The following is a 144179-nucleotide window of genomic DNA, read 5'->3' as shown; positions in this document are numbered from 1 at the left end:
ACATTTTGGGTACTTTTACCAACAAATAATGTATTAGTTTCTCTCTAATCTAGAAAAGGGCTTTATATCTAAAAGAGTTTTTCAAGATTTTCAAGAACATCATTCAACTGATAGGTTAGGAAAACTTCCTGAAGTTGAGCAGCTAAAGAACTTTATACAAAAATACACAGACAGAATTTTTATCAGGTTTTCATTTCTATTTTTGGCATGCTCAGTTTTTATAGCTGCAAAACAGAATGACAATAAACTCTTAAAATGTGTAAATATACAGTGGTAAAGGGCTCCAGAGTACTACAACTTTTTTCTTGATTGATTTGAGCACTATACATCTCTGTTCTGAAGCAATCCCCGAGTTGGTAGGTGTTACTCCTAGATAAATGATTACAACCTCAGTTGATCAGTGATTTCAGTGCGTTGCTAGTTATTTGTTTAATTGCTAGTTTATTAAATTTGCTGAAATGCATCTTTAACAGTAAGTTTCCAGGTAGATCTGTGTTGCCACACAACTCTTGTTGGTTTAAGGGCTGCTACTTTCACTGCCTATAATGTTTGCATTTCTTTTCCTTCTTGCTTTTCTGAACACAATCTTCCACACAAAGCAGTTCAGGGGTTAAACTCTGTCTCTTATACTTTGATTGGAAGAAGAGTTTTCATCACTATACTAGAGTAAATCTGCTTTTCTACGCAAGCACATCCTAGTCCCAGTGACTATATACATGTTGCAAGCTTTTGAAGCCTGCTATCAAAGCTTGTCAAGGCTTCCATGAGTCTAAAATGAGCACTTTCTCTTTGCATATCCTTTGTTTTTACTTCCTGTTGATTCTGGGTTGGAGGATTACTGATGAACAGCTTGTGATTTTCCCCTTGAATAGTCTGTTCAAACTGGTCCAATGTTTTGTTATTTATTTATTTTATTTTTTATCCCACCTTTCTCCCAAGTTGGGACCCAAGACATACCCCCCTCTCTCGCCACACACACACACACACACACATTTAAAAACAATTGAAATAATACAATTAAAACAGTAAAAAGTTTTTAAAACTTCAAAAATCAAGTTGAGGTAGTCTCCAAAAGCAACTTTTCTAAGTTTTGCTTCTCTAAAGGATAGCTTGCCTACCACTATTGATGGTAGGATACAGAGACATAGCCATGTTAATCTGGAAAATTATTATGCAAACTCAAAGGGATCCTGTAGCACATTTGAGACTAACTGAAAGAAAGAAGCTAGTAGCATGAGCTTTTGTAGACTTGAGCGTACTTCGTCAGATGCATGTCACAAAGGTGCTACAAGATCCCTTTACATACCACTACTGATATTTGCTGCTACAGTTCTTTTAATACCCCCTGATCTTCTCACCATATCTATAATAAAGTTTTCACTGTGAAAGTAGACTAGCAAATTACCCTGGTCATAGTCTTTCCTGAAGCCCACATTTCCTGAGGTGATATAACGGATGGCATCATGGAGACCATCAGTAAGGAAAACCTCAGAGGATAAAAGTAGTTGACAGAAAGCTTAGCTTTTGTATTCTTCCCTGCAAATATTTCTTAATGCCATTTTGTCCACCAGCACCAGCTTATTTTTTGCATTTGGAGCCATGGGTGGAGAAACAATGTCTCTCTGAGGACATTTAGAAGATATAATATGGTCCTTGTTGTCTGTCCACTGGTTTTTGCCAGCTATCCACAGTCCCTGCACTGCTAGGAGAGTCAGTGAAATTTTAAACGGGGCACCAGTTGGCTACAAAACATCTTCCCCTCCCAGAAAACATTATTATTGTGACCCTCAATGACTATGTTTTGCAAGTTCAAGTAAGTTAGGGGGAAATTGGGATGCTAACTGGCTAGCACCAGTGACATTGGCAACATTAATCCTCTTCCTCCAGTTTCCAAAACAGATTGCAAATGCTTTTAAAGTGTCTGTGAAATTTTTTATTGTAAAGCAGTTCATAAATGTTTATTCTTAAAAATACACATATGCCACTATTATGTCAGTTTAGAATATGTTTTTGAAATGGCAAAAAGCATTAGGCAAGTTTCAAGACTGAGAGCAGCAGCATTTTTTTATTTACATAGATATAAGTGCATAAGGCATGTTGTGAAGCTTTTTTTTTTCACTTGGCAGAGAAAAAACACCTAAGACCGTGGTTAGAAATGTTACATCTTTCCTTTGACTTCTAGAATACTATCCATTTTGACAGGCAAAATAGTGATCTGCCCTGTAAAGTAGGCCAGTATTTTTAATTCCATTTTGCCATTCTAGCATAATGTATCACTCCTTTTAGTCTTTTGCAACTGTTCAATTTGGTGTGCATGGCCCACTTGGAACCTAGTTTGTGGGAACATTTATTTTAATTTAATTCTGGATGATTTTTGGACATTATAGGATCAATAACAGCCTAAATACCCGGACAATACCAGTTCCTTCTGGTCTTGGAAGCTAAGCAGGGTCAATGTGGTTAGTAATTGGATGGCGGTTAGTAACTGAATACCAAGTGCTGCAGGCTGTACTTCAGAGGTAGAAAATGGCAAGCTAGCTCTGAATATTCCTTCCCCAAGAAAACCCTATGAAATACACGAGGTTGCCATAAGTAGTTAGACAGTGTGAAGGTACATACACACCCACATAAACAGTAATATTTGAAGTGTCTCAGTTCAAAGATACTGTTCTCAAGCATCACCAAAACATCCCAACCCCTTTGACATCACTCTCTCAAAAATGGCTGGTACCAACCTGTTCTGCTCAGCTTTTTACCTGTTTCCTGAGCTATTAAAAGCCCCCTCCCCCCCTCCCCCCCCCCCCGGGGGGGGGGGGGGGGGAGGAATCACAAACATGTGAAGTGAAGTGGGAGGGGAAAGGAGAGAAGGGACAATGAGAGCCACAGCTGTGGAGTATAGATGGGAGACATTGTGAAGGCATGAAGCAACAGAGATAAAAGGTGGAAAGAGAGGGTGCCAGATGCAATGAGAGGGTGCAAAGGGCAAGAGAAATAGGTACAAGGTGAGGCAAAGTACAAGGGAAGGAGGTGTGCTTGTAAGTTTGTCCTTGCATTCCATCAGATGGCAGCCACTTTCAAAGGTTTCCTGTAAGAATTTTTATGAATCCTTTTACTGATGGCAAAACAGATACTATAGTGATCTGAAGACAATGCAATAAAAGAGCCTGATAGTGACAAAAGGTTGTTGATGTTTATCATGTATATTTACATGCACAGTATATTTACTGCCCTGCTGTTAATCCTCACAACAATCTGGTATATTAGACTTCCTGAGAGGTAGTGACTGACCAAGGTCAAAGGACCAAAGAGAAATCATGAGTCTCTCTGTTCTAGAGGCCTAAATACCCTAAGAAATCAGTTCCTGTCTGATCTTGAAAGCTAAGCAAGGGCCCGTTACAGACCGAACAAAAGGGGCGGTCTTGGGCCGCTGCCGATTGCAGCGCAGGGAAGCCGTTGCAGCCAAACCGCACGTCTCCCCCGGGCTGTAAAAAAGGAGTGCGAAAATCGTGCTCCTTCCGGCAACCCGGAAGAGACGTCGCAAGTGCCAAAGCGCACACTCGCAACGTCTCTTCCGGGTTTAGACGTCCAGAGAACTCTGCCTGAGAATTCTAAATACCCCTCCTTAAAACTGCAAATCCCAGAATGTAACAGGAGGCAGCTAGATCAGTTAAAGTGGAATAGTAGCACTATAAGAGTATAGTGTGATAAACACCATGGAGAGAGAAATACCAGAGGTGCAAGCAGGGTTCTGGAAGGGAAGAGGCACTAGGACTACAATGCAAATATAAGATGGCTAATGGAGCACACCAAGGAATTACAAAAGAAAACCAGTATGTGTTTTATAGACTATAGATAAGCCTTCAACTGCCTAGATCATGAAAAGCTATGGAATGCTCTTAAAGGCATGGGACTGCCACCACTTCTGATAGTCCTGATGAAATATCTGTATGTAGGACAAGAGGCTACTGTTAGAACAGAATATAGAGAAACAGAATTGTTCCCAGTTGGCAAAGAGGTTAGGCAAGCCTGCATTCTATCACCCCTTTTGTTCAACATGTATGCAGAAAATATCAAGCAAAGAGCAGGCTTATATTCAGAAATGGGCAAGACACATGCTCTCGGCCTCAGGGGAAGGCAATGGCAAACCTCCTATGACCAAATCTTGCCAAGAAAACACCATGATAGGTTTGCCTTAGGATCACCATAAGTCAGAAATGACTTGACAGCAATCAACACACACACAAAGGTAGAAGAAAGGAATATCAACAGTCTAAGATATGTGAATGACATCATACTACTAGCAAAAAAAAACATCAGAGTCTTGGAACAATTACTAAGGAAAGTCAAGAAGAAAGTGTAAAGGCAGACTTAATGCTGAATATAAGGAAGACCAAAACAATGAGCAAGGGGTGACACACATACGTTCAACCTAAACAATGAGGAAATCGAAATAATAAAAGAATTCCCATAGCTAATATCAAATATCATTCTGGAAGGAGAATGCAGTCAAGAAATCAGAGAAAGACTAAGGAAGGGCAGTGATGAAAGAATTAGAAAAGATCCTAAAGAGTAAAGATATACAACTGAGCACTAAATTCAGAACCATACGGGTCATTGTACTCCCCATTACCAAGTATGGATGCAAGACCTGCACTGTGAAGGAAGTGTATAAGAAGAAAATCAATTTATTTGAGATGTAGTTCTGGAGAAGAGTGCTGAAGATACCATAGACATCCAAAAAGAAAAAGGAATAGGTCCTTGAACAGATTAAGTCTGAAATCTCCCTGGAAGCCAAGATGATCAAGTTGAGAATGTTGTACTTTAGCCACATCATGAGAAGACATGACTCATTAGAACAGGCTAGGAAATATGGAGGGGTGTAGAATGAGAAGAAGGCCACACACTAGATTGATAGACTGGCGGGATACAGACTGCCCAAAAAGGGCGGTCTATCTGTGCCTTGTTTTGCTGCGCAAGGGAGCTGTAGTGGAAAAAACTGCGCGGCTCCCTCACGCAGTAAAAAGAGCCCGCAAAAAGCAGGTTCTTTCTGCAGCGCCATTGTGACACCACAGTCATTGCGACGCCATAGTCTGTCACGTCAAAATGGTGGCGCCTGTATGTACAAGACACATGCTCTTGGCCTCAAGGGAAGGCAATGTCGCGTATGGGTAGTGCGCCCTCAGCCAACCCCTAGCATGTGACGAGGGCGCACTTTAGGCCCATCTAGATCGGGCCTCTATTAGGGAGGTCACTGGCATGAATTTACAGGACCTAAGCAAGGCAGTGGAGGATAGGGAGTCTTAGAGATGTCTCTCATCCACAAGGTTGCCATAAACTGGCATTGACTTGAAGGTGGTTAACAAACAACATACTGTAACAGGCAATTTGAAGGCATATACATACATGCACACTGTTCTAAGTCCAGTACTATATACATTACTTTATTAGCTCTCTCAAAAGAGTATGTACTATACTTTGTGTATTATTGTGTGGCAGTAGGTTGGATTGGATGGGCTTTATAGTCTCTTTCAACTCTATGATTGTATGATTCTATGATTTGGTGCCTGCAAATCCCACATTTGATTTGGGCCTTAAGAATTCCACCCAAAAGCAAAAAGGCCATTCCCCTGGTTGTGAAGAAATAATACTCCTCATTTAAAACATATGTACCACACACAAAGGTAGGAGAAAGACACACCTTTGAGAAAAAAAGGGGATTCATTAGCCTGTAGCTTCAAAACCTGGAGAGTGAGCAATACAGTTGAGGCAGTCCATCTATTATCTCCAATCAGTGACTAGAGGTAACAGTGGGAACCTTTTGTGTTTCACTGATCCTCTGAATTAAGAAGGTAATAATAATAATAATAATAATAATAATAATAATAATAATATCTTTTATTTATAGCCCACCTCACCCTGCGGATCAAGGAAGGTTACAACAAGCAGAATACAGTGGGCCCTTTCCTTATGCGGGGGAATCCGTTCCGGACCTCCCTCCTGCGTAAGGGAAAATCCGCGTATGCTGATGCCCCATAGAAAACAATGGGGTGAATGATCACGGTGCTGGTGCGGTGCATGCGCCACGGGCACATGCGCCATTGTTTATATTGTCACGTGGCTTCCACGTAAGCAGGAAACCGTGTATAGTGCACCCACGTATGGCATGGGTGCACTGTAATAATAAAACACAATATACAATTAAAATTCACATTTCTAATTAATTCCATATCCCACCCCCCTCCCAATCATAAAAAGTAATAAACTAAAAACAGTAACAATATAAAAGAAATGACAATATAAAATACTAATTAAAAGAAAAAATAAAAATTACCTAAAATTGACGGTAATTGGAGGCGACACTTCTATCATTCTAGGGGTAGATGGGGGCCATCAATATCAGTGAAGGGGAGGCTAATCTGGAAATGCCTGCTGGAAGAGATCTGTTTTAACAGCCTTTTTAAAGGCTTCTAGAGTAGTAATGTGAAGGATCTCCTCTGGCAGGTTGTTCCATAGCCTAGGAGTGGTAGATGAAAAGACCAGCCAATCTGGTCTTCTTAGGCTGCAGCAAATTCTTCCCAGAGAACCTGAGTGTGTGGGGTGGATTGTGTGGAGGAAGGCACTCCTGCAAGTAGTCCGGACCCAGGCCATGTAGGGCTGGTTACATGAGGTATTCAGAGAGTGCATCTATGAGGAAGAGACAAGACTAATTAAAGGATTTCCCAAGACTTTCCACAGGCCAGACAAGAAGACTTCACAGGCTACATTAAGCTTGCAATAGAGGGGACTGGAATTTCCTTGCCTTTCTTAAAACAACTCTGAAGGAGAACAGTTTTCTTTATTCAGTTCTGAATTGGAAAGTCAAGAATGAAAGTCACTTGCCTAAGGCAATAAAAAGGAGAAAGGGAGGGGGAAGAAAAAGTGAGGGGAGAAAAAAGTAGCAGCACCTTTAAGACTAACTGGTTTTTATTTTGACATGAGCTTTTGTGGATATAAATAGTTGCGCCTCTGTTTCTGCGGACTTCAGCTCCACAACGCTTGCTTACTCATGAGGAGCAAACAGAGGGGGTTAAAATGGGGTGCACCCCTGAGTTGTGCACCCACAGCCACTTGCTTGCACATGCCCTCATTCAACCCGGGGGGGGGATGAATCCCCTGTGAAAACGGAGGGCTGACTGTACACTTCCTCAGATGCAGCATATTAAAGCCTCATGTAACAAAGCACATTTATACAGGTGTAAGAGTGAAATACAGTATAACAGAATCCAGAAAGATGCAAATCATGACCCTTGCAAATCAAGACATTTAATTTTTTTATTTCAGAATTTTACAGTGGTTAGTTAATACTGATGTGTGAAAAGCAATACCTCTTCTGTAACTTGCTTAACACAGCAAATTTTGGGAGGCAGATCTCGCAAGTTTTGGGAGGCAGATCCTAACTGAACAATTAGTCATTTACAAAAAGATACATAACATGGATGGTAATACAGGGACAAGACCAACTCTATTCCCAATCTATTCTGGGAGCAATATTACAGGGGAAATAAAATCACACACGAGATCAAAAGTGCATTTACTTCCTCTTCCCCCAATGTGATATATGCCATCCTACCAGCAGTGCCCTTCTACACTCAACACTGAGCAGTCTCTATACAAGAGGATTAATGGTCATAAATCTAACATTAGAAATGGAAATTCCCCAAAATCAGTTGCAGAACAGGAATGTAGAATTTCAGCCTTCCTAGACATGCAGTAAGGGCAGTAGCGTCACTGGGGGAGGGGTGTGGCCCACACCAGGTGACACCTCAGAGGAGGAGGTGACACCTGGTCAGTCCCCCACCCCCTATGGGGCCTTAACGGGGCCTTGGGCACCCTGTTTGGGCCACTGCAAGGCCTTGGGCACTTTGTGTGGGCTGCCGTGAGGCCTTGGGTGCCCCCTCTGGGACACCACAAAGCCTTGGGTGCCTTGTCTGGGCTGCGTCCAAGTGTACTTCACTTATGTGCATGCACACTCCTGTGTGGGGCTCCACCCCAGAAGACACCCCCCCTCACACTGGGTGAAAGGGATTTATAGGTCAAGGTCATTACAAAGGAAGATTAGAAAGATAAACAGCTAAACTGGATTATATTCACAAATTTCAATCCATTACCAAAGGTGTGTATGAACAAAGTCAATGGCCTCATGGCACACCACATAAATTAATACAAGTGTTCTCATTACTGTACTTCTCAGAGAGTGTTAAAAGCCAGGGAAACTGACTTTGGTAAGCCGATTTATTGCTTTCATGCATCACCACTGTCACTAACTGGCCACTGTAACATCTGAAAGACCTGTATCACTTCACCAAGCTCCCTAAAATTTAGGGCAATTGACATGATTTCCTTCTTTCTGGGTGACCATGGGTAAGTCGTATTCTCTCAGCCTTAGGAGAAGACAGCGGCAAATTTCCTTCGAACACATCTTGCCATGGAAGCTCTATATGGTCACCTTAGGTGAGGCACACAACAAGAACAGCAACAAATTGCATCTGAAGAAGTGGGTTTATATCCATGAAAGCTCAAACTATATTAAAAACCAGTTAAAGGTGCTGTCACATTTTTCTCCCCTTCCCTTCCTCCTTTTTATGCTGCAAGAGACCAACATGGTTACTTCTTTGACAATTGCCTAAGGCAAGTTATAGAAGATCTGCATTTCAAACTATAAACCCTGATTCATTGTTCAAGTTTTTAACCCTTTCAGATTCATCATGTAATCCCATCTGTTTCTGCATCTTCAATCACTCAAGCTATAAACTCGTTGTGTCCCAGTAATTTTGTTGATAATAACACCATTTAAATCCTTTTAGATGTGTTTACATGGCCATTAACTCCAGCTCAATGATTAACAATAGCAATAACTACTACATTAGCAGTGGGAGACTCACAGCAGCAAAAAAACCCAAAGCAAAACACATGCAACCTGCCTAAATACTGTAAAGGCAGCAGCTCCTATCTGATCGTGGAAGCTAAGCAAGATCACCCCTGGTTACTACTTGGAAGGGAAACTGTCAATACCTACCAGGTGTGCTGTAGGCTATATTTCACAGGAAAGAATTGGCAAAATCACCTCTGAGTATTCCTTAAGAAAACCCTGTGAAATCAATGGGGTTGCCATAAGTACATGAAGGAACACACACGCACAATATGCATTATTGTAATAAAGAATTAATGTCATTGGTGTCTAGAATTGAATACTGTGTTTAAATCAAGCCCAACCCCTGCCCCAGACTGATTTACTGAAACACTGAAGAAATCACACCTCCTTATTTCCAGTTCATTAACTTAATAAATGTATGCTGAGCTGACATTAGAGCACACTACATTCCTTGCAAAAATTCTATAAAACTGGGCATCTGCAACAGAGGAGTTTATCAGAGAAGGGAAATTGGAAGTATAATCCAATGGCAATCCGAACGCAATCATGGGGTTTAATGTTATTGCGTGATAGACTACCACACGCAATTCAGGCAATGGGAAGTCAGTCCGAACGCAATCATGGAGTTTCACACTATTGCCTGCTAGACTACCACGCACAATTTTGGGCAATGGCAAGCTATTTTCAGGCAATGGGAAGTCAGTTCGAACGCAATTCGAATTTACGTAAATTTGCTGAACTAGCGAATTCACATGCATGCGTTCTGGCCCCACTTTCTTTTCATTCGAAATTAAGAGAAATTCCTCCCGTGTGATAAATGTCAGAGGTTCTAAGCCCTAAAGCTTTCAGGCACTTTACTAATTCCAGATATTCTAGGCTCCATTTCCCAAAAGTCCCAGCCAGTGTGAACAATGATAAGAATTGTGGGAGTTGTAGTCTGAAGAGGTTCATGTCCAAAGATTCCCCAAAGCCCGCTATAGAAGCTATAATGTGTAGAATACAATAATAACTATAAAACAAGTTATTTCAATTGCCACATGAGTGTTTGATTTACAGGAGCAATTGTTCTTTCTGAGTGGAAGGCATAATTTATTATTTTCTGTAGATTTTCATTTTCTTAATTTTTCATGGAAATTACTAAGTGTGCCTCTAGATTATGATGATGTATAGTGAATTCTGTTTTTAAAAAGTATGTTGTATTTTGTTTCATGATCAGGTTGTGAGTTGGTAGATCTTCAAACTTATTATATAAACCTGGAACCATGGTGGATCATTTTGTAGTGACATCAAATTGAGGGGAAAGCAACAAAAATAGTTGTGTGTATTGGTGTTTAGTGCTTGCACAGAAAATACGCCCCTCAAGAGGAAATACAATTTTCTCTGAGAAAATTAAGAGAGACTTGGAAGTGGTTTTAAAACAAGTTACATGTTGGTCTTATTCCCAGTATGATCTAAAGCGAATTGCCGATCGGTTTATATGACTGCCGCTCCCACATTAAACCAGTTCTGATCCTGGTGTGATCCATTTCAATCACGATGAAGTGAGGCAAATGCAAACCGCCCCCCCCCCCCAAAAATGCTTTTTCGTGACACTATTTATTTAGTGGGTTTTTTAAAATGGATTCTGGAGCATTTTCAACAAGTGGGAACGACGGATCTGATTCACATCAATCTGGAGGGGAGGGACACATAGCAGAGGGGTGTTTACCATCCCTCCACCATCCCCCCCCTCCCCCCCGGTGCTGCTTTTGTCTTTGTGGTGTGACCAATGGGTGCATTTAAAAAAAAAATAATAGAAAATTTGATTCATTGATGTTGCGTCTGTGATTAATAGACCTGTCTGTCAGCCAATCAGGAAGCTGCATTTGACCAGCCAATGGGAAGCCAGCTGGGCAGAGTAAAAATTCTGAGAGGAAAGTTAAACAGAGAGTTGGGGGAACAGTAAAGCCTGAGAGGGGCTGTGCTCTGAGCCTTCCTGAGGGAACCGATTAAAGTTAAATATAGACCACGAAAGGGCCTGATAAGTCCAAAGTGGGATGGTGTTAGGTGTGAAGGGTCTAATAATAAGAGACTCAGAGTAAGCTGGACTCTGAGATAGGAGTTTATATTAATATTTTAAATAACGACTTGTGACTAAGTGACTAAGTCATTATTAACAAGTCAACAGTGACAACTTTGAATCCAAGATAGAGTTTAATTTCCTGCTTTACAATAAACTTTCGTTAGTGTTTGAACAAATACTTGGCCTGTGTTTTACAGTCAAACTACGCTACCAAACTTTGAACAGAAAGGTGTTGTCTATCATAGGAGAGACTTGTGGGTTTGCATCACAGCATCTACTTGGAAAAGCAAGTACTGTAGTTGGAAAGCCAATGAATCAAATTTTCTATGAAAAGAGATTCCACCTCAACATTAGGAGGAACTTCCCGACAGTAAGGGCTGTTGGACAGTGGAACGCACTCCCTTGGAGTGTAGTGGAGTCTCCTTCCTTGGAGGTCTTTAAGCAGAGGCTGGATGGCCATCTGACAGGGGTGCTTTGATTGGATTTCCTGCATGGCAAAATGGGGTTGGACTGGATGGCCCTTGGGGTCTCTTCCAACTCTATGGCCCTTATCACATGGAGGCTTACTGTTGGAAAATGTTCCTGAAGCATTCCTCAAGTGTAAAGGTGTGATAGCTGGTTGCGCTTCTAAATCGTCATTGAGTCATCCTGCGTGTCTCCCATCTTCAAAGTGTTTGCAGAGAAGCCATTTCTTCAATAATGGAAGTTCCTGTTACTGAAGAAATGGCTGGTCCATGAACGCTTTGAAGGCAGGAGAGAAGTGAGACGCTTCAACGACGATTTAGAAGCGCGACCGGCTATCACACCTTCACACTTCAGGAATGCTTCAGGAACGTTTTACCGAAATTTTAGCGATGGTATGCGCCTCCGTGTGATAACAGCCTATGAAGAACAAGACGACAAGATTTGTACTTTGCTGTAACATGACTAACAGAAAAGCAACTCTAAAAAGATTCCTCCATCAGGACTTCTTCATTCCCTTCAAATTGTGTTGGGATCTCTCTTCCAACTCCTTGTTGCCTTTTTAGGATTCCTCCAAATTTGCCCTGCCTTGTGGGAACAGGGATGCTGAGGGGGGAGGAAAGAAAAAGAAGGGTGCAAGACCCCCAGTCCCAGGTGTGTCTTGCTGCTTTTCCCTGAGAGGCAACAGCAGCAGCAGCAGCCAAAAGCAGCCAGCCAGTCTTCCAGCAAGAGCAGCAGCAGCAGCAGCAGCAGCAGCAGCAACCAGCAGCAGTTTCCCTTTTTCCCTCCCAGCCCTGGCTCTGCGGGCGCATGCTCACTTGTTCCCGCAGCCCTGGACCATATTTGACTCCTCGAGAGACGGAGAAAGAAAAGAAAATACATAGAAGAAAAAGAGAGAGAGAGACTGAGAAAAAGAAACTGAGAAAAGGGATTTAGGGGGGTAAGGAAGCTGCTGGTGGTCCCTTGCAATGTCCAGAGGCTGAGATGGTGGATGAAAGTTGGAGGGAGGAGGGAGGAGAGCGCACCCTGAGGAGGAGGAGGAGGAAGGGGAGGGAGGGATGGGGTCTGAAAGAGGGCTGGATTCCCACTCAAGACCCGGCAACTTCGGGGGAAGGGGTGGGTGGGTCATGGGGGGTGGGGTGGGGTGGCTGCTTCCCTAAAATCCTAAGTAAAAGAGGAACAAAAGAGGGAGGGAGGGGAGAAGGGAAAGGGTGGGAATCTTTTCTAAAACCATTATTATTTAATGTTATCTCTTCTTTCCCCCTCCATTTCTCCTTTCCTCCATGAAGGGTAATGAAAGGGGGAAAAGAAGTGGCTCTGGAAGGGGGAAACCAGGGGGGCATTTCGACCCCAGCATCGTCCTGTCAAGGGAAATATATATGCCTGAAAACCTATAAAGTCATTGCCCGTCACTGTATTATACCAAGATGAGCAAATACTAGATTGAGAGCTACTGTTTGATATTTAGATCAACTGCCACACACAAAACATTTGAATACTTGTGTGTGTGTGTGTGTGTGTGTATTCAAAGTGGCTCTGGAAGAGGAAAACCAGGGAGGCATTTGGTTCTCAGCAGCTGAGTCAAATGCCTCCCTGGTTTTCCGCTTCCACATACATACATACATACACACACACATACACCACACCACACGTATATATTCAAGTGTGTGTGTGTGTGTATCCTGCATCAGGACACTAGCGAGGGCCAAATGCTCCCTGGTTTCCCCCTTCCAGAGCCACTTTGGATATATACACACACACACACAAACACATATATACACACACACACAAATATGTTTGTGTGTGTTTATGGCAGTTGATCTAAATATCAAACAGTATCTCTCACTCTAATATTTGCTCATCTTGGTATAATACAGTGACTGGCAACGACTTTCCAGGTCTTCAGACACACATACACGCGTATATATATGCATGTGTGTGTGTGTGTGTGTGTATCTCCCTTGACACTTCTGAGGGAGGGTTTAGGGGGGAGGTGCTGCTGGTGCATAGAAGATTTGGGGGGAAACGCTGCCTCTCTCTCTCTCTCTCTCTCTCTCCTGGGTTTTGTTTACCGTTTTCCTCAGGAGAGAGGAAGGAATTTTTTTTAAAAGGCTGGAAAGAAGGGAGGAAAAGGAAGGAAGGCAGACTTTATTCCCTTCTTCTCCAGCCTGGCTTGGTTCGGATATACCGGTTGAATGTGTGTGTAGCTTTGGGTTCTTGTGGGGAGTGTGTCGTTTGTGAGGGAAGGCCTGTGTTGTTCAGCCCAAGCGCGCAGTGAAGGGAGAGGGCTATTTATTTTATTATTTCATTTTATCTAGTTCTCCTCCTCCTCCTTTCTTTTCTTCGGCTTCCCCTTTCTGGAGTTCGTGGCGCGGGGTGTGTGTGTGTGTCTGTGTGTATATATGTGTGTGTGTGTGTGTGTGTGTTTTTGAGTGCGGCGCTCTATAGAAATCTAATCCTGAGCTCCCCAATTCCGCCATTTTGGGCAAACTTTGCACACGCAACACGCACTCACTCACTCACAGCCACACGCGCAGAGAGGGAGGGAGGGAGGGAGGGAGGGAGCGCACTGGCTTCCCCCGGAGTGCCTCCTTCCTTCCCTCCTGCTCTTTTTTAGTAAGTACGACTGTAGGAGCAAGCCTGTCCGGGGGGGGGCATGGCGGGTATCTGCGGGGAGGAGGAGGAGAAAGAGCGCCTGAAACCCTGGCACTAACTCTGCCTTCCTCCCTGAGAGACACACAGAGAGAGATCTATCTATCATCTATCTATCTAATCTCTAGCTAACCTTTATCTACCTGTCTAATCTCCAGCTATCTATCTAATCTCTAACTATGCAATCTCTAATATCTATCTATCTATCTATCTATCTATCTATCTATCCAATCTTAATCTAATCTCTATCCAATCTCTTTCTAATCTCTCTCTCTCTCTCTATCTGTCTGTCCTCTATCTATCTAATCTATATCTATCTAATATCTATGTGTCTGTCTGACTGTGTGTCTAACCATCTTGTTTTATTTTCTTCACCCGTGTGTGTGTGTGTTGTTGTTTGTTGTTGTGTGCCTTCAAGTGCTTTGCAATTTGCAGCGACCTTATTAATGGCTCTTCTTGTTGGTAATTACCTTCAAAGGGGGGGGGAGGCTTCTCTGGGGCTGAGAGAGTGTGACCTGCCTATGGGCACTATCTCTCTAGTGTTGTTGTGTGCCTAGTCCCAAGTCCTTTCCAACTTGCCACGACCCTAAGGTTTTTCTTGTTGGTAAGTACCTTCCGAGGAGGAGGAGGAGGAGGGGTCTTGCCCTGGCCATCCTCTGGGGCTGAGAGAGCGTGACTCGCCCAAGGGGCTTGCATGGCCCAGTGAGATCGGAAGCCTGCTCTCCAGAGCCCTAGCCCAGTGCTAGGCGCCCCACTGCCTCATCTGCCTACATTGTCTGTGTCTATGGCTATATCAATCTATACTGTTTGTCTATCTCTATCTATCTATATTGTATCTCTCCATATATATTATATTCTCCCTATATCTATATTGTCTGTCTGTCTATCCATCCAATCCCATTGTGTCTGTGCGCTCGCCTCAAGGAGGCTGCTGCCTGGTGGCGATGTCCTCAGGAAGGGAGGCGCTGGGTGCGAATTGGGCTCCCTTCCCGCCCAGAGTGGCCCCTTATTATAACCCCCTGGGGCCCCCAGGCCTCCTGCAGAGCCCCCTGAAGCCCCGGCTGTGTAGACAGAGACACTTGCTCGCCCGCCCGCCCTCCCTCCCTTCCTGCCTTCGGGGGAGGTTGGGGCTTAAGGCGCTCTCCTCTGGGTCGCCAATGGGAGCCAGGCGCGCCTGGGAAGCCAGGCCTGCTGTTGTGTGTGTGCTTTGTGTCGTTGTGTGTCTGGAGAAACGGAACAGAAACGCAGGCTTGTCGGGAGGAAGCAGGGCAAGGTCCTGGGTTCTCTCTCTCTCACAAACACACACACACAACACACACACCCAGGAGAAGTTTGAAAGGACTGCGCCGTCTCCCAAACCTCCCTTGCGCCAAGGAAGAGAGCAAGGCGCCTCCCTCCCTCCCTTCCAAGAGGGTTTCTCTGGAAGAGGATCCTGCCTTGAAATTGGTATTCAGAAGAAAAGGGAGGGGGGGGGGCTGGGGTCTAGAAATGTTTCCTGCTGCCTTGAGAAAGAAAACCTCCTCTTCGCAGACTGAAGAGAGATGGAGATGGTGGTGTTTGTGGGGAAAGGCTTTGAGTTTTGTTTTGAGCCATTAAGAGAAATAAAGGGGGGATGGGGGCCGTTAGCAAAGCAGCCTCCTTCCATTATGCAACTTCCTCACTCACTCTCTCTCTCTCTCTTTCTCAAGACGGAGGGATGCACCTTTTCTTATGATGTATTTGTCTCCCTCTTGGCGAGTCTTCTCCCTTCAGAAAGGAAAAAGCGGAGCCTTGCTTTCTTTCAGGTGAAAGGCTGCCCTTGGCTGGGGAAAGGGGCCATTGCAGCTGGGAGCGCAGTTTGAATTTGGGCTTTTGGTTTCTTTTGCGGAGGGATTGGGGCCACTGGCTGGGAGGCCTTTTCGGCTCGGCTGCCATCTGTCTCCCCCTCCTTTCCTGCCAGCGTTGCCGTCTTCTTAGGTTTTCAGCAGGGAGCAGGGCCACGCACCCAGAGAGATGGATCACAGCATTGCTCCAGAAAAGTTTCAAGTGCAGCAAAAGCAAGGCGGCTGTGCTCCAAAGCTGGCCGAGGAGGGACCCCTGCTGGCGGAAGGGAGCGACCCATCCTGGGCAGGAAAGCCCCGGTTGTGGTGGTGGCCTCTTTGGAGTTTTGCAATGCTGCTGGCCCTCCCTCTGCTTTTGGGGCCCTGGCTTTTGCGGAATTGACTATTTGCGGCTTTGATTCATATGCTCTCCCTAGGAATCTCTGGGTCCTCCAGCACAATGCTCCTGGAGGCTGGCCATAGAGTTGTGTGGAGAACATGGGAGTTCCTAGAGAATAACCACTTGTCCACCCTTTTGTAGGTCCTCCAGCATGATTCTGGCATCAGCTTCTGGCAGATGTTGGCCATAGCGTTGCATTGGAGGACCTGGAGATTTCTAGAGAAGTGTTCTTCTAGGTAAAAAGAATAGTGTTGTTTTATTTGTGGTGTCCCCCCCCACATGCACAAGGGTCCGTCACCCTTAACCCCAGTGCAGGGACCACTGTAATTCGCAATGACTGCAGGATCTATGAACTGGGAAGATATAATTTTAGGCCTCTTTGCCATGTTTTGAAAAATAAATGAATGTTTCTTCTGAACCTTAGCAGAGTAAACTGTTTCCTGTTGGCACTCAGTACTGTATGTTGAACACTATCCTTTCAGCAATATTTTTTTGAAGGTGGTTGTGATTAGGTAGAAACCTTTTTTTCCTGAAGAGATATGTTACGGCTAGATGATTTCCCTCCAATCACTTGTACCTTACTCAAGTTTTTTTCTGAGGTAAAAGCGGTTGGTCGCTGGGTTGCAATAAGATGTACATTCGTAAAATGTTAAATTCAAAAGGCTCTAAAGTTTGTGTAGGATATTAGACTAGGCAGGTGGGTTTGGTCTTTTTTAACTGTGTGGATGTGGTAATGGGAATCTCCATCATGACTTGTGGGATAAAAATCACAGGTTTTTAAATTGTTCCTGGACTAATATGAGAATAATTTTGCATGTTTATAGAAGATTCCATTTTTATCTGTTGACACAATGTTGGAACAAATATGTTTATGGTGGAGATAGGTATCTGTTTAGATATCTGAAGATTCCTCATCTCATTCAATTAGCTTGGTTGGCAGAGGAGGTAAAATGATAAATACTTGTCCAGGTATAGCAACAAAGTCTTGGCAATGCATTTCCTTCTCCCTATCTAACTCACCATATATATATATATAAAATTGTAGACTTAGCTTCCCCTGATAACTGCACAACAGATGGAACTCATCTCCTTTGTACAAATCATGAGAGGAGACTTTGCGTATCTGAGGTGCTTTTATTTATGAGATACTCAAGACAAAACCAAAACCAAGGAGAAGCTTCCATTGGGTGTGAAGGACAGAAGGAAGTTGGGTGACTTTTCCCTTCAAAATTGGTAAGGGGTTTAAAAAAAGTCTGTGGCTCTGAATGTTTGGAAGGAGAAACATGCATATACATTATCAGCAGCATATGTTATACTGTATGTGAAGGAAATCGGATGTTACATCAGTCTTACCTGGCTAATCTGTCCTACAACATAGTACTGAGGAATTATGATTTAGCATACTTGCCATTTGGTTTCTTGAGATTTGTCAAACTCTATTCCTGTGATGATGAACCTTTTACAGACCAAGTGCCTAAACTGCAGCCCAAACCCCACTTATTTATTACAAAGTGCCATGTCCCTCTGGCTTTCTAGTAAGAAACTCTGGCAAACTCTGTGCTAGGGCTACAGCATGTGTGCCCACAGAGAGGGCTCTGGCACTGCTCTATTCCTATGCTTTTTATCACTTACATGAAGCTGCTGGGGGTGAGTGGAGTTAGGGCTTGCATCTCATTACTGTACTGTATCCACTACATTATATCTATTTCTGTCTCTTTTTTACTACTGATACCAAGGAAGTCTGTTGAAGCCTTGAATTTAGTGTGGACACTGGTTAACTGGATGTGAGCTGCGAAACTGAGTCTTAGTTCTAATACTGTTGCCCAGTTGACAACTAATCTGTGGTTGTGAGTATGACTTGTTTCGGATGGGGTTGCATTTCCTAGACGGTTCAGATTTGTTGCAAGTGTGGTAGTGATGGAGTTCTAGACCTGGTATTTCTTCTGGTGACTTAAGTAGCTGCTATTGCCAGGAGAGCCTAGCTTTGGCTAATGCAGCAAATGCACCCCCCCTCCTGCAGAAGGTTGATCTATTGCAGGGGTTCCCAATCTTTTTGACTCACAGAGCCCTAAGGGCTCCATGGAGAACAGATATCAACCACTTGGTTAAGCCTCTGCTTTGGGCTCTTATTGAAGAGTGTTAAGAAACTGCACTTAGCATAAAATGTAGTGATCAAATTACTTTCTGTTGCACACTTTGTTGACTGTATTACCCCAGCCCTGTGTGGACTACTGTGCCTCCCAGTCTTTTCATAAGTCAAGTTTGAGGTACTGACTCTTACCTGTAAAGATTTCCACAGTTAGGATATCTGATACACATCCCATACGAAGTGTATGCTCTGCTTCAGAGGCCTTATTGTGTATCCTACAACCAGGGCTGCATCTACCTTGCAGAATTAATGTAGTTTGACACCACTTTAGCTGCCTTGGCTCATTGCTGTGGAATTCTGGGATTTGTAGTTTTGTAAGTATATATAGGCGGGTTACAGACGGGCAAAAAGGGGTGTGTTCATGACGTCATGAAGATATAGCCTTCAGACGGCCCTTACCTGAATGCCGCCATGAACACGCCGCCCGCCCGCCCCAAGCGGGAAGAAGCAGCATTAAAAAGGTGCCACTTTTCCCCGCTTCTTTTCTATATACGGCGCAACCGCGCAGCTCCGTCTATAAGCTGCTGCACCGGTACGCCAGAATTGTTACGCCGCTAATTTAAGTTGCCCATTTAAAAGCTCCGTGTCTGCTGCGTCGCATAATGAGTCGGGGTCCTGGAACATGCGCAGTTTGCACCGAGGCTCTAATTAGAGCGTCAGATGCCATGCAGATGTGGAAGCTGCAGCACAGCTGCACTCTATTTTAATGCTCGTAACCCTAACCCTAGAGCAACATGTACGCATGCGCTGCTAGAATTGTGGAAAGTTTGGAATTTAAAGTGAACCCCTACACACATTCCTGTGCCATTTTCACCTAACAATAAAAAAAACGCTAAAACTTTAAATATTTACATATGTACAAGGGAGGTGATGGGGGATGGCAGGGGGACAGCGGTGGCAGCGGCGACAGCTGTGGCTCTGCATTGCAGATTCAGCAAGAGTGCAAGGACCAAAGAAGAGGAGGCATCCATGATGCTGGTGACACTGGCAACGTGCAAGCGGACAAGGATGCCAACACCAGCTGATCACCAGCTGGCAGGAGACCACTATTGTTCTTGGGCAGGGCGGGGGGAAAAGTTTAAAGGGGCCTGGGCGCTTTAAATGTGCACATACGCTTTCTGCTGCCAGTGCTGATCGCCGCAGTTGCGCATCTGCCAGCCGGCAAAAGAAAAAAAAGCCCCGTTTTTGGCCACCCATGCGGAAGCTGCCTCTCTCTTTGCAGCGTCCTGCGAGGCGGCGGTATGGAAACTGTGGGTCAGAAACGGCCCCAGGTGAGGCGTCTTCACTGCCCCCCATGTGGAAGCCCCATACACCTTAGCCACGCCCCTGGGGCGGGCGGTCTGGAGGCTCTGTATTCAGCAGAATACACCTTCAAGACGTCTTCCCCTGCCCGTCTGTACCCCGCCATAGTTTTCTGTGTCAGAGAGCTCTGGTGCCATGACAAACTACAAATCCCAGGATTCCATAGGATGGAGCCTTGACAGTGGTGTCAAACTTTCTCTTTTCCATGATTTCTTGTTTAAGACCAGAATGGGAATCAGGCGCTGTGGTAGATGTTGTGTAACTGCAAGTCCTGTAAGCCCTCTGGTGAGTAGGCAATGGTCAAGAATTCTGGGAGTTTCAGTCCAACAGTATCTGGAGGGCCATATGATCCCTCTGTCCCCACCCTGATTTTAAAATGTTACATTATTTGTTGCTTTAGGGCAGTGATGGTGAAACTTTTAGAGACTGAGTGCCCAAACTAAAAGGCATTCCAGCACTGGGTGTTACGCAGAGGTGGGACTTCCAGGGGGAGGGACTTCTGCCCTCTGGGAGTGGGACTTCCGCTTTCCAGGGGTGGGACTTCATCCCCAGCGGCAGCTGAAGGCCTGGGACGGCTGGGAAGAGGAGGAACAGTTGCTCTACACGTGCCCTGATGAATGGCTTTGCATGGCATCTCTGGCTGCGTGCCATAGATTTGCCACTACAGCTATAGGGGGCTCTGGAGCAGGAAGGAGACTTGCACAACATTTTATAAATAATAATGTTTCTCATTTCTTTTTTTTGGTTTGCAGTTCTAGATACTGAAAGAAAAAAGTGGAACCAACCTCCATCTTGTTTCTGTAAATGCCTCTTTTTGTTGTTGTTGCTGTTGTGTGCCTTCAGGTTGTTTTTGACTTATGGCACCTAAGGTGAAATGATTACGGGTTTTTTTCTTTGCAATTTCTTCAGAGAGGGTTTGCCATTGCATCCTCTGAGGTTGAGAGAGTGTGACTCACCCAAGGTTGCCTAGTGAGTTTCATGGTTCGGTGGGGAGTCATACCTGGTCTCCAGAGTCATAAACTCAAACTACTATGCCATGCTTGCTCTAGCTTTGAAAGTTCTAGTTTTTCCCATTTTCCGTTTCTTGTAATTTTTGTGCAGTTGATAGAGAGGACATTTTTAGAGTTATAGAAGAAAAATCTCATGTGGAAGATACAGGGGAATTTTTTCCGCTTTGTGTTTCAGTGGACACACCTTGTTCATCTTAGTTGTTGCTAGTACTTGGGAGTATGATGGTCCCCGATGGGCAGTGGTATCTTCAGTTGGTTTCTACAATATACTGTTAAATGAATCAAACAAATAGCGTTAAGATAGCTTTTTCATCTATTTGTGACATATATGCGGGGAACTTTAGAGATGTATTTAGTTGGCATTTGTAGCAGGTTGTCATTTTAAGTCAGCTTCATTTAATCACTTTGGTCGTTATCAGCAAGGGAAATTGGAAGTATAATCCAATGGCAATCCGAATGCAATCATGGGGTTTAATGTTATTGCGTGATAGACCCCCATGCAATTTTGGGCAATGGGAAGACAGTCCAAATGCAATCATGGGGTTTCACATTATTACAGAGAGGTGATCACAAACAATTCGGGCAATGGCAAGCTATTTTCGGGCAATGGGAAGTCAGTTTGAATGCAATTCAATTCACGTAAATTCGCCAAACTAGTTCGGCGATTTACGTGAATGTGTTCTGGCCCCACTTTCTTTTCATTCAAAATTAAGAGAAATTCCTCACATGTGATAATTCCTTTGATACTAAACTTACATATGAAGTTTTGATTCTTAGGAAAAAGAATTCATGCTTGTGCTTGTTATTCTGTATATAAGGGTTTGGTACTTGCTGTTGAGTTTAATTGAACAACTTCTCCTGTGCATGTTGACAAAATAGTTTCTGATTTATAGTAAGAGATATGTATTTCCATTAACCATCACTTTTTTGTTCATTATCAGACAGGTGGTTTGAACAGAGACTGTGAAATATAGCACTTAATGAAGACATAAAAAAAAGATAAACAAAACAATTCTTTAATATTTGGGGTAAGAATTTTGCTCTTAACATCTCAAACAAACAAACAAGACACAGGCTTGTACCTCCAAAAATGTCACTTACCTTCTGCTCCCTGATTTTTTACCATCTTCCTTGACAAATAGCCAGTGTTCCTAAAGCGAGCAAACTGATTTGTGTGTCTTTGGTGGCCTAATCCGGGTGTAACTACCTATGTATTTGGATTTTGTTATCATTTGAAGAGCAAATAGCAAAGCAATGTAATAGCAAGATCATTTCTATACCCCTTATCAGTGCACTTAAGCACTCCCTAAGCAGTTTACTGTGTACCACATTGTCCCCAACAATCTGGGTACTCATTTTAGCGACCTCAGAAGGATGCGCCTGAGTCACCCTGGACCCTCTGTATTGAACTCACAAACCTGTGGTTTGTGAATGAGTGGCTGCAGACAGGGCATTTAACCCACTGCGCCACCAGGCTCTTGTCACCACTGAAGTAATTCAGGAAGTATAATAATATTTATTTTACCCCGCTCTTCAGCCAGGCTATCAGAGCCGCTTACATTTGTTAATTAGACATTAATCAAGTGATGTTAATCTTAAATCCAGGAAATGATGTAATCTTAAAATGGTTATTTGTAACTCTATACCATTGGAACTTATTTATGTGTGAACAATTGTATTTAGGATCAGCATGTGAATATAATATATATATATTATCTATATATAATATCAGGCTGAATAATGCCAAACCGTATGGCAAGACTAACCCTGTGACCAGAGGAGATCCTGTACCATTGTTGATAATCTGGGAATAACTGCTACTCTAAATCAAATCAATGTTACCTTTACTGTTTATTTAAATAATAAATCTGTCAGAGACTCCACCCTCTTATGGGTTGATGAGGAAACCCCTGAGGGTTCTGCCCATTGCTTTGTGTTGTTGTCTGCCTTCAAGTTGTTTCTGATTTGATGACCTTAAGGAGACTCTACACATGTTTTCTTGGCAAGTTCTTCAGAGGGGGTTTGCCATTGCTATCCTCTGAGGCTGAGAGGTTGTGACTTGCCCAGGTCACCCAGTGAGTTTTGTGGCTCAGTGGGATTTGAACCTGGTCTCCAGAGTCATAGCCCAATGCTGAACCACTATGTCACCCCCATTGTTTAGGGGCTGCCTAATTTACTGGGAATTGGCGGTTAGCTGGCCTACCTGAAAATTAACTAAATCAGATCAGCATTGTTACGGACAAGACGTAATGTAACTTTTTCTCAGACTGGGGCAAATTTCTTGTTGCAGTTGATGTGCTACAATTAAAAAATCTGTTCTGATTCAACCGTTGTATAATAAATAATAAATAAAAGTTTTATTTATCTACCGCGCCTTCCTTAGATCAGGTGGTTTACAACCTGATACATTAACATTCAATAGATTAAAAGCAAATCACGCATCACTTATACAATAAACACAACAGCTAAACCCCCTTAGCCCATCCTCATGGCCCGCGGAGGAGGGAGGCCCTTAGGTTTTTATGGGGGAAATGCTTGCTGGAAAAGTAGTCTTCAGGTCCTTCTTAAATTGGGCCCAGGGAGGTAGTGAGCGGCGCTCAGCGGGCAGCGTTGTCCAAAGGGCCGGGGCAGCGATGGAGAAGTCCGCCTAGTGACGGAAGAGAGTCTGGCCCCCGCACCTTTAGTAGTGCTGCCCGGAGTTCTGAGGGTCGGGACGGAATATGTGGGGAGAGGGGTTCTCATGTGAGAGCCAGCGTTGTGTCCTGATTTGAGCGTAGGATTCTGGAGAGCAGGGCTAGCTTGGCCATGAAAATCCACTGGGTGACCTTGAGCAAGTCAAACTCTCATGCTCCAAGGATGACAATGGCAGATCCCCTCTGAAGAAACTTGCCAAGAAAACCCTGTGATAGGTTCGCCTAAGTCAGAAACCATTAAGGAAAACAACACACAGTTCTCTTGTGCACTGTGAAGTCATTGCCAAGATGTTAAAAAAAAAAAATTACAGTGAGAATGTATGGAATTGGCCAGAAATCCTGTTTGTACATCTAGGGCTGGATTACAATGATTCAAACAGAGTAATTGAACCTGGCCCTGCATTGTTTAGGAGCCCATTGTGTGTGTGTGTGTGTGTGTGTTGTTTGCTTTCAAGTCATTTCCAACTTGATACCGACCCTAAGGCGAGCCTATCATGGGGGTTTCTTGGCAAGATATGTCCAGAGGAGGTTTGCCATAGCCTTCCCCTGAGGCTGAGAGAGTGTGACTTGCCCAAGGTCACCCAGCGGGGTTCATGGCCATGTACAGATTGATTCCTCTTTTTCCCTGTTCGCTTCCTGAATCTCCTGAGTTCACCATTGCAGGATCACCCAGTGACTGGGTCTGCTCAGAAAATTCCTCCAGCTTCCCAACAGAATTCAAAAGACAAGAGGAAGAATTAGTTGCTCTGAGGGCAAAAGTACCTGCCTTGATTTCCATTAATGGATACATTGGAGTTTCCTGCAGTTGTGAAGGACCTATAACATTCTTTTGTGAAAAGGGTAGCCACTAAATCTGCTCACAATCAATCCAGACAATTTTTTTTAAACACACACACACACACACATTTAGAATGGGGCCATTGCTAAATTACCTGCAAAGGGAATGGGGTGTGAAAGCTGTTTATTGGCTTGATATAAGATCTGGAAAAATGTTTTGTGAATAATATATGGATCAGTTTAGACTAAAAATAAGGTAAAGGAATGATTAAAATGTATATATGAAGAAATATTGAGTTAGTAGATTAACAGACCAAAAAATTCAGAAAGTCATAAGCTTGTCTTTTTTATGTTGTCTTTTTCTTTTAAAGTTTTCTATGCTTTATTGTGGTTTGCTATTTTACTTATTCTTTTGAGAGATTTTATTAGGTATATCAGTATTCTTTATACTTATGTTTATTTTATATATGGTATTGTACTGTAGGGTGGATGATTTTAATGAAATATAAATAAAAATGATTTTAAAAACTCTCAGTAGAGAAGTAATAGGGAGTGTTTCCATTGAGACAGAGAGCAGGGTTGGAATAAAAACTAGGTTAAAAAAAACATAGCAAAATTCCAATTTTATTTGGTTTAAACCAGGTGGTTGGCTCTTTTTTTTTTTTTTTTGCATTAATCTTTCAATGAAAAAAAATAGGATCCTGCTTATTATATTAATACTGTGAAACATTTTATGCATTAGAAAGCTTGATGAACCATGTTTTAATGCTTTCTAGCAACCCAAAATTATTAGGGTTTGATATGATTTATATCTTTCAGTAAAACTTTGGAAATTATAGTGACAACTTGGTAGCCTATATATTGGGCAGGGCTTCATCAATATAGGCGAATCTGACAAAATCAGAAAATGAAGTAGGAAAATACAGTTCAGATGTTATGACCACTAGCTTAAATAATAATTGTTCTCAAAAAGTTTAGGTTGAACTTATATTAATTGAAGGATTTGTTTCTGAATGACATTTCTTGCTCTGGTGGCGCAGTGGTTAAATGCCTGTACTGCAGCCACTCACTCAAAACCATAAGATTGCGAATTCAATACCAGCGAAAGGGCTCAAGCTCGACTCAGACTTGCATCCTTCCGCTGAAATGAGTACCTAGATTGTTGGGGGCAACTAGCTTACAGTTGTAAACTGCTTAGACACTTAGTTTAGTATGAAGCGGTATATAAATGAAGCTGTTTGTACTGTAAAATAAAGTGATTGCAAACAAACAACTGATGCTGGATATTGCCAGTAAACTGTTAAAGTTAAAAAATGTTTAAATTCAAAAGTCATTGTTCTTCCAGTAAGAGGGTTGCAAAAATAATAATAGCCAGACTTTTTAAAAAAGAAGAAAAATAAATGGGGAAAAACCCAGGAGTGTTTTTTTAAAAAAGTAATTTGGTAATGTTTTCAACCAGCCATCAGATAGTCAGGAAAAATCAGTACAGGTGAAATTGGTGGACAGGATTTGTTTATGTGTGGGACATTGGGGTTGTGTTTGTGTCTAGGGAAGCTGAATATGTATTTGCATGTATGTGCGTGTGAATAGGGTTGCAGTATGGGGTGTGCGGATTCCTTTGCTAGAGAGAGAGGACTTCTGCCTGGGCAGTACATGCATTAATAGAGTTGAATAGGTGTCTGCCTAGAATGGATGCAACCCCTTCCCCAACTGTTTTGAGATCATGATTTTAATTTCTCAGTTTGGTTTCTTGCATTGTGCAATGTGAGAGATTGGTGGAACAGAAAAACATGGCCTCAGAGGAGTGTATTTGTGTGGCGTTGAAGACTGTTAGCATTTTATTCTTTTACTGTATTACTAGCAGAGGAATGGATTGTAGATGTTCTCTGATCTGACTGTGCTGCCCATGCTTTCTCCTAAAATACTTTCTCCTAGTCTTTCTTAACTTCCAAATAGATAGGCATACACATGATTTTTGTACTGGGTGCTGCTTCTCACTTTTATCTCTGATTAGAAATGTAAATGGATGACATAATGACACTTTGTGGTTAACATGCAAAGGGCTAGATTTCGCATTCTTTTCAGAACTTGCTACTGTTTCAAAGACTGCCTTTCTGTGTTGCTCTGAGGGAAGATATCCCCCTCCACCCACATGCAGTTTTGCAGGTATGCTGCTGTGTCCCTTACTGCAATAGGTTACCTTGGGTCATAGTTTTTGTTGTAATCCAACGCTGTATGTGTTATTGGACTAACTGAGTATTAATGCATGGGATCAGGCTGTTACTTTGATGGAGGTGACTGGGCTGATAACAGGAATGTTGTGCTGCTGTTTGTTATGCTTTGTGTTTTAGTTATAGTTCATTCATTTATTTAATTTCTGTCTATTACTCTGAGAATAGTTCATACATCAGGATTGATAGCCAAATATTGACTGTTTTGGGGAAATTGTTTTGGGTTTTTTTTGGGGGGGAGGGGTTCAATTTTGCATGGAATTTGGAGTGAAACAAATGTTAACGATTCTAGGTACTACCAGTCAGAATTCTGCTTGATTCAGATCATAAGGAAAACCATCTACATCAGCCTGGGCAGTGCTAAATAATTTTTTCATCTAACAAAAACTTACGGCATCTGGATACAGTGAAAACATAAGTTATGTTTGTGGAAGAGAGACCATATCAAAGAAAGATATGTTCATAAGCACAGAGAGCTATAATGGCACCAGAATAATGTCGATATATTCTGAGATGAAGCAGTTTACATCTGTAAGTTATAACTTCTCTGTTGGCTGTGCATGAACCAAAATATTGTATTGTGTGCACAACAAAGTTATTTCCAGAAATGTAACCCTGTGGAGTTCAGTGGAGCTTGATTCTAAATAAATGGATGTAAAATTGCAGCCTTTACATCCAAGCCTATACTCACTTACTGTCATGCATATTTACCATTGCTGGGGACAATGAACCATGGAAGAGTTCTCCCAGTTAAAAGAGTTGCATTGTAAAGACTTTAAACCACATGAAAATTACTGAGGATGCAGTAGTGTGATAGATAGCAGGTTCTTTCCTGCCATTACTGCTGTAAAACAAGTTAACATCAATACTCCCTGTAAGACTTTAAGTCAACCTCATGCATAGGTCAAGGGTAGGTTTTTATGTCCCATGGATAAGTTGAGGGTAAAACCTAGGGGCATGTAGCAAAGGATGTAAAGGATGAAGCAAAGGAAAACAATGCTAAAGAACTTACAAACATCCAGCAGGTATAACTGCTTACATTAAGGGCTGAATGGATGAGAGAACAGAGGGGTCAGTGCTTCCAGCACAAACTGCACTCTTGACTTTCACCAGGGGATGACTCCTTTTTAAATAAGAGTTAAAATATAGCGGTAGTATATATATTGACCTGTAGATAAGTTGATTCAGGGTTTCTGGATCAATTTTTTGACTAAAATTTCTAGACGTATATACAGTAATTTGTCTTAAATATTATTTAATTTACTAGGCTTCTTATTTTTTACCTTACTTTTATCTTTGTTTAGTATAATTAATGCCCAGACAGAAGTGGAATACATATTTTTACCTAGGACTAAAAACAAAAAATAAACCCAAAACAGGTAAATAAGTCAAAAGAATGTGCACATCCATGAATGTCAAGGAACTTTCCAATACCAAATTTAGTTGTATCAATATTTCTTCCCAAAATGTAGCTACTATGAGATAACTACAAAACATATAAATTAAGAAAGCAACATTAGCAATATTACATTGCCAACAATTTGGTGATTTAGAAAGCCCTAGTTAGATATATGTTCTGATGACCAATATACCCAAAAGTGCTACTGTATATATTTATGTTTAGGTCTAGAAATTTTAATCAAAAAATTTACCCAAAAAACTTGGGTCGACCTATCTATGACTCAAAATAAGTACTGAACTTTAACTCTTATAAAAAAAGGGAACCCTTCCCTGGTGAAAGGTAAGAGCTTAATCCCTTCTCAGAGCACCTAAAAGAAGCACCGACTCCCTTTACCGTCATACCTAGTGGAGTGTCCAGCCTTTAGGGTGAACACAAACAATTACGCCTGCCAGAATTTTGTAAGTTCTTTAGCATCGTTTTTCTTGTTTTCATCCTTTGTTATATGCCTAGGGTTGCTATAACCCGGCGGGGGGCGGGTATTTCCCGCTTTTGGACCGTCTGCACGGTCACGATACGCTTTGTTGTTTGCCCCCCCGGCTTTGTTATTGCGCCGCTATGGCGGCGCCTTCGGCCGCTCTTGTGGCCGCCACCGCCGCCACCACCATTGCAGCCGTCGCTGTGTGGCCTGCTGTGGATGCTACCGCCGCCGCCGCCGCGGTTCGCCTCCGCAAGCTGGGCCTGTTGCCTGTGCTGACCCCCGCACCTCCGCGCGCCCACACTCACATTTAATCTTCCCAGGCGCGCTGGAGGGCCACCTACTATTGGCTGGCAAGCTGGGCCTGGCTGGCCAATAGTGGAACAGCCCGCCCCCTGCTTCAGTAGTCTATGACTGCTGGCAGGGGCGGGCTGTTCCAGCTCTCTGCCCCCATTGGCCACCCAGGTTAAAGAGGATGAGCTCTCCTCTGTTTACTTCCTGGGCCGGCAAAGGACTGGAGCGGAGGGCAGCCCCAGCCGCAACAAAAGCGGCAGCAGCAGCAAAAGGGAAAGGAGAGGACCAAAGGTAGGCCTTTCTGGGCCGGGGTGTGTGTGTTTTTGGCTTCCACGTTTATCATCATCATCATTATCCAAAGTCCTAGCTGTGTGAGTGTGAGTCAGTTTGCAAAGGGACCACCATTCCCAGAATTCCATAGCATTCAGCCGAGGCAGTTAAAGTGGTCTCAAACCAGATGATTTCTCCAGTGTAGATGCAGCCCAAGCCTTTTGCCTCTCTTATGCCTGAGATTTCAAAGCCCAGCCCTGGCACCACAACAAACTACAAATCTCAGGATTCCATAGGATGGAGTGATGAAAGTGAAAGCAGTGTGGCAGCAGCCTAAGTGTGCTTAATGCAGTTCTTAACATGGTGCACCTCTTGCCTACCGAGTCTCCCAGGCCCCAGCAGGGCCCTAGAGTCCTCCAAGGCCTCGCTGGAGCTTGGGAGAGGCTGTCTCCCAGGCCCAGCGAGGCCTTGGAGAAGGTTTAAAAATGTAGGACCTTTTTTTTTTGTTAATTTCCTGGCCAGGAAATTAAAAAAAAAAAAGAAGTCCTACATTTTAAGCCTTGTCCTACATTTTCCCCGGTTTTGAGGTCCTCCTGGATGGCAACCCTATATATGCCCCTAAATTTTACCCTTAAAATCCATAATTTTGGCCCCAAAACCTGCCTTCAACTTATATATGAAGTTGACATATAGTTGCGTATACAGTGGGCCCTTGGTATCCACTTGGATTTTGTTCCAGGATACACACACACACTGTGGATACCAAAATCTGTGGATGCTCAAGTCCCATCAAATACAGTGGCATAGGTAGGAAAATGGTGTCCCTTATATAAAATGACAAAATCAAGATTTGCTTTTTAGAATGTATATACTGTATTTTTAAATATTTTCAAGCCGTGGATGCTTGAAGCCATGGATAAAAGATTCATGGCTATGGAGGGCTAACTGTATACACTCATCCCTCCACATTTGTGGCTTTGACTTTTTTGAATTTGATTATTTACAGATTTTATTAATATGTTCTTTCTAGGAATAGCTAGGTCCTCCAGTGCAACTCTATGGTCAACTTTATCCAAAAGTCACACTGAAGGACCTACAGATTGCTAGAGAGAACACTCCACTAGGCATTTGTAGTGCCACCGGTGAAATTCTATGTCTAGCAGATGTTGACCACAGAGTTGCACTGGAGGACCTAGAGATTCCTAGAGAGGTATTCTCTCAGGTAAAAACATGGTGTTTTTGTTATTTGAAGTTTTTTCACATTCCTGTGTCCCTAACTCCAGTGAATGTGGAGAGATGAATGTACTGTATTTCTACTGTATAAGCTGTAGTTGGAGTTTTGATGTCTGGAAGCTGTTAATCCAGCTCTGCATTTTGATAAAACATTGCTATAGTGGCGAGGAGAGTCTTTTTCCTATGATGGCTCATGATCTTGAGAAATCATGCAGTGCTAATCTGTGTTTTTGTAAACTTGGCTGATCCAATGCATTCTGCAGAGTTGCTCTGGCTAGTGCAGGACATTGCTAGTGAATATGAGATGTTCTAAAACAGGGGTTCCCAACCTTTTGGACTTGCAGAGCCCTAAAGGCTCCATAGAACACAGGTTGGGAACTGATATGATTTCCAACCTTTTTGATTCATGAGAACTGCTCAAAAACATCCAGCCATTTTTTCTGAGGGATGCTCAAGTTAGCAATAGCAAGTACATTTCTATACTGCTTATCAGTGCACTTAAACACTCCCTGAGTGGTTTACAAAGTGTAAGCTAATTGCCTCCAATAATCTGGGTACTCATTTTAGCAACCTTGGAAGGATGCAAGCCTGAGTCGAGCTTGAACCCTTTTGCTGGTATTGAACTCGCAACCTTGTGGTTTGTGAGTGAGTGGCTGCAGTACAGACATTTAACTACTGTGCCATCAGGGCTCCTGCAGGGAACCTTGCAGGTGCATCCTTACAAGGTTCTTCACCTCATGTATTTCAGATGTTTTTCTCATTTTCTCTTCGTATATTGTCTTCTATACTCGCTTATGGCATCTTCTCAAGTGCTGAATACTCTGGGAGCAACCCTGAAGCAGCCCAATGTTCTTCTGTTGTTTAGTCAATGTGGAGTGATGGCACACTGTCTATGCAGTGTCCCTGTGTGCTGCCCACTGCTGAGGGTTGCTCCCTTTGAGGCTGAAAAAGAGGCACCCACTGTTTATAACATGGCTGGGTGACTCATTCTGTCCTCAGAGGGAGCAATTTGCAGTCGCAGTGGGTGGCATAGCAGGATATGTTGTAAACGCCTGCCATCTGTCTAATTCTCCAGGTTTTCTTGGAAGATCTGTACAAAAGGTGAGTTGAATTCATCTTAGAGGTGGTATATCATGAAATTGGTGCTGAATTGGCTATACGTTGTCTGGACAGTTTGTACCAGAATTGGGGATTTGGTCCCTGTGTCATCTGGACTGATTACCTTAGGGAGGAGGTCATGTTATTTGGACTTTGCAGGCATGGACCAAGTCTTGTTTCAAGTACCTACACTAAGCAAAGTAAAAATGGTGTGCTGATTTGCAAGGTCTTTACCTCAATTTATCAAGGCTGTGAAATGAATTTACCCCAGAAACCCACAATTTTGAGTCTGTGTTAGCCTTCATCTCTTCTGTCTGGCCCTTCAACTATCCTGTTTGTTTTTAATGCTATGCTTTACTTTTGGAGGTTTATTTTGCCTCATTGAGCAATGGAAAAGCATGTAAGAAATTATTCTGGTTTAGCTGAAGCTGTTAGTTGGTATGTTAACAGAATCTTTACTCTAGCTTCATGTGGGGAACATGTGGTCCTTCAGATGTTGTGGGACTTCCTCACCACTGGCTCTGCTGGCTAGGACTGTTGGGAGTAGGAGTCTAAGCTATTTGGAGGGGGGTTCATGGTTACCACATATAGACCCCTTTCATACTACACAGTTTTAGCACTGGAATTTGCAGTTTAGAATTTGCAGCCAGAGGGCTAGATTGAATTCCCACCATACAATAATAATGTATACAGTATTCTACTTTGACTGCCATGACAACATCCCATGGAATCCTGGGATTGGCAGTTGAGGGAGGAGCATTTAGACTTCTCAGCCATAGAGCTCTAGTGCCTCATTTAAATACAAACCCCAGGATTCCACAGGATATTGCCATGGCAATTGAAGTGGAATATAGCACTTTGTGTATTGTGAAAGGGCCTCTGACTTCCGTAGGATGCAGGCACAACTGTTGAATTGAAATCGTAGTGTTACAATTTTGTAATGTGAAGGGGCATCAGGTATACACCATATTCTGAATATGATGCCTCCTACTAAAGGGAATATTATTGTGAACAGTGACACCCATTTTTCTTCCTTGCTCCTCCCCTGAATAGTCTGGCTAGCAGTTTAATCTAAGGAAATTCTCCTGATTCATCCATTTGGACGCCTTTAGAATTAAATTCTGGATGGTAGTTCTTTTCCTTAAAATTGACCTGACATTAATTCAGGTAGATGTGGTCTGGGCAGAAGACCAAAATTAGGTTGAGTACTTACTTTTTTGAACCCACTTTCCTGCTAACAGTTTGTCATTTCCTCATTACCATATCTCCTTCTCCCCTGCAATAAATCAGGGGTGAAGAATGTGTGGGAAATAAAATTCCAGCCAATTTCCCTGGCAAAATGGGCATAAAACACCCAAGTCATCACTAAAATGTACAGCTTATAACCCCAAATCCCCTCTCCCCCCATAAAAAGAATCTGCTAAATTTACTAAAAGCAAATGGATGGTTTTCAGTTGAAACCTAAACAGGAAATAGTCTGATGCTATGACCCATGGGAGATAATTCCCCCCTACAAAGTTATCCTTTCCTGCATTAAATAATTTCTCCCCATTCACATATTGTGCTGCTGAAAAAAATGATGGTGCTTAGGTATTTCACATCCATAGTTTTATTTTTTATTTATTGCTTCTGTTAATGGCCTTGTATAAGAACTTGTTTTCTTTCATATTTCTGCTTGTGGTCATTCATTGAGCTTTTATAGGTCTTTCTGCCCATCTTTCATAGCAAACTTACCTTGCTGGGATGTATGGTTAGCATTTGAAGGAGTAGTTATATTTCTTAGTAATACCATTGGGTCTAAGATAACATTTACAGTGGGTCTTTGTTATCTGCTGGGGTTTGGTTCCAGGATCCCCCGTGGATAACAGAATCTATTGGTGCTTGAGTCCCATTAAATGCAGCGGCATAGCAACATGGTGTCCCTTATATAAAATAGAAAATCAAGGTTTGCTGTTTGGAATTTATACTTTTTTAAAAATATTTTCAAACAGTGGATGCTTGAATCTGGATAAAAAATCCCTGGATAAAGAGGTCTGACTGTATATATAAACCTAGGAATTGCATCTTATTGTTAAAGATATATTTTGGGAATATATATTAACAATTCGTATATAAGTTATTGATGATCATTGTAGGAACACATAGGACTTTCCATCTAGCTGAACACATAAACTGCATCAATTGAAATACATTGTTTAAGGTGATTTTAAATAATAAGAAATGCTCAGATGGTTTGAAAATTGATGGCTGTTTTCACACTTGCAAGTCATTACTTAACATTATGTGATGAACATATATTTGTGGTTCTTAATAATATGTTGCAAAATGTCCTAATATTCTAAAGTTGAGAATACTGTGCTTTCCCAACGATGGACATCCCCATGTGGGTTGTTCCTTCCTCATCACTCCAGTAGTCAGGAGATAGACTTTGAGGGAGTTCTCAGCAGGGAGAACACCCCCCCCCCCATATCCTGCAGTCCAGTTCCTGCCTTTGCTCCATATAGGTGATTCCAGATTCATTCCTCATCTCAATCTACTTTTTCCTTTCCAAAATTTAATTCTCAAACCAATAAACCCAAACCACACCCCGCTCTTTCTCACCTTATCCCTCTATTCTTGGTGGGCTAAACCAGGAGACTAGGATGAGCCCCATGAAGGACAATTCTGGCATGCCGGAGGAAGAAATCCCCCCTCCCCCATGTCTTCCTCTAGGCTCAGGGAAATGGATGCCCATGCAGTCCCTAGCCAGAAACAGAAAGCAGTCAGGACAGAGGAGGGGGACCCCTCTCAGCAATTGCGGCGGGGGGGGGGGAGCACCAGTAAAGCAAGACTCAATGAGCATATGGAGGTGCTGTGACCACTGATTCAGAAAAGGGGCAAGTTTACTTTTCCAACCTCTGCATACCAGAGGGCCATGTGGCCTATAAGGATTTTTGTGTCTGCCTAAATGTGTATATAGCCTCTGAAATGGCTGGGGCAAGTGCCCCAACAGCTGCTTCCCAACCACAACAATCCCCTCTCCAAAGGCCTCTCAGAGGGTGATGCAACAGTGTGCCACTCTTGGGACAATGGGGGATGGTCCTTGACTCCTGTTATGCACATGGAAGGTGGAATCAATAGGATCTTTCCCACAGCAGAAACTGACTGGTATTGAAAGCACTAAGGCTGGCTCTTACGGCCTTCCACCAGTAAGTAAAGAATAAGGCAGTTCTTATCTGAACAGACAGTGTAACAGCAAAGGCCCACATAAACATAGTGGGAGGCACATGCTCAAACACACTGATGACAGAGTTGATGATTCTTCTATTCTGAGTGGAGACCAACCTAACAGCCATAAAGGCAGATCTCATAAAAGGGGAGCTGAACACCAAAACAGATTGGGTCATCAGGACAGATGTACACAGAGTGGCAACTACACCTGGAAATATTCCAGAAAGACTCAGCTGCCTTCAGATAGACATGTTCACCTCGCTGATCAACACACAGACACTGAAGGTTTTCTCAAGATTCGAGGCATATGACGAAGAAAAAATAGACATACTCAGCACAAAGTGTCTGAAGGAACACCTGTATGTGTTCTCTCCAACAACCATGATATCCAAATGCCTCAGGAAAGTAAGACTGGAAAAGGTGGAGATAATCGTGATTCTACTGCACTGGCCAAGGAGGGTATGGTTCTCAGAAATCACGAATCTATACCAGGAATAAGGAAATACCTGCTCACCCAAGGGCAGGTGTGTCACCAGAACCCAGCAGGGCTCAACCTTCACTCATAGAGATTGAGCAGGAAATATTACTGAAGGATAGTATCAACCCAAAGGTGGCAGGCACCATCCTGAATGTCAGTTGACAAGAAGGATATAAATTTTAGACCATTTGTGAGATGGAACAAAAGAAAGGGTCTGAACTGTGAACCAGTCACAGTGAACACCCTGTTACTGTATTTAAAAGAAGGGTGAGATAAAGGTCTCCAAATATACCCAAGAGACTGGTGGCAGACTGGTGCTCCCTCTGTCTGGAGCAAGAAAGTTATTCACACACCCACACATCAAGAGCTTCCTAAGGACAGCGACACTGATAAAACCACCCACAATACATTGATACCCAAATTGGGACCTACATCTCATTTTGTTGACCCTGACTAAAGCACCATTAGAGCCCTTGATAGAAGCTTCATTGAAACTTCTGACGTGAAAGGTATTGTTCCTAGTAGTGGTCACCTTGACTAGAAGAGTGTTGGGAGCTGAGGGCCTTATCAGTGAGGAAAGAGTTTTGCATTTTACATCAGGAGTCAGTGAATCTCAGGTTAGACTGCAAGTTTCTGCCTAAGGTCAACTCAGGCTTTCACAGAGCTCATGAGGTTGCACTCCCCTCATTTTGTCTGAGTCCCCTCCAAGGAACTGGAAACGTCATGGCATACCTGGAACATATGCAAGGCAATTAAGATACATATTCGTTGTATGAAGCAAATCAGGTAATCGGGTTGCATGTTTGTCTCATTCCAACTGTCCAGTCCAGTCTGTCCTATTCTTCTAGAACTCACAATGTAAGTCTTCCCAGCTACCCATCAAGGTGAATATAGGTTATTTTTTTAAATAAATATATATTTATTGAACATTTATGTATAAATTACATACAAACATAAAGATATGAACAAAACATAAAGATGTGAACACTGATAAAGATGAAGGTCTCAGCCTCAGCACTGCCAAGGTGGTTAAGTGCCTGTATCATGCTATGCCACACATTGTCAGGGCCCCCACTGCCAGGGGTGGTTGTTGCACCTTCCACACACAGTGCTGCCACCTTGGCTGTTCTGTTTATGAATTCTCCCATCGTATACATATGTGGAGCAGTGATACGGCATCACCATCTATGTTTGTGTGCTACTGTCGTCTGTAGGCCTTCAGATCAGTGGAGGCATGCTTCAGTAGATGAGTGCTGCAACTGATAGTTCCAAAGTAGGAAATTTGCCTCAGTTCACCCTCCCCCCCAGGAAGTGGCTGTGGTATGACCCACATGATGATGTCTATCCCTCCATTGCTGGAAAAAGGAACATACCTGTGAGATGTTTCTTTTCTGCGATGCAGGTGGACACATCCAAACCCACGCTGAACTGAGGAATGAAGACTTCATAGAATCATAGAGTTGGAAGAGATCACAAGGGCCATCCAGTCCAACCCCTGCCATGCAGGAACTCTCAAAGCATCCCCGACAGATGACCATCCAGCCTCTGCTTAAAGACCTTCAAGGAGGGAGACTCCACCACACTCGTAGGGAGTGTGTTCCACTGTCGAACAGCCCTAATGTTGAGGTGGAATCTCTTTTCCTGTAGCTTGCAGCCATTGTTCGGGGTCCTGTCCTCTGGAACAGCAGAAAACAAGCTTGTTCCCTCCTCAATATGACATCAAATATTTAAACGGCTATCATATCACCTCTTAACCTCTTCTCCAGGCTAAACATCCCCAGCTCCCTAAGTCATTCCTCATAGGACATGGTTTCCAGACCCTTCACCATTTTAGTCTTCCTCCTTTGGACACCCTCCAGTTTCTCAACATCCTTTTTGAATTGTGGTGCTCAGAACTGTACACAATATTCCAGGAGGGGTCTGACCAAAGCAGAATACAGTGGCACTATTGCTTTTCTTGATCTAGACACTATACTTTTATTGATGCAGCCTAAAATTGCATTATCCTAGATCCCTTTCACATGTAGTCTCGTTCAGCCAAGTGTCCGCCATCCTATATCTGTACATTTCATTTTTCTGACCTAAGTGCAGTACCTTACATTTCTCCGTGTTGAATTTCATTTTGTTAGCTTAGGCCCAGCTTTCTGGTCTATTCAGGTCATTTTGAATTTTGATCCTGTCCTCTGTAGTATTAGCTATTCCACTTAATTTGGTGTCATCTGCAAATCTGATAAGTATGCCCCCAATTCTTTCATCCAAGTCATTGATAAAGATATTGAATAGCACTGGCCCCAGGACAGAGCCTTTGTGGAACCCCACTGGTTACTTCTCTCCAGGATGAAAAGAAGCCATGGCTGAGCACTCTTTGGGTTCAGCCAGTCAACCAATTACAAATCCATGTAACAGTTACCTTGTCTAGCCCACATTTTACAAGCTTGTTTGCACGAATATCATGGGGAACTTTGTCAAAGGTCATACTGAAATCAAGATATACTATATCCACAGCATTCCCTTCATCTACCAAGCTGGTAATTTTATCAAAGAAAGAGATCAGGTTTGTCTGGCATGACTTCTTTCTCTGAAACCCGTGTTGACTTTTTGTGATTATGGAATTGCTTTCTAGATGTTCACAGACTCTCTTTTTAATGATCTGCTCTAGAATCTTTCCTGGTATAGATGTCAGACTAAGTGGACGATAATTGTTGGGATCCTCTTTTTCCCCCATTTTGAAGATGGGGACGTTTGCCCTCCTCCAATCTGCTGGGACTTCTCCTGTTCTTCAGGAGTTCTCAAAGATTATTGCTAGTGGCTCTGATCTTACATTTGTCAGTTCTTTTAATACCCTTGGATGTAGTTCATCTGGTCCTGGAGACTTATATTCATTTACATTAACAAGGTATTCCTGTACAATCTCCTTGCTTATTCTGTGCTGAAATTCCCCAATTCTGTCCTCTGCTCCATTATCCTCAGGTTTAGCACCCTTTTCCTTTTCTGAGAACACAGAGGCAAAGACGGTGTTGAGTAATTCTGCCTTTTCTCTGTCTTTTGTTAGCATTTTGCCATCTTCTCCATGCAGTGGCCCTAGTGGAAGAGATGGTAATACAGCGCGCCCGCATCATACACGGGTGCGCCTTAGGCGGCTTGAGCATACGCGCTCAAGCCGTGGGGCACACGCAGGGTGGAAGGGGCGGCGCGTCCCATTCAATTGAATGGGCGCGCACACCCGTTGCGCCCCGCGCGCCGCTGAGCTTCAGGCGAGGACCCACTGTATATTCCTTTTTTGTAGTTAGTGATCTGCACTAGTCATTAGTTGTGTCTGTTCAATCTGTTATATAATTTTTTTCCTTGATCATTATATGTTATATATATGGGGGGGAGCGCTAGTTGTCTGGCTGTATCGTGAATTAAGGGATATGGGGGGTTGCTCCCTCTCGAAATCTGTTTCCTGCCTACTGAAGTGATGAGAAAGGAGCAACCCACTCAAGGATATCTGACTGTATCTCTGAAAAGAAACATCTCACAGGTAAGGCCAATGTTCCTTTTAATGATTTTAATGAAACTTAACATCATTGCATATACTTTTTCATGATTATTCATATATCAGTGCAGAACATTTATGGAAAAGCTGTGAATTAAAGAATAGCTTTGACTGACTAACAGACTTCGTTACTGTACATAACTTGTGTTATAAGTCGAGAAATTTTAGTCAAAAAATCAACCCCCAAAGTATGGTACCTTAACTCTTATCAAACAAGGAACCATCTCCTTCTCTGTGTAGAGCAGAGAAAGGAGAGTGCTTAGTCTGTCCCAGGAGAATCTAAAAGAAGCAACATCACCCTTTATTTTTTGAGCTGTGGTGCTGCTTCTGCCCTTTTGGAATGCTTGGCTGGGAAAGTGGCAGCAGCAGCTCTTTGGTGCTTCCCTCAACAATTCCACTGTTTATTCAATTATTCCATCAATGAGCACTTGGGATTTGAAGGATTTGAATAAGATATTTGTCAGGTTAAAATCAAGGACAGTAATCACATTAAAAAAGTCTGTAATTGCTGCTAACATTATCGCCATTTTCTTTGCTTTGACTTTTCATCCTTTTTGACGAGCACATTTTCTTAGCCCTGCCCACACTAGTTGCCTCCAACACACAGCCATCATTTACCATAGTTCCCTCCTCCTCTAGGGCAGTGGTTCCCAACCTTTCTAATGCCGTGACCCCCTTGTGGCTGAAAGCCTTGCCCCTTCTTCCAGCCAGCAGCCTCCTTGATTGGTTGGGAGGCTGGGAAGGGGTGGATTTCCAGCCCCACACGATCAAGGCAGTGGTGGCAGGCCAGAGGAGGCCTGGCCTCCCTGGAGGAGGAGTATCCAGGAACTCATCTGCTGGTCATGTCAAAATCCATAATTTTGGCTCCAAAATCTGGCCTCAAATTATAATTGAGGTCATCTTATTTACAAGTACTGTATATATGATATTCTATGCAATATGTGTAGGTTGCAATCCTACGTATTCCATTGACTGTACTGTCACACCCATCTTGAGTACAGTGGTACCTCGGGATACGAAATACCCAGGTTACGAAATTTTCGGGATTCGAAAAAATCCCATAGGGAATTATTGTTTCGGGTTACGAATGTTTTTTCGGGTTACGAAAAAACTTTTGGTGCTTTTTTCGGCTTTTTCGCACGAAATCGCGGCTTTTCCCCATTAGCGCCTATGGCAATTCGGCTTACGAAGGCTTTTCGGGTTACGAAAGCGGCCGCGTTACGAATTAATTTCGTAACCCGAGGCACCACTGTATATGATTGCAGCAACAGTATGTGGTTTTATCTCAAAAGCTTCTGTAGTGTGTGTGTGTGTGTGTATTTGCTATTTGCTATTTATAGACACTTGTTTCATTAGCTAGGTTTTCTTCCTCTCTGTGTAAGAAGAGTGCTTAGATCTCAATCTCAGAGTTCTTTCATTTACTCTGCATTCAAACCCACAAAAAGAGAATTTTTCTTTGTCAAACATAATGAGCGCCAAGAAGTTAGTCAAGGCAGTTATGTTTCTGACAGTGTGCTAATTTTTTTAAAAAAATCAGCTTTCATATATTTGGCTATAATACATATCATATATTTCTTCTTTATCTTATTCTCTGTATAAAATAGGCCAGTATTGGAAACAAATCTCCTTAGATCCCATTCCAGGCTTCAATAAATCCAATAAATAAATAAATATGGAAACATACATGGAGAGGCAGATATGGCATTTTCTATCAGATAAGAATATATATAGTTAAACATTTTATATGTTGTGAAAATGACACTTGGTAATACAGGTTGAGTATCCCTTATCTGAAATGCTTGGGGACCAGAAGTATTTTGGATTTTGGAATATTTGCATATATATAGTGAGATATCTTGGAGATGGGCCCAAATCTACACATGAAATTCATTTATGTTTTGTATGCACTTCATAACATAGACTGAAGGTAATTTTATACATGCTCAGCCCTCACCCCGCCTGCAGGATGGCGTTTTTTGCCCGTTTGTACTGGGCCTTAGTTTTTTAGGGATAGTCCTATAAATCCTAATCACAGATAACTGACTGGACTGATAGCCTTGGTATAGTAGGGTAAGTTATGCTACTGGTTCATTCTTCTCTTTTAAAGAAAACCTAATTAATAAATACATGCTCCTTTGCCTGAGATGATTACTTAGGATAAGGAGGTAGTCTGCATCTTGCCTGTTTTTCTCTCTCTCTCTCTCTCTCTCTCAGCCATTGTTTTTGTTGTGTGCCTTCAAGTCCTTCCCTACTACCATAGGGCTTTCTGAGGCTGAGAGTGTGTGACTCACCCATGGTCATTTAATGGATTTCCTTGGCTGATCTCTAGAGTCCTAGCCCTACACTCAACTCCTACATCATACAGAGTCAAAAAATGAATGTGCTTTGTGTGTGTGTGTGTGTGTGTGTGTGTATATATATATATGAGAGAGGGAGAGGTTTCTTATCATTTTACTTTGAGATTACTGAATTCCAATGCCTGTACAAGTTTTCTTTGGGCAGGTTCAGTCATGTTGTTGGAAAGATGGCAATATGATATTTAAATGGGATTTTTGCTCAGCAGTGTTATTGGCGCTACTGAGTAGATGCAGATGACATTCACAAAACTATATTACAGTAGTTCATATTGCATTGAACCTTCTAGAAGACTGAACAATTAACTTATGCTAGCAATAATGTACTGATGTCTGAATGCTGCGAAAATGCAGCAATATTGGGACAGGAAGAAAAGATGTAGAGCGTAGTTGGTTGTTAAGCCACTTTTGCCAGTTTGTGTTACACACTGATCTTCTGAAAAGAGTTCATGGCTAACTTTGTGATATTCTGAATAAAAACTTAATGCTAGTTATAAATAGTATATTGTATATATGAATATTTCAACTTTTAATTTTTTCAACACTGTTGAAGATGATAAGGGCATTTAAAGCCACTGATTTTGATCCAGCTTAAATTAGTTATAGCTAAAACAAGTTGAAAATAATGGATAAATTAGCCATGTCTGGAGTTTAGTAGGACTTAGCCACACTGAATTTATTCTTTAAAAATATGAATGAATTAATCTTGTGTTTCAGCATATTTATTTAGGGAGGTAGTCCTACTGTTTTTATTGGGGATTATTCCTATGATTTTAGTTTTCATTTTGCTAGATTGAAGCAAATGTAAACCTGTAGCCTAGTATTGATTCTGGCTGCATCCACACTGCACAAATAATCCAGGTTGACACCACTTTAATTACCATGGCTCGATGCTATGGAATTCTGGAAACCGTAGCTTGTTGTTGCACCAGAGCTCTCCGACAGAACAGGCTAAATATCTCACAGAACTGAAAATCCCAGAATTCCATAGCACTGAGCCATGGCAATTAAAGTGCTAACAACCTGGATTGTTTCTGCAGTGTGGACATAGCCTCTATCTTGAAGGTGGGGACAAGAAGAGTTCCTTCTAGCCCATTTCTTAGTATGGATACAGGTGTGGTCACACTTAAGTTTGATCTGCAAATTTACAGATTTTGGCTTTGGCTACTTTTGCAGTTGAGAAGCACAGCATTCAGCCTCTGAAATCATTGAAAGTTTTGTCACCAAGAGTTGTGAAATTGCATTAAGAGAAAATACAGTAATCTGCTCCAAGTTGCTTCTTTTACAAAATGAAGTGCGAAAAAACTTAAATTTTAAAAGAAACATAATGAGTGGCAAAATTGCAGATACTGTATTTGCTCTGACAGGTAATGTTTTATAAGTATTCAGAAGAGAGTGTTTTGGGGCATTTTGAGCAGTTTCATGCATGCCCTCCAAATTTCCCCTTTTTGGCAAGGAAAAGGCTTGATTGATCCTCTGTCATCCCACTTTTTCAGCAAAATGTCTTTCTCTCCTCTTCTTCCTCCTCCTTTTTCCTCACCTTATTTCATATGCTGTAAACTGAGTTCTAACTAAGGTGCTATATAGACGGGCCCTATCGGGCGCCGTCGTTACATGCAAGGGACGGCGCTTCCTGACGCGCCTTGCCCCTCGCACGTAATGAGGGCGTAAAAATGGCGGTGCCCTATACACATGGGTGCCGCCATTTTGACGTGACGGAAGCCTAGCGTCCGCACGTCTCGGTGCCTTGATGACGCCGCAAGTGCGCCATTGGTGCCTTGTGGCGTTATAAAGGCGCCGCAGAAAGAAGCCGCTTTTTGTGGCTTTTTGTTGTGCAAGGGAGCCACGTAGTTTGTCCGCTGTGGGCGGTCCCTTTTGGGCGGTCCCTTTTGGGCAGTCTGTATCCTGCCATTGTACAAGAATACAGTGGTACCCCGGGATACGAATTACCCAGCTTACGAATTTTTCGGGATACGAAAAAATCCCATAGGGATTTATTGTTTCGGCTTACGAAGGTTTTTTCGGGTTACGAAAAAACCTCGGCGCTATTTTCAATGGAGCCGCGGCAGAGCCGCGGCTTTTTTTCCATTAGCGCCTATGGCAATTCAGGTTACGAAGGTTTTTCGGGTTACGAAATTAGCCGCGGAACGAATTAATTTCGTAACCCGAGGTACCACTGTAGTTTGTACTTTCTTATATTAGCAGGGAGGAGAGAAGTGGGCAGAATCTTCCCAATAGGCTCAGGCAGAAGGAATCTGCTGCAGTTTCTCCTTGCATGTGTATTCTTCCTCATTAAAAGCTTTTGTCAGTTTGACCACACTGTTGTTGCTTGGTAAAACATGCCATTGTTTTCGTATGTGAAATGTTTGAGAGTATGTTTAGCTGGAGGTTTCCAAGTTCTGTACCATTTGTTTAGCAAACCTAAGGTTTTTTTTTTTTTAAAAGCAGCAAATAATGTAGCACACAACAAAAGTGTTTTACACGAGTAATGGCTAAATATGTGAGGAAGGGCTTGATAATGAGTTATATAACATATTACAGATTGAGTCTGCCTTATCTGAAATGCTCAGGACCAGAAGTGTTTTGGATTTTGGATTATTTATTTATTTATTTATTTATGGATTTTAGAATATATGCATATATAGGGGACACTCTTTTATTACACCTTTGCATAAAATGGGATTTGAGAGCATCCATGAATTCTGATATTCACATGGGTTGCTGGAACCAAACCCCAGCAGATACCAAAGGCCCACTGTACATAATGACCGACATTTAAACATTGATGATGATGATGATGATGATGATGATGATGATGATGATGATGATGATGATGATAATAATAATAATAATAATAATAGGTCTTATTTATATACCGCCCAATCACTGGGAATCCAAGCAGTTTACAACAGAGGGGATAATAAACGGTTCCCAGCCCTCAGGCTTACAATCTAAAAGACATGACACAAAAGGAGAAGGGAATGGTGAGGGGGGGAGGGGATCAGGTCCAGCATTCTTCTCTCCCTCTGAGGCCTGGACCAAGGCAGATGGACCGGAGGGAGGGCTTTGTTTCTTCAGGCTAGCCCTGGTGGAACTGGGCCAGCCTGTTCTCTCCCTCACCGGCCGAAAGATGACAGTTATGGAGGGAGGGCGCTCTATCTCCAGGCTAGCCCCTGATTACGCTGGGTCAGCCTGTTCTCTCTATGTGTATATAGCATGTACACATAGCATGAAGGTGATTGTATACACAATATTTTTAATAATTTTCTTGTTGAAACAAAGTTTGTTTTCACTGAAAAATCAGAAAGCAAAGGTATCATTCTCTCAGTCACCCATGTGGAAAATTTTGGGTTTTGGAATATGTCTGATATTGGAATTCCAGATAAAGGAGACTCAGTCTGTACTTCTAAAAGGTAATTTTCCAAATTAATTAGAAAATAAGCAGAGCAAACAACCATCTCACTGTGCTTAATGGTTGGTCTATTGAGTCCTCCTATTATGTTTGTTGAAGTGAGTCAGGACTCAGAGAAGACCAGAGGAACTTGTGCAAGAAAAATATAATGTTTCTTGGGTCTGGGCTGGAAGGTTTTTAACATAAAATATTTTGATTTTGCAATGTATACATCATACATAGTGAAGGTATATTCCCCCCCCCCCCCCCCGCTTTCATAGGTAAAACAAATCCAACTAAATCCACCAGTTGAAAATTTGATGAAATGTGTTCACAATAATGGCTTGTGCCTTATATCACATATGTTTTATAACAGCATTACATATGAAATGTACTTTGGTTTCATTCACAGCTTCCTTTGTTGCAAAGAAAGTGGTTGTATAATAGCTGTGATTAGCTGATTATGCAGAAAAATTGAGATGTAGATTTACCGGGCCTAAAAGTGCGCTCTCCGCGCGTGCTAGGGTTAGAAAGGGGCGTCCTTTCCGGACGGCCCCAACCCTAGGACACGCAGAGCGCGCACAAAATGGTGGCGCCCGTTCCACACGGCTGCCACCATTACTATGTCACGACCGCGCCGCCTCTAAACGGGGTGGCATGGTTGTTACGTAGTGGGGCCGCACAAGGGCGCTTAGTGCGCCCTTTCTGTGGCCCTGGAAGGAGCTCCGTTTTGGAGCTCCTTCCAGGTTTGCATCGCTGGGCGCAGCCTTTAGATGGCTGCGCCAAGCGACACAGAGGAGAAAGGGGCCAAGCAGCCCCTTTCTCCTCCTCCCCGATGCTGTGGGGTGTCCTTGGGGCTTGAAGCCCCAAGGACACCCTTTTCCAGGCCTCGGGGAAGCGGCCTTTTGCCGCTTCCCTGCGGCCTGGAAAGCGGCAGATTGGGGCCTCAGCGGCTGCCGCTCTGGCCACTGAGGCCCCGATCTGGTGGGGAAAGGGGCGGGTACAGGCCACCATTTTTCGGCGGTCTGTAACGTGCCTAAGGGTTTACCAGTTTACCAGTTAATACTAACATTCTCTATGTGTTCTGTTTTTTGCTGATACTTCTTGTAAGAGTTGCAGAGCAATAGCATCTGAAAATCATTAAATTAGCAGGATCTAATGGCCACATGCCACATTTTGTGTAAGCACCATGTATTTGTAAGCTCTTTATTGTCACTTGAAGATTAGTGGACAGTTTAGAACAGCATTTCATAAACAAAATTGTCAGACACTCACCTATATGTGAATTGCTTTAGATTAATACATAGAGCTGATGAAATCCCAGCCATATATAAAATTCAACAGTTACTTAGCTCTTTCTATGTTCTTAGGTTAAACATAAAGGATCCTTGTTAAGTATGAAACAGAAGTAAAGAACAACATAGTGGTTTCATATGAACTGAGATGGAAATTACTTTTAGATGTTGTACCGGATATGTTTCACTTAAAGTTAAAGACAGATTTGAGTAGTTCACGGATTCATTTTTCAACAAAGCCATCAGCCATTGTTGTTTTTGTTTGTTTTAGTACTCGGTGATGCGCTTAAAACTTGAATAGCATATAGCGAAGCTATTGCAATCCTGTATACTAGCCTTCCCCAAACTGGTGCTCTTCAGAGATTCCAGACTACAACTAATTAAAACCGGTACTACTGTATTTTCCGGCATATAAGACAACTGGGTGTATAAGACGACCCCCAACTTTTCCAGTTAAAATATAGTTTGGGATATACTTGCCATATAAGACTACCCCTCTTCCAACGCACACCAAATAAAAATGACGTCAGATTTGATTTCAATATGGTAATTTTAATTCAAATACTTATGACATGCAGGTACTTAGCAGGAGAACTTGTTGTATACAAAGCTTGTTGGATTGGTCAGCTCTCCCTGCTTGCCCAGCCCTCCCTGTCTCCAAGACTATCAGAGAGGTAGTGCAAACACGGCTCTTTTTCCATACCTCAGGTGTCCTGGACACCTGCAGCTTGCTTCACCCTTCACTTACACCTTCCAGGTGAGACACCCCCTCACCTCGTCATCAGGACCACATTAAGTCATTTCTTTCCCCGAATCCTAGTGAGTGGATTTTCTTCTACTGTACTTGTACAGCGCTGCCCTTGCTACTTTCATATGGTCGCCACATACAGTGGGGATGCAGCCGCGGCCGTTTTTGATCTCCCCCCACCATATGCGGCAACTGCAGAGTCTCCCAGTCTGGCTTGGAAGTTTAAGCACCTACCCTATAAGACAACACCCGGCTTATAAGACGACCCCTGACTTTTGAGAAGATTTTCCTGGGTTAAAAAGTAGTCTTACACGCCAGAAAATATAGTATTTTTACAAGGACTGGCAGGAGTTGTAGGCCAAGGTCTAAATCCAGTAGCAAGTTCCATTGACAGTTCATCTATTGAATTCCCTGCTCACTTTGGAAGTCAAGACATGAATAAATCGCATTAATTTAGTATGTGTACTTTGTTTGCAATTAGAATTAGGATTTAGTCCCAAAACATCTGGAATGCATCAGACTGGGGACACAACTACACATGCATACTGGAAGTATCTCCCAACTCAATATGGTGGTGAAAAGGTTATTATGTATAAGGTGATTATGCTTAGAAGAATGATATCCCCTCCTGTATTCTGTTTTAAGACTCTCATGACAAGGTAGAATTTGTGGCTTCAATACTCAGACAGATTTTTTCCCTTCATTCCAGTTTACTAGTCTGCTCGGTATGCAGTGTAATGAGTTCTGGAGAGCTTTTTGCAGTTACATTTGCATTGGTCCTAAGAAGACATCATCAAACTCTGTATACTTGCATGGGTTATTATATTGTGGGGCTGGCAAAGTAACTTGAAAATCATGGGGACTATAGTGCATTGGAAGAGGTGTCATAGTATGAAATTAGATTAGGATTTTTTTTTCTTATTGCCTATCTTTTTATTTTACAGTAAATGCACAATGAATGAACCAGCATCTAGTGGAAATGGGCAAGACTTTGATGTATTTAGTGTAATGGACTGGAAGGATGGAATTGGTACCTTGCCTGGAAGTGATCTAAAGGTAATATTTTTGTAATTTCAGATGTGTTTTAAAAAGGCAGAGGCCTGGCAAAATTACTTTAGAGTACAATTACCAGAGTATCGAGCCAGCATTGCTGGATTTGAAGTTCAAAAAAGTAACTTTGGCCTCATACAGACAGACCAAAATAAAGCTGCTTCGGGCCACTTTGGAGGTATGCTGTTTAAATGATGCATGCATCCTAAGAGTCCAGAAGCCACGCCAAAGCCAGACTCCAGTCCTAAGGACTGGAGCACAGCTTTGGTGTGGCTTCTGGCCTCTTAAAATGTGTGTGTCATTCAAACAGCATATCTCCAAAGTGGCTCGAAGCAGCTTTAATTTGGCCTGTCTGTACAGGCCCTTTGCCAAGCTCTGGTAGAGACATATATAGAAGAGAACCAGTGATGTGGATTTTCCAGAGGGGAAATAGTAGAATTTGGGGTTGGGGGATGGGATATTTTGCAATGCTCTAAATAACATTATTTGATTTATCAATTTTGTTTTAAATATTTTAATCAAACACATTCAAAGCTTTATATGGAAATTACTCTAGTGGAATATTTCATTTTTGGTTCCCCTTTGCCAGTGCTTGTCAATACTTGTTGCCTTAAAAGAGTAACTAGAACATCATGTCCTATATTGAGTTCACCCAACATGATTGATTGCATTACAACAGCCCGTTCATGTGTGTGTGTGTGTGTGTGTGTGTGTAGGTAGTTGGAAAATTTTCTGTGGAATAATATAGCATTGGAAAATTTTCCACTCCATATGTCTAGATGGATAGAACAACAATGTGATATTGCATAAAAGCAAGTATTTGTTTGTTTTTTTAAGGGATTTTATTGGCCTACTGAGAACACCCTGTTTTCAGTCGCCACCAACCTCCTGCTTGGGACCAAATCAGCTGCCTGCTTTGGGAGCGTACCGTCTGGTCGCCACATTCCTGAGCAGCCACATGCTACTCCTTCTAGGCTGTCTGCTTTGGCCCAGTGTGATGAAAATAGGCATGCAGGTTCCATTTCCTCCAAAACTGAGCAGATTCAGCGTTCCAAGTGCTGTAGTAGGGTTGCCATAATTGTCCACTAAAACCAGGGACAAAATGTGGAACAAAATCTAGACCAAACTGTAGGACAACTGCAGGACAAAACTCAGCCCAAAATGTAGGACATTTAAGAAAAATGGAAGACCTTAAATGTCCTACATTTTGGGCTGAGTATGGCAACCCTACTATGATACAAATAGAAAAAACTGTCAGATTCCCCACCAAAGCTAATGCAGCTGCAACTAGATGGAGTATTTACATCTCATGCAAATACTACACTCCTAATCCAAAAGAGAAAGTACAGCATTGGAGTGGAAGATCATGGCTAATGGAAGGAAATCAGAGTGCTGCACTAAACAGTCTCTAGTTTCTGTGATGAAGATGTCCGCTATCCTACTGGACTGGATATATTGACCTTCCTGGTTGAGAGTATCTTGCCAGGCATGCCTCTCCAGAACCTCAGAAAAACTGCATTCTGGACAGCCAAGGAAGTAGAAGTCCTGTATCAGTCCTGATAGCATTGGTGAGACAAGGTAATTTATGCCTACTGAAGTAATTCTTCCCGAGCTGGATGATAATATCATATGGATAATCTTGGGTGCCATTATACAGCACCATCTGCAGTTTCTCCTATAGCTATACCTGTCACTCCTTGAGGCTAATTCCTTGAGGTCAAGATGTGATCCCCATTCAGTTGATGAAGTACAGATTCTCACTTAATAGACAATGATATGGTCACAGATCAATACAGATATTAAGTTCAAAACTGAAACTAAAGAGAAAACAAGCAGCTGTTGTAGCCTGGTTGAATAGCCCCCAAGAAAAGAAATAGTGATGAAGAGAGCCATTCCACAATGGTTATTTCTTAGTAGTAGTAGATACATGCATTGACATTCCCATGCTTTGATTTTTTTTCCTTCCAAAATTTAAAAAAAAGACTAGAGATTACATTTCTTGTTTTTAATATTCAGTGTTGTGTTATTTTTAGTAAGTAATTTCATACTTCGCCTTGAGCAATTTTTTCAGTTTGAAGGTTGTCTGCAAGAAAATTGCAATTGTTACATACTCATTCATTATCCAGATTTGTTTTTAACATTGTATTTTGTGGTTTGTTTCAAAATGCAAATTATTAATCAAATGCACAAAGAGGTGAAAATAAAATGAAAACTAGCAAATCAGACTGGCTTATAGTTTGATAGATACAGTAACTGTAGACTAGCAAGGGGATTCAAGGTTTGGAACTTTTCCATTTTGCAAGCTAAGCAGCATGTTCAACTCAGAAGCACTTCAATGGTTTACAATTGCTTTGCACTGTTTAGAGGACTAGAAGAGTTGATATCTCCTAAACTGAAGAGCATATATAAATGTGCTGTGCTTTTTTGAATCACGGGTGCACACAATCTCTAGTACTTCTAGATTCAAGTGCTTCCAACAAATTGGGCAAGCTGTAGTAATTTAAAATTGCTTCCTGGTACAGTTTGAGTATATGGAATATTTATGCCTTGTGTTTTTCTCAAGTGCCATATCTTCAAAGTAGAATTACAAGTAGGCCTCCTATATAGTCATTGCATACAAACAAATCAATGTATTAACTGCAACAATCATTGCAAAAATAGATACATCCAGGAAGTTTATTTAGGAGCAATACATGGGGAAGTTAATGGCATGGCAAAGGTAGTTAGAGACAAATTTACCATCCAAACTGTTTGTTATCAATGACAAATGGCTTAATTTATTCCACTTTTGTCTCTTTAAAATATTGTCAATGCAGTATCATTTGCAAATGATAATCCACTGGTATTGTCTAATGTGGGGCATGTAGGCTTTAGGCTACTTGGATCTACTTTGTTTATTTTTTAAGAATAAAGCCCCACTAAACAGAGCCAAATGCAAAAGACATGAACTTAGAATTAAATAAAGACGTCGCAGTGTTAGTCTGCATCAGTACTCAGAGAGATATTGTAGTATCTTTGAGACTGAGAGAAAGAAGTTTGTAGCAAAAGCTTTTGTAGACTGAGCCTGCTTCATTAGATGCATGGAGTGACGTTCTTATGGACAGACCTTAACTGAAATGCTAGGGACAGAAGTGTTTTGGATTTGGATTTTTTCATATGTTGAATATTTTCATATATATAATGAGATAACTTGGAGATGGGATCCATTTCTAAACATTAAATTCATTTATGTTTCATATATTCCTTATACACATAACCTGAAGGTAATTTTATACACAATATTTTTAATGATTTTGTTTGTGAAACAAAGTTTGTGTGCAAAAGTGTCACTATCTGAGCCACCCAAGTGGACAGTTTTGGATTTTGGAATTTTTCAGATTTCAAAATTTCGGATAACAGAGACTCAACCTGTATTCTCATTACTAGTGTTTGATTTATGTCCATTTATTCTCTGATGCATAGACTGGCCTGTTTGCCCAATACAATGGGTAATTTCATTAGATCCTCTGATGATGTTTGCTGAATAGATGTGTGTGCAGATTCCTGTCTTTTGATCTGTTCTGTAATATATTACTCCTGAGTAAGAGTCTTGCCTTGTTGATTTTTTTCGGTTTCATATGGTGGGTACTATAGCTTGTTGGCTGTTGTCTGTAATTTCATGAGTGACATACCTGTCTTCTGGGTCTGAGCAGATGAAATTGTATTGGAGGGCTTGGCTGTAAACTATGGATTTGGTAGATTGTTCAGAGTGGAAACTGGAGGTATGTATGTGTAGCAATCTTTCTTCCCAATTTTGTTCCTCAACAACCATAATTAAAACTAAATCTGTCACCTCATTAACATACATATAAGTTTTAAATTTCTGTTACTGTTCACAGAAACATAATCACTCATGGACATAAATGTCTGTCCATAAGCACTTTTCCATGCTTCTGATGAAGTAGACTCTGACCTTGTCTACATAAATATTAAATACCCTGAACTCCCCCCAGGCTCTCTGCTTCGTGTTTACACAGTGCAGGTTCATGACACCCAGATCCAGTTTGAGGTTTCTACCCTCGAACCCTCATTTACTTATCTCACCTTTTGGTGCAGGTTTTCTGGTCTCTTTGTGGCAGTGATGGCACCTGCACTCACGTGGTCCTGAGCTGCCTGTCTCTGTAGGTGCGTCACTCTGAGGTCGGAATAAGGCACCTAGCATTGTCAATATGGCTGGGCCCTTCATTTTGGCCTCAAATTGACATGCCCACAGTGGGCAGCTTAGGACCATGCAGTTGCTGCCATCTCATTGATTCAAAGAGACCTGAGCTGCCCACTGGTTGGGCATCTCGTTCTGGCCTCAGAGTGATGCACCCACACCAAGGGTATCAGGCTGCTTGGTATTGCAAGAGTGAAGGCAGCAGCATCACTGTAAAGCAGGTAAGGGGCGAATTCAGGGCCAGAATAATCTCATTCCAGGGACACCTTGTTGAATTTTAGAAGGTGTAGATGAACTCTCAGTCTGAGAAAGCTTATACAGTACTACAAACTTCTTTGTCTGAGTTAGTTTCAGAGGTGCTACAATATTCTTTGCATACTTAGAATTTAAAAAATGGTGCAAGAATTGTTTCAATTGTCAGCACTGAGCTAAGATTACAGTCCTTATACAGAAACATTCAATACTGTGTTTCCATTAATTTTAGCAATATAATTCAGTGTGAGGTATGAAGTAGGTTGGTGTCATTAGCTGCTGCTTTTTCTGTCTCAACATATGCTGTCTTCTGCTTTACATCTATCCAGACAATTAACCCACAGCCAGCCACTGTGAGGCAAATTAAACCATAACTGTATATTAGAGAACTAAACAATGTCAACTTAAAAAGGATTTAAAAGAGTGGTAAGACAAGTGATAAGAAAACAAAAGGGGGCTGAGAATATCAGGAGATAAGCAGAAAGAAAAAAAACTGAGGGGAACCAGACCAGAAAGGGAAGATCTGCTAGGGACAGCCAATCAAACATCATGGTACACAAAGAGCAACATCATTATAATGACATCTTAGAGCAATCAGACATATTAGAGCAGTGCCCATTTAGGCAGAGCATTTGCTGTTGTTTCCATCAAAAATCCTTGTTGATCTACTGCTAATCACCCAGAGATCCACCAGGAGATGTTGATCTACTTTCTATCCATTTCTGGCCTGATGAGTGCCTCTACAACTGATCTGAAGACACAAATCCACTGATTTATTTCTGGGGTTAGCATGAGAAGAGTGGGATGAAGAAAATGAATTGTAGTATGTCACAGCGTCGCTTTTAAACAAGGAGAGAAAGTGGAGATAGAAAAGGAAATGACATGAGGGGATCTGGATTTACAAAATAATTGAGAAATATAATTCCTCATTATTTTCTGTTACCTTTTAGTTCATAAAAATAATTCACAGACACAGTTTTCTGAATAGGAGTCTTTCTCTGTATTGTGCACATGTATGTGTGTGTGTGTATACATACACATGCCTACTCTGAAGTAAATCTTGGGGGCATACTCCCTGAAAAGTGTACACAGAAGTACAGTAAAAATGATAATAAATACTAATTGTCAAAGAGCATTAGGATATGGCATTTTTTGTTGACTGGTGATTATTTGCTGACTGGTGATTAATGAGCCATTGTGGAATAGTGGTTTGAGTATTAGACTACAATTCTGGAGATGAGGGTTCAGTTGTCCACTCAGCCATAGAAACCCATTCACCTTGGGTGAGTGACTTGCTCTCATCCCCAGAAAATCCTGTGATAGCTTTGCCTTAGGATCACAATAGGTCGGATTTGAAGGCCCACAACAACAGTTATTTCCATCTGCCCACACATTCTGTGGATACTTGTTACATCGAACCCTACATAGTGTCCGGTGTGTAAGAACATATTCTAATGACAAACGGATTACAAGTGGATTTTGCTGGCATCCTCAGTTAGAATCCAATGTCAATGTTTCCTTTAAAACAGATTTTCATTGGAACTACATGGTATGGTTTTATAATGACCACTAGATGGTAGTGGTGTGCTACTTTTTTCCATTATACAATTTGTTTTACTTACTGCCTTTTAATTGTACACAATTTTCTTTTTCTGTATTCTTATATCTCTTTATGCCTCAGTATTAAATTGGGATTGGAATCTAAAAGACTAGGCACTCGATTCAGCTTCCCAAAAGCTGTCCTTGATCCCCAGTGTATTTGCACTGTGTGATGCACCTCAGCTGCACCCTCTGATGGGTGAACAGACAGGAGGAAGCAGCATATGATATCATGCAGGATAACGTCTTATATGCTGGCCTAAAGGTGGTGATTGGCCAGCTATTTCTCAATTCAGAATGTATTCTGAGTACTGTATAGGCGTAATGGAAAGCACAGGGACTGGTAAGAGAACTTGTTAGGATTTCTTGCAAAAATGTGTGATGAGTACAGAAGTAATTAGGAAGTCAGAAGCTACTATATATGCATAACATACAAAAAAACCCTAATTGGGCTACATTAAAAATAGCTTTTCTCTTCTCATTTTTACATTAAAATCAGTTTCGTGTGAATGAATTTGGTGCCCTGGAAGTGATCACTGATGAAACAGAGATGGAAAGTGTTAAGAAGGCCTCAGCTACCACAACCTGGATGGTGCCCACTGCTCAAGATGGTCAGAACTTTGATTTAATTGTTTTTGTACAATTATCACACAGTCATAGAAAAGTCAAGTTATTTATTTGTGTGGATAAGAATACAGTTTATTTAAACACAAACTCTTCAGTGCAGTCCATTAATTTCTAGTCATGCATGGTTCAGTTCAGAGAACTAACATGGTATAGTGATTTGAATGTTGGACTAGGACTCCAGGAGACCAGTGTTTGAATCATGGAAGCGAAGCACACAGGCAGAAAGAAGTGGCTTCTGGCCACTTTGGAGGCATACCAATTAGACACATGCCTCCAGAGTGGCTGGAAGCTGTGCCGAGGCTGCACTCCGGTCTTTGGACAAGAGCAAAAAGGAGCTGGGATAATCTGGCTCCTGGAAGCACCAGTCAGCCCCAGCAAACACAGCCCAACTTGGAAGCAGGCCATGCAGTCGGTGGGATTTGGACTGGACTAGATTCGGGCCGTTCTTTCCTGCCTGTTTCTTCCAGCCTATGGCAACTGAATGGATAACCTTGAACAAATTAAACTCTTTCAGCCTCAAATGAAGGCAGTGGCAAACCTCTGAATAAATTTTGCAAGAAAATTCTAGGGTAAGGTCATCATAATTTGGAGTTGGCTTTGGAAGCACATAACAATAATAATGGGTCATTTCTAAATAAATGGAATTTACACAGGTTTGGTGGTACAAACTACATGTTAGGATATTTTCTAAAAAAAAACAGTAGCATTATGATGGTGGTGGTTGTATTCAGTAAAACTTCAGGTCCATGTTAAGTGGCAAAGGAGATGCTGCAGTTGCGATCAAACTTTTCTCCCCTCCCATGTGCTCTTTAAAGTTACAGAAAACCTGTTCTTGCTACCAGTCAAAGCTTTCTATCCAATGTAAATAGTAGCTGGTGTGTGTAGCATATTTTCACCAGAACAGTAATCCCTTTCTCTGCAAACTGTGGTTCCAAACCTGACCAGAGTGCCTGTTAATTATTGTTTTGTCTTTAAGTCACATTAAATTAAATAGCAATGAATCAACAGGATTCATATCAAAAGCTAGAGACTGCTTTGAGAATTACTGTTTGTATGTACCATGTAGATTACTGTTTGTTGACAAGTATAACTTACCATTCACAAGTCTATAGCATGGAATAATAGGTCACTATTTGAAGAAAATGTGAAGATCAGTTGTATTGGACGTCAGCTCCCAGAATTATTACTGATGCTTCTTCCATCCAGAGCAGTTTGGGCGCTCAGGCTCCCACACATCATGGATGCGCGCCTCATGTGGGCGGGGCTGTGCAATCATGGCAGTGCCTACATGTAGTAGGGCTCAGGAATGTGCAGTTGCTGCACTCTCCCAAGGCCTAGTTTTGGCCCCCTGACGGCGCTTCCCATCCATCTGTACTCCGCCTGAGAGGGCAAAAAAGGATGTAAGTGGAAAATGGATTCAGTGAGAATACATCTTCTCCTCCCCACAGTGAAAACTCTAGTGTTGAACTTTTACTCACCACCACTCTGAATCCAGCTCAATATATTTGATTAATTCTGTTCTAGAAGAAGGAAAGTTAGTTAACATTTTAATCATTACAGTTCTGAAATTTGCAAGCCATTTTATAAAAAATAATAAATATAAGTAGAATGGCTGTAATGCTGTTGGCTGAGTTATCTTAACTAAATCCAATAATATTTCTGTAATTGATAGCTGCTGCAAACCCTTGATCACTTTTTCATAGCAGCACAAATGGCAGAAGTGAGACTAGAAAGGCTTGGGAAATATATGTATGCTGCATTGGCGTATTTTGCTTGTTATACATGATACACAACTATGTCTGCTATTTTTCACTTATACACAGTCCCAAAGACCCACTGCTCTTTCCACTATGTAGCCTTCTCAGAGAAGACAGATATACCATCAAATCTGAAGGAAGTAGATGGGCTTCATTTCTGTGAAAATTGTTTTCATCCTGGAACCACAGTGGAATTTGTAGCTGGAGACAGAGCTTGCAGCCCAAAGTGTGCCCATCAGATTAAAAACAGGTAAGCATTGCTGTAAAATGTGCAAAATAATATGACAGCAAGTGTAAATACTGTTGCAATATAAGAAACATTGAAGTAGCAGGGGTGGAAAAAGCTGTTTTTGTGAAATCAGCTGATCTTAAAAATACAGTCCACATTGTATCTTTAAAGTCTGTTTATCACTGTTTTAGCTTTACTCTGGAGAGGAGAGAAATACAGTGATTGAAATCATTGAACATTTGTCAAGTGCTTCATACAGTATGGATGTTTGCTGTACACCTCATGAAAATAATGTTTTTCCAGTAATTATCAGTTCTTGCTTAGGAACCACTTACAACACAGTGCTAGGCATATCTAGTTAGGGGCAACCCCCTTTGTCCATTGTCAGTAATGGACTGTATGAAGTTGGAACAGATTGAAACATAATCCAGGCAAAGCAGAGGTGCTCCTGGTCAATTATAAGACAGATCAGAGAATAGGGAGTCAGCCTGAGCTAGAATCTCAGGTTCATAGCTTTGGCTAGACTTGAGTTGATGTAACTTTGAAACAGCTTCCCTGACTACTGTTCCATCTCTGGGCAATGAGGGAAAGACTTCTCAGTGGTTACTCCTAGACTGGACCTCTCTTCCATGGTAGGTCCAGTTAGCCTGCTCCTTGCTCTCTTCCTGCCAGCAAGTTAATACCTTTTTATTTAGGTTGATCGAAGAGGCTATTCAGAGCAGTGTGCTCTGTTTTTATTTTTTATGTTTTAGTTATATTTTAAATGGTTTTAAACTGTTTTAACTAAGTGCTTTAAATAGAACTGGGGTTTAATTGTTATTTTTTAAAAAGTTGTGTAATAGTACATTTTTAGCTAAACTTTATTTTAAATTTTGTAAGCCACCTTAGGTTCCTTGATGGAAAAAGGGCAGGGTATAAATTAAATGAATAAATGAATAAGTAAATAAAATGGAAGTTGGACTTTGGGTGCATCTGTACTATAAAGATAATGCAGTTTGATGCTACTTTAAGTGTTGTAGCTCCATCCAATGGAATCCTGCGATTTGTAGTGGAAAAGAGTTGCTTTTGAAGACAAGGTCTTTAGCTTTCTCTGTCAAAAAGTGCTGGTGTTTCCCAAAACTGCAAATCCCCTAATTCTGTAGGATAGACCCATGGCAGTTCAAAATGGTGTCACACCACATTAATTCTACAATGTAGATGCACTCTACGTGTGTAAAACAGTAGTCAATTTAGGAAGCTATTTTAAACAGGCATAGTCAGATTCTACCAACATTTTACTTTCCATGTTCCCTCACAGGAATGGACAGGGTTCTGGTTGTCGGTTCCTTAGTTTGCTTCCGCAGTGCAGAAATAATCCAGTTTGACACCATTTTAATTGTCATGGCTAGAAGTTATGGAATTCTTGGATTTGTATTTATTGTGGCACCAGACCTCTCTGACAGAAGGGTAAATATCTCAATTAAACTGCAGTCCCCAGAAATCCATAGCATTGAACCATGGCAGTTAAATACCGTAAATAAATAATAATAAATAAGCGGTGTTAAACTGGATTATTTCTGCAGTGCAGATGTAGCCTTCAAGATCTACCAATATACCTGCTACGTTCTGTCCACCCTGTTCTATAGGATATCTCATATTTTTAGCACTTGTAATGGCTTTTCTTGGCTTGTATTTAAATTTCAGTTCTTGAAAGTCGTTATTTATTTTTATTTTTTGACAGTGGGAGAAATTAATGTCTCTGTAATTCTCTTTCTAGAGAGCAAAAGGAAGACAAAGACATATTAGAATTCAATGATGAAGACTCTTCTAAGAGCAATCAGAAAAGGAAAACCAAATTGCCTCCAAAGGCAGAATGTACGGAAGACAGAAACAAAAAGGAAAAGGAAATAGTTAGTATGGTTCATCTAAACAGGGTTATAGGTTAAAAGTATTTGCAGTTGCAACTGGATTTTTTTTAAAAAGTTCTGTAATTGACACAGTTTGTACATTTTAAATGCGTCTGTCCTTTTGGAAGAGTATCATGAAATACCTAATTTTAGAACAAGCAAAATGTAAACAAAATTCCATCATCTAATTTGTAGTTAACTACTCACGGTCAGTTTCCCAGAGAAATTATGTCCACACTTGATCTAACCTTACTTCCTGTGATTAAGAGTGGTGATGTGCTGGGGAGAGTAGCACTCAAAAGAAGCTTCATACTTCATTGATTTGCATGCAAACTAATTTAAAAGTCCAAAATTTTAAAAAGAATATTTGAAGTAAATTAAATCGCAGAGTTTGTCTTTGATTTTAATTTAGTATCTTTTTCCCCACCCCATCAGCCACAAGCATCATATATACAAGAATAGATTGCAGCATTTTTAGATTGTCATATCATTGCATTTATATACTGTAAAGTGCCTAAAAGCCTAGGGAGTACAGATAACATTAAAAAATAGAAAGGCCTCATCTGATTATATTTAGTTACAAACATCTTTTTTTAAAAATGGACCAAAATTAGTCATTTATCTTTTGGAAATAGTGAATGAAGTTCACAGTGGGCCCTCCACATTCACTGGGGTTAGGGGCATAGGACCCCCATGAAAGTGAGGAAAAAAACCCACACAAATAAAAACACTATTTTTAAAACCTGAGAGAATACCTCTCTAAGAATCTCTAGTCTGTGGCCAGCATCTGCCAGAAGTTGACTGTAGAATTGTAAATCTACAAATGCCTAGAAAAGTGGGCAATTTATATTGCAAGGATTTTTCATATCCTCAGAATTCTCCTTTCAGTTCACAAACATCAAAGCCACAAATGTGGAGGGACGACTGTATATGCCATGAGTGATGTTTGTGGAAAGTGCTCATTTCAGGAGCCACAATATTATTGTTATACAGTCGGCCCTTCTTATACGCAGATTTGCCATCCGTGGATTTGAGCATCCACGGATGGCAAACCAGGAAGTTGTCCCCAATGGCTGCGCACGTGCCATTGGAGACAGCTTCCTTCTCCTCCCCTCCTTTCCTCGCTTCCCTTCCCTCCCTGCCTTCCTCCCTTCCCTCCCTCTTACTTACCTTTTGAGCCTGGGAGGCCTCTGGCACAGCTGCTTGGCCTCCTTGCTGCTGCCGTCGCCGCTGAAGGGCCTGATGGCGGTGTTGGAGGCCAAGAGGCCCCTAGCACCAGCACCCAGCCCTTCCATGGTGGCAGTGGCGAGGACACCTGGTGACGGTGTGGGAGGCCTTGAAGGCCTCTGGTGCTGCTGCGCTCCACCTCCTCTTCACTGCCACCAGCACTGGGCTTTTCCTGCGGCATCAGCGAGGAGGCAGAGCGCAGCAGCGCCAGAGGCCTTCAAGGCCTCCCACGCTGCCATTCGGCCTCCTCGCCCGCTGCTGCGTAAGGGCCGAGTGTTGGTGCTGGGGACCTCTTGGCCTCCAACACTGCCATCGGGCCCTTCCGCGGCGGTGAGAAGGCCAAGGCTTGGCCACCGCCACCCGCCTTTTCCCGCGGCAGCAAGGAGACCAAGGAGCTGTGCCGGAGGCCTCCCAGGCCCAAAAGGTAAGTAAGAGGGAGGGAAGGGAGGCAGGGAGGGAAGGAGGAGGGGAAGGGAGGAGGGGAAGGGAGGCCAGGGACTTTTGTTCCCAACGGTGGCACGCGTGCACTGGGAACAAATGGGACTTGAGCATACGTGGATTTTGGTATATACGGAGGGGTCCGGAACGGATCCCGTGCATATACCAAGGGCCCAATGTATTTACTACAAACAGCTTTTTTTTTTGTAAGTGCATAGATCTTTAAGGTTTTAGTGTTTAAAACAGATCTAATAGATATGAACTCCATGGGACTTACATTAGAATAAACATACATAGAGAGCCTTGGACATTTTACAAATTATGTGAGACAAATTGTTAGTCATGATTAAAATATTAAAAGGTTTAGAAAATCTGCTTTGTAAAGTTGTTTAAATTATTATTTATACTTTAATTTTGTGACTTAGGAAGAGAACCCTGAAGGAAGGATACTAAGAGTCTCTCAGAGAGCCACACGGAAGAGGAAAAGAGAGATGGCAATTTTAAAAGAGAGTAAGTTATTTGAGTAAGGGCTTGTACAGACCACCCAAAAGGAATGGCTTTGTGCTGCCCTTGGATACGCAGGTTTGGGGATGCAGTAACTGGATGCCATGCCACCAACCCGCCGGGAAAAGAAGCCCCGAAAAGGAGCTTCTTTTGCCGGCGCTACAGGAGTGCCATAAAAGGGTTGCATCGTGCCCTCATGACTCTTCCCCATGCACGGCGCCATTCATGGCGTGCCCTGTGTAAGCAGTGGCGTGTGGTAGGGCTCGGGAGCATGCAGATGCTCTGCTCTACCAAGCCCTACCTTCGGCCCCAGGCTGGCACAAAGCTCCGGTCTGTACCAGGCCTATGTTAATATAATTTCAGTGTAAAGTTTTCATCACTTTCTCAGAGGTCCATTACTTACCTTGTGAAAGCAAAATATGGTATTATGTCCAGGAAAGTTTTTGTATTTTGCAATGTAAAAGTCTGCAAAGCATTGCTCTCCACGTACTTCTATTTTATTATTTGACTGAATAACTTCTCATATACACTGGCTTTGTTATACCATTCCACAGGGGAGCATTCAGTATAAATGAGATAAAGTTAATTAAATCTTTTGAATGCAAGCAAGGATTTATGTTAGCATATGTAAAGGTCATACTGATAGTGTTTGAAAGCATGCATTCCAAAAACAGCAAGGAGACCTTGCTCTGTGTCTCCTGGGCGGTAGCAGCAGCCGGGGGGGGGGGGGGGGGGGGTCAAATCTGAAACATATGCCAAAGTTAAGAAGAATAAAGAGAACCAGTAATTAAACAAAAAATGAGATACAGTCAGCCCTCCATATCCTCAGATTCTGCATCCACAGATTCAACCATCCACATCTTGAAAATATTTTTAAAAAATTAAAAATCCAAAAAGCAAACCTTGATTTTGCCATTTTATATAAGGACTACCATTTTACTACACCATCGTATATAATGGGGCTTCAGCATCCATGGATTTTGGTATCCACGAGGTGGGGCTGTAACCATATTAAGGAGCCACATGAAGTAGCAGAGTAGATGCATTGTATTAATAGCAGAGGAGGTATTGGAAGGGGGAAAATATGATTAGGAAGTATTGGTTAATTGAATAACTGTTTGGTGTGATAGGTAAGCAGCTGCACTAAGAACAATGGTAAATCAAATCATTAATATGATAAATAGTTAGTGTAGCTGCTACCATACCTTATATAATAAAGTAACTTGCCTAAATTACTTGCAAAGCTGTGAAACTATCTAATTTATTTAAATTTTTTAATTTGTAATCCCAGCTTTAATGTCAAAGGCAAAGAAAGCATGGACATGGCCCTCATACCTGGAAGAAGAGAAGGCTATAGCTGCACCTCCTAAGATTTTTAAAGAGGTATGCTGTTTCCTGATGTCCTAACAGACTTCTTCTTACAGGTAGCCTGGGTCATGTATTGTGGCAATTAATCATCTGAATCAGAGGTAGAAATCTGTTACCCTATACATATTGTTCTACTTCAAATCCCATCAGTCCAAGCATAGCAGAGGTAAAGAATGCTGTGAGTTGCAGTCCAGCAACATCTGGAGGGCCACATGATTCCTACCCCAGTCTAAATAGAAGATGTATTGGGGGAAATAGATAAGAATCTCATGGTCATCTTGTTACTTACCTTCCTTATGAAACGTGGCCACAGCTATCATTTGGAATAGAATCTGTTGGACTGCACGGACTTAACCAGAGCTAGCAAGTTTTCGTTCTGCTTTAAACCACCCCCTCCTTGGCACTCTAAAACCTGCAGAAAGCTGGGAGACCCTCTGAGCCATTTGGCATGATTGAGAGATGCAGCGATAGGGATGATGTAGTAAAGTACCAATATCATTAGTGCTGGACACCAAAGTACAGTTTTGGATCTTTCTAATGGTATATGTTTTATGTGGGAAAAACAAAAGTGTTTGTTAGATTAATGTGTGTTGGACTGTTCTCATGGCTTACTCAGAGTAGATCTTGCCAGATAATATTCTTTCCTAGATAACTGCAGAAAAGTCAAGGCTTTTGAAGTGGTAGCATGAATATGGCACGGCCTTGTCACTGAATTATTTCATCCCTTCTCTATAGCTGTTTAAGTCAGCAACAGAAAACTGGTTTGTTTCAATAGGTTTTTAAAGACTGGTTTCATATATCATGTTGCTGCCTGAGCTTTTAATGTGTTTTATTTATTATATATGGCATTGGAATTCCTGTTTTGAACTTAAAATTGCTTAATTTTGTTATATGTCTTATTTTACTCATATTTATTTTTGTTTGCCATGAAAGAGGAAGAGTAGAACATAAACTAATTATTGTTCTTGCATGTAATGTGGAAAAAGCAGATGTGGAATTGTCTTACATGTCTGAAAAGTGGTTCTGCCATTTACATGATGGGGATCTTTCATGCAGAGATTGCATCTTCCCTCTTCATTATTAAAATATGCATCTTCCTCGTCATATATACAATGGCTAATGGAGTATAGCAGAGAGTTCCAAAAGAGAATCAGCATGTGCTTTATGGACTATAGCAAAGCCTTTGACTACATAGATCATAAAAGGCTATGAAACACCTTTAAAAATATGGGATTGCCAACACATCTGATAGTCCTAATGAGGAATCTGTACTCAGGACCAGAGGCTACTGTCAGGAGAGAACACGTAGAAACAATGGTTCCCAATTGGCAAAGGAGTCAGACAAGGCTGCATCCTCTCACCCTATTTGTTCAACTTATATGCAGAACATATTGTAAGGAAAGCAGGCTTGGACATGGAAGAGAGAGGAGTGGAAATAGGAGGAAGAAGTATCAACAATCTGAGATATGCTGATGACACCATAATGCTAGCAGAAACCCTCACAGGCCTGGAACAACTACTAAGGAAGATCAAAGAAGAAAGTCCAAAGGCAGACTGACGGTTGAACATAAAGAAAACACAGGGAATCAGAGGAAGATTAAGAATGGGGAGGGTGTCTATGAAAGAACTAGAAAAGATCCTAAAAATAATTATTTTAGTTATGAATATTAATTAATTAGTAATAACTAATTATTTAAGACAGTAGTACAATAGCACTGTGAAGGCGGCATGCCATAAGTGCATTATTACAGCTCAGTTTTTAAAAAAATAATGAAAGAGAAACCAATCATGACACCAAAACAGGGCAAACATGGCAGTGTGAATGGCACTGTTGGTATTGAGGAACATATAGTGTGGGGGAAAACTGTGGAAGTTACAGTTAAAGGACAAATTGATGTGATACAGAGTGTCAGCATTCAGCCATCTTTGCAAGTACAAGTGAAGTGGTTTCGGAATAGGCAACCTGACTAGTGTGATAAACATATAACCTACAGGGTGCCAACCAGTGAATGCTGCAATTGATATAATGATTAAGAAGTGTTAAAATTGATGGAGAAGGATGGTGGGGTTTGGCTTCTAAAGAGTAAGGATTGAGGCAAAGCTGAGCATAGATGCAGCTTACTCAGAACTTCTTAATCAAGGCTAAGAGTACTTCTGAATCATTCCAGCCTAATTTTTCTTGCAACTAGGATCTTTGCTTTTATCAGTTTTATCAGAATTCATTAATTCTTGTACATTTTCCAGGGACAAGCAAGTTCTAACAGAAATATAGAGACCTGTTAGTAAACTATTCCTGGAAAAGATTTATCATCCCATCATATTTTCATTTGTTCATTTTATGTAGCTCCAGTATGTATTTCCCAACTTTCAATTTTCTAGATGTATATACTCATGGCTGGCTTTAAATAAATAAATAGAGGATCTGTTCAAAGGAAGAACTGTGAGATCCATATTCCCTTGAAATACCTGCTCATGTTTCTGTGTTTTCATACAAAAATCAATTACAAAATCGGTATTTTACTCCCAGTATCAGTCCTTCCCATACAACAAAAATGGATTTAAAGTGGGAATGAAGCTAGAAGGAGTGGACCCGGAGCACCAGTCAATGTATTGTGTCCTTACAGTAGCTGAGGTGAGTACAGAACTATAATAAAAATAAGCTTTTAATAGAGGTGAATTTCAATTTGCAGTGTAAGAAAACATCCCCATTAAACAATTGAGAGTATGATAATGGGAAGAGGAAGGACTTAACAGTTAATAACAAAGATGAGCCAAACAGCATAAGGCCAGACACTTTTTTACATCAATATGCTGTTTCTGATAGGGGCCAACCAAATGCTTTTGAAAAGCCCACAAGGAGGACTTTTTCTTTCAGATACTGCCCCCTCCCTAATCTTAGGTGACTTTAACATCCACCTTGATGATCCCAAGAATTCCTCAATCTCTCGCTTCAGCTCTCTCTTAGCTTCACCACATTCCAATTCTCCAACCCATTCCCTTGGTCACTGTCTCGACTTAGTTCTCCCCGCAAAGTGTGTCGTGTCAGACTACTTGGCTTCTGATTTTCCACTATCTGACCATCATCTACTTTCCTTTACTCTTATCTACATCCCAGCTCCCCATCATACCGTCCTCCGCCAGTTCCACGATCTTCATTCTCTTAACCTTAACCATCTCACTCAGTCTTTGAACTCATCCTTCGCTTCTCTTAATCTTGGGGACTCTGCTGACTCAGCGATGTCTTTATTGAATTCTACTCTCTCCTTGACTCTTGACAGCTTTGCCCCAGTATCCACGTGCGTGTCCTCCTCTTCCTCTACGACTAGGCCTCAGCCCTGGATCACTCCCATTGTTAGATTTCTCTGGTCCTGCTCCCGAGCAGCTGAACATCTTTGGAGAAAGTCCAGGGAGTGGGCCAACTTTATCCACTATAAATTCATTATTTTATCTTTTTCACGCGCCCTGTCGATGGCAAAACAAGACTACTTTAAATCATTGATCTGCGCCAACGAGAGACGCCCGCAGCGTTTGTTCTCCTGTTTCAACACACTGTTAAAACCCTCTCCTCCCTCTGTCTCTCCATTATTTTCTCCCTCCGATTTTGCCAGTTATTTCATTACAAAGATCACTACCATTCGTTCTGAGTTGACTCTTCTTGATCTGGCTCCCACCATTAATCTCCTCGCCCCTCCTACTAATAAACTCTCTGTGTTTCCTCCTGTTTCTTTGGAAGAACTCTCTTCGCTGCTGAACTCATCCAACCCCACCACCTGCTCTCTTGATCCAATTCCTTCTCGTCTTCTAATCTCTATAGCCCCCTCTTTGTTACCCTCCCTCCTCTATATCTTTAATCTCTCCTTCTCTTCGGGTTCCTTCCCCTCAGTCTTCAAACATGCCTTAGTTTCCCCTATCCTGAAAAAAACCTCTCTTGACCCCTCTTCCTTGTCTAGATATCGTCCAATCTCTCTTCTTCCTTTTCTCTCTAAGGTATTGGAACGAGTTGTCTACTCACACTGTCTTGAGTTTCTTGAAACCAACTCCATTCTGGATCCCTTCCAGTCTGGTTTTCGCCCACGGCACTCCACAGAGACGGCCTTCACTAAGATCTCGAATGATCTTTTGCGGGCCAAGGCGAATGGCCTTTACTCTATCCTCGTCCTTCTCGATCTGTCTGCGGCCTTCGACACCATGGACCACTGTCTCCTAATAGACGTACTTTCTGACCTTGGTTTTTCGGGCCTTGTTCTCGATTGGTTCACATCTTACTTGTCAGATAGATCTTTTTCAGTGGTCTCGGGTGGTCATACCTCGTCTTCTGTCCCCTTATCTGTTGGAGTTCCTCAGGGCTATGTTTTGGGTCCCCTTTTGTTCTCTTTATACACACTCTCCCTTGGCAAACTTATCAGTTCTTTTGGTTTCTCCTACCATCTGTACGCCGATGATACCCAGCTGTACCTTTCCACCCCTAATCTTTCACCAGAGCTAGAGCAGCAAGTGTCATCCTGTTTAACAGCTGTCTCCCACTGGATGCACCATCGGCGTCTGAAGCTCAATATGTCCAAGACTGAGCTTCTTGTTTTCCGTCCTAAGCCCCCCCCCCTCACTATTCCTTTCTATTTCCGTCAATAACATCTCTATCCAGCCGGTCCAGGAAGCCCGTAGTCTTGGTTTCATCTTTGACTCATCTTTGTCATTTATCCCCCAGATCCAGACTACAGCCAAAGTCTGTAGATTTTTTCTCTATAATATCGCCAAAATCCGTACATATCTCTCAGCTTCTACCGCAAAAACACTGGTCCATGCCCTAGTGGTCTCACGACTAGACTACTGTAACCTCCTCCTGGCAGGGCTTCCTCTCTCTCACCTCCACCCATTAATTTCTGTTCAGCATTCAGCTGCACGCATTATTTCACTCGCTCGCCGTTATGATCATGTCTCCCCTCTGTTGTCTTCCCTTCACTGGCTCCCTCTTCCTTTCCACATCAGGTACAAACTTTTGCTACTCACTTTTAAAGCCCTGCATGGGCTGGCCCCTCTTTATTTAACTGATCTTCTCTCTCCCTACATCCCTACTCGCACTCTCCGCTCTGGTAGCCAAAGTCTCCTCTCTCAACCCAGGATTTTCTCTGTCACGTCCCAGATCCGTCCCTTCTCTCTTGCTGCCCCTCATTCCTGGAACCTTCTTCCTCTGCATGCGCGGCTCATCACTTCCCTAACCAGCTTTAAGGCTGAGCTGAAAACCATATTGTTAAGGGAAGCGTTCTCAGGGAATTTGTGATTGTCATCTGGCTGTCCGATAATATTTTGATGTGATGTGATCTGCTTTTGTATTTGATGTTTTTAATTTTCTTTTCTTTTCTACATGGTAATTTTATCTACTCCTCTATTTAATTGTTATTATCTTAAGAGTGTACGCCTTGCGCAGGCTTTTATATACAGTGCGCCCGCGCCATACGCGGGCGCGCCATACGCGGCCTTCAGCATACGCGCTCAAGCCGCGGGGGCGGAAGGGGCGGCGCGTCCCATTCAATTGAATGGGCGTGCGTGCTGCGCGCACACCCACACCGCTGCACACAAGCCCCATTGTTTCCAATGGGGCTCGAGCATAGGCGGAATTCGCCTTACGCGGAGGGATCCGGAACGGATCCCCGCGTAAGGTGAGGACGGACTGTACTCCTTAATTTTACCGACTTTGTACAGCACTGTGTATAATTACAGCGCTCTAAAAATAAAGTTTAATAATAATAATAATAATAATAATAATAATAATGACTTGAGGGCAAAAGTTCTCCTGATTGCCTTTGAATGGTATTCAGAGGCAAGCTCCCACTGATCCCCTATAAGCACTTAGCCCTAATGATGAGCAGCCTTATTCTTTGTTAATTTGTATAATTCCCCTTTAAAGACATATAAGGGCTGGGACAGATCAGCAGGAAGGGGCAGCTTGAAGCCATCCCCGAAGACACCTTGGGACCGCTGCAAACACACATCACAGTCCTGAATGTGCCCTCCACTGCCAACCCAAATAGAAGCAGAAAGATCTGCTCTTATTTGGGCTGGGTTTGGGATGCCTTAGGCAGCCCCAGCAGAACTTCTGGGCGCTCCAATGCATCTTGAAACCACCCCCATATGGTTGGCTGGATGACTTCAGGGCATAATGGCGTACAGCATCAAACATGCCTGGAAGCTGGGTTTTGCAGCCGGTCTGTTCTGACCATCAGTTAAGGACAGCACTCTGTTGGTGGCTATTCCCATATTTGTACAGTGAATTCCCTAGTTTTAACTATTCATTGTGTTATTAGTGTCTGCCTTTTGTCTACCCTTCATTTAGCATCATTTGGCAACTCTTCTGTTACGAAAATGAAGAACAGATAGATCTATAGACAATAGTATCTGAAAGAAATATCTCTAGACCAGGGTTTGGTGTACTTTAGGGCCTGAGAGACACATCTCCTGATTTTTGGCTTGTTACTTTGATCATTTCTTGGCCTCTTTGTTTCAGGACAGGGACTCCTTCAAGTAGTGTTAAATAGTCCTAGTAGATGGTACTTTTAAATTGTGCATGCATTTTGGTTCCAAAATAAATGTATTTCTTTGAAAAAGGTTTAAGCGATATGCCTTTGGAGGATTAGTGCTGTTCTTCAGGCTGAACATCCTTGCTCTAGACCCAAATGCACATGTGAACTGCTGTGTATTCATACTGGGCTTTTTTCTCCCCACTCCCAATTTTATCTCGCATTCCTCTTCAGCTTTTCATTAATTCTTTTTTCTGAATAGTTAAAGAAATTGTCACTCTGTGATAAACTGTACTGTTATATTTAGGAGTTCTTAATTGTGACTATCTGTGAAACGGATTGACATTTTGAGCTTACATATAAATCTACTTTTTAAAGTTGCTTCTACTTGCTTGTATTCTTTGTTTCCTATGTTTTGTTACCTGGTTTGTTTTTAGACATGTGGCTACAGAATTAGACTTCACTTTGATGAATACCCAGATTGTTATGATTTTTGGCTGAATGCTGACTCTTCTGATATTCACCCAGTGGGTTGGTGTGAGAAAACAGGACACAAATTACATCCCCCCAAAGGTAATGTGTTCTTTGAAAAAACTATGGTGGCCCAGAGATGTGATTCTGCAATTGCATTTGGAAATAGATATCCATTTCTTTATCACATTATGCTTAGACCTCCTGAAGAGCATGCAAAAATAAAGAATAAAAAAAAACCAGATGGTAAAAATGCAGCTGCTATGGGATATTGTTACTCCACTATTGCAAGAACTTCATCGGTTTAAAATTTATTGTTATTTATTTTGTCATATTTTATTTATTGGATTTAAATCCATCTTTCTCCTGGGATGGGAGCTGTTTTGCATGTTGATGCCAAAGTATTGACTTCCTTTTTTAAAGCTGTGGATGGGTTTCAGTCTAACCATCCAAGGGATTATCTCGTATGAACCGCTCAGATTGTTAATATCAGCTGGAAACCCTTTTGAGGACACAGTGGGTCACTGAACTATGAGATGACCTTTCTCTTGAGTAACTCAAATAATGGAACACACTCCCCTTGAAGTAACAATCTGTCATTCTCTCTTTTTAGGAAAAGTGTCAAGGCATCTTTTCAAGTTATTATTATTATTATTATTAACCTTTATTTATGAAGCGCTGTAAATTTACACAGCGCTGTACATGCAATCTTTTTAGTTAGACGGTTCCCTGCCCTCAGGCTTACAATCTAAAAAGACATGACACAGAAGGAGAAGGGAGTGGTGGAGGGAAAGGGTAAGAGGTCCAGCAGTTCCTCTCAACCTCCGAGGTCTGGACCAAGGCAGATGGACTGGAGGGAGGGCAAGGCTTCATAATGGATGGTTAATCATTATCCAGAGAAAATACATAATCACAAGTAGGATAATACATATACAGTACATAGGAATACAGGAAATGGATCGATAAACAGCCAACAACAGAACATCAGATAGTAAGCGACAATTATGCGATGCCTGGGAAAGCTTCTCTGAATAGGATGGTTTTCAGCTCCGTTTTGAAGCTGGTTATACCCTTTAAAATTGTTTTTAGTATTTTTAATCATTGTTATTCATGTTTTAATAATGATTTAGTGCTTATTGCTGATTTTAATATTTTGCTGTTTTTATAATTTGTTCTATAGCTTCATTTTTTTAACCCAAAACAGTATAAATGTTATATATTTATTACCATTATTCATTTTATTTTTTACCCTAATTTAAGTGATTCTCCCTATGCACTGTTGACCTGTGTTGAACAGCCCTCATTGTTCAGGAGGGCTTACCAGCCTGAGCAGTGAAGACTTCATCTGTCTTGGCCAGCTTTCATTTTGAACTGAACATGCTTTGACAGTTTCTTTTGCCAAACCTGTTTTAGCATTACAATAATCAACTTTGGATTCATGTTGTCATCTCTTTCTCTATAGTCTGCTTTAATCTGTTATTTCCTTTTTCATGGCAACCTCTCTTTGCAGTCATAAACAGGCAGCCTATGTGGGGGATGCCTAACAAGCATCCCGCCAATTTGGGATTAAGCACCTCCCCTATTTGGCCCATGAGCTGCTGGTGGGTTATAATGGTCAAACATATATCTGTGTACTTTGTAAAGTACTCCTTCAGCACATCTTAAGAAGTGAATTGATATCCACAAAAAACATAATGATCCTATTTGATTCCCCTCCTCACAGTTTCCCTTTTTATGGTGATTACAATGAAATAGTAAAACAGTTAAATGGTCCTTCTGTATCAGGACTTGCAACTCAAACTTGAGAAGTTGTCTGAGGGATCCAACTGATTTCGCCTTCCCAAACATTGCATCTTGTTGGTTGCAGGAGTTAAACCGAAATTATGAGCACATATTATCACTAGATATATTCTTTTCACTAGAAAATAAGTACCAGATATACTCGAGTATAAATTGACGTCATGTATAAGTTGAGGATAGGTTTTGGAGTCAAAATCATAGATTTTTATATAACCCATTTATAAGTCGAGAGTAAAACTTAGAGGCATGTAACAAAGGATGTAAAAGACGGAGCACAGGAAAATTATGCCAACATGTCAGTGTTTTTCCCACCCAGGCATTAAAAACGGTCAGAAGGTATACAGCAGCAGAGAGCGTAGAGGGGATTGATGCTTCTTTTAGAATTTCCTGAGCTAGACAAAGCTCTCACTCTTTACCACTCTGCTCAGAGGAAGATATAGTTCTTAGTTTGATAAGAGTTAAAGTACAGTACTTACATTGACCCGTGGATAAGTCGACCCAGGTTTTCTGGGTTGATTTTTTGACTAAAATTTCTAGACTTATACATGAGTATATACAGTATTTGCAGCTTTTGAAAACAAGCAAAAGGTTTGGTTTTAGTATCTGTACCTCAGTACTGCTTTCAGTAGAAGCTTTTAGGTTTAGTATGACATTGACAATTAAAATTCCAAAAAAACAAGAAGTTTTTCAAAAAGAGGTTTTTTCAGCTTATTAGTGATGGATGATTTGGCAGATAGTGAAAACGAGTTTTAACAGAGGTGGCTGCAGTTGACATAACTTCATCTCAGATTTAATGAATATTTTAACTTCTTTCTTATTTTTTCATGGGCTTTCTCAGGATATAAAGATGATGAATTTAATTGGTCTGCATACCTGAAGAAATGTAAGGCTCAAGCTGCTCCTAAATCCTTATTTGAAAACCAAAACACAGTAAGTTTTCTCGGACTGCTTCCCTACTGTCAGTAGCTTTCCTACGTTAGTTCGCTAATGTCCTTAGATCTTACTTAAAATATGCCATTTTTCCCCTCAGTACAATATATCTAAACTTTTCAGGAGTAAAACAAGTGAAAGAATCCTCTAAACAAGGAATGGTGGTACATCTACCATGTATTGTCTGTTTAGCACAGTACAGCTATATCACACAGAATGTTAGAATAATAGATCTAGTATAATTTGTCAGCTTTAAGAGGTAACATGCCTCAGAAAAACACTTCAAGCCACATGATTTCCAACAGAGTTGGTGATGAGCCTGTAATTCCAAGTCTGGAACTATGAATTTGAGAGGGCCTTTTAACACTTAGTCCAAAGAAAATTAGGACCTCCAAGTTCTTCTGGGTCTCCAGGCCCAGTCTCAGGTGAATTCTCCTCTAATCTTCTCTCATCCCAGCTATTCCATGATTCTCCAACGTTTGTCTTCCTTCTCTTCCATAGCATCTCCTGGAAAGTGTAGTTTCCCTAAAGCTTATTGCAGTGTTATTAATTCGTAAGCGAACACTGCATTTCCCAGGTACAGAAAGGATTGCCTGTACCCATCCTATATTATTTTATATATTATACTATATATATTTTGGCAATATAAATGCAAGCACATTTTTCATACAACCAGAGGCATCAACAGATGGCCAACATAAAAACCAAATAGATTACATAATTGGAAGTAAAAGATGGGGAAGCTCCATACTGGTGGCCAAGACTAGACCAAGTGCTGATTGTGGCACAGATCATTTAAAAAATAAAAGTAAAATTCAAGAAGAGAGCAAAACCAGTCATCATACCAAAATACGATTTAAACAACCTTTTCACAGAATTCATTAACAATATAAGGAACAGATTTGCAGTACTGAGAATAATAGATTGTGAACCAGAAGAAGCTTTGATCTGAAGCCAGGGACACAATAAAAGAAGAATGCATAAAGACACTTCCAACAGACAAAAGGAAAGTGAAGAAACCATGGATGACAAATAAAACACTCCAAGCAATAGAGGAAAGAAGAGAAACAAAACTAAAAGGAGATACCCTGTTTCCCCGAAAATAAGACATGCCCATAAAATAAGCCGTAGCAGGATTTCTAAGTATTTGCGCAATATAAGCCATACCCTGAAAATAAGACATAGTGATAGGCGTGGCTATGCAGCATACCAGCATGAAGCAGTAAAGAAGACGGGTAGCCCTTTTCATCCCGACATCCCCTGAAAATAAGCCATAGTGTATCTTCTTAAGGAAAAATAAACATAAGGCAGTGTCTTATTTTCAGGGAAACACGATAGGAATAAACTTATGTCTGGTATACACTGGCTGAAAATGCTGTGTTGGCGCCAAAATTAGGGTTGCAGAGTGCGCGGCAACCGGACACTCTGCAACCCTAATACATATGGCTGGCACCATCTTTACGTGGCGCCGTCTGTATGTGGCGTGTGTCGATGATGTCACACGCGTGCCACATTTAAACAGTGGCGTGTGTGAGACGTCTCCGCACTGCCCCAGGCAGCTTATGGCAGCCTGGCGGCATCGCCTCAATGACCTCCAAAATGGAGTTTCTTTTGGGGGGTGGATTGTTCCCGCAGCAACTGCACGGCCGCAGGAACGATCCTGAGGAGAAAGGGGTCGCCCCTTTCTCCTCTTTAGCACCGGGGTGTCTGGGGGCATGAAGCCCCAAGGACACCCCTTTTCTGGGCCCTGGAGAAGTGGCATTTTGCCGGTGAGGCTGCCCTGGCCCCAACTAGTGCGAAAAGGAGTGGCTGCAGGCCGCGGTCTGTACTGCCCCTCCGAACCATGAATGCAACAGTACAACGGCTAGTGTGCAAAGATAAGGAAAATTACTACAACAAATGTAGAGAAATAGAAGACAATAATTAAAGGAGAAGAACAAGAGACCTATTCCACAATATTCAAGAAATCAAGGGAAAGTTCAAACCAAGGACTATCACAATAAAAAATATACAATTCAAGACCAGGGAGGAATAAAAAGGTGATGGATGTAATACACAGAAGAGTTATATAAAAGAGATGACAACATGAAGGACACATGGAATGAAGAGCCATATGAAAATGAAAAAACTGAGGTGGAGGCTGCAATAAAGGAAATGGCAAAAAACAAAACTCCAGGAACAGATGATATTCCAATAGAACTGTTGCAATCCACATTGACAGAGTCATCTCTAGTGCTAACCAACATTTATCAACAGATGTGTCAACAGATATGCGGTGGCTCAAATGGTTAAGATGCTGACTCTGTTGATTGTAAGGTCGGTAGGTTGGGAGTTCGAGGCCGATGTGAGCTCCCATCACTAGTCCCAGCTTCTGCCAGCCTAGGAGTTTGAAAACATGCAAATGCAAGTAGATAAATAGATACTACTCTGGTGGGAAGGTGAACAGCATTCTGTGCAGTCATGCTGGCCACGTGATCACAGAGTATCCTCTGGCAATGTTGGCTCTTCAGCTTAGTAAGGGAGATGAGCACTGCCCCCTATGGTCAGACATGACTTGACAACCTTGTCAACAGGGAATACCTTTACCTTTATAAAAAACAAAATGATGGCCAACAGATTGCAAACGATCAATGTACATCCCCATCCACAAAAAAGGAGACACAAGAGACTGCAGCAACTATAGAACCATAGTACTAATCTCCCATTAGGAAGACCACATGCTAGATGGATGGAGTTTATTAAAGAGACCATGAATATGAGTTTTGGGCAGAGCAGTAGAGGACAGGGGGGCCTGGAGATGTCTCATCCATAGGGTCGCCATGGGTCGAGATTGACGCAAAAGCAGTTAATAACTAAAATGATTTTTAAAAATACACAGATTTTTTATACATGGATTCAAGCATCCACGGTTTGAAAATGTTCCAAAAAAGTATAAATTTCAAATATCAAACCTTGATTTTAAATTTTTTATAAGGGACACCATTTTGCTATGTCATTATATTTAATGGGACTTGAGCATACACTGATGGGGGATCATGGAACCAAACCCCAGTGTATAACAAGGGTCCACTGTACATACATACATACACACATACATCAGCTCCGAGACCAATCTGTCGGGCTTAAGAAGGGAGACTGTCAAGTAATAGGGTGAGTGGTATGCCAACATAATCCCTATTCTGTATCAACCACCCATGTTTAGGTATATACACACAAAACTTGAACACTGGGATATGGCACCTGGTCAGGGGGGTGGAATCATGATAGATCATTGCGACTCCACCATCACCACCCTTTCCTGCTGACTTTCCTGCTGCAGCACAGAAAAATCTGGGTGAGGGCAGGGCATACTCTAAATAAATAAATAAACACAGAGAGATTAACCTTCTTCAGCCTCATCAATTAGGTCTCTGTGGTACAGGCCAGGTCAGCATGCTCATCCAGGATCTGGGTGATCGCTGTTTTACCATTCACAAAACTGGCGTTATGCAGCAGCATTTTCAACCCAAGGCAGGGTGGGGGTGGGAGGTGCAGTCACAAAGACTATTCAGACTATTTGATCAGGGAGATACGTTTGTGGGAACAAACACCCTGTTGCACTCCCCTCTTCCATAATATTGTGATTGTCTCCTCCCTCCATCTATCACTTTGCCCTGTATGACTCCAGTGGCTGCTCCTGAATCTGTTCTCCATCTCTCTCCTCTGCAAAATACATTCCTTTAGGGCAGGCAAAATGTTTTCTGTTAAAAACAACCAAAACAGTATACAGACAAGCAGATGGTGAAAGCAGATAACAAGGGCCTGTGTCAGGCAGAGGGACAAGCCCTTGCCCTCATGTACCTCCAAAGTAGCATCCTCAAAAGCACAACTTCTATTTGGTGTTGCCCCCTTTTGCAATGAACCCAGTGGGGTGGACCTGCCCAACCCTCCTGCAAGAATCCTGCTTTTATTGGCAGAAACAGGCAAGTCAGCTATGTTGGATGAGGAGCTGCTCAGTCAAGGCCAAGAGCAGAGTCTCACTGGGGAAGCAGAGATGCAAGGCAACAGCAACAAACAGCAACCTCTTCCTCCCTACAGTCTTGAGATGGTCTCTTGGTCCTCTTTTTTCCTCCCAGTTCTGTATCAGTAAAGCAGTACATCTCATTTTTTATGTCATACTAAATTAGGCAGGATATCATTTTTATCATAATAAACAAGGCAAATTTTCTGATTTTTTTAAAAAAAAAGATTAACACAATTGGAACATTTTCAGAACATTTTGGAACTCCTTTCTGTTGGTTTTTTTATGGCAAGAATACTAATAAGCAACCTGTTCTTATAAATAGTCAGCTGGATTTTTTATGTATAATTTATTATTCAGCAATTTTAAATTTCTGTTTTATGTCGTGTTGCTTCAAGGAGTTAAATAAAATCTCCTCCTCATTATTTTTTAAACTTTGTCTTTGATTAGACTGTGATTCCATCAGGATTCCGCGTGGGGATGAAGCTTGAAGCAGTAGACAGAAAAAATCCTACATTCATATGTGTTGCTACGGTAACTGACATTGTGGACAGTCGTTTCCTGGTTCATTTTGACAGTTGGGATGAGAGCTATGACTATTGGTATGGCTTTTTAAAGAGATTGTTTGGATGATAGTTTTTAGATTTTGGAAATATTTTTTTTAATTTTTATTTCTTTTCCCATTTGATTGCTATGAACATAGTACCTGTTTTTCTTTAGGAAGGTTTTAGATTTTGAAAACTATAGGCAGCATAGTTCAGTGCAACAATACAGCATGGAGTCAGATGGCTTCTTGTGTTTGTTTGTTTTTAATGCTGTAGCATGCTGTATAATGTAATTATGCAAACAGAAAACTTTTGAGTTCTGAGGAACTTCACCAGGGTGGATGTCAAAAGTCAGACAGTATTTTTCTTTCATTTATTGCATTTGTTCTGTTATAACAAGAGCATATATCAACACTTCCGTTTAAAACATACAGATAGCACATCTTTTAATTATAAGAATAATTAAAATTATTAGTCTGTTATTATTAATTCATTGTAATGAGATGGACAGGACATGACACATTTGTCTTCTTTTTACTTTTCTTTCTTTCTTTGATATGTATCTATGCTGTCTTCAAATTGGGCAACAGAAGTAGGCTGTCATTTTGAGCCCACACATTGGTGTTTAAGTGTGAGGCAGAGTTCCTTAAGGAGATGCGGGTGGTTGCTAGGAGAGCTGAGAGTAAATGCAGAGTAAAATTAAAGATAATCAAATGGGAAAGCAGATGAAGAAAATGCCAAAAAGAGAGTATAGGCCAGGACATGGGAAAAATAATCTCAGAAGGCACATGCAATATGTTTAAAGCTGCTTAGAGTCCTCAGCATCAAATGTCCTGACACACTGGGTTGGATACAGTTGAAGAGGATAATGGAAGCTGACCTCTTCTTGGCAGCCTCCTCCACTCCTGAAAAGAATGCCTTGACACGCATCCTAGACTTCAGGAGAGCGGATTTCAGTAAACTTAGAGAAATACTGGGGGTGATCCCATGGTCAGGAATACTAAAAGAGAAGGGAGTTCAAGATGGATGGGAGTTTCTCAAAAGGGAGATACTGAAGGCACAAATTAAAACAGTTCCAGTGAGAAAGAAAAATGGGAGGTGTCGCAAGAACCCAGGACGGATGACAAAGGAACTTTCAGCTCAGCTAAATTTTAAACGGAACATGTATAAGAAATGGAAAAATGGGGAAAGAGGACTTCAAACAAATAGCTAGCAAGTGTAGAGATAAGGTCAGAAAAGCTAAAGCACAGAATGAACTCAGGCTTGCTAGAGAGGTTAAGAACAACAAAAAGGGCTTTTTTGGATATGTCTTCAGCAAAAGGAAGAAGAAGAAAATGGGAGGGCCACTGCGTGGAGAAGATGGCAAAATGCTAACAGAAGACAGAGAAAAGGCAGAATTACTCAACACTTTCTTTGCCTCAGTCTTCTCAGAAAAGGCAAAGGGTGCTCAACCTGAGGATAATGGAGCAGAGGACAGAATAGGGGAATTTCAGCACAAAATAAATAAAGAGATAGTATAGGAATACCTGTTTAACCTAAATGAATTTAAGTCTCCAGGACCAGATGAGCTACATCCAAGGGTATTAAAAGAACTGGCAAATGTAATATCTGAGCCATTGGCAATAATCTTTGAAAACTCCTGGAGAACAGGAGAACTCCCAGCAGACTGGAGGAGGGCAAACTTTGTCTCTATCTTCAAAAAGGGGACGAAAGAGGATCCAAACAATTATCGTCCAGTTAGTCTGACATCAATCCCAGGAAAGATTCTAGAGCAGATAATTAAACAGAGAGTCTGTGAACATCTAGAAGGCAATGCCATAATCACAAAAAGTCAACATGGGTTTCAGAGAAACAAGTCATGCCAGACAAACCTGATCTCTTTTTTTTTGATAAAATTACCAGCTTGGTAGATGAAGGGAATGCAGTGGATATAGTATATCTTGATTTCAGTAAGGCCTTTGACAAAGTTCCCCATGACATTCTTGTAAGCAAGCTTGTAAAATGTGGGCTAGACAAGGCAACTGTTAAGTGGATTTGTAACTGGTTGACCGGATGAACCCAAAGGGTGCTCAACAATGGCACCTTTTCATCCTGGAGAGAAGAGACCAGTGGGGTCCCACAGGGCCTTGTCCTGGGCCCAGTACTGTTCGACATCTTTATTAATGACTTGGAGGAAAAATTGGGGGAATACTTATCAAATTTGCAGATGACACCAAATTAGGAGGAATAGCTAATATTCCAGAGGACAAGATCAAAATTCAAAAGGACCTGAATAGACCAGAAAGCTGGGCCACAGCTAACAAAATGAACTTCAACAGGTAGAAATGTAAGGTACTGCACTTAGGGCGAAAAAATGAAATGCACAGATATAGGATGGGGGACACCTGGCTTAAGGAGACAACATGTGAAAGGGATCTAGGTGTCCAGGTAGACCACAAGTTGAACATGAGTCAACAGTGCGATGCGGCAGCTAACAAGGCCAATGCGATTTTAGGCTGCATCAATAGAAGTATAGTGTCTAGATCAAGGGAAGTAATAGTGCCACTATATTCTGCTCTGGTCAGGCCCCACCTGGAATATTGTGTCCAGTTCTGGGCGCCACAGTTTAAAAAGGACATTGAGAAACTGGAGCGTATCCAAAGGAGGGCGACTAAAATGGTGAAGGGTCTGGAAACCAAGCCCTATGAGGAACGACTTAGGGAGCTGGGTATGTTTAGCCTGGAGAAAAGAAGTTTAAGAGGTGATATGATATCCCTGTTTAAATATTTGAAAGGATGTCATATTGAGGAGGGAGCAAGCTTGTTTTCTGTTACTCCAGAGCCTAGGACCCGGAACAATGGATGCAAGCTGCAGGAAAAGAGATTCCACCTCAACATTAGGAGGAACTTCTTGACAGTAAGGGCTGTTCGACAGTGGAACACAATTCCTCGGAGTGTAGTGGAGTCTCCCTCCTTGGAGGTCTTCAAACGGAGCTGGATGGCCATCTGTCGGGGATGCTTTGATCTGGATTTCCTGCATGGCAGGGGGTTGGACTGGATGGCCCTTGCGGTCTCTTCCAACTCTATGATTCTAGGACTGGGAGACCTTGCTGAATGAGTTGGTTATAGCATAATGTAGGGTGGAGTGGGGTGGGTGGAAGCTAACCTAGAAGTAGGAGTTCTTGAAAATTAGATGATTCGATGATGATGATGATGATGATTTATATCCCGCCTCTCCCTATGGATCGATAGAGTCAGCACCTGCAGGCATGGAGAGTTGTTCACAGATGTTGCTTCTGCCTGGTTTGGGGTAGGTTGAGGGACTCATCCTTCTTCTTCGTGGTCTCTGCGAAGCACACAAATCAGTTATTCTGCGCTTGCGCAGCATTTCCAAATCCTATTGGAATCGCTTAGGAAGACTTTTTGGCAGTAGCACCACCCACCCTCTGTATAGGCAGGAGGTCTTCCCGCCATTTCTCAGTTCCTTTTGTCCGCCACGTGAGCAGCTTAGAATCACTCCTTCCTTAGCTTTCGCTTTCATTTACTGCGTTTGCTGGCTTTGTTTTACTCAACTACTCTTTGGATTATGATTTGGATTTGGTCTTGGACTCTGACTAACGGCAACAACTGACAATTCCTCCTTCCTCTGGCCCTTTTTCAATGATATCCGCGCACTCTTTTAAAAAGTGCTCTGAATGTGGGACCAACATTCCGGCTCTCGACGGACACTCTCTGTGCCTCCTTTGCCTTGGCGAGGGCCACCTCCCTGCTTCTTGCACTCATTGCATGGCCTTCACTCTGCAGGCCAGGAAAAATAGGGAGATGTGTCTCAGGTCCATGCTTTACGCACAAATCCTGAAACCTCCCTCCACCTCCAGAGCCTCTGCCAAGGCCTCTGCCACTAAGAGCAAACTCCCATCTCTGGCTCCAGGGGTCCCTGCCAAGGCTATTGCAGCCGAGGGCACTACCCCTTTATCTCCTCCGAGGGTCCCTGCCAAGGCTACTGCTGCCAAGGGCAAACCCTGTCCGGAAGCTCCCCGGTCACCGGGCAAATGGAGGTCCTCGGACCAGGATGCAGCTGGCCACCCATCCTAGCCCAAAGTGAAGAAATCCTCAGACCCCAGAGTGGAGAAGAGAAAACACAAATCTCAGGACAAGTCCAAAGACTCATCCCATCACCCTGGCAAAAAGGCCAAGGCCTGTCCGGACTCCGACTCTGACTGTCGGTCCCATACCGACACGCCTGCTCAGCCCGCTGATATCGAACTGGGCTCGGTACCATGTGCCCAACCAGAGCCTGAACCCCAACTGTCTCCTCGTCCCAACTCTCGGGCCTGACCAGGCACCCTGCTCCAATTGGCCAAATCCTACCAACTATCGGAGGGTGAAGAAGAGGCTTCCCCTTTCACCCAAGTGGTGATTCCAGATCGGCTCTCTCTGTTTTGAAGATGAACAGGACGATGACAGGTCCTCTGTCTTTGCTGAACCCTCTATATGGGATATTGTGTTTGATGAAGCCACAGGATCTTATTTTCTGTCGCTTGATCCTTCTGAAATCCGTGGAGGCTGTTTCGTCTCAACCTTCCAACCGATAGAACCTCTTCTGCCTCATCCAAGGTCTACTGCCTCCTCCATCCCACTCCGGTCTCGCCCATCTTCGGCCTCCTGAGCGGAACATCTGACCCATTCAGATGACCTCAGCCGTCTCTCTGCAAGTACACCCCGTGCTGCCGGTGCCAGTAACCACCCAGGCCCTTTCGGCCCATACCAGGACTGCATCTGCTGAATCCACGGACCGCTCCGTCTCGGAATATGGCCCTATCCAGCCTTCTCAGGTGCTCTCTTCTCTCAACGTACCCTCTCCTTCAGATATTTGTTCCTTCTTGGAACAGATGATCTGCATGGGCAAAGCCCTAAATATTGAGGTCCTACATTCAGACTCTCAAGCTCTGGATTCCATTGATGAGAGGGTTCGGGACAAACTCCCAATGCCGACCTCCATTGCATTCCTACCCTCAATGTCTAGGATTGTCAAGAGCTCTTGGCCTTCTCTATCTATGGCCCAGCCTTCAACAAAGAAACAGGACAATCTCTACCACATTACACCCTCGGAAGGGATTTGGCTCTTCAAGCACCCTCGCCCGAATTCAGAAATCGTTGAGGCCTCCCAGATCCGCTTGGTCTCGAAAACAACTTTGACCCCTAATGACAAAGAGCGTTGCAAACTTGACACAATGGCACGAAAATCTTACGCTTCTGCAGTTCTAGACCTTAAGATCCAGAACTACTTGGCATGTATGGCTGCTTATCAACAGCAACTTTGGTCAAAAGCTCTTCCCCTCTACAAAGACTTCCCTGCTGACAAAAGACGAACGGCCATGGCCATCCATGCGAAGGCTCATGCACTTGCATCTCACTCAGCTGATTGTGCCTCCCGTCAACTTTTGAGCGCCCTGGCCCTCCGACACCATGCCTGGCTAAGGTCCTCAGACCTCACGCCTCAAGCCAAACAGGCCATTGAGGAGCTCCCCTTTGATGCTATGGGACTCTTTCACAAAGACACTGATGAGAAGCTTGACTTCAAAAATAAGATGAAGAACACAGCCTGCAAATATGGTATGTCTTCTTCCTCCACCTCTCTCCCTCCTTTTTCTCAACGCCGTTTGGGATGGCAAAGGCCTCCCTACCCCACCAACCAAGGTAGATCCAACCAGTCCACAGACTACCAACAACAACTTTTTCCTGTTCAACAGCAACAGGGAAAACACAACAAAAACAAAAATACAAACAACCCTTCCAAAAGAAGGACTCAGAACAAGGCAAGCGCCGACTCTGAGACTCCCCAGCGCTCTCCGTCCCTTCAACTCCCTTTGGGGATCGTTTGGCCCACTTCCACCACATTTGGGCCTCCATGACATCCGACTCCTGGGTGCTTTCCATTGTCTGTTGGGGTTATGCTTTGGAGCCCAAATCCTCACCCCTTGGTAGCTATCACCTCGGCACACCATGCCAGTGAGCTTTGTGCCCTCCATACGGACTCCCCGTACTTGAAATTTTTTAAGGACAAAGTTGTCCTCCACCCGGACATTTCCTTTCTTCTGTCCACCTTTCATCTCAATCAAGATATTGTTTTCCCAATGCTAGCCTGAACCTGATCACTGACACCAAGCGTCAACTCCACTCCCTCGATGTCAGACGGGCGCTGGCCTTCTACCTTGACGGGACTGCATCTTCTCAGCGTTCCTCCAGACTCTTGGTCTGTTATTCTAACCCCAAAATGGGACTCGCAGTCATACCTCAACGATTCTCCAAGTGGATGACTGCGACAATCCTCCTCTCATACAAAATTTTTGGGAAGACTCCGCCTGCTCAAATTCGAGTCCATTCCACCAGGGTGGTAGCTTCATCTTCAGCCTTCCTCTCTGGAATTCTCTTGGAGGACGTTTGCAAGGCTGCGGTATGGTCACAACCTCTGACCTTTATCAAGCACTAGAGACTTGATACCAGACACCAACGTGAAGCAGCCTTTGGCAGAGCTGTTCTCCTTTCCAGAATGCACTAAGGTTAGTCTGCACCTGTCACACATGGCACTCACACTGTTTCTGGTTTGATAATTGTTTATTGCCAGGACACTCCCTCCTCCACAATGGGAGAAGCTTGTCAGTCTAACCCATTAGTGTGCTTCGCAGAGACCACAAAGAAGAAGGACAGGTTGCTTACCTGTAACTGTAGTTCTTCGAGTGGTCATCTGCGAATCCATACAAATCCCGCCCATCCTCCCCTCTCTCGTGTCCTTCTCTCTTCCTTGTCTGCTCTTACGGTGGACCTTTTTGAAACTGAGAAGGGGCAGGAAGACCTCCTACCTATATAGAAGGTAGGCAGAGCTACCGCCAAAAAGTCTTCCCTAGCAATTCCAGTAGGATCCGGAAATGCTGCGCAGGCGCAGAATAACCCATTTGTATGGATTCGTAGATAACCACTCAAAGAACTACAGTTACAGGTAAGCAACCTGTCCTTCTCAGCCCTTCAGCATGCCAGCCCTCCTCTCCATTCAGAAGGATTGCCCAACCCACAGGGGAACCTTTTTAGGGATCAACAGGCTATAGGTTAGTCACTAAATGGTAGTGAAAGCTGGGGAATTGAACATAATTCCCACAAGCTTGTTTCATCCCATTCAGAATACCCCCCATGCCCCTATCTCACTCTTCTTGAATGATAAACAATGGCCCATTACAGATGGGCATGAAAGCACGCGTGGAGCGCATACTAGGGTTCGAAAGGGGTGGTGCTTCCGCACCCTCCAAACCTAGTGCGCGCTGTGCGCGCACAAAATGACAGTGGCCATTCCACATGACCGCCGCCATGAGGATGTCACGGCCACGCCGCCTCTATACAGGGCAGCGCGGACGTGACGTCCTCGCTCCGCGCCAGGGCACTTAGTGCGCCCTTAGCGCGGAGCAGGAAGGAGCTCCATTTCGGAGCTCCTTCCTGCTTTGCGTCGCTGGGCGCAGCCTTCAGACGGCTGCGCCCAGCGGACCAAAGGAGAAAGGGGCCAAGTGGCCCCTTTCTCCTCCTCCCCGCCACCACAGGGTGTCCTTGGGGCTTGAAGCTCCAAGGACACTCCTTTCCAGGCTGCGTGGAAGCGGCCTTTTGCCGCTTCCCCGCAGCCCGGAAAGCGGTGGATCGGGGCCTCAGTGGCTGCCATTCTGGACACTGAGGCCCCGATACACCGGGGAAAGGGGCGGGTGCAGCCCGCCCCAAACAAGCAGTCTATAACCCACCAATAAGTCATCTTTTTACCTTTTAGAGAAAAATGCAGCTCAGCAGAGAAACAATTTTGAATGTAGATTTATGTTATATTGTTTATTTAAGCAGTTTGATATTTAACTCCTCACCTCATCAGGAACAAGAATTCCATGAAAGTCAGTGGAAAGGATTTCCTCCTGTCTACCTTACTTTGTTTCTAGGCTGACTTTGAAGACAGTGAATCTCCTTCCTCTGAAACCAGTAGAGAAATAGAGGAGGAGAAACCAAGAGAAAACAGATCTCTCATTTTTTCCATCACCAGTTTACTGTATACAGTCGGCCCTTCTTATACACTGATTTTTTATATATGGATTTAAGCATACATGGTTTGAAAATGTTCCAAAAAAGTATAAATTTACTTTGATTTTCCATTTTTTATAAGGGACACCATTTTGCTGTGTCATTATATGTAATGGGACTTGAACATACACAGATTTTGTTATACACGGGAGATCTTGGAACCAAGCCCCAGCGTATAACAAGGGTCCACTGTACTTATTATGAAGATGCTCTTTATGTGCCTGATTTTTACTCATAAGAGACACATGTCTAAATAGAAGAGAATAATTGTTTTAAAAAAATTATAATGATTTTAAAATAATAAATAAAATAATATATTTTTTTATTTTTATCCCGCTTTTTGCCAAGCAGTCAAAGTGGAGTACAAAAGGTTAAAATATATCCAAAAATGTTCCCAAAATGCAAAAAGCCTCCCAAAATGTTGTAAGCTGTTAACTGTTGGGAGCATGAACACAAATAAATACCTGTATAGGAAAACCCTGAAATTAATTACTGTGATAGAAATAGAAATCAGGTATCCTTATATTAGAACAACAAATTATCTTTTTGCAGCCAAAAAAAAATTTCTAACCATAATACCTTTTATGTCTACAGTCGCCTCACAACCTTAGTTATGCACAGAGGAGCGACCTCCATTACTTCTAATGGTGTGTGTGCCTTATTCAAGCCTATGAGGCTTGAATACATGTGAGCCTCCATTTTTGCGGGGAGGGGAGGTCCGGAACAGATTCTCCACACAAACGGAGGGCCAACTATATATCTATGAATTGTCCATGTGCAACTACAGAGTTTGTTGAAGTTTGTGCCACCCTTTAACAGTCCTTTAGTCAACAATTAGTAAGGCATCCAGAAACCACAGAGGTAAATGATTCTTCCAAGGAGTAGTTGCAGAAGTAAAAGGCTTGGTAATGAGGTAGGACACTTCTTCCTGGGGTAGTTAATGACTACCCCAGGGATGACTTCATCAGCTCAAAATGAAAGTATTCAACATTCAGTAAAAAGCTATTGCTCTCACATTTCTCTCCCCTCTATAGTACTTGCAACTGAAATGGCTGTTTTACCATGGCATATTGTTTTCTGTGAGTGTTACATCTGAACACTAGATGGGGCTATAAGATGTTTTCTGCATTACTAGATTACTAACTGGTTTTACTAAACAGAAATAAATCAGGGTGGCCTGGGAGATAGGGAAATAGTACAGACTGAAATTCTTTTATGTTTTGTTTGCTAATGTGAATTATTATTTTTAAAGTTTTAAGTATTCCTAATAACAGTACTGGGATTGTTATTAGGTCCTGTGGGCTGTTTAACTATTTTAACATGCATATTTTCAATTAATGTTAAAATTATTTCCTGCCTCCCCATGGAGATATTTTCAGTATCCTAAAAATACCTTACAAGCACCAAAAAATAATAGCAATAAAATAGCTGGGTAATCTCTACCCAAGCTTGTAAATACCTGGTCAGATTATCACTGTACTGAGTAAATTTAAGTTCAAGCAACTAAAGCAAGAATGCTGATTAGAATTAGTGTGTGTGTGTATGTGTGTTTGTGAATTCTTGTGTAAGACATGGGCTACCAAAAGATATTTTAAAAAAATAATAGTAAGGTTTATGCTTGGACTCCTTTCTAAGCCAAACCCTGCCCCTATAGCCAAGTATTTACTTAACAAATCTGTTTTTCAGCATTTCCTAAAAGACCAAGATAAATATGGTCAAATAAATTCACTCTGAGAAGCTATTGCAAAATTTGTTTCCCTGTAGCAGGAAATCCAGCTGTTCATGTATGCTCTACTGACTATAAGACACCTTAGATGAAACCCAAATTACAATTAAGGTAGCTGTGGGAATAAAAACTAATCAATATTTTATCTGCAGATGCATTATAAAATTATGTTTGGCTCAGCAGAAATTGAAGCTTTAGGTGTGCTGGAGGCCACAACACCTTTTAAGAAAGGCATTGGCCTGAAAAGACGGGGGGGGGGGGTGCCTTCTGCATGGTTTGAAGTCGTGACGATTAGACAACACACACCCCAAAACCGCAGGAAAGATGCGGTGGAGCTGCCTAAGGCAGCCCAAACCCAGCAGCAAAAGGAGCTGATTTTATCCACACCTTGCCGCAACCCATTCAGGACTGCAGTAACGGGTGGCCTCAGGACCGCAGCATCTGGTTGCTACAGTCCCACACCAATCAGGGCGGGAGTGGCCTCTGGCCATTCCTTTTGGCCCATCTGCTCAAGGCCATTGTCTACTTCAGCTAAATGGTGATGCTATAATACAGAAAATGCTTCCTTGTGGATATACTCAATAGTTTCCCCTTTCTAGTTGGGTAATGGGTACTAATGCATTAATTGCAATATATTAATTTGATATTAGAAAAATATTAGAACTTTGTACTTTTAAATTTTATTTTAAATTATATTTTACCAAGATTTGGAATCTGATTGATGGTAACATGGTTGGATCCTATTTTATTTTCCTGTTGTCTGCGCTCCAAGGTTGGAAAGATAAACACGCACCATCCACTATTCAGTGGTCAGAAGTTCTTCCTGTTTATCTGCACATGAATGTATATTTTATAGGCATCAAGAAAAAGTACTTTTGGAAATATGGACAGCCTAGCATTCTGAGCCTCTGTCCATGTTCTATATATTTTCTCCCTTCCTTCCTTCCTTCCTTCCTTCCTTCCTTCCTTCCTTCCTCTCTCTCTCTCTCTCTCTCTCTGTGTGTGTGTGTGTGTTTGTGTTTGTGTGTGTTCTTTTTTCTTTGCATTTATACTTTAAATGTCCAATAACATTTTTTAAAAAACTATTTTATCTGCAGGTGTGAAGCAGCGAGTCCACATATTCATCCAGTTGGGTGGTGCAAAGAACATAGGAAGACACTTGTAACCCCGCCAGGTCTGTACTAAACAACTCTTCTGTACACTTCATAGTGCAATAGTTCTAATGAGTAGTTACTAGAAATGTTGAGGTGGAAATGCCATCAGTACACTGATGAGACTCAGCTGTTCCTCTTCTCGAGTCAGATGGGACTATGCAAGGGTTGGACCAGTGCCTAGATGGCTTTATTAATCTGGTAGAGGGCCAATAAACTGAGGCTGGATTCCAGTAAGGTAGATGCACTTGGTGGTTCTTGGGTTTGGGACCTGGGTCAACCATGTGTTCGAAATGGGGTTGCATTCCTTCTCCCTCAGCTTTGGAAGTATTCTCACATTGATTGCTGGAGACCCAAGTAGACTGTGGCTCAGAGTCCTTGGCACAAATTTCTATGGCTTTTCCTGGTCTCTCAGATATAGGGCCTTTTGTAGGGCTTTTTTTTAGCTCACACAGTGGCTAGTTAAGCAGCAGCTACAAACTTGCGGATAATCAAATCTGCAGAAGTTAAACCCACAAAAGTTTGTGGCTGATTGTAATACCTTGCAGGATGAAATCGGAACACTTATACATCAAATATACTTATAGGACAACCTTTTAATGTACCATAAATATTTAACTTGTCAGTGAATTAATTGTAGCTTCTCAGTAGCAAAAGCTGTAAAACAACCCACACAGATCAATGGTTTAATTCACTACCATAGTATGAGTCACTCGAAAAAGCAATTCTTTGAAAACTGTTACCTTTTAAACAGTAGGCATTTATAACCAGGGGGAGTTCAGATTGGGTTCCCCACAGATACAGTATTTCCCCCCCATGAGTTGAAGCAATGTTCTCTATGTACGGTATAGAAAATTTTGTTCAGAGCAACTTCACCAAAATTGCCGGCTGGGCAGATGGCTGTCTATATTTAAAATGTGATAAATAACTCTTAATAGCTTCAAATTAGTATGCAGCTCTGTAAAATGTTAAGATCTGAAATGCACATGCCTCTAGGTGACTGTTGTTTATCTGCCCAAAATCACAGTGGGATTTCTGTGATACTTTGGCATTATATGTCCTGCAATAAAAGGTTCATTCTCTTTATAGCTGGGATTTTGTGTCTGGCATGAACTATATTTTGTTCTATCTATATTTGTAAGAAGGTCTCCTGCTTTTGTTGTCTCTGGTCTCCTGTTCACATGCAGGGCAATCAAATGCAAATCAGGAAGCAGAACCATAGCATTAGTTCCATTGTTGAGGAAATGTGTGCCTTTTAGGCCCACACTCATGCTTTGGATGCAAATGCCCCAAAATGGTGGTCTGAGCCATGGGGGGAAGCTGTCTCACCTCACCTTTTCTAAGTGTGGTGCCCTTTCTGCTCAGATTACAAAATACCCCTGGCACTTCTTGGACTTGGAAGGGTAGTGCATAAACAGCTGCTTACAAGTAGGCTTTCCACTTCAGACATCTACAACTCAGAAAAAAAGAAAGAAAGAAAAGAAAAGAAAGACAGTGAAAGTGAAAGAATGTGAAAAATTGGAAATGTACATTGCCATCGGATGAGGTGTCAGAGTCCCAAGAATGGCTTGTGGAACATTGGACTGGGATGGCCCTTGTGGTCTCTTCCAACTCTATGATTCTATGATTCTAACACATGGCCCTTACCACAGGGAGCCTCACAGGGTGAGAGGAGTGGAAATCATACTTATTTCTATTTTGAAATGATGGAAGGGAAAAAGGGAGGGGGACGGGAAAGAATGTAGCAACATCTTTAAGACTAACTGGGTTTTATTTTTGCCTGAGCATGACTTTAAATCTACAAAAGCTTATGCAGAAATAAAAACCAATTAGTTCCAAAGGTGCTGCTACATTCCTTTTCTTCCTTTCCTATCCCTTCTACCTTTCTATGCTGCAAGAGATTAGCCCAAGTGTTTCTTTGAAAACAACTCTGGAAAATATCAATTCAATTATATATTTCTTGCATTATCTAATTCTTGTTTCGTTATTGATCTTTTAGATTATCCACAGGCCAAGCATTTTTCTTGGGAGAAATATCTGGAAGAAACTAGTTCATTACCTGCACCTGCCAGGGCTTTTAAAGTGGTAAGAAAAATATCCATGGTTTTAAGTTATCCTGCTTATCAGTTACCACTGCTGCTGCACATGTTATCCTTGGCCCTGTGATCAGTGGACTCATGGTTGCTTATTTGCCTGTTGCTGTATTTGTATACAACCATTTCAGATATATTTTTCATGATATTTATTTTAGGGGTCAGCAGCTGTGAGACTTCCAACCAAATCCATTCCCTGATGAGAGCCATCTGTTTCTTCAGTTGCTAATGCAAACAAAAACATGAGCAATTACATAAGAAATAGAAAGCAAAGTTTTGAACATGCCTCTTCCCCTTCCCCTTTCTTTCTTTGATTGAGATGATGGAATATAATATATAAATTTGATTGGTTTTCATGTTTTCTTTCTCTTTCACTCATCCTGGCCCCTTTATGTGTTCTACAGGGGAAAAAGAATGAATAAGGGAACTGTAGATGCACAAAGTAATGGACTACTAAATAGAGAACACTTACTCAATCAGATCAAAGTTCATTCTAGTCCAGCATTCTCTTATTTCCACTAGCCAGTTGGAGACCTCTGGGAAACATACAACAACAGGGACTAGATCTGGCTCTTAGGGCCTTAAGTAAGGCCTTTAGCATCTTGGAAGCCACACCCCCTCAAAAAGAGAGAGTGGTGAGGGCTTGGTCTTGAAGCTGTATCTCAGTTGTTATGCTTCTCCTTTGCCTAAGGAAAGGAAGGATGAAGCCATATACTTGTATACACTCTGCCAGCATCTTGAGGTATCAGCTGAGTCCTGACCTCAGGGCTCAGCCAACTCCCAACACCATAGCATGCTGTGCTTCACTTCCCCTTAATCTTCTCCACACAGGGATGACATAGGAGTCCTGTCCCCAAAATGTGTCATTTGTTGTTTCAGCTAGTGTTTGACCAGGACCAAAATGACACTGGGGACCTGGACCTGGACTCATCTGTCCCATGATTCCACATTGTTACTAAATCAGGTCCTTTGTTCCTAAAAATATTCCTAGTGCTTGCCTGAAAGTGACTACCTTCTTCTGCTATTTTCCCTGTGCCATCCTGTGGAGATGCCACAGTCTTTGAACTGTATTTCATATAGTTACTTCCATCAATAGTCTGACCTTTTAAAAGCACAGGAAGATACAGATACATTGGGATGGATTCATAGGAGAGCAACAAAGATGTTTAGGGAAGAAGAAGATCCTATGAGGAAACCTGAAAGGACCTGCATTTAGCCAAGAGGATATGATAGCCTTCACCAAGTGGCTGAAGGGCTGACGCACCGTCATTCGTTGGCGGGATACACACCGCCATTTAGTACGTATAGGATACGTACTAGGGTTAGGAAGGGGCGGTGCTTCCGCACCCCCTAACCCTAGTACGTATCCTATACGTACAAGATGGCGGCGCCCCTTTTACATGGGCACCGCCATCTTTACGTACAGGATGCACAGCGTCCAGACGTGTTGCGGCGCCTATGACGTCGCGAGTCCGCGCCAGGCGCCTCGCGACGTCATGGAGGCGCCACAAAAAGAAGCTCCGAAATGGAGCCTCTTTTTTGCTCCGCGCGGGAGTCGCGCGGTTTGGCTGCTGCGGCTCCCGCGCGAAGCAAACAGTGCCGACGGGGGACCGCCGCAAAGCGGCGGTTTGTATCCCGCCATTGTTTTATAAAACTCTTATGTGTCTCTGCACACCAGCCTGCTATATGTTTGTCTTTTGTCACTGCGCCACCGGCAGCTGTGCAGCAAAAGCAGGAAGAGACCACTTGGCCCTTCTCACCCCACAGTGGGAGGAGGCCCCACTAGCTGTTACCCCTCTTCTGGGCTGTTACTCGGTGCAGGACACATCCACCTAGTAATGCTACTGGGTAAAGTCCAAAATGGTTAGCATCACCATTTCACTTAAGTGCTCTTAAGTCTTAGTATTTGAGGAGATTTAAGATAGAACAATGAACAGATTCTCTGGTAGTCTTTAAAGCTATATAATGACTATATGGCTGATCCTCTGCTGTATCCATGGTTTGAATACACACACACACATTATAAGTAAACATATATGATATATAAAAATATATAAATTCCGAAAAGCAAACCTTCATTTTGCCATTTTATATTATTTTATTACACCATTGTATTTAATGGAATGTGAGCATCCCTAAATTTTGGTATCCACAAGGGGTATTGAAACCCCAGCAGATATCAAGGGCCTACTGTATATTAGTAAATTACTAGTTTAAAATATATATTTGTTCTTTGTGATCTCTGTGAATCATACAAATAGGTTATATCTGTGCCTGCACAGTAAAGCTCAGAAACTTCTAGAATCACTGGGCAAAACTTAGTTTGCAACACTTTGGCGGTATCTCTGCCCACCCTTATAAAGCCCCTGGTGTTCCCGCTCTTTCCCCAATTCCCTTCGTCCGCTGCACTAGCAACTCGAAGGAACTTCACTCTAGAATCACTTGTACCTTTCAAGCTGACCAAAAGCTTAATCTTGGCCATTGTTTTTGACCATTCTTATCAGACTTTCCCTTGGATATTGTTTGCTGATGATTGAAAACTGGACTGTTGGGCTATTCTCTTCATTTTGTGATTTGGCTACGTTGATTTTTATTATGGTCTCCTTCAAGAAATGAAGCAAGTGTGGGGCTAAAATTCCCATCTCTGACTGCCATGATTCCTGTGTCTTGTGCTTAGGAGAAGCACATAACCCTAAGAATGGTTCTCTTTGCAAGTCCATGGCAGCTCAAGCTTTGAAGAATCGGGACTTGAAATTCAAGGCAGCTCTGTGGGATCAGGCCCTATAACTGGCCTCTGCTCCGGCCCTGGAGGGCTCTTCGATTGCTCATCCCTCTACCTCTGGTAAGGAGATGGAAAGGCCTAAGGAAAAGTCTTCTAAGGACCCCAAGGTTTTCAGGGCTGAAAAGGGCTGGAGTGAGGATTCTAGGAAGGCTTTAAAATGCAAGCACTCCTATGACAAGCCTTCCCACCCCAAGAAGGATAAGCCCTCTGACCATTTGTTTTTGAAATGTGCCCATTCTGCCTCCCCCACTCCAAAATCAAGCCATAAAGAGCCCATCCATCCGGGCTCCATCTGCTGCCTTCAGTGCAGACCCAGAGGCATGGATTCCGACCCCAGCCGTCTCTTTTGCCAACATCGTGATTCCAGTCGATACTGCACAGATTGTTCATCTCGGATGTTGGGAGATCTCTGTCACCCCAATATCTAGTGGAGCTGGACTCTGCCTCTCCAGCCGATGATGTTCGGTCCTTCACTGACTATATTGTTCATGTGGCCAACGCTCTCGAACTCAAAAAGTCAATTTTTTTGAAACTCGAATTCAAAAAGTCACTTGCTTTTTGTTGTTCTTTTGTTGTCTGTTTTATTGAATCATTTCCTGTATTGCTATGTATTTTATATGTATTATCCTACTAGAGAGGCCCCTTCCCCACCACCTTTCCCTTCTCCTTTTGTGTCGTGTCTTTTTAGATTGTAAGCCTGAGGGCAGGGAACCGTCCAATTAAAAAGATTGTATGTACAGCGCTGTGTAAATTTACAGCGCTTTATAAATAAAGGTCAATAATAATAATAATAATAATAATAATAATAATAATAATAATAAAGTCTTGCATTGACAATGATGCTCTACATCCTATCGAATGGAGAATCCACAGCACTGAACCAGCTCCTCCCTCCATTGGGAGTCTCCCTTCGCTGGAAAAAATTGCCATGCGCTCTTGGTCCATCCCAGCAACAATTGCTTCCACCTTGATGAAAATCAAGCATTTATGTCGTATTGCACCATCTGGACTGAGTTGCCTCTTCGAGCACCCCAAGACAAACAAACAAATAAACAAACAGCTTCATTTATATACCACTCCATGCTGAACTAACAGTGTCTAAGTGGTTTACAACTGTAAGCTAATTGCCCCCAACGATCTGGGTACTCATTTTAGCGACCTCGGAAGGATGCAAGCCTGAGTCGAACTTGAGCCCTTTTGCTGGTATTGAACTCGCAACCTTAGGGTTTCGAGTGAGTGGCTGCAGTACAGGCATTTAACCACTGCGCCACCAGGGCTCTATACTCGGCAATTGTTGAAGGAGCTCAGATGTCTTTCATCTCCAGAACTTCTTCTTCTTTCCCTCGGATAAGGAGAATAAGAAGATTGAAGGGTTGGAAAAGAAATTTTATGCCTTGGCAGTGCTCAACCTCAAGGTGACCAACTATTCAGCCTGCAAGGGGGCTTATGTCCAGCATCTCACGGAGATCATGGAACCACTCTTGGACAAGATGTCAGATGATAAAAAGAAGCTTGCTATGGCTCTCCATGTTGCTATGGCTCATGCCATAGTCCCAGATATTGCTAAAGATCACGCTTCGAATCTGGGACTGATGTAGCCACAACAGGATCCTCCTTCAATCTATCCACCTCCCTGGGGAGGAAAAGGAACTGACACACTGGCTCACCAGATCTTCCAACCCATGCCACGAATGGCAACTCCATCCTGAGACGGTAGCCTACCTCTTTCACATCTGGAGCGATCAACTTCTTTGCCTCTCCTCAAAACACTCACTGTACAAGGTTTTATTCTTGAACCCAAACGCTGGGTTCTCTAGGAGATGCTTTCCAGTTTGAGTGATCAGATGGGATGATTTATGCCTTTGCTCCATTTCCACTCATCGTGAAGGTCGTGTCAAAGATGACATCAGATCCGTCCAACACCATCCTCATCACGCCGTGATGGCCGGAGACAACCATGGTTCGCTTCCCTCCTGCATCTATCCTGAGGGAAATACCACCCATTCAGGTTGTACCTCCTTATCCCTACACGAAAGTCACATCTTGCACCTGGACATCAAGACGCTTCTCCTGGTGGCGTGGAGAATCCATCTCTAGAGACTACCTGACTTGCTATGGTTGGTCATCCTGGCTGCCCAGAAGCCTTCTAGACAGAGGTCCTACCAGTTCAAGTAGGAAGAAGTTCTTGGACTTTTTCTCCACTAGGGACCTCTCTCCATCCCATGCTTCAGTCCTGATGGTCTTGGAGTTTTTAATGACTCTTGATGACTCGAGACTGTACTTCACGTCCATAAAATGTTACTTGTCTGTTATCTGCTCACATTACCAGTTGGAAGGCAGACCTTCCCTCTTCTAGGATCCTTTGGTAAATAGATTCCTCAGAGGGTTCAACAACCTTCACCCTCCATCATCGGTACCAACACTGGCATGGAGCTTGGACCTTGTGCTTTCCTGCTTGTCAGCAAAGCATGACAACTACAGACTTGAGATTTCTGACCTGGAAAACAGCTTTCTTTGTGGCCATCACCTCTGCTTGCCGTGTGAGCGAGCTTTGTGCCTTGCAGATGGATCAGCCTTACCTTTGGTTTCACAAGGGTAAAGGTCCTCTATACTGGCATTACTTTCCTTCCGAAGGTGGTATCAGCCTTCCACATTAACAAGGACACTGTGTTGCGTACTTTGGCCCTGGACCTGACCACTGATACCAAGCAACAGTTCTACACCCTGGACATTCGGAGGGCACTGACCTTTTATTTGGACAGGACTTTTGGTTCGAAGCACTCTCAGAGACTCTTTGTGTGCTACTTGGAGGCCAAAAAGGGACTACCTGTAACTCCTCAGAGATTCTCGAAATGGGTGGCTGGTACCATCCATTTGTGTTATGAACTCTCAGAACTCTCCCTGCTCAGGTTCAGGCCAACTCAACTAGGACAGTAGCAACATCCTCTACTTTTCTGACTGGGGTGCCTTTGGAGGATGTCTGTAAAGCTGCTGTCTGGTCCCATCCATTGACTTTCATCAAACATTACAGGCTGGACACCAGGGACAGACAGGATGCAGCTTTTGGGAGGGCAGTGTTACTGACAGGTTTGCATTAAAATGTACTTTTTGCATTACATGTTCTGTATATGCTGTTGAAACTGTGGAAGTTTACACTGACAATTACATTGTTCTTATATGTCTTTGAAACCTACAAATGACATTGCAAATATATTTTATATCCTATATGCTTTCAGTTTAAGACAAATGATTCTGACAGTTGCACTTTTTAAGTTCAAGAGTTTATTGTTGTTAAATAAATACAACTTGTTTGAATTTTACATCTTGTATCATGACACTCCCTCCTCTACTGACTGAAGCTTGCAGTCAAACCCATTTGTGTGATTCGCAGAGACCATGAAGAAGAACAGGTTGCTTACCTGTTACTGTATTTCTTTGAGTGGTTGTCTGCAAATTCACACAAATCTCGCCCATCTTCCCCTCAGTTGTGTCCTGCTCATTGCTAAATTCTCTTTGTCACTGCTATGTGGTGTACTTTATGGAACTGGGGAAAGAGCAGAAACATCAAGGGCTTTATAAGGGTAGGCAGAGCTACCGCCAAAAAGTTGCAAACTTAGTTTTGCCCAGTGATTCTAGAAATTTCTGAGCTTTACTGCACAGTCGCAGATATAACCTATTTGTGTGAATTTGCAGATGACTACTCGAAGAAATACAATTACAGGTAAGCAACCTGTCCATACTAGTTGTTTCATTTCATATGTGCATATTGTTCATTCTGAATAAGCAGGTTACTTAAACATGTTGTACTCCTTTTTGTGATTTAGGAACCTAACCCAATTCTTTTCATGTTATTTCTGCATCTGTTACCAGATTTTCTATTAAAGAAGTAATGCTAAAAAACACATGTACTTTGTTAAATGAGATGGAATAAATATGAGGGATGGAATAAATAAATGTGAGATGGAACCAATCCTGTACTGAAAAATAAATGGAAGGAACATTGCTTGAAAACACATTAAAAATCAGTGCTAAAAAATAATAATAGGATAATTGAGTATTGGTTTCATTGGCCTATCCCAAGTAGCATATAGGCATCAGATCCCATCTGATCTTGGAAGCTATGCAGGGTGGTCAGCCCTGGTTATGCTAATAAGCTATATTTCAGAGGAAGGAAATGGCAAAAACCAACTCTTGAGTATTCCTTGCCTAACAAATTGCTAAGAAATTCATGTGGGTGCCATAACTCAACAGATGACTTGAAAGCACACACACACACACACACACACACACACACACACACAGGATTAATTAGGTGTAGGTGATATTTTGAATATTTAGTTTAATTAAAATGATTTTATCAGACATGTTGGAACAAAAAAATAATCAGTATTTTTGGTGGGGTTTAGAAAGATAATCACTACTGTTATTAATTTTTATTGTATTTTTTAAAATAGAAAAGTGGTATCCAGAGTCATAAAACTAAAACTAGAATTATCTTTTTTTGTTGTAGAAACCATGTCATGGATTTCAGAAGAATATGAAACTTGAAGTAGTTGACAAGAGGAATCCTGTACTGATCAGGGTAGCCACTATAGTAGATACTGATGACCACAGAATTAAAGTAATTGAGATTTGCTTTCTTCATCTTTGTCTATCTTTTTAAAACAAGAACCTGTACACACTGCTACAGTTACTGAACAATTCATTTTGCATGACAGTTGATTCTTACTCATAGTGATCCATATAGCTTTCCCATTTAATCTAGTGGAAGAGAAGATGACATTCCACTGTACCCAGTGAAACCACTGCTCTTAAATTAAAATGAATAAGCCTGCAAATTCATGGTCTGTAAATCATATGTGATTTTTCCCCTATTATACGCTCCGTTTAGAAGACAAAATGCATCTAGAATGTTAAATTAAGAGACACTTCTAAATTCAATTCCATCCTATTATCTGAAGAATTTGAATGTTAATCCTTTGAAGTGGACCTACAGTCAAAATGACCTGAATAGACTAGAAAGCTGGGCCAAAGCTAACAAAATGAAATTCAACACGGAGAAATGTAAGGTATTGCACTTAGGGCGGAAAAATAAAATGCACAGATATAGGATGGGTGACACCTGGCTGAATGAAACTACGTGTGAAAGGGATCTCGGAGTCCAAGTAGTCCACAAGTTGAACATGAGTGAACAGTGTGATGCGGCAGCTAAAAAGGCCAATGCTATTTTAGGCTGCATCAATAGAAGTATAGTGTCTAGATCAAGAGAAGTAATAGTGCCACTGTATTCTGCTCTGGTCAGGCCCCACCTAGAATATTATGTCCAGTTCTGGGCGCCACAATTCAGAAAGGACATTGAGAAACTGGAGCGTGTCCAAAGGAGGGCGACAAAAATGGTGAAGGGTCTGGAAACCATGCCCTATGAGGAACGACTTAGGGAGCTGGGGATGTTTAGCCTGGAGAAGAGAAGGTTAAGAGGTGATATGATAGCCCTGTTTAAATATTTGAAAGGATGTCATATTGAGGAGGGAGCAAGCTTGTTTTCTGCTGCTCCAGAGAACAGGACCCGGAACAATGGATGCAAGCTACAGGAAAAGAGATTCTACCTGAACATTAGGAGGAACTTCCTGACAGTAAGGGCTGTTCGACAGTGGAATGCACTTCCTCGGAAGGTGATAGAGTCTCCTTCCTTGGAGGTCTTTAAACAGAGGCTGGATGGCCATCTGTCAGGGATGCTTTGATTTGGATTTCCTGCATGGCAGGGGGTTGGATTGGATGGCCCTGGTGGTCTCTTCCAGCTCTACGATTCTATGATTCTATGATTCACTTCCTCTAAAAGACTGACAAATACTAAAACTGAAGGTGGCAAGGAAATAAGGCATTTTAAAGCATATTTACTACCTTGAGTGTTTTGAACTCTCAAGTTTTTAATAGAGAGTACTTCTTAGTTACATTTTGTTTTATCTATTGGATTATGTGTTTTATTTTTTATAAACTTCCTTGAAATCTTGGATAAAAGGCAGTGTTTAAATAAATAAAGCTTCTTTTGGAATGGGTAAAAATAGATCTACCAGGGAATTCTACTGTATACAGCTTTTTATATTAATTAATAATTAAATGAGTGAATAATTAAATGCTAATGATTTAAAAGAAAAGATCTTTCATCACAACATTGTATTCCTGTTATATGTAAAACAGGTCAAAATTGTGGGGTGGCAAGATTGGGGCTCCAATCTTTCCTGAGGGGCTTTCTCTACTTACTGTTTCTCAGTTAATCCAACACAAGTTGTCCACTTTTTGTCCATTACAATCTTTCAACTAATACAGCAACTGTCAGCTTAGATTCTATCCATCTTTCTCTCTTTTGTAGTCTCCAGCTGTGATTTGATTGAAGATGCTGAGAATTAGCATTTTCTTATTTAATAAATTTAAACTAGAGCTGCAGCAGTTCTTTGTCCTTAAGGGGAACTTTCAATCAAAGGCAACACTTTAGTTGCTGAAATTTCTTCTTTAGTGCATAGATTCATATAGGGCAGGGGGTGGGTAGATGTGTAAGCTACATGTGCTGACACCTTTCCACTCCTTTCTTTACCTCTCTCATGTCTGTACACAAACAAGCTTCTCCCCCTTTTCCAGCAAACATACATATTCTCCTTCACCCATATCAGCACCTGTGAATAGAAAGGCTTAAAACCTCTGATCCTGTGGTGAGATGCCTCTCCTTCCACTGCCAGGCTAATTGGCACTGGAAATAATAATAATAATAATAATAATAATAATAATAATAATAATAATATGATTTATTTCTAGCCTGCCCAATCACAAAGAATCCGGGCAGGTTACAAAAGTAAAACACATCAAATTACAATAGAGTTAAAAAACATCAAACCCTAGACCTACCCCCCCATTCCCAGTACTAAAACAGAATTAAACAGTAATAGTATAAAAACATAAAAAACATTAAACAAAAAATAGGCAGAAAGATAGGCAGGGAAGAATAGACAGATGAGGGGACAAATATCTCTATATCTGGGAAGGGTAACTAAGTTGGAAAGGCCTGCCAGAAGAGATCCATCTTAAGTGCTTTCTTAAAAGCTGTCAGAGTGGAAATATGATGGATCTCCTCCGGCAGGTCGTTCCATAGTTGATGAATACAGCTGATGAATACATCAAATGGGAATGTGGGGATAGAGGTCATATCAATGTCAGTGACCTCCAACCTTTGGGTTGCCTATGTGTGATGTGAAGCCTTCACAGCTAAGAAGAGATTTTGAGAATCATATCTAGATGTCTAAAATAAGTAACAAAAATTTAACTCCTCATATTTCCCCTCCTCTTTATTTTGTAAAATATTTACAAGTGATTAGTAGCTGTAGAATGCCCAGAGAGTGCTTAAAATACAGTACAGAGTTTTTGAGATTAAAATATTTGATGCTTTATTTTGAGATTATTTTTACTATAATCCCCAGGTAACCTATTTCAGAGATGTTGTTATAGTTCTTCTTTGTGGTTTCTGTGAATCACACAAATGGGGTTATCCTGTGCCTGACCCCGAACAGGGATAGCCATTGCTAGTGCTGCTGAAACCCCATGTATTCCTGGCTTCACTTTCTTTCGGAATGTATATGTTAATGTGTTATCTTTGCTACAGTCTTATCTTTGCAAGTTAGCAGCTTCCCTCTATGTTACTGACTGGTTCTGTGGGAGAGTACTCTTTTCAAGCGGCAATAAAGGGAAAATGAAATGATTTTTAGAGGGGTACAGTTGAAGCCATGTTGTGTTCTCTTGAGCTTGCCTCATTCTTTCATCGGCATTGAGCATTCACCATTTTGTTTAGCTTTAAGAAGAATGGATGCTGAATCCCATCCTCTTCTCTTAACATGTTAACTTTACATTCATCCTCCCCCTGATGCATGACTGTAATTGGTCACAATGATGGAGTTGAAAGAGATGTAGTTTCACATCATGAGGTAATTGTCCCATATGAGTCCCCTTTGCTCTATTTGGAAGATACATATATCAGTTCCATGTCCCACCCTTAAATGTACACACTCTTTGCATGTGTGTATGCCAAGTGCATTACCATGCTGGTTATACGGCTTTGCCAGCCATAAATTCTTTTCTTTCCATGCTGGATGACTTGTCGCTTGGCCCTATCACATTCTAGCAACTATTCTCAGTTGTTTCTGTTCTCAGCTGCTCTACAAATATTTGGAGTTCAGAAGTCATTATTCCAGAAGTCATTATTGGAGACCCCTTCCAAACCCAAGCCTGTCCATTGACAAAGTGAGCTCTGTGGACCTCTAACCAATCAAGTCCATGGTGTGGAAGCTTTCTCTCTGATTTTTCTTACTGGTCTCCATTAGCCATATAGTTGCTGAACTTAGAAACTGTTCACTTAATGCTCTTACGCCAGTAAGCAGACTATAGTTCTCCAATTGCTTTGCCTTCAGAAAATTTCTCCAGATTCCAGTCACTCGTGTTGGACCTTATTCAGTTGTTGTTTTTGTCTTAAGTTAAGCATCTCTTTACAGCCATATCATGGCATTTCTGATGACTTGGTGAGCTTTCTGATTTATTGACACCATGGATCAGGCAGTTTTTCAATTGTTGCAGGGCTTTACAACCTCCTTGATTGGGTATGTTACTTTTAATGGTTCAAGTATAGGTTGAAGGTAGTAGCTTCTTCTACCCTCAGATTCCTTTTAGTGGTCCAATAAATGCTTGAAATTGTTAGCTTTTTCTACATTCACATCATGCTCCTGATAGATAGCCCTTCCGTTGGTAATCGCCAGAGCTGCAAAGTGGTATGCTTTGCGAAGGGATCAACCTCACCTTCGTTAGGCCAGATATTTTTCCTTCTTATTGATGGTCCTATCTCCTATCCATTTCAAACAGGACATTTTCTCTTCAGCATTCTGCTGTAACTTTCTATATGTTCATAGTGTGCTAACTTCCAGAGTTATTTCCTCCTTCATTTGCCTACAAAGCATCTCTGTAAGTGAAATGTAGCAGCTACCCATATGGCATATGAGTTAGTAGGCTAGCTGTCTTCTGCTCAAGTAATTTCAACTAGAGTGATTGCAGTCTCGACTGTATTTCTTAATGGAAGGACATTCAGGAGTCGCCACATGAACTGGACTGCTCATTTTTGTATCTCACTATCACCTAGATTCAAGGTCACAGATAGAGGCAGTATTTGGGAGGGCTGTGCTTTTTTCCTGCATGTCATGATACTCCCTCCTCCTATGGTTAGTAGCTTACTAGTCTCCAATTTGTGTGATTCACATAGACATAGACAATAAAAAAGGAGGACAGGTTGTTTACCTTTAAATGTATTTGTTCGAGTAGACATTTGTGAAATCACACAACCCTGCCTATCCTCCCCTTGTTGTGTCTTGCCTCTCCTTAGATCCTGGGTTGCTGCTTTGGCATCCATGGAACTGAGGGTTTATGTGGGAAGTGAGCTGGTAGATCACTTGGAGAGTGGACGGGACTACTGCCAAAATGCTTTTGTAATAACTGTAGAAGGTTCCAAAGATGTACTGCATAGGCGCAGGATAACCTCATTTGTGTGATTTCACAGGTGACCACTCAAAGAAATACAGTTAAAGGTAAGCAAGTTGTCCTTTTCAAGATTATGTCTCAATATGTATTCACTCATATACTGTAATAATGCTTAGTATTTTCTTCTGAAATGTTCTTCCATAGATATATTTAGGTTGTTCAGAAATTATTCAAATGAACGCTGTGATTGTATAGAAGGGGTCTGCACACCTTATGGCACATGAAGCTAAATCCTTATTTATTTTCTGCATTTATGTACTGTATTGACTTTTCCTAGTGTAGGGCCCAAGGCTGTTCACAACAATAAAAATAGCCAAAGAAACATAGTAACAATAATTAAACAATTAAAATATTACCATTAAAAATCATACATTAAATGATATAAAACCATTTAGAAAATGTGTGTGTGTGTGTACCTTCAAGTTGTCTCTCAACTTAACAGTGACCCCATGAATTTCATAGGCTTTTCTTAGGCAAGGAATAATCAGATGTGGTTTTGCCAGCCCCATGCTTTGGAATATAGCCCATGGTTATCGAACTGTGGGGCGGGACCCCTGGGAGGGGAGCACATGAGTTGCTCGGGGGGGGGGGGACGAGACTTGAAGGCCCTGATACCCCCTCCTCTTCCTCCTCCTCTTCCCAAACTTTTTATGTATAAAATTTACACATGCATTGCGTAAAATAGTGAATTTATTTAAATAAAACTGTTCTAATTTGAATGATATCATTTCCTTTTGGAATGTTAAAATATGAATATATATGAATGTACAAATGAAAATATGCACACTAAATAAATAAAATAGTTTTATTCATAAACCAGATCAAGCAGGGGAGCAATGTCCACATGTAAATGTAAAGGGGATCCCACGGGTAAAACGTTTGAGTACCACTAATATAGCCTATAGCACCTGATATTCATTAGTAGTCTCCCAATCCAAGGCAAGGGACGCAGGACTCCCGCAAAAATGGAAAAAACCCGCAAATATCCCCCAAAAAAACCCTCTTCTTCAGCAGGAACCCTCTTGATGGTTGTGAGAGAAGATGTCCTTGCCTCATTCTTTGCCCCTTCCTTCCTCTCTCTCTTTCTCCATGCCTGTTAAACTTCCTTGCCTTTTTCTTTACCCCCTCCCTCCTTCTTCATGCCTGCTAGCTTTCACTATCTCTTCCTTTCCCCCCATCTCACTCCTTGTCTCTTTCTTTGCCTGCCTGCCTGTTCAACCTCCCTCTTTCTCCTGTCGCCAGGATGCATGTGGTGGGAAAGAGCCCACTTTCTCTTTATTTCTCTCTAGTTCGGTTTCATCCTTTCTTCCTGCCCACTCTACACAAACTCGTGAATAATCACATCTGCGAATGAGGAAGGCCAATTGTACCAGGGATGACCCTGCTTAGTTCCAAGATCAGGCAAGATCTGTGGCCTTTAAGGTATTTAGAATACAAATGTTAAAACTAGGGTACCCACCCCCATAAGAATGTTTCTTGCAAATAATTAGTCATTAGAAGCCTACTTAAACAAAAAGGTCCTTTACCTACTGGGGGAAAGGAGAGCAGGGAGGGTGCCAGGCTAGCCTCCCATGGAAGAGTTCCATGGGATGGGAGCAGCCACTGAGAAGGTCTTCTGTGTCCCCACCAACAAAGTCTGTGGTGGTGGCAGCTCTGAGAGAAAACCTTCCCCTGAGGATCTTTAGATTCTGGCCAGTCTACATAGGAAGATAAATAGTCTAAACAAGTAGTCTAAACCTAAGCCATATGCAGATCTCACATGATATCCCAGTCAAAGTTGTGTCTTTACTACATGTGTGGGACAAGCGTTGTTTAACCTGATGGATTACAAGTTCTAAAGGTCTAGTAATGACTGTTGTTCAGGACCATTTCTGTATTTAGTAAGCCCTTGAGCTCATTAATCAAGACTTTAATGAACTAGTTTCTATTAGCTTAAATCTGCAATTCTTATTTCAATAGAGTTAACATAAGAGCAGCTGTAATTAGCACAAATGGAAGCTCTTAGCTTGATTTGAATCATTTGGTGTTTATGCTTTCCCCCACGTAATGCTGGTAATTTAAATAAGGAGATTCTGTAATGATTACGTTCAGTAATAAAAAGCAGAGACTCTTGGCAATAACAGGGAAATAAGATTTTGCTGCAGTCTAAATGTGCTATTCCATTGTATTCTAGGTTCACTTTGATGGCTGGGATAGTATTTATGATTACTGGATTGATACTGACAGCCCTGATATTCATCCTGCAGGCTGGTGTGGAAAAACTGGACATCCTCTTCAGTCCCCTCTTAGTAAGATGCATCATTACATAGTAAAAAATTGAACACTATTATAATAAATCTGCCACTTATTAGACACTTTCTCTGTATTGGCAAAGTGATGTGGCACAGTAGATCCATGTTACTACTTCATATAATAAATATTTGTGCCTTCTCTGAAGAGCAATCATTTTTGTTTGGAGACATTGGCAGTCATAAATAGTTTCAAGTTGCAGCTCTGTGTGTGTGTGTGTGTGTGCGCGCGCGCGCGCACACACACATGCATGGAAGCTTTTGCAAAACAGAAAATTTTCAAGAACTGAAAATAGAAGAAATGATACATATTTAATCATAGAATCATAGAGTTGGAAGAGACCACAGGGGCCATCCATTCCAACCCCCTGAATAGACTATGAAAAGAATTTTATCTAGATTCCTTAATACATGAAGTGCTTTTGCACAGTTAAAACTAGTGGGCCCACTGTGTCCATTCCTGGAGAAATCATATCTGGCCAGGGTGGTACATGCCTTGGTTATATCCCATTTGGGTTACTGTAATGGGCTCTATGTGGGGCTGCCTTTCAAGAATGCTTGGAAACTTCAGTTGGCCAAAAGAGCTGCAGCCAGGTTGTTAACTGGAGCTGGCTACAGGGAGCATACAATTCCCTTTTTGCAACAGCTCCATTGGCTGTCGGTCTGCTAAAGCACTGGTTTTGACCTATAAAGCCCTATAAAAATAATGCCCTATAAATGCAAACTTTACAGTGATCTATAAATAAATGTTAATAATAATAATGACTGCTATCTCTCTTTACGAACCAACTAGAACACTGAGATCATCCAGAGAGGCCCTCCTCTCTGTCCCACTATTTTCTCAGGTGTGTTTGGTGGGAACAAGAGAGAGGGTCTTCTCAATGGCTGCTCCCAGGCTCTGGAAATCCCTCCCTAGAGGCCAGGCTGGCTCCATCCCTGCTTTCATTTTGGTGGCAGATAAAAACATTATTATGCCTCCTGGCTTTCGCACACTGACGTGAGTGCTGTAAAATTTTTATAAAGAGTTTTAAAATTTAAACGTTAATGTTTTTAACTTTCTGAAATTGTTTAATTGTTTTTTAACTTGGACTATTTTAAATTTGGTTAGCCGCCTTGAGTCCCTGTTCCGGGAGGAAGGCAAGATCTAAATAAATAAAATAATAATAATTTTGTATAAAGTAGTACTAATCATGACACTTTAATGAATATGCATTTTCTGAAGAACAAAGCACTTCTAACTAAGTGTATAAGTATACTTGATCACTTTTGTTCAAAAATAGAGGATAACAAGACTGATACTTCCATTTTATTTTTGTTTGTCTATGTGTGATGCATATCTTCTTGTTCTTGATAGTTTAAAAATAACTATATTTTACCTCTCACTTTATTTGTACAGGTCCCTTGGAATTAGTAGAAGCTTTAGAACAAGGAGGATGCCCTACAGCAGGCTGCAAAGGAATTGGACATATAAAAAGAGCCAGACATATGGGTCACCACAGGTGTGTGTTGTTTCATTAGACTGCCACATTAACTTGATTTAACTGTTAGTTGTTAGAAGAAAGTGTAGGAAGAAAAAAGACAATTGGATATTCAAATATTTAGGTCCTGAACATTTTGTGACAAAACAAACTATTTGTAATTCCAATGGTATGGTTAGCTTTAAGACTTACTTGCATAACATATTCCTAGCCATTTTTTTCTTCTAAGGCCTCTGTAACAAGCTCACCCTATCCTCTGTCTAAAAATTCCGCTTACCAACAACAACAAAAAGCTCAGATATCAAAAGTTATATAAATAATACACCCTCTGTTACTTTACAATGTCTACAGCTTCATTCTCCCTTCAGCCTCATGACTAATTTCTTTACAAGGTACATGTAGGAATTAACTGGTATGTCCTTCACCATAAATGCAAACCATAAGCCTGAACTCAAGTATGCAAGCTTTGAGTTAAGTTATTATAAATCATATGAGTGTTGGTTGTTTAATAAAGAGGTATCTTTGTTTATTTAACAAGCACAGCAGTAGTGTTTCAGCTTTTTGTATAAATGTGTTTGCCTAAAATTCTCTGTCCAGTTATCCATGAGATTCAGTGTAAATTTTAATATTTTTTCACTTCAGTTAACTAGACATGTTTAACTGATTGTGCCTGTCCACAGAGTGTAGCAGCTATGTTTTGCTCAAGTTTTAGTCCTTGCAGCTTTATTTGGGAATCGATGTCTTACATCACATAGCAATACTGTAGGAATCTCTTTTTCGGAATATCTGATCCAAGTGATAACTGAAATAAATGAGAACCATATGCTGTTTAAGTCTGAGGTAAATCAAATACAGTCAGCCCTTGGTATCTGTTGACTTGCCATCCATGGATTCAGGCATCTGTGGACAGCAAGACTGCATTGTCCCCAAATGTGGCGCCTGCATGTGGCCACGCCGCCATTAGGGACAAGTTCTTGTGCTCACGCCACTGGTGCTGGTGGGAGTGTGACTTGCTTGAACCTAGCAGAGCTGTTGGGAGACTGAGGGTGGCGGCAGCAATCATGTTTTCCACTCCTCCACCTCCTACTCCAGCGATGCCAAGCACTATGCTAAGGTAACTCCCATCCTTGCCCCCGTGGCCCTCTCCTTGTGCCCACCCAGCATTGGAGAAACAACCCCCCATTAATAATGCTGCCTGTTTCCATTGCTGGGCAGCAGGGCTATTCAGTGGCTTTCCTCCCTCATCGTCTTGGCACAGTTAACCTCCTGCTGCTGTTGAGGGAAGAACCAGGTAAGGTGGTTCTCCAGGGAGGATGTAAACAGTGGATGTGTACGGAGCTATCAAAGCCAGTGGTGCCTTTCAACCCCAGACCTTTCTCTGGCAGTCACACATAATCCTCTGGATGGTCTCCTAGGTAAGGAGTCCCGTTGTCTCTAATGGCGGCATGGCTGCGTGCCTGTGCTGCCATTGGGGACAACAGAACTTGAGCATCCACAGATTTTGGTATCCGTGGGTGGGGGGGTTTCAAGAAAAGATCCCCTGTGAATATTGAGGTCCGACAGTATTAGAATTACTCCTGAAATAGTTTAATTACAATTATGGGTTTACAGCTTAAGTAAACAGCAAGTTTAGTAGTATCAGCTTCTATGGGCAGAGGACGGACCATATTCTGGTCAAGGTGGGGCTGAAGGTCATTGCTCATGCTCCCCTTGGGGGTGGAGGACCTATTAGAATGGTCCGCCCTCGAAGGCTGATGGAACCCAAAAGGTTCCAAGAAGCCCTAGAGGGTTTTATGGTTGGGAACAACGGCAAATCTGTTGAAGCCTTGGTTGATACCTGGAATAACGATATTACCAGGGTTATAGACATTATCGCTCCCAAGCATCCTTTCTGGCTTGCTTCTAATAAGAAACCATGGTGCACTCAAGATCTTCAAAAGATGAAGTGAGTCGCGCAACGACTAGAGCGCTACTGGCGGAAACATCACCACTTATCCAACAAGACACGCCATAGGGCTCTCCTTGACTCCTATGGAGCAGCAGTCGATACAACAAAGAACTTGTTCTACACTGCTCATATTGCATCAGCAGAATCTCATCCAGCAGAGCTGTTCAAGGTGGTTAAAGAGCTAACCCAACTGCCTCCCACCCTGAACTCTCTTCTAGAACCAACAAAAGCCTGCTGTGACCTATTTAACTACTTCTTTGCAGATAAAATCTCTTGGATAGGAGAAGATCTTGATGGCGGTATTAAAACAGAAACTATGATAAAGATGTCAAGTGACTCCATGGACTATGTTAGACTGGATCACTTTGACTTTGTAAATACCAATGAAGTGGACAAGCTTCTTGGTTGTGTAAGGAGGACAACATGCTCTCTTGAGCCTTGCCCATTCAGGTTGACCGCTCAAGGAGGGGATGCAATGACAACGTTACTTCAGGCTATAATCAATGCATCCCTTAGGGAGGGGAAATTTCCATCTGAACTCAAACAAGCGGTGGTTAAACCACTTTTGAAAAAACCCTCCCTAGACCCTTTGATAAGAAATAATTAGAGACCGGTGTCCTTACTACCATTTTTGGGCAAGATGATCGAGAGGGCAGTTGCTTTCCAACTCCAAGTAGTCTTGGATGAAGCCAATTATCTGGACCAATTTCAAACCGGCTTCAGGGCGGGATACGGAGTTAAGACTGCCATGTTTACTTTGGTCGATGATCTCCATCTGGGCATCGACAGGGGAAGTGTGACCCTGCTGGTGCTCTTGGACATCTCAGTGGCATTCGATACCATAGACCATGGTATCCTTCTGGAATGCCTGAGAGTTAGGTATCGGGGGCACTGCGCTCCAGTGGTTCCGTTCCTACCTCTTGGGTAGATTCCAGATGGTGAGGTTGGGGGACAGCTGTTCTCGTAAAAGAGAGCTGACATCTGCCATCCCTCAGGGTGCCATTCTGTTCCCTATGCTATTTAACATTTACATGAAGCCATTGGGAGAGATCATCTGGAGGCATGGGACACGGTGTTATCAGTACGCTGATGACACCCAAATATGTTTCCGACTCTTGCAGTGACCAAAGATGGCATCTCTCCTCTGAATGCCTGCCTTGAGTCAGTAATGGGCTGGATGAGGGAAAACAAACTCAGACTGAATCCAGAGAAAACGGAAGTACTAGCCATAGGATCCCTAGGCCCAGGCAGGAAATTTGCCAACCTGTCCTGGATGGGGTCACACTTCCCCTAAAGAACAAAGTTTGCAGTTTGGGAATATTCCTAGATCCGTCTCTGTAGTTGTCAAGTAGATGACTTGGCTAGGAGTGCTTGGTACCAACTTCGGTTGATATGCCAACTGTATCCCTACCTGGACCAAAAGGACCTCGAAGCAGTGATACTCACACTGGTAATCTCTCGTTTAGATTTCTGTAATGAGCTCTACATGGGGCTACCTTTGTACCAAGTTTGGAAGCTTCAGTTGGTCCAAAATCCTGCAGCCAGATTGGTCACTGGAACATTTAGGTTTGACCACATAATACCAATATTAAAATGTCTTCACTGGCTGCTGATTAGCTTTCCGGGCCCAATACAAAGTGTTGGTTATCACCTTTAAAGCCCTATATGGGGCCTGAGTTACTTGAGGGAACACCTCTCCCTACACAATCCATCCTGCACTCTCAGGACATCTGGGAAGAAATTATTAGAGTGTGTAAAAGCTAGGTTAACAGCAACTTCCCACAGAGCATTTTCTGCCATAGCCCCCAAGTTATGGAACGACTTGCCGGAAGAGATCTGCCTTATCACCACCTTAGATGCCTTTAAGAAGGCACTTAAGACAGATCTCTTCTGGCAAGCCTATCCACCAAATCTGCTATAAAATATCCCACCTCCATTAGTACTCCATGCTTTTATGAAAGTTAACTTTATTTCATTAACCTTATTGTATTGATAATATGCCATTGTTTTTATTGAATGTATTTTATATGTTTTTACTGTTGGAATAATTTGTAATCCTGCCTTGATTCGCAAGGAGAGGCAGGAAATAGAAATAAAATTTATTATTATTATTATTATTATTATTATTATTATTATTATTATTGCAAGTTACATATAGAACACAAAAATTGCTGCCAACTCACCAAACATTGAATTGATTTGGATTAACCTTACAGTAAATTATTATTTTTTGTGAAACTTTGGTAGGCTTATTTAGTCTTCTTTCTTATCCCTTGATAAATTCTGACAACAAATATTTTACTCAAAGGATTGTTAAAGATGAAAAGGATCAAAATACATTTTGAGTTGGAGCATACATGCCAAATTTTGTAAATATCAATAGTTGATAATCATGTGGAAGAAGGTGCTATTCTGCTCGTGTCCTTGCTGACTTTCTCTTAGGCATCTTTATCTAAGGCTGCATCTACACTACAGAAATAAATCAGTTTTACACCACTTTAACTGCCCTGGCTCAATGCTGTGGAATTCTGGAAACTAGTTTGTTGGTGGCACCAGAGCTCTGTGACAGAGAAGGCTCAGTGTCTCACAAAACTACAATTCCCAAACTTCCATAGTATTGAGCCATGGTAGTTAAAGTGATGTCAAACTGGATTGTTTCTGCAGTGTGTGCATGTAGCCTTAGGCGGGACACAGACTGCCCAAAAAGGGCGGTCTCCCGCCGCCTCCTTTTCTGTCGGTGGGAAGCCTCAGCAGATAAACCATGTGGCTTCCCGCCAGCGGAAAAAGAACCCGCAAAAAGCGGGCTCTTTTTGTCATGCTTGTGACACCCGAGTGCGCAAATGGCACACTTATGACGTCACAAGCGCGACGCAACATGCGGATGCTATGTGTCTGTCACATGGTAATGGTAGCACCCAGGGCACCGCCATTTTGACACCACCGCAATGTGCTAGGGTTGCGGAGTGTGCGGTGGCGCCGCCCTCGGACAACCCTAGCACGAATCCAGGCCAGCGCAAAGACATCTTTGCTTGTGTTTTCCTGCATGGCAGGGTGTTGGACTGGTTTGCCCTTGTGTCTTCCAAGTCCTATGATTCTGTCTAGTTTGTCAATGTAGAAATAGAATGCCATACTAGATAGACATTTTATCTGATCCTGTGTAAATCTTCTTGTGTTGATTAAAACAATGTAAATGTAGTTAAGCACAAACCCTTTATTCACTTATCTGAATTTAACTGAGATTTACTTCTGATGAGACATGTATAGGATTTCATGGTTAACTAGAAAAGAAAGGCCATGATAATATTCCAGTACCAGTTGCTACAAATTTGATCTGTTCTGAAAATATTAGAATACTTCATTTAAATAGGATTTAGAGAGAAAAGATTTAATTCTCTTCTGTCCCCACCAAAAATATAGTGAGAGACTAGAAGCTTGTGAATCCAGATCATCCTAGCTCTTAGCTCTCAAATTGTGTTCCTAGTTTCCTTTTGAATTAACAGGGACAGTGTAAAATGGGTATAATTATCTATGTCAGGCTTCAGTCTATTGGTTCTTTCATCTCAGTTAGCTGAAAGTGTACTTAAATATGCTTTTGAAAATTTCTTGACAAGGTACATTTAAGTTGTCAGGAAAAAAAAACTTCTGAAAGCAGGTAGACTGGTCATTTTCTGATAGCATATTGTTTGAGCCGGATGAAACCTGCAGTGATTAATTATGACAGGGTTAAATTGAGCATCTTTTAAAATATAAATCTTAATAAAGGCTTCAGGGTTCTGCAGTGGTGGAAAAGGTGTATAGACTCACATACAAACAAATTACTCATTGTCTTGTGCTTTTATATGAGAAATGACATACTGAATGTCATAAAAAGTTGACTTTCTAAATTTCACAAGTCATAAACCCCTGTGATCAAAAGATAACACCCTTCTGTATTCAAAGATCCATCCAAGATACTCTTTTGCATTCTGCTTTTTTGTGATTTTTCACAATAAAAATTGGGGCAAAGTTAGGTTTACACGTTTTAAAATGTTAAGACAGAATGTGAATAAAACTGCACAATCCATCTGAAACAGCTGGCCCGTTCAGCACAACCAGGGTATACCTACCACCCTTAAAACACATCAAATAACTTACAGTTTGCTTAGATCATTCTGGAAAATCCAGAGCCCTTCATTCTGATGCTATGTGGCTGTCGCACACAGCAGCAGAGGACACATCCAATGTGTCCTCTGTTGCTGCCAGTTGCTTACTTTGAGGTCAGAATGAGGCACCCAGCCATGTGATTGAAGCTGGGTGCCTTGTTCTGACCCCAGAACAAAACAACCTATGGCGATGGTGTATGTGCCACCTGGCTCAGTAGGACACACATGCAATCAGTTCTCCGGCACTGGAACAGCAGGCATTTGCAACAGCGGAGGATCAAGGCAGTTCCAGAGACAGGGTTACTCCTGCAGTCTACCCTGTATCAGTACAACAGGACCTGATATGATAGTATAGCTTCTTTGAGCTGAACATGAAAAAGTTTGATATTTTGGACTGGCTTAGAACAGCCTAAAGATTATATAAAGTAGACTGGATGGTGAGACTGGAAGATGGTTAACTTCCTTTCATCAGACATCTTAGTCCTTAAACTTCTCTCAAAGTGTAGTTTATGTTATGAAAAACAATCATGTCATAATGATTGATAAATGTAGAATAGTATGTAAAAAGATAGCTACTGTTGTGGAAAAGAAACAGCAGGTAAAATATGTGGAGTTCTTTTTCCTTGCATTTTATTATACAAAGACAGACCATGGACAAATAAACAAATAAATAAATATACAAAATGAACAGGAAAGAGTAATTCTGTTTCACAGAAGGTGTTTCAGCTTATTATTGACAAGAAAAGGATAATCTTTTTAATATATTTTCTCTTGTTGACTGGAAGAGTAGTTTTGTTCACCATTGATAGTAATATATCTGTGTTACTGTCAAAATTTGAAAAAGTAATTTTAGATAAATTGTGTGGCACCTGGGAAATATGTGAAGTAGGATGCCAATTTTGGTTCCTAATTAAGTTACTTTCATTTATAATAACTTTTTTGTACTTCAAAAATATGACTTCTTTAATCCTCTTTCCCTCCCACACACATTATTTAATGTATGCTATCAAATACTTAAAGAGATGTTTTCGGTTCTTCCAAAGAAAATCTGAAGCCACCCCAAGGCTGCATTAGTACAAGTCTCATATGAAAGCTAGTGTGTTATACTGGAAAAATAAAGTAGCTTACTTTTTACAAAATATGTCCCCTAGTCCTTATTTAGGCTGTTCAACTCTACTTTCTCTTACTTCAGCATAACTGCCAACAGTTTTAACATGTCCTCTTCTTTTTAACCAAATTCCCAACTTGATATCACAACAGGATGACTGTCAGGATGAAAGGTGAGGCAGGTAGAGGGGAGTACAATCCTTGGATGCCAGTCTCACCCGAATGATTGAAAATGCTGCTGAGAAGACATAGTGTCTGAAATGAGTTGACAAAAAAGGTTAAAAAGTCTTTTTTGCACAGAGAGGAAAATAGAATTGGCTGCTTTTTCTCAAACAAACTAAACTGAAAAGAAAACTCTTGAGAGTTTTCAAACAACTTCTGGTGGGATGAGAAACAGGTCCTCACAAGGGGGCGGAACCCACTGTTCTACAGAAAGTTAGATTCCTTCCTACAGTGAGCAAAAGGAAGCCGTGAAACCGTACAGAATTCAAGAGTTCTACTTCATGTGTTTCTCTTAGAAGAGAGTGTAAAGAAAAGAAGGAATATAGAATTAAAGCAACTACAGATGTACCACAGTTAACAATCCCTTGCTAGTGAAACTCCTTTTTGCAAAGGTTTTTGGGCAAGCATGGCTAGGGAAAAGCCTACGAGTGGCACCTGCCAAAGGGATCCTGGCTACCAAGTTTGAAGTCCCTCATGCTTTTCCAGCCACCTTTGTGTTCTGCTTTTTCTCCTAGTCTGCCATCTTGCAGGTAGTTTAATGGCAGAAACATCAGGAAGAATGTTAGCAATATTTGTGAGCCAATGAGAAAAAGTATGCTGGGAAAAGATAGTGATGACCTGCTGCAGCTGTGGAGGAAGTGCTGTATGATCAGCAAGAAACTGTTCCTGAGATTCTGCTTGATAAAGGAAAACAAAAACAAAGGCAGGCCTTGCTGGACACATTTTGGAGAGAATCCTTCAAGTGGTCTATAGAACATTCCAAATGGTTTTTTTTAACAGGTGCAAGGCTTATCTGATGTGTTCTTTTTTTTTTTTTAATTTCACACAGACATATTTGTTAGTGCTGAATAGAAAACCTGCTGAAACATGTTGAACTCATCTTTTTTGTGGTGTAGGATTCTGCCCATATTCTTTCTACGTTATTTCTGCCTCTTAAAGAAATAATGCGCAGGAACACATCTACTTCAGCTGTATTGTCTCATTAAATAAATAAATAAATAAAACTTTTATTTGTATCCCGCTTTTTGTAAAAACAAAGCAATGAACAACATATTAAAACATAAAGTCATATATACACAATATCCCCCCTTAAAAAAGAATTAAACAAGTAACAACTAACAATAGGCGGAGCCAGCATAGTCTATAATGTGTCCATAGTATCTGGTGTATAGGAGTGGTCGCTATATAACCGAGTACTTCAATCTGGAAAGGCCTGCCAAAAGAGATCTGTCTTGACATCTTTCTTGAAGCTGTCTAAGTTGGTAATTTGACAGATCTTGTCCAGCAGGCCATTACACAGGTTGGAAGCAGTTGCAGAAAAGGCCCTCTGGGAGGTTGCAGTTAAGCTGGTCTTTGATGACTGCAGTAAATTCCTCCCAGAGGACCTCAGTGTATGGGGCGGATTATATGAAAGTAGGTGTTTCCTTAAATAAGTTGGACATTACAGTTGACACACCATCAAAAAAGCAACTGTCATTCATTATTTGTTATGCACTTTTGAAGTTATTGTAGAGCTGATAGTGGGGGATTTGATTTAGTCACAGAATAAAGGTTGTAATTTCTCTTACTATTGGAACTAAAGAAACTGCTTATGTATCACACATTTATACAACTGTAGGCCCCATTCCCACTTACAGATAAATTGGTGTGCAATCTGAATCAATGGATCAGTTCGCCAGCAGACCAAGGTTCCTACTACATTTGCCCTGATCGCATTTTTCCCTCCAAAATAATCCACTTGTGATTCACATTCAGGCACGACTCAATTCAAAATGGACCTGTTCCAGCCAGACAAAGGGCAAATTTAAATCGATTCCAATCTGCATATGGTTCACACTTGCGCAAATTCGATTTATCGAACAAGGAGTGAAAAAAATCAGCAGGTTAAATGGGTCCAGCGCATGACCCCTCTCTCGGAATCACTTCAGTGATTTGGATTAAGTTGGAATCAGGGTCGTTTGAACTGGTTCAAACCAATTCACAATCCAGTTTAAAAGGTAGTGGGAATGAGGCCATAGTTCTTCCATACTGGAACAAAGTGAACTATTAGTCTAAATATTATGAACCTCAGTTTCTTTTACCAGTGAGGAACTTGCACACTTGTATTTAGTAGACACTGCTCTAAAAATAAAAATTCTAAAAATAGAATGGTATTGGGAATTTTTGCTTGTGTGTGTTAATGGATAGTGCCAAATTTCAGGCAAGTTGTAATCTAGATCAGTGCTACTCCAAAAGTGATAGTTCCTGGTCTAGTGCTGGTCCATAAGCCTTTGGCTGCTGGTCCCAGACAAGTTTTCAGGAAAGAAAGAAAGAAAGAAATAGTTGTACCTAATGGGTGCAAATATAATGCCAGTCCTTGATCCATGAGGGATAAATTGCCAATTCCCCAAATCAGAAGCACTAAAGTAGATAGTGTTTGGTCAGGCTGGGAAGTTCTTTCAGTGTTTAATATTCTCTCTCCCCCTCTCTTTGTGTCTCTCTTTCACTTCATTTGGCAGTGCTGTCAGCTGTCCATATTCTGAGATAAACCTGAACAAAGAACATATCCTTTCAGATCGTTTAAGTGGAGAAATGCCTTTGAATAATCCACCTACACATTGGAACAGAAAGCCAGAAGGAAATGAAACATCAGCCTCTCCTCTAATCAAGTAATTATGACCCTAACAGAATTACAGTTGTGCTTCATTATACAGCTTGTTGTGCCTGAAGGATCAGTAGGCATGTCTACTCTGTGTATTATCCATTTAAGAGGAACATGATTGATTTGGGTTTCATTCATGTGTTCTTGTTTTGAAAACTGTACTTCAGTCTTTAGAATTTTAATACACTTACTTTCAAGTTCTTTTGAATCATTGACAAATGTGTAAGATTGGGATCCAGAAAGCTATTTTGAATATACGCAGCCGATGGTTTAAAAATACATAGATTTTTTTTAAAGCTGTTTACAAACCATGCCATATAATTACCTACATGGGGATACTTCCCCATTCCTACAGTTTCTCATATGCAGAATTGGTGGTTGCTATTCATCCAGCTCCCCTATGTGATGGAACAACTTGCCCAGAATCATGAGCTACATAGATGTCTTTTGCTAATAGCAGTTGTACCAATTATTAACTTGCTTTTTAGAAACAATCCATTAGTTTGAATGAATACTTCAGTTCTGAAACATCATCATCTTTTTTTTATGCTGCTCAAGAAACTTCTCTCAACAAAAGCTGGCACAGCTTTTTTTCAAGGGTTAAAAGTCAAACTAGCACTGAAATGTTTAGATGTGCGTGACCATGAGCAATCAGCCTTTTGGAGGATGAAAGCTAATGAGCTACAGCTGTTGCTCATAGGTACAAGGCCATTCTACTGCCTGCGTGCAGCAAGCCTGGAAATGTAAATGTGTCTGTTTAAACAAGGGGACAAGTTTCAATGTAACACAGGAAGGGGGGTGAGTTTGTGGGACCGCATGGCATTATGTGTATATAAACTCAGGGACTTCCGATGAGTAGTGTGAGTTGAGAGATAGGAGTTGGTTGTGTAGTTCTGTATAGTAGCGTTGGTTGTTTGGTTTGCACTCTGTAAATAAAGATAAGCACTTCGGGAGCCTGGCTTGTCTGGTCATTAATCAGCAGAAGCCTACAGTGGTGCTGGAGAGTTCCCGACAGTAGCTGCATTCCTTCATTCCTGGAAGACATCCATCTGCTGTCATCTTCGCTGAGGGCTGTGAACACGTTTCCGAAATTGTCAATTATATTCTGCTGTATTCTGACACTTTTAGCATAAAACATTTGTTATTCCTGGTATAAAAGATTGTGTAAAATCAATCACTTGATTTCAGTGATTGGAATCAGTTTTGCATGAAAAGCCAGTAAAAACATTGCTTAAGTATTTGAAAAACAGATACTTTTGCTGTTCGGTTATATACAAGTAGCATCATTTTTATTTGATACTTGGAAGAGTGGTAAACATCTAACTTTTATGACTAATTTCTAACACTTGGTTTTCATATGCATCTGGAAATAGTGCATTTTAACCTGTGGAAGACTTGTCTACACTTCAGTTTAAATTAACCAAATTAACTTAAAATCCCTCTGTTTTATAGAGCTATAATTACCAAGGTTCATTGAATAGGAGATGCAACAGTTAGCCATTAATGACTGCTAACTTGTGACTGGGGTATCCTATAACAGACCTATGGGGGAATACAGATCGGCACTTTGTGTCGGCCTGTGGACAGAGCCATGACTCCTCCCCCAGGGTGCCATTTTGGCGCATGCCCATTTACACAGTGCATGCCATGATGACACCACTCTAGCCCTGCATCTACGTGATGCAGCGCCAAAAAGGTATCATGCCGTGATGCGGCAGATATGGCGCCCTTTGAAGGGCACAAGAAGGAGCTGCATTTGCCGTACCTTTTTGCCTCCTCTGAAGGCTGGATCAGTGCCGTGATGTGCAGTTGCCCCAGCATTTATCCAGGGCAAAAAGGGGCAGCATCCTGCCATCCATCTGTAGAGCCCCTTTATCTTGGGAAGAAGTTGCTTTTCTAGTTTTCCAGCAGTGGAGGAGAAACATCCTGTTGTGATTTGCTTCTCCCATTTCTTGTTATAGGCTGGACAGAGTTCATAGGAGTGCCCATAAGTTGAATAACACATGGTTAGTCAGTCTTGTTCTGCTGTGCTTTGTTGTTGAATCTATATTTTTCCACACTATTTAAGAAAAACTTTAATGTTCTTTTTTCCCCTCTCTTCCCCTTTTTTTGTGGGACAAGATCCCATTAAGATTCCCAGTGCTTAATGAGAACTGGCAGCAATTGCCATGGTTACCTTTCCCTGCAATTATGAAGACAGTCCCAGCATTTCCAGAGACTTGCCCCTTCTCTTCATTGAGTCAGGCTCCAACAGTGCTATGGCCACAACAGAGGAGAGACCAAAGCCAATGGGCTACTGTGTGTTGTAGATTTTAGCATTGGGAAAATAAGTGCTGACAGTGCAAATGCTAAAAGTAGGCCTTGAGAAATGGCTACTGAATCACTTTGCAAAGGGGTGAGTTTCCTCCTTGCTCAGTTGCAGGGCAATTGCTGCACCCTTAGTTTTCAGTTAGCTATAGTTAATAGTTGCTTAGGAGGTAGTCACCTTGCAAACTTCTTGGCATCATTTCTGTTCCAGAAAACACTTGCCCACTTCACACCTCTTCACTGTGAAACTTTAAAATCCTCCATTGAGTCAGTTTTGGGCTACAGAATAGAGGGGGTCCTCTCCTCCTTCATACACGAATTCATCAATTCCTCACTCCGAGCATTTTTGCTACTGTTTTGTTTTTTAAGTTGGAAAAGCTGAGGTTCAGCCACAGCTCCCTCCAGGAGTCCCTTGCAAAAGGATATGCTCATATAGTGTGATTCTTCTTGTTTTTCCATAGAGGAATGATCCATTTACTCTTTCTGATTCATATGGGAGGACTTACCTGAAAAAACCAGGGTCCCAAGTGTCCCATAAACCAGTTAAGTGTTTTAGGTAGCGTGCTTACCTTTGTTTATAGTTTATAGAAATCACTTACACAGAGATGTCCACTGTAAAAATAAGCAGTAACTTTATTAAATAACATTAAGAAAGCACAGTGAGCTCTTGGTATCCACTGGGGGTTGGTTCCAGGACCCCCATGGGTACCAAAATCAGTGGATGTTAAAGACCCATTGAATGCAGTGGCTAATAAAATGGTGTCCCTTATATGAAATGGCAAAATCAAGGTTTGTTTTTCAGAATCTATTTTTTGAAAATTTTCAAACTACAGCTGCTTAAAACCATGGCTACAGAATCTGTGGATATGGAGAGCTGAGCGTATCTTATGTGGGTTACTTCAAGCTTAATGTGGTTACATTAACATCAACAATTGCGGACTTTTAAATACTCTGTATCCTATTCTCTCTCATTAGGAATATCAACCAGACCTGACAAGCCTAAAGGAATCACTGTCCCCACTGGACTAACTGAATTTAACTTTGTCTTGTATCCAAAACCTTATCTTACCTGAATTGAAAACACTTGGTCTCTTCTCAAATAGACAGACAAACATGCACACACAAGCTTTTATACATTCCCTTCCCCCGCACGTGTCCCCCCACAGCCTTCCTGAATTGTGATTGGCTGATGGGAAGCCATGTCTGCCTAGCACCTCTTCACACAGGGTTATTGTTTTCTTTTAAATTAAGTATTTTCTTGTTCCATAGAATTTATCTTATGTTAACTCATGTAAATGTAGGAGTTTAAACTCTTGTCATTCTATTTTTGAACAGTAATAGAATATGTCCCAGTCCCATTGGCCTAACATCTTCAGCTCAGCTCCATTCATCAAACCAAGAAGACACAGATGGGAAACTCTGCAAAAAACCTGCAATGTGTGATGCCAAAGAAAAGAATTATAGGTATCTTTCATATACGTTTAAGACAGAGTATTCTAGTTCTGAACTTCTTAATTCTTGTACTAGTCATTGTTTCTCTGGATTAACTATTTTGTTCAGGCCCCTTAAATCATATCATACACAGTGTCATATAAATGATGCACTCTCCTAATCCATTAGCTAAATACCACAAAGATTCATATAAATAATATGTTGTAGTCCTTAGAAATGACAATGAGTTTGCTCATTGTATTGCAATCATGTGAGCATCAAAACATAAATGTTATTGTATTATAACATGGACATTATTGTAGTATTGAGCTGACTAATGCATGTAGTATAATTTAAAAACAAAGAAATAAACACTGTCCTTGTACAAGGCAGAGTAAATCTCTTGATGAACTGTTCTTGAGCGATTGGACATAGAATGCCAAAAACACTGTCTGTACCACAGTTAAAAGAAACTACCATAGTGAAACATTTACAAACCAAAGACAAGGACATAAACATTATCTTAATATTTTTAATATTTTCCTAGTATATTTAGGTTTTGTGAAACTAGCACAGTCATTACAATGCCCACAGTGTCAATTTCCAGAAACACTGTCACCATCAACTATCTCATTAAAACAGTGAGCCATCTGCCACAGTAATTGGTGGCATTCAGCAATGCCCAAATCTGACTTATATAAAATAGATAAGATATCTTCTTTTCATGGAGAGCTCATTTTTGGTATTTAGAGATACTTGATTTTGTAATTTCCTTTAAAAAGGAAATATCCTCCAAGTTTCTATTACAAGTAGAAATGTTTCCTTCTTTGCAACAGATATTTATGGCTTAAAGAGGTTTTTTTTTAAGTGTTTTTTTATATAAAAACAAGAAAAAGGAAACAGTGTTCTCCTTTGCATTAAATCTGGGGTGGGGCAATCTTTGTCCAGTGCCTTGACTACTGGCTATTATCTGGCCTAATATATAGTGTTAACCTTGTGTGTGTATATGTCACAGAGTCATATCATTGGAAGGGACCACAGGGGCTGTGTAGTCCATTTCTTACCCCTCTCCCTTTTTCATGCAAGAATCCACAGATGAAGAACTGAGAATTGACAGCAGGGTAGCAGCAACAACAACAGGCAAAGGCAAAGTACAGGAGGGGGTGGCATGTGGGTACTCGCTCCTGCAGTCAGTCACCTCAATCATCCCCTGCCTTCCAGAGCCACAGGGAACAAATGTGTATGTGCCTTCAAGTTGCCAGTCTAGTGGCAACTCCATGAATTTCATATTTTCTTAGGTAAGGAATACTCGGAGATGGTTTTTGTCAGTCCTTTCCTGAAATATGTCCTACAGCCCCTGGTGTTTATTTTGCAAATGGATCTTGTAGCACCTTTGAGACTAATTAACAGAAAGACATTGTAGCATAAGCTTTCATAGACTTTCATAGATGTGTATACAGTAGTATTCATTGGCAGTCTCCCATCCAAGTAGTAACCAGGGCTGACCCTACTTGACTTCCAATATCAGACAGGTTGTGGTGCCCCTGGCTTTTAGGTCAAACAATAATCTTACATATTCACAATTTCTGTAGTATTAAGTGGTGATGACAACATGTAACCAGATAAAGGATGCTGTTTGGGAAAGTTAATGTCATGCTTTTGATATCTCTCACTCTGGTGTTTGGATTATTGCAGCTTCCTCTTCAATTAAAAAGCAATGAAATCAAGATCAAATTGTTTTTCTGTAATTAGGATGTCTAAAAGTTTATTTTTAGATATTTATGTGTTCTTTTAAAAGACAACAAAATAGCCAGAAATAATTTTGAAGTTTTGAAAGTTGATTATCAGTAGATTGTGTGTATCAACTGCAAGAGCTGTTACAGAAAACTCTTGTTTATTTTTAGACCTCATTATAAAGTTAAAATATCACTTACATTCTTTCCTTTCTTTCCTTTGGGTAAGTTTTATTGTAGGTTTTTATTTAGTATTTTCTGTAAGCTAAATGCTTTGCACCTCATTCCTCCCGCCCCTGGCATCTAGCTTTTTCCACTCCACATGTTAAGTAGAACAGATACTGTATTTCACTTACATGCCTATGACACATTTATGTTAAACCTTGCTGCATTTGTGAAATACACAGCATTATTGCAAATAAGAAAAACTTAAGGCACAATTTGAGAAGGGCCTTCTTGGTGGCTTTTCCAAAGCTCTAGTACTTCCTTCCTAGAGAGGTTAGAGTGGCCACTCTCCATGAGATATCCTTCTGAACGCAGGAAAATTTTTTGTTTTGTTTTGTTTTCTTTGACCTGTGAGAACTAATTACTGATGAGAAAAGGCAGTGGTCTACTGTCTGTATTTGTTGTTGCTGATGTTTTAGTGTGTATGTTTTAAAATTATTCTTAATTATGTTTATAATTTAGTTATGTTTTTGACTTTTGGATATCTTAAGGATGTCATAAGAAATTTTTGCTGTATTTGATTTAACTTTGTAAACCCACTGGAATCTCAGGCAGAAAAAAAGTCAGGAAATAAAGGCAGGGCTTAAGAGAAAAAGAGTTCTTTTTGTTCTAAAAACCTATCACATTTTTTTAAAAGTCTTTACTTTCTTTTTTATTATTAATATTTTTAAATTTTACAATACAAATTATTATGCTTTTTTCATACAAATATATGCTTTAACACTTTACTTTTTTTTATACAAAGGCGGGTTATAAACCGCCGCTTTGTGGCGATCTGCCGCCGCCGCTGTTTGATTCGTGAGGGAGCTGCTGCAGCCAAACCACGCGGCTCTGTTACGGAGCAAAAAAGAAGCTCCAAAATGGAGCTTCTTTCCGCGCCGCAGCTATGACGCCGCGAGGCGCCGCTGGCGCACTCACAACATCATAGGCGCGTGACATGTCTGGACGCTATGCGTCCAAGACGTAAACATGGCGGCGGCCGTCTGGAACGGCCGCCGCCAAAAAATACGTAGTGACTACGTATTAGGGTTAGGGGTGTGTGGAAGCACCGCACCTTCCTAACCCTAATACGTAGTCACTACATATTTTTTGGCGGTCTGTAACCCGCCTAATTATCACCTCAGTGCACCCCTTCCCCGGAGCCATTCCCATCCAAATACTCCAACCAAAATTTTAATTCATCTCGTGAAGGTAATTTTTCATCTTCTTTTCTTAATACTTTTTCAATAATTTCTTTCCATATTTCATCAAAATCATTTCTTTGCCATAATCGTTGCTTCACTTTACATGTTAATTTATCATTAATCACTATTTGCTAGACTTCTTTATACCAATCCTCCAATTCCACATTTATTTTCGATTTCCAGCTTCTTGCTATAATTAATCTCACTGCTGTAAGCAAATTTGTTACAAGATTTCTTTCTTCTTTTTTCCATTCTATATCATTATACAGTGATAACAATTCTATATTTGGCTTTCTATCTATTCTTATATCCATATTATTTTCTTTTTCTAATATTACAGTTTCCCAATTATTTTTTTACATATTTACATTGCCATCACATATGTATATATGATCCTACTTTATTACATCCTCTCCAACAATATTTTGAATTATTCTTATCTATATTATGTAATCTCACTGGTGTCAAGTACAATTTCCAGATCAGCTTATAGTAATTTTCCTTAATTCGTACCGATAGGTTTTTCAAATGTCTTTGTTCCCAAATTTTATTCCATTCATTTTCACAAAATTTACATCCTAATTTTTCTTCCCATATCTCTTTCCAAATATTTTGGCTTATTTCTTTTCTTTTATTCTTCATTACTATTTTATACATTTTGCTAGTTATTCCTTGCATACTTTCATTTTCCTCTAGTTCTTTTCCTTTCTGAATTATTTGTTCAAATTGTGTATATTTTTTTCTTTTCTATATTCTTTTTCTTTCAATTTTTAAACCATTGTTCTATTTGCATATAATGAAACCATGACATTTTTATTCCCCTAAATTTCTCTTTTATATTTTCTCTTCTTATTTTTAATTCTATCCAATTTTCTATTTTATCTATCTTCCTTTCCTTTAATTCCTTATCTAATAAATTTCTTAAATTCTTTGGGAATGACTTTACCATTATTATTGGTACTATCAATGAGTTTTCATTCAATAATTCTTTTTTATATTTATTCCATATTTCTAGTATATTTTTCATAAGTGGGTTTTCAATGTCTTTAATTTCTTTTCTACTAAATTCTTTAAAGAAAATATTCCCTATTTTCATATGTACCGTATTTTCCGGCCTATAAGACGACTTTTTAGCCCAGAAAAATGTTCCCCAATGTCGGGGGTAGTCTTGTACTCCGGAAAGCCCCTGGGTCCTAAAGAGAGCCCTCGGCAGGGAAGGCTTCTCTCAAAGGCAAAGGAGCATCCTCCTCCGTTCCTTCCCTCCTTTGCCTTCCCTCCCTCCCTCCCTCCCTCCCTCCCTTTCTTTTCCCCTCCTTCCTTCCCTCCCTCCCTTCCTCCTTCCTTCCTTCCCTTTTCCTTCCTTTTCTTCTCTTCCTTCCTTCCTTGCTCCCTCCTTTCCCTTCCTGTCCTTGGAAGGCAGAAGGTCTGTCTCTACCTTCCCTCCAGCCTGAGAGCCAGGCTGGCTACAGAGCAACCAATCCTTTGGAGTCACACACTCACAGTTTTCAGCCAATCAGAGAGAGGGCTGGAGAGTGGTCGCCACCCTACCCTCAGAAAAGGGTCTCTCTCTCTCTCTCTCTCTCTCTCTTAGCCCCTGAGTCCCTCTGAGAGCCAGGCTACAGAGCAACCAATCCTGTTTGGATGGAGTCACACTAACAGCCAATCAGAGAGAGGACAGTGGTTGCCCCCCCCGCCCTCACAAACTACAATTCCCAGGATTCCCTGGTTTTTCAAGGGAATTGCCTCCACACTTCCAGATCCCAGCCCCAGAGAATGAGTCTACAGCATAATCAGTGTTGCCAATTTAAGTCCACTTCTGCAGGTGCATTTGGATTTAATAATGATAACAATAATGGTGATGATGATGATAGAGAGATAGATCTTGTAGCACCTTTGAGTCTCACTGAAAGAAAAGTTGGCAGCATGAGCTTTCCTAGACTTAAGCGTACTTCCTCAGATGCATGGGAATTGTAGTTTGTTGTGGCACCAGAGCTCTTTCTGAGAACGCTCAATGTCTCACAAAACTACACTTCCCAGGGTTCCCTAGCACTGAGCCAGGGCAGTTATTTCTGAAGTGTGTCTTGGATCCAACTAAGGCTGCATCTTCATTCCAGAGACAATCCAGTTTCATACCGTTTTAACTGCCATGGCCCAGTGCTATGAAATCCTGGGAATTGTAGTTTGTTGTCACACCAAAGTTTGCTGAGAAGGCTAAATATCTCAGAAAACTAGAATTCCCAGGATTCCATAGCACTGAGCCAGGGCAGTTAAAGCAGTCTCAAACTGGATTATTTCTGAAGTGTGTCTTGGACCCAACTCAGGCTGCATCTCACTCCAGAGACAATCCAGTTTTGTACTGTTTTAACTGCCATGGCCCAGTGCTATGAAATCCTGGGAACTAATTTGTTGTCACACCAGAGTTTTCTGGGAGAGAAAGTTAAATGTCTCACAAAACTAGAATTCCCAGGATTCCCTGGCACTGAGCCAGGGCAGTTAAAGGGGTGTCAAACTGGATTATTTCTGCAGTGCAGTTGCAGCCTAACACGTTTCTATTTGGCACAAAGCTTCCTGGGCTTTGATTCCAATAGGAGCCACTTGAACTGCCACAGCTCCATCCATACAGAATCCCTGGGATTTGTAGTTTGGATCAGTGCCCCTCCATGCATTCTTTGGGCAGAGAAGGCAAAAGACCTTATAAAACTACAGATTCTAGGATTCCAATAGGATGGAGCAGCAGCTCTTAAAATGGTGTCAAACTGCATTAATTCTAAAGTGTAGATGCACCAAGAGGAAGGGCGGGAGGAGTTGTCGAGGCGGGTGAAATAATGTTGTGTATGCTGTTATTTCAAACGTGGAACAGACTCCTTCCTCAGAGTGTAGTGGAGTCTCCCTCCTCTTCCCCTCCTTTTCTTCTTTCTCCTTCTCCTTTTTTCTCCTCCCCCTCATTCTCCTCTGCCGCTGCTGCTACTGTTATTGTGTGCCTTCAGCTCCTTTCTGACTTATCGTGGAAGAGAGGGGTGGTCTTATACGGTGAGTATATCCCAAACACTCTATTTTAAGTTGTAAAGTTAGGGGTCGTCTTATACGCCCAGTCGTCTTATATGCCGGAATATACGGTATTTCTTCTTTTCCAGTCCATATCTGATGTACTTAACATACCTTCTATTACATATCTTAATTGATTGGCCTCATAATATCCCTTTATATTAGGGAGGCCTAACCCTCCCTTTCTCTGGGATCTATACCAAAATTGCTTATTTACTCTAGTTCTTAAAAAGTCTTTACTTTCTGACAGAAGGTCAGCAAGGGTGTTCAACAATGGCTCCTTTTCATCCTGGAGAGGAATGACCAGTGGGATGTCACAGGGTTCTGTCCTGGGCCCAGTGCTATTCAACATCTTTATTAATGACTTGGCTGACAGTATTGGGGGCATAATTATCATCAAGGGAAGTAATAGTGCCACTCTGTTCTGCTCTGGTCAGGCCCCACCTGGAATACTGTGTCCAGTTCTGGGCACCACAATTCAAAAAGGACGTTGAGAAACTGGAGCATATCCAAAGGAGGGCAACTAAAATGGTGAAGGGTCTGGAAACCATGTCCTATGAGGAACGAATTAGGGAGCTGGGGATGTTTAGCCTGGAGAAAAGAAGTTTAAGAGGTGATATGATAGCCCTGTTGAAATATTTGAAGGGATGTCATATCGAGGAGGGAGCAAGCTTGTTTTCTGCTGCTCCAGAGAACAGGACTCGGAACAATGGATGCAAGCTACAGGAAAAGAGATTCCACCTCAACATTAGGAGGAACTTCCTGACAGTAAGGGCTGTTTGACACTGGAACACAGTCCCTTGGAAAGTGGTGGAGTCTCCCTCCTTGGAAGTCTTTAAACAGAAGCTGGATGGCCATCTGTTGGGGATGCTTTGATTGTGATTTCCTACATCGCAGGGGGTTGGATTGGATGTGGTCTCTTCCAACTCTATGATTCTAAGCAGGGGAACATTCTAGTTTCCCTAGAGCATACTGTTCTGCTTGTAGAGTTCTGTGTCTGCCCCCCACTCCGTTTTAATAGGCACAAGGGGCTATCCACTAGCTCTTCATGCTCCATCTACCACCCATACCAAACCCTGCAGCTGTCAAGCCTCAGAAGGGGCAGCACATGCTGCTGCTGCTTATGACAGAGAAGTGAGGAAGTCAGATGAAAAGACAGTGATGTAGAAACAGCTTGTCTCAGCTCAGAAGCGGAAGGAAATGGGAGAGCACTCAACAGGTGGAGTGCACTCTCCTATACCTTCTTCTCAGCACTATTGCCTCCATGCTCTCTTTCCTACCCCTTTTTAGCAATATTGCCTCTATGCTTCTCTCCTATCCCTTCTTCTCAGCAATATTGCCTCCACAATCTCTTTCCTATTTCTTCTTCTCAGCAATATTTCTCCATGCTCTTGCTCTGTCCTTTCTCTTCTCCTCAGTAATATTGCCTTCTCTCCCTCCCTCCCCTCCCCCTCCCCTTTCCCTTCTCAGCACTGTTGCCTCCGCGTTTTCTCCTCCTACCACAAGTAAGCAGCTGGATTAGCAACTCTCAAGACTTAACAGCTGCAGGTTTTAGACAATGTGCAAAAAGGCTACAGAATAGCACTTTTGGCTGCATCCAAAAAGAAACATATATTTGTATATGCCACTAATAGGATTCTGGCCCCTGGCTCTGGTAGCTTTTCAGTAGTAGGATGGAACATGACATTTGTCCCAAGGAAGTAAATATTTGAATGACAATGGTTGACTAGATGAAAGTGTTGCTGAAATGAATAGCCTGGAGTAAACAAAATACTCCCAAGTGGTGCAGCATTTTGTCGAGTTCATCCTTTTCCCTATTCATAGTGAATTTCACATAAGAAAGATTGATGAACAGCTCTGCTATCATTTGACACCAAAAGCAGTAAGGCTGCCTGCCCTGCCATTGAGATGGATCAGGCAATTTCCATCTCTCTCTGCACTTTTACTTAATGCTTTTCTGTAGTATACTTGAAGGACATAGAGTTCCAAGTGGGTCAATTTTTTTTTTAGGTTGTACACCAACATATTTCTTTCTCTGCTTGTTTGCCTTTGTCTTGCTGTATATCAATATATCAAACTCGTAAGGAAGCAGTAAGAATAGAGAGAAGCATGACTGATAGCAGAAAGGAGTAGCAGCAATTGTCAGTGCTAGAAACTCCATGCTCCCATTGCATTTTGGATAAGTATTTGAATGTTCACAGACCAATATTACCAGTGTTTTCCCATGTTAGATACTATGTATAAGTCGAGGGCAGGTTTTGGGGCCGCAATTATGGATCTTGATATGATCCATGGATAAGTCAAGGGTAAAACTTAAGGGCATGTAACAAAGGATGTAAAGGATAGGGCAAACATTGTTAAAGAATTTACAGAATTCAAGCTGGCATGACTGTTTGTGCTCACCCTAAAAGCTGGATGGATGAGAGAGTAGAGGGAGGTCAGTGCTTCCAGGATAGATTACACTCTTACCTTTTACCAGAGAGTGGTTCCTTTTTTAATAAGAGTTAAGGTACAGTATTTACATTGACCCATGGATAAGTTGACTCAGGTTTTGGGGTCAATTTTGTGACTAAAATTTCTAGACTTATACACGAGTATATACAGTAAGTGGGTAGTGTGGTGTGTAAGCAGATGTTATAATTGTTGGGATATGATAGGTTATGCACTGTGAACTCTCTTTTTAAATTGCATAGCTAATTTGAACAGTTGTTCTTTCAGAGGAGGGAAATGACAAAAACATCTCTGAGCATTCCTTGCCAGTAAATACCCTATGAAATCAGTGAAGTTGTCATAAGTTGACAGACAACTTGAAGGCACATACATACACACAAAGTGAAAGGAATGGTACAGTGACATGCAGCAGCAGTAGAAGTAAAGTCTCATTTTCTAGCCCTGAAAATAGTTTAGTAACTTGTTGTAGGTGTTCTATATGTTTCACTGGGGGATGAAGGCAACCCTTAGAGGACACCTCTTGAGGAATGGCTTCATGTATACATTGTTAACAGGAAGAATTATTTTTATGTAATTAATTAAAGATGAAGTCTTTGTATTCTTTAGGGGAAGCCAGACAATCAAGGAACTTGCTAGAAAGAATGGGTATGAAAAAAGGAGGATGGAAAGCGAAGAACCATGTCTAAATGAAACCAAAGGTAACTATTTTATATTACACTTGGCTCTCCATATTTGTGGCTTTGACGTTTGTGGATTTGATTATTCATGAATTTGATTAATATGTTCTGTCTAGGAATCTTTAGGTCATCCTGTACAAATTTGCTGAACACTGACCATAGAGTCATGCTGGAGTAACTAGAGATTTTTAGAGAAAATAATGTAATTCTTTGGCCAGCACCTGCCAGATATTGGCCATAGAGTTGTGCTGGAGTACCCGGAGATTCTTAGAGAAGTGTGCTCTCTGGGAAAAAAATTGCATTTACCCCCTCCCCACTTTCACAGGGAAATACTTTACCAGTAGGCATAGTCATTCAAAGACTGCCTGAATGAAACACATAACTTGTAGTCATAGGGTTGTTTTGTATTTAACTGTTTATGCAACATGATCTGAGCTCTAATCAGAGACTGTGAAGATAGAGCAATGTTTTTCAACTTTTGGTCCTGCATGTGTTTTGGATTTCAGCCCCCAGAAGCCCCAGCCAACCTGACCAACAATCAGGAATTATGGGAGCTTAAGTCCAAATCATCTGGAGCACCAAAAGTTGGGAACCACTGACATAAAGCTTTACATGTAAACCCAGTTGCCAGTCCCAAATAGAGTGGATCTGCTGAATCACTTAAGTTCTGATGATCCAGTAGGTATACTCTAGTTGCAACTGTCAGTTGATATAATGTTTGGTGCTTCCCCCCCCCCCCAATTTATTAAAATACAAAAGGTATATACTGACCCCTTCCTTTCCACAGGGATTTGGCTGAGCATCCCCCATCCCCATAGATGGGGAAGAACTCAGGTAAGCTCAAGTCCCATATTATCTAAGGGGCAGTGACAGCACACCCGTGTGCACACGCCACCACCGGATAATATGGGGTGTGGACTCTCAAATCCACAGATGGGAAGCCCAACAATACCAAGTGCCCACTGTGATTAATATATTACAATACATAATATTAGTAATATATAAATCACAACATAATAAAATATACAAAACGCACATAAATTATCAGGCATTAATACCTTGAGTTCCATAATGAAATAAAGATGGGTTATAAATAAATTACAACCATCCAGAAATAAAGAATGAGGGGCAACTTCTTATATGTAAGAAAAATGTTCAAGGTGAAACAGTGATTGGAAAAATGTCTTTTGAGTTAGAAAAATTAGAAACTTTACCTGAATTTGTTCATGCCCGGTTGGGAGGGATGGTGTTCTAATAACTTGAAGAAGCTGTGGTACTACTCATGAGATTTTGCAGTCAACTTGTGGAAAAATAGTACAGTATACTGGATTGGGGTAAAATCTGAGAACCATAGCTGTACATGCATCTCAGTTTGCCTTGTTCAGATAAAAACATGAGTGCTAAATGAACATCAGAACTGCATTAGTTTCTAGAATTTTATTGATTTCCTTATTCTCCTTCCCCTACCACCCCCACCACCCCCAAATAAATAGCATAGCCAAAATCGATTTGGAGAAAATGGAAGAGAGCATTAGTGGTGGAATCCGACCTTTTATTTTTTTTAATGAGCACTGTTCGTTAAAACAGGGGTAGGCTACCTTTTTGAGCCGGGGGCCGGGTTGCTGTCCCTCGACAACTGGGGGACCGAAGCCAAAAAAAATAATTAATAATTTTTAAAAAAATAAAATATTAATAACCAGGACAAATGCAGCCATTCACTCAAGACCACTGCAGCCATTCACTCAAGACCACAAGGTTGCGAGTTCAGACCAGCAAAAGGCCCAACCGACTCAGGCTTGCATCCTTCCGAGGTCGCTAAAATGAGTACCCAGACTGTTGGGGGCAAATTAGCTTACTTGCTAATTAGCTTACTTGCTTTTTCACCGCTATGATCTTTGGATAGCGGTATATAATAAAACAAATTAAATGTAGGACAAAATTTTCAAATGGAAGACACTTTTTAAAAAAAATGGAGGACACGCGAAAAAATTTGCTGATTTTTTAAAAAATGTTAATATAATTCATGTTTCTGAGGCTTCTATAGACAATTGCCCCCCAAAGGCCCCGGTGGCAATCGGCGGCAGGACCAGGCTGGGGCCGGTCCCAGGCCTTGCCAGGCCGCATCCGGCCCGCGGGCCGCAGGTTTGCCTACCCCTAGTTATAACAACAAAAATACTGAGTTTAATATTAAGAGAGTCCGTGTAATATAGTGGTTTGAGCATTGAACTACAACTCTGGAGCCGGGTTCAATTCTCCACTTGGCCATGAAAGCTGCTGGGTGACGTTGGATGAGTCACTGCTCTCAGCCTCAGAAAAATCTTGTTATAGGTTCACCTCAGTATCACCATAAATTGTTACAGTTTGAAGGCACACAACAACAACAGTTGAATTAAAGTACAGAGTTATTTTGCATGTGGGTCACCAATGTCCGTACGGCATTTATGTTTTTTTTGGGTTGTTTTTTTGTAGATGCCAAGGATTTCAGTGACAGAAAGTTCCCATTCTCAGCCAGTCATTTGTCTCCCCCGCTGAAAAACTCATCCTTTCCTTTGCGGTGGGACACAAGCAGAGCAAGCTTCTTCCTACTGTGGCTGGATCCCTGCCAATAAAGTTTCCAAGTGGAGCACGGATGAGGTGTGTTTTCTGAACAGAACTGAGCTGCACAGGATTATGCCCTTTTGGACATACTGCCATTGGTATGTGCATATATAATGGTCTGAATCCAATGCTGTACTGACTACAGCAACAGAATATCAGAATGTTCCTCTTCTATTCTCCCTGCAGCTTCTTGTAGATCCCTGAAAACTGGCTCTGAAAGGTTTTCCAGCCCTCCCGACAAGTTTCAGGGATGCAGAGAGACATGCAGTAAGAAGAGGAAATTGCCCCTTCCCACCTCTGCTCGACTTCACTGGTCAACAAGCAGAAGGCTAGAATTGGATCCTGCCCCTTAATTTGGAGTGGTGATGAATTCTTTATGTTTTAATTGCTGTTAGTATTGTCTGCATTTGATGTTGGCCAAGGCCCTGCATTGGGCAGTAGCCATGCTGAAATAGCTCTGACCTCCTGATGCTATCCTTCAAAATCCTGCCTTTGAGCCTGACAGCTCCCGCTGCCTCCAGCACAGCCATTGCTTGGGTGCTGGAGAGTGGGGCGTGAGTTATGACGTGTTCATCCCTCTCCTGATCATGGGGCATGTGAGAAAAGGCAGCCACAGAAACTCGCAAGGGTCTGTCAGGATCCTGTTGAAGCTCCTGTCCCAATGTGTCCCACAGCTGGGGGAGTTGGACACACCATTACTTCACCATCTTGCTCTCCAGTATCTTGAAACTGGCTACAGGGACCCTGAAGACTTCAGGAAGGAATTTAGGAGCGTTTTGATGGTTGTGATTGTACAACAATAAACATGATTTGGAATAACTATAGTGGGATAAATCAGGCTTATGATATTGTAATTATTGAACAGGGGAGGCCAGCTGTTGCTTTTAACTTTCATAATTTGCTTAGCAGAAATGATAGTAATGATGTCCTATTGTGTCTGTTTTATTCCTATTCTAGCATAGGACTTCCTCTGTCTTTATCAGGTGGATAGTTTCCACCCTCCTCTTCGAGTTAACACTCTTGAGGTTCACATCACATCACAGCGTTTTGTTTGTTTAAGGGCAGGTTATTTAAGACCTGTTTCTGTGGTCAATCCAAAAGAGCGAACCTTTAATGGGTGGTCGCTCTGATCTCCTGATTTTGTTATTCAGACTGTGTTGATTGAGTTCTAATTTATTGTTGGGCTTCTCGTTTTTTAAAAGATCCTCCTTAAGGAAGTATTAGTGCAGATGGAAACGGAAGTGTAGGAACAAGAGCAAGTACTGTCTTGGAGTAATTTGACATTAGTTCCTTCTTTCCTTTCCACCTTTAAGTATACTATGTCTGTAGTGCTAAAGATGCATGTTGTGATAAAAGGCACTGAACTCTGTTTAGATGTACCTTCCACACCCAGATTAATACTTGAAACCATGCTTGTTGTCCTCATGTGTTCAGCAGAATGTGTCCAAAGGTGTTAGATACTACAAACATCTGTATGTAGATATCTTGTGAATGGGCCCTTCATATCAGCATTTTGGTGGTAGATGCTCTGTTTCATAATTCGTGGTATTGAAAGGTGATGGGTGAGTAGAAGGTAGAGTCTGATTCCCTCCCTGCTGCATGCATTTAGTGTATGTGTGAAGGAATATCTGAAATGCCCAGTTGTTGACTCTCTTGAAATAACAGCATACAGAACTGGTCTACACTCACGGATCCAAACTGGACCTTCAACGCACAAAAGTTCATGGCTTGTATTTCATCAAAAGTTACAATCTAGTCCAGATTCTAGAACCTGTAAATAAGACTGACTTCACTGCCAGGAAAATAAATAGGAAAAAATTCCAAAAAAAATATATTGGCTGTTCAATATTTGATGTATATTCTACAAATTATGTATCCGCACTTCTTACCAAATGAATTCATTTTAAAGCCCGAATCCGGTTGGTGCCTTTCACCAGTGAACCTATTTGTTTTGACAGTACAAGGCACTTTTTGGGTAGCACATAGCAGCAGCAGGGGAGCGAGAGAGAAGCTTTTCTCTTTCACTAGAGAAAGCTGCCCTGGGCGCTCCAGAGGAGCTTGTGAAGCAGTAGTGCAGCTTTCTCTTTTTATTTGCTTTAAACAAGTTTTATATATCTTTTTAAATTTAATAAACTTTTTTTAAATGTATTTCTCACTGCTTTTATGGCATTTTTTCTTTGTCTGATTTTTAATGTGTTATGATATTCCTGAGAAAACCTTTGTTATCTTAATTATTAAATAAAATTACATGAGGGGAAGGTCACCCCAGATGGGGTATCTACATAGACAGAGGGCCCTGTTGGCACAGTGGTCAATGCCTGTACTGCCACCCCTCACAAACCACAATACTGTACCAGCCAGAGACTCAGAGTTGATTCAGCCTTGCATCCTTCCGTGCGTCACTAAAATGAGTACTCAGCTTGATGGGGGCGAATTAGCTTACACATGGTAAACCAGTTAGGGTGTGCTTAATGCACTGATAGTGATATGAAATGTACTTGCTATTGCTATTGGTGGGAATTGGAATAACATTTCTTTGATTGATCCAGAAAAAAAATTGGGTTAAAGAGTCAATCTGAGTGGAGCTTCAATGAGATTGCTCATCTCAAGGTATAGTGTAACTGCCATTTTGTTTGGTAACATCTGTTGATTTATTAATGTCCTCCCATTTTGAGAGAAATAGTGGCAAAATAGATTGCAGGATTATGTCAATTATGGTGTTTATCTTTTAATCTCTGTCAAAATTGGTTGACAGGTTTCAGAGTTCATACGAGTTTACCTGGCTGCGAGGAACTGGCAGGTGTTCAAGATGAAGTGAGTATAATTAATTATTTATTTAATAATCCAGGGCTCAGTATTTTCATGGATAAAAGTCATCTTTTAGATGATAGAATCATAGAATTGGAAGAGACCGCATCTATACCAGGAAAGATTCTGGAGCAGATCATTAAACAGAGATTGTGAACATCTAGAAAGCAATGCCATAATCGCCAAAAGTCAACACTGGTTTCAGAGAAAGAAATCATGCCAGACAAATCCAATGATGGGCAAGGCAGAAGGAAATAGGGAGACCACACTCACGGTGAATAGATTCAATCAAGAAGCAACAGTTTCTAGTTTGTAAGACCTGAACTGGGCTGTCAATTACAGGGTGACTTAGAGGTCTCTCATTCATAGGGCTGCCATAAGTCAAACACAACTTGACGACAGTTAACATCAGTTAAATACATACTTCAAAGAATTCAGCACCTTGTCTGAATGGTTTTGATGCATTCCCCCCCCTTTTTTGGGGGGGGGCTTGTTAGCTTTTTGTATTGTCTGTTGGAATCATTGGTGCCATGTGACTGCTAAGGAAACCATGTAATCCCCCCTTCCTTTATATTTCTTGGAATAATAGTAATGATGTTTTTTTGTGGGTTTTTCGGGCTATGTGGCCCTGTTCTAGAAGAGTTTCTTTGTGACATTTTGCCAGCATCTGTGGCTGGCATCTCTGAAGATGCCAGCCACAGATGGTGGTGAATGTCATAAGAAACTCTTCTAGAACATGCCACATAGCCTGAAACCCACAAAAAACTATGGATGCCGACCATGAAGCCTTCAAGTTACAATAATAATGATGATTTGGACCGTGGCACTTAGCCATTTCCTCTTTGGAAAGGTGTGGGAAAGATATCTCAGATAATTATGATGTACATTTACCATACCACCCTGATCACACCTAACTTACCTGATTTTTAGAAGCAACAATGTCAAGCCTGGTTTCTACTTGGATGGGGCTACCAAGATACCAGGTATGGATAGAAAGACTCTGTCATGAAATCCTGAGGAGTTGCTGATAGTCAGGTTGACCATACTTACAGTTCAGGGAGAATAGTATAAAGCTGCTTCCTTTGTTCCTAAGTACATTTTAACTTGACTTTGGCAACAGGTGTATTTTTAGGGGAGCAGTATTTTCAGCCAACATACACCTTTTAATACAACTTTTTGCGAAGTGAAAAGAACATTATGCAACTCTGTTGACTTGAGCAGAAGAAATATGTGTTTTCCCTTGACACAGAAACAACTGTGCACATACAAAGTGCTCATCAGAGGAGAGGGGGAGTCCATGTCATTTACTGTAAATGATTATCCAGGGGTAGGCAACCTTTTTGAGCCGGGGGCCGGGTTGCTGTCCCTCATACAACTGGGGGGCCGAAGCCAAAAAATAATAATTAAATATTTTTTAAATAAATAATAAACCGGGACAAATGTAGGACAAATTTTCAAATGGTGGACACTTTTTTAAAAAAGTGAAGGACACGCGAAAAAAATTGCTGTTTTTTAAAAAATGTTAATATAATGCATGTTTCTGAGGCTTCTGAACAATTGCCCCTGCGCACGAGAGGCCAAAGCCCGGCGGCATCAGCGGCAGGACCGGGCTGGGGCCAGTCCCAAGGCTCGCCGGGCCGCATCCGGCCCGCGGGCCACAGGTTGCCTCCCCTGTTGTAGACGATTATTATATGGATGGGAAAAGGTAGACTCTGACCCCATCACACTACACTGTTATTGCACTATCTTTCACTTTAACTACCATGTACATTGAATGGAATGCTGGGATTTGCAATTTAGGGAGGGCAGTTAGAAGTCTCAGCCAGAGAGGTCCTGTGTCTCACTATACAAACCCCAGAATTCCCAAGAAGCAGCCATAGGAGTTAAAGTGGAATATAGTGTAATAACAATGTAATGTGATGGGGCCCTATGTCCAGTTATATAATGGTTAGTCATAAATATTGCCATGATTTGGCCTACACCTAGTTAGATCCCTGTTTGTTAGAGAGATTTGGAACCAAAATGTTCTGTAATTCAATAGTCTTGAGTTCAATCTTTCAGTTTTGGCTTCTAGACAGTTATTAAGATGGTACAGTGGATCCTTGTTATACGCTGGGGTTTGGTTCAAATCCCCCGTATAACAAAATCCGTGTATGCTCAGTCCCATTAGTTTAATGACATAGCAAAATGGTGTCCCTAATAAAAAATGGAACATCAAGGTAAATTTATACTTTTTTGGAACATTTTCAAACCGTGTTGCTTGAATCCGTGTATAAAAAATCCGTGTATAAGAAGGGCGAACTGTATTTGTATATTCTTAAAAAGTACGGTAAGGCCCAGTACAGACTGGTGCAAAGCACCAGCCCGAGGCCAATTTTAGGGCTCAGGAGAGTGGAGCGTCTGCATGCTCCCGAACCCTACTGCACTGTCCAGGCACCATCATGGCTCACCCCCATCCACGTGGGGGCCGCCATGATGACGTACGTGCAGCGTAGTGTTCAAACAGTGCCACGGCATGCAAATGTCATTGCCGCCTTCGCGCACGACCTAAAAAGAAACTACCAGGAGCGAGTTCTTTTTAGGCGTCATGGAGGCTGCAGCATTTGTCTGCTGCGGCCTCCATCCGGAGCAGAAAGGGGTGGCATCTTGCCGCCCCTTTCTGCCCGGCTGTATTCCCCCCCTCCCAAGTTCCCAGATAGAGCTTTAAAATTGTATCTTATATATTTGCTAAAATATACTGGGGAAAAGGTAACAAGAGGTTGCAAGGTTCTTTTTTTCTGCAGCCAAAACCTAAAGGCCATGTTCCATAAACATTAATCAGTTAAAGGATAGCTCTTCTGGTCCAAATTATGTGAGGTGCTAAATAGGAATCATAGCCTCAGGAGCAGGAGGGATATCTTATTTTGGCTGCATACTTTTAATGCCATGAATTTTAAATACATTTTACTAAGCTGTTTTTAAAATGTATTCATTTACACTTAATTATACCCTAGTATTCTATTTTAATACGGTTTGTTTTTATTTTCCAATATGGAGTGCTTACATTTTTGTGTAAAGGTGTATAAGATGTATACAGCCCGACCTCCCCATATGCATTCCAGACCACCACCCCTCCTCCAGAATATGGGGAAAAGAGTGTATGCTCATGCATAGAAAATATTGGGGTGCGTGCTCGCAGCGGTGCATGGGGTGCACGGCATGGGTACACACCCCATTATTTTTGCTGGGGCTTGCCTTCCATGTCAGCTCAAAGCCACAGAAGGCAAGCCTGCTTATGGGGAGGGCTGACTGTACAACTGTTGGGGTATTTTGGTTGGTTTTGTTGTAGTTATGTTGTCATTGTTTTGCCTTATGATTTGTTAACTGTAATAAATGGCTTGACTATATCCTTAAATGCTCTAAAATATTAACAATAGTTTTTTTTTTCTTTCTTAAGCAAATTGATGGAGAAGCTTTCCTGCTAATGACGCAAGCAGATATAGTCAAAATAATGAGCATTAAACTAGGACCAGCACTAAAAATCTTCAACTCAATTCTCATGTTCAAATCAGCTGACAAGAACTCTCATAATGAACTCTGATAGGCAATAGACTACAGGACACGCCTGTACACTGTAGTTCATGTTATCTTCAAAGCACAAAGATACAAAAGGGATCATTACAGAAGAACTCTCCAGGGAGTGAAAGAAGTTAGAATGGATGAAATGTCGATATATTCTCTGAGAGGTTGGCGATCTGAACACTTCTGAGAAGTGCTTAAGCTTTTAGCAAGACTCTCATAAAATGGAGTGTACTTATTGTTTACCAAACTGATGGCTCCAGTTTACCTATAACTAGCCATCCTTAATTTGATTGGAAAACTATTAACTGGTTAAAATTATGGAAATACTAGCTTTTTCTAAGGAGTCATAAAATATGTACTTGATTAATTTACTTATTTCAATTTAGTAAATCCCTTTATCATTTTGCCATTTTCATAATTTGTTCACAATTTTTAAAAGGGGGCTATGGTTAGTTAATGGAGACTGTTAACTGTTTAATTTTGCACAGCAGCTCAAACTGAAAATTTTGCTATGGACTATAAATCTGATTAACCTATTGTATGAAAACATTTCTGGAAATTAATGTTACAATTTTTATTTTTTATTTTTGCATGCTTTAAAAAAGCTGAATGAATACCTCTGCCAGCATATTTAGTATGGAATTATTAAACAAACTACCAAAAATGAAATTTAATTCTTACGTAATAACTACCGTATTTTATATTGCGTTATAGTGCTTCAGATCCCAGTCTGTTAAAACAGAAGAAAATTAAAAGTGAATGTATGAAAGAAGGAATATCGTAACCTTTCAGTTTTAAAAAGAATGGGAAATGTACAGATCTGTTGAGTAGAAAGTATGCACTCAGTAATTTAAAGATAGTGGCCAGATTCCTGTATGGGAGATACGTATGGGTAGGCACTGTAGTTATAGTACTTCGCAATGAATCCCAACTTGAACCACCTCATCCCCACTTATTGGGAAGAAGCTGCTGCAAACAACTGGGACTTGTCCCCCTGTTGCTTGGGAAGCAGCTGGCTGCAGTTTTCACCTCCTCTTGTGAGTGATCTCCAATGTGACAAGCAGAAGCAAGACCTAGGCCACAATTCTCCCTCATGCTGGAGATTGCTTGTGTGAAGGGATTAGGAATGTCAGCCAGCTGCTTCCTGATTGACAGGGGGACAGAACACTGTCGATTGCAGTGACTGATGCTTGGTAAGTAGGGATTGGGAAACTTTAACAGTACCTATGTAATCCCTAAAGTAAAGGCTACATTGTTGTTTTGTTCCTTCAAATAGTTTCTGACTTATGGTCACTCTAAGATGAAGCTATCATGGGGTTTTCTTGGCAACATTTGTTCAGGGAGGGGTTGCCTTGGCCTTCCTCTAGACTGAGAATGTGTGATTTGCCCAATGTCATCCAATGGGTTTGCATAGCTCAGTGAGAATTCAAACCGTGTTCCTCCAGAGTTGTAGTCCAACATTCAAGCCACTACACCATGCTGGCTATGAGGGGCCATATAAAGATCATGCATATGTAATGGTCACGAGTGCATAACTCTAAATTACACATTTGTAACAGTCATAAATAGTTCTAGACAGGATAAACATGAGGGACTTGACAAGTAAAGTAGTGCTGATGTTAAAGAGAACCTCCTCTTAACTGAGAGCCACCATAGTGTAGTGGTTTTGAATGTTGGACTACAACTCTGAAGATCAGAATTGGAATCCCACAGAAACCCTTCTGGTAACCATAGGAAATTCATAGTCTCTCATCTAAAAGCAGGGGGAAATCCCTCTGAACAAACTTTGCCAAGAAAACCCTGTGATAGGACCGCCATAAGTCAGAAACAACTTGAAGATACACAGCAACAACCACTCAACTGTATTTGTAGAAGTCATTTTGTGACTAATGACTTAGGCCAACATCCTGTTCAGTATTTATGAGGTTGTTCATTAGACTTAACTTATAACTTTGGAATATACATTTACAGTAATTAATGACCAAATTTGAGCTCAAAAACTTACCTTATAAGCCAGTCAGTGCTCCAACCAAAGGGTTACTGAGGCACAGCAGTTAGGAGTGCTGGAAATAATGACAGCAGTAATTTCTTACTGCAGAGAACATTGAGACAAGCAGCTATGTCAAGGCCCCAAGAGGCCTCTCTAGCCACCCATCTCAGTGTGCTCCACAACTAGGAAGCACTGCAGGTGTCATTTCCCAGTGCCCCAGTCAGCAGTGCACTGACAACCCTTGTGTTCAGGCACTACCTGGCTTCAAGTAGGTTTGGGGAGTGTCATCAACAAACACAGTTAAGGCAACAGAGTTCTGTCATCACTGTTACATCTGACAATGCAGGATCTTGGCCACCATCTTTAACAGTCCTAGTTTTCAGTTGAAGTTTTGATTTAGATTTGCTGGAGATTTGACAAAGCAACTTCATTTCCCTCTCTGGGTTGCAAAATTGCATCTGGCTGCTCCCTAATCAGTTCTCTCCCCAGTTCACACACACACACACACCGCAATCTACTGTTGGTAGCACCCCTGAGATTTGAAAATCACCTTCTGGGGACAGGAATAACATATGTGTGCATGAAGCATGTAGGATTGTGTCCATGACTAGTCTGGGGAATAAGCATGCCATTCAGCCCACTTTACAAACTAATGTCTGAAGAAGTGGTCACCCTCTTGTGTTTATATATTTGGAAAAATCAACTGGAAGAGCTTGGGTAACTCTTTTTCAAATGTCACTTGCAACAACAGGTGTGGAATGTGAACTTCTTCAGTCACATCAAGTTGTAACCACACAACATTACCACTGTAAATTTATTTCATACAGGAGCTTTTGTAAGGTTTATTTAAAATTACATTGCACCATGTTTTTAATGAATGCTTATGTGCAGCACTAAGGGAAAGAGGAATACAACATTTTTTTGGGTGGGGGGATCATATTAAAACAATCCTTTACTTCAGCTTAGTCAAAGCATTGTGATGACAGTCCAACCCCCATATCCACAGGGGATACAGTCCCAGACTTGCCAGAGATAGCAAGAACTATGTTTCTGCTGGAAACTGACCATAAAGTCACTCTAGAGGACCCCCAGATGCTTAAAGAGACCTTTATTCCAGACATGGGTAAGTGAAACCATGGTTACCAACCCCACGGATATGGGGGTCCAATTGGAGAGAGAGAGAAAAAAAATATTAACAAAGATTAGTATAAAAACTCTTGCTTATAACTCCATAAAGGAGGACTTATTTTTTCCTAAATCCATGTAGAAGTATAACTATTCTACTGAAAAAGTGCACCACAAACAATCTGCATGATATCTTATAAACCAAAAATTGCTCCCAAGGAGATTCTTTTCAAAAGTAATACTGCTATGGAATATTCATTATTGGTACAGTCATGTTTGCCCATTTCTTTTAGTTTGTGGTGGACGTTTCACTTCAAATATAAGGGATTCCACAAAGTGAAGTGTATTGTACAGCCTTGTGGGGAATGGCATGCCAAAGACATGATAGGAGTCCAGCCAAGGCCATGGTGCAGTAATCTAGTTGAGCCAGTTTCTCCTTCACATATGGAGAACACACACATTAATATTAAATGGATGTTTTATTTTTAACACTGGTGTTGATACTTTTACCTATTTTAGAAAAACAAAAGACAAGTATTTACACATATAATTCCTGGCATTTCTTGTTTACCTAAAAAGAAACATTACAACTGTCAACATTATCTGAAAACTTTGATGAGGGGTTTTCAGATAGTATCTGTCAGTATCAGTACAAGATCCCCCTCCCACCCCTTTTATGTCTCATGATTTAATCTAAACACTGACCATGTCACCAAAAGAATGTGGGTTGGATTCACCTTTTCTGCAAACAGAAGCATTGCCTGAGTGGAGTTCTGCTTGGAAAATCATGTTGGCAGAAAGGAAAGCAATTTAATACATTGTCCTCCTGCCTCTTCCAGCACCATCTCCCATAATTTCAAAATGCTCCTTCAACCCATTGGAGCAGATTTGGGAGATGGAGCACTGTGGAAAAGGACACTACAAAGATCTCTATGACATTAGATCTTAAACATTCTGCAGACAGGACATATTCAGTGTGCAAGAGACATATTCAGAGAACTATCCATATTTTATTTATTTGCAGTGTCTTCTATAAGTTGGGTGTTTCTATAAGCAATAAAATTATTTATACAGTGATGATCATCTTTAAGACTTTTCAGCCTGCTAGGAAACAAATGGCAGTAACAACCATTGGAAAGGTCAGAAATAGAGGCAGCACTGAATTTAGAAATAACAGCCCTTTCACCAGTGCTTGTCATCCAAGGAGCCAATTCACATGAAAATAATCTGTGATGAATCCAGGTTATTTCTTTGCTATTCACACTGTAACTACTTGATATTCACCTGTGCTGTGTACTCATGTTTGTGGTACTATTGCTACAATTGTAACTCCCAGGACTCGCCTTAAATTTGAGTGTCTGCTTGTTGCACCTCAATTTGGAGGTGGGAGGAGGCTAGATTCATTCTGAAGCACCCCACTCAGACCTCCATCACATTGAGCAGCTGCCTCAAGTTTAAGGTGGGTTTCAGGGGGTTAATTGTTTAGGTCATTTGTAACTACATTTATGTAGTTAAGAATGCAGTGTAGGATCTCAGCCAATATATTCAGAAGGGACTTAATTTGTATGCTTGTTCATAAAAAGATGAAGCCTTTGGGTGGTAGATGGCTGGAGAGGGGTTATCGGGGGGAAAGCCGCCCAACATTTACCTGTTTAATTAATTTTAATTTACTTTTTCTCTCTGCAAGATGTACTGGTTCTGGGAATCTGACTCACTCAGGTCTCATCTCAGCCAGGTGTTTCACAAAGGTTTTATTATTTATTTATTGCACTTTATCCCACCTTTCTCCCAAAATGGCACTGTTGTACCCTAATCCTCAACAGTCTTCTCAATATCCTCAACAGTTTAGAAGACCATGAAAGGACCACATCCTGTCCCTTTCTTCTCCCAACCCTCCTCCCAAACTCTTCCAATCCACCCATCCCCACCCAAAGACCATTGGGAGGACCAGGACATGTCCTGGTGCATTTTCAATGGAATTTCTTCACCGCAAATCAAATTTCAGACCCTACAATCCATTAAAGTTAAGGAAGTGGGGAGAAGGAAGCATCTTTCTCCCCACATGAAGCCCCCTCCTGTGCCTCACCCAATATTGCTCAGGAGGATATGCTCTCCTTGGACCTTGAGAAGATTTAGAGGAACTTCTGCTTCTTCTTCCATGAATTTTCTTAAGTTCCCTTCCTTTTCTTCCATGGACTTCCTTAAGTTACATTAATTTAGGAGCCAAGCCATTGATGGAAAGCAGGTATCAGTAAAATCAATAGTACTTAAGTGTCCCCACTGGAAAGAAGGAACAGAGACTTGCATTATTCTACAGCACCCATAAGGGCCTGTCCTGAGAGAGTGAGTGCCTGAGTGAAGAAAATCTGATTGTTGCACTCCTTCCTCTGCTTGCACAAAACAGGTAAGAAAAGATATTACATGCATTAATAATCTCTGTCCCTGTAACCACTCATGACCTGAATGCTTACTTGGCAAGCATCTATGGCATGGATCTCCTTACACCTGTTTTCAGCAGATTTTCTGGTTGGCCCAGGTTTGTGTCCAAACTTGCACTTATTTCTCACGACCTATTCATCATCCTCTATTGGTCTCCGTACATACTTGAAACAGTCCTTAAGGGCTCGTTTCTATAGAAACTGTATGGAGGAAAGCATTAGTATTTTCCAGGAGCTTTATCTGTTCTCTCCACTCATTCTGCTTCCTACTCCCCAGGTGAGTGGAAACCAGCATATTCCAACACAGTGTTAAATAAAATGCAACTATACTTTGCAGAGTTTCTTTGTGTCCCATATCTGTTGGGGAAACATGGAGCTAGTGGCTTGGAAGGAAAGCAGGCAGTGCCTTGGTATCAAATTAATTTTTTTTACCAATAATCAGATTACAAATGTAAGGCAACAACAATATGCTTATACTTGAGTATGATTAATATGTCAAAATAAACAGTACATTTCCAAATAATCCCTTGAAATTTTAGCCACTCAGGCAGGTGTGGATTTGTGTATTAGAATACTGTTTAAATATATAGTGAACTCCATTCCACAAGTACCAGGTGAGTATTCATTATCCCAATTTATTGGCAATCTACCGTGTATGGACTATAAAAGCCAAATTCTCAGAGATCATTAATTCCTGGTTATTAAAAGATACCGAAAAAAGTCAGCGCACACCTCAGTTACAGTATCCCACATAACAGAGCAATGGAATAATACTAACAAAACTTTTAAAATATATTTATAAAACTTATAAAAACAATAGGAGGAACTTCCTGAAAATAAGAACTGTTTTTGGCAGTTTTTAAACAGAGGCTGGATAGCAATCTGTCGGGTGTGTTGATTATGAGTTCCTGCATGGCAAGCATTTGGACTGGGTGGCCTTTGGGTCTCTTCCAGCTCTGATTCTATGAAAACTATATTACAAGCTTGGATATATATTACCAAAAAAAAACCCAAAAATTTTGCTATCATGTGATAATACAACAAATTGCTGTTCAAAATTCTTTAAAACATCCTTCACCTACAAAGTTGATGTGTGGAAGTTATTCAACCAGAGTTATTCAACCATTTCATGGTTCTTCAGTCCTTAATTGCAAAAAAAAAAAAAAAAAAATCTTAAGGACTGAAGAACTGTGAAACAGTCATCTCCATTTATTTTCTGGACTACATAGGATTCCTTTTACACATTCATTATGAACGAAGGCAAATGAAGTGGGCACAGACCAAAAATAGACCAGTTCATGCATCCACAACTCAGTACAAATCAGAGATATTTCTGCATCTGCCCCACACTCTCTGGGAGAGTTTGTTACAAAGATAAACCAAGGTTTGTGGAGTGCTGTCCATAGGCTTCATTGTGGGATAAAATGTCACCTGGCTTCCTGCTTATCCTATCTCTTAAAAGTTGTGTATAGCCACAAGTATATTAGCCATGTCTTAATTAATTAAGCATTCTTCAAAGTTTACAGCATACAGAAATCAATGTATTATATTTATGGAAATGCTTGCCATGCCTTACTTCTCCCATGAGGCAGACTGCTAAAAACTGCTTTACTTACAGTGATCCTTCAAGGTACTTTGTCATGTCTGCTTGCAAGAATTCAATTATCCTGATTCTCATGGCATTTCCTCTCTGCTTACGTGCATTTCACATCGTAAGGAAATTCTAGCAGAATATATGAATGTGCCC

At 41.5% G+C, this 144179-nt stretch overlaps 1 protein-coding gene across 1 annotated transcript; it reads left to right on the top strand.

Annotated features, from left to right (window-relative positions):
- Positions 1 to 28715: 28715 nt before the first annotated feature.
- L3MBTL3 (L3MBTL histone methyl-lysine binding protein 3) lies at positions 28716 to 137633 on the top strand. The gene is given in 25 exon segments (XM_042444750.1): positions 28716 to 28910; positions 47179 to 47290; positions 53833 to 53944; positions 55784 to 55967; positions 57703 to 57835; positions 59923 to 60007; positions 61293 to 61384; positions 63897 to 64001; positions 68322 to 68457; positions 70994 to 71085; positions 75536 to 75687; positions 86538 to 86614; positions 88591 to 88676; positions 95977 to 96087; positions 103207 to 103321; positions 104718 to 104820; positions 114717 to 114866; positions 118502 to 118630; positions 127842 to 127933; positions 130382 to 130473; positions 130476 to 130506; positions 130509 to 130550; positions 131945 to 131950; positions 133275 to 133324; positions 136755 to 137633. Coding segments are annotated over 25 exon segments (2541 nt in total). The 5' UTR covers positions 28716 to 28800; the 3' UTR covers positions 136899 to 137633.
- Positions 137634 to 144179: the final 6546 nt, after the last annotated feature.

Source organism: Sceloporus undulatus, chromosome 1 (assembly GCF_019175285.1).
Source record: "Sceloporus undulatus isolate JIND9_A2432 ecotype Alabama chromosome 1, SceUnd_v1.1, whole genome shotgun sequence".
NCBI classification, from domain to species: Eukaryota; Metazoa; Chordata; class Lepidosauria; order Squamata; family Phrynosomatidae; genus Sceloporus; species Sceloporus undulatus.
Note: the sequence above shows the minus strand (reverse complement) of the source record. Positions and strands in the feature narration are given on the sequence as shown.